General features: G+C 33.0%; 2 protein-coding genes across 3 annotated transcripts; both read right to left on the bottom strand.

The window, feature by feature from the left end:
• Nucleotides 1-35,789: 35,789 nt before the first annotated feature.
• Nucleotides 35,790-49,653, bottom strand: LOC146995572 (uncharacterized). Its single transcript, XM_085824421.1, has 2 exons — nt 49,349-49,653; nt 35,790-36,012 (listed from the first exon to the last, which is right to left on the bottom strand). The coding sequence occupies exon 1, from the start codon at nt 49,574-49,576 to the stop codon at nt 49,364-49,366; it is 213 nt and encodes a 70-aa protein (XP_085680547.1). The 5' UTR covers nt 49,577-49,653; the 3' UTR covers nt 35,790-36,012; nt 49,349-49,363.
• Nucleotides 49,654-59,357: 9,704 nt separating this feature from the next.
• On the bottom strand, nt 59,358-116,583 carry LOC118186064 (dual specificity protein phosphatase CDC14AB-like). Of its 2 annotated transcripts, XM_035356055.2 has the most exons (15): nt 116,266-116,583; nt 107,564-107,660; nt 97,116-97,191; nt 94,478-94,570; nt 92,912-92,991; nt 91,634-91,700; nt 89,502-89,564; nt 88,151-88,238; nt 86,890-87,120; nt 86,314-86,452; nt 83,371-83,584; nt 77,775-77,932; nt 74,406-74,630; nt 69,997-70,242; nt 59,358-66,183 (listed from the first exon to the last, which is right to left on the bottom strand). In XM_035356055.2, exons 1-15 carry the CDS (start codon nt 116,312-116,314, stop codon nt 66,138-66,140), a joined length of 1,872 nt encoding a protein of 623 aa, XP_035211946.1. In that variant the 5' UTR covers nt 116,315-116,583; the 3' UTR covers nt 59,358-66,137. The 2 variants fall into 2 exon arrangements, with proteins under 2 accessions (XP_035211946.1, XP_035211947.1); XM_035356056.2 differs by lacking the exon at nt 69,997-70,242 and having other exon boundaries at nt 116,266-116,582.
• Between the last annotated feature and the right edge of the window lie 13,835 nt (nt 116,584-130,418).

Genomic DNA, 130,418 nt, shown 5'->3' with positions numbered 1-130,418 from the left:
TATTTTTGTCTAATCTCTGCTGCATCTAGAATATTTTCTATGGGCAGTTGTGTTCATTATAACAAAAACAAAACAAAAAAAAATATGATGTGTACACCACATGACTTCCTTGTACGGAATATTAAATTATATGCATTTTTTCTTGCATTTTATTTAAACTTATTAGATTGAATTAAACCTACTTCGCCGACAGCGCATAAACCACAATAGAATAAATGTATTCCTTAAAATTCACTTTATTTGTTTACCAAAGCGACACTCTGGCGCTAGGTTCACTTAGCAGTATTATATTTCGTTCATATTATAACTCAGAATGCACAAAATTTATATCATTTAAAGAACTATCTAATCGTTGCCACATGTTCCATTCAAATACTATAATAAAGCTAGAACGACGTATAAAAGAAACAAAACAAAAAAGAAACAGTTTTTCACAGACGATTGAGTATTTCTCATTCAACTAATTCAGTTCTCACTTCGCGATAAGGCATAAATACATAAAAACTCAAAATATCTGTATTAAAAATTACGAAGTAAATCTTAAATACTCATTTCCTCGAAAAAATTCCAGAAAGGATTAAGCATGATTTAATTCGCAATAATAAATGAAGGCGTTATCTTTGTTGTTGCGAAGCTAAGTTTCTCTAGATTGGCAACAAATCCACTACTCTGCTGTTTCAAATGTAAACAAGCAATGGCCGCCATCAAAAAAATTATTAGGCTTAGCGGCACTTAAACAACTTTAAAATTGTTGATAATTCTAAAAATATTGCATACAGATTTACTAAAAGCATAAAAACCTTAACCGGAAGATAAGAACAACATAATTCAATCTTTTTTAAAGCAAAAAATGTACAATTTACAAACATATAAGAGTAAAGAAACTGAGATTACTGAGCCGTTTAATAGAGTGGATATATATATAAATATATTTATATACGTTTGGTGCGGCCGATTGCAACCAAAATACGAGGTTCACATCTACATGTTATAGCAGTCCTATGTACAAAATTTCAACGCTCTGAGGTTACTCGTTTTTGAGTTATGCGAGATACGTACGTACATACGTTTGTACAGACGCCACGAAAAATTCTCTTCAGAATTCATTTTAAAGCAGTGTTATAATTTTTTTGCAGAAAAAGAGTCTTTTATTCTGTCCTTACGTACAGATATCACTCAAATACATCGTTAAATTGCATTCGATAGCGATCAAAATGGATATTTTCGTTGAAATATGCTGCCTGAAACTTTTCGCGATTACAATACTTCCTTTTTACTTCGTAAAAGAAAGTAAAAAAGGGTTGGTATGAAAACGACGAAAAGAAATCGCAATGCTATGAGATTCATCGTAAAATTCAGTTATTGTAACTTAAATAAAATAAATTAAATTAATATGCATTAACTATGTATATGTAATAAACGCATGGAAAAGACAGAGCACTGTTGATGCGTAATACCCAGATAGGATAGATCGTCGATGCATATTGAAGAGGAAGATTTTTCGATTGCCTAGTATGTTGACTTTGTGGGGTTTCCCCGCACAGGTTCGAATCCTGTCGACTCATAAATACTTCAATATTTTGGCAGTCAAGCACCGGAATGTCAAAGTTTGACGACTCTAATATAATTGCATTAGAGTCCGGGCATTGTTGTGGCTGAGTGTAAGGCGGCATCCAATGACGACAAGAAGTTAGCTCTTTTGATTTTACATCTTTATTCAATTCTTACCGCAGATCATTTTTGCTTTAGATGAAATTCTCCAAAATTACATATTCAATAGTGATTTAAGATGAATAAAATTAAATTTAGATTTTCTGCGTCATAACTATTCGAACAAAGGAAAAATGGGAATGAACAGCAGCGAAGTGTTACAGTAGCAAGCGGAGAAAGCAAAAGCCAATGCCAATGATTAAAAGTGTGCCTATGGTTCAAAACCATGTACCTCCTCATTATAATTAAATAAAAGCGAGCAGAAATAGGAAAATTGCATATGTATTAAACTTGATGCTCACTAGAGGGAGCCACATGGCTCGAGAAAGGTTAGGGATAGCAAGATTTTATAAAATTTATAATTTTTGGGGGTATTTTATTTTTTTATAAACACAATTCAACACCAAAGCAAAAAGCAGAGAGGAAAGATTTTACCATTAATAGGCTCATTGGCGTGTGGCGTGAAATGGGAGTGTAAAAATTTAAGGTACCACGTCGCACGAACACTGGCGCGAATTCTGTATTTATACTAGCGGTTATATAACATTTCAGAATGTTCTCTAAAGTACTGGTCTAAGAGAAGATCCTAAAATTGCCAAAAGTTAATTATAGGTTGTTACCTGATCGCGCAAAGCAAAACCATCGTATTTTTTATATTTTACATATATATGTAATAAGTTGACTTGGAGTAAACTGAGGGCCCACCAGCGGCCGAGCGGTAAAGTCGCTGAACACTGGTAGTTCGGTCCGAGGTTCGAATCCCGCGAACGGGCTGGCTGCGTGGGTGTTTTCGTGGTTTTCCCCATGTGTAACGTGTATACGAGCCAGTTTCCCTTAGAAAGTCCTCCACGAAGGCATCCCTCCCCTTAGGCAGATAGCCCTCGTAAACTGCAAAAGATTGACAATGGTTCTCTGCGTTATATCCTGGCGAGACTTTAATGCGTAGCTAGAAAGATGGTGTATTTGGTGTATTTAATTATGGCAAAGCACACTAGGGCTATCTGCCTAAGGGGAGGGATGCCTTCGTGGAGGACTTTCTAAGGCTAGAAAGATGGTACTCCAAAGAAAGACTTGTAGACAGACGTGGCCGAATTGAATGTAACTTTTATTGGTAGATACGAACTAATTATCAAAAATATATCTTTCATCACACATGATCATGAGCACCATACGCACCTCACAGTCTTATATAGAGTATCGCATTTTAGAATAATGACATAATTTATTGCACGAGCAGACTGGCATCTCGACTGCAAAAGATCTGAAACTAAAAGTGCGTTTGCGCAAATATGGTGGCTCACCAAGATAAGGTTTTGCTGACCGTTATTCTAGATATTATAAATTGATTATAAACAGATGATTGCTAATGCAAACAAATGTTCACATTCCCCCTGACACGCTCAGTTTGCGTTCAGCTGAAAATTCAGTTTCAAATACAATGTCGGAATAAAATCGGGCAAAATTTTAAACTCTTTACGCGAAAGGAGTTTGGGTAAACCTACCTGATGAGATGTACTACGCACAACTCGTTAGTTGGTTTCGTCTCCTTTAATTTTTCAACGTTTGCAAGTTTCTAGGTAATTCATATGTAAATACAGTTAAATACATAATAAGCAACAATTGTATGAATTAAAAATATTTAAATGTTCTTAAATACTATGATAATTTAATTAAAACAATGATAACTGCATGTATGGTATCGTGTATATGGACTGTTTGAATGCCGTGACAACTTCACCCCATTGGCTAGTACAGTTACGCAAGCAACCAATAAACTATCGGCAACAAAAGACACTTAAGCCGCATATAATAAAGATGTATGTATATATGCTTAGACTTGTTAACTTACAATGACTCAAACGTCGAAGGAAATCTGAAGCATAACAAGCTTTCAGACATTTTTTTTTTTTTTCGAAAGAATAAATACATACTTAATTTTAAACAAAGTACTTTTATTATATGCTATATCTTAGACTTGAACGAAATTGAAATTTTTTTTAATTAATCAAAGATAAAATAAACATTAAACTTTACACTTTTCGTTTACAAACCAAAAAGTGATAGTCAAAAAAGAATTGGAGCACACAAACATATTAAAAGAATATAAAATTTGCTTTAGTAACGTATGGGGCCACCTTTCCTTTTCATAAATTCACTGAGTCTTCCAAGCATATGTTTCATAAGATTCTGATTGAGAATTTTTTCCATTCTTGCCCCGATCCTGTTGTGAGATTTCCTCTAAATGCATTTCTCTTGGAAATTCTGTTTTATTAACTTTCTCATACCAGTAACTCCAAATGTGCTCAGTAGAATTGAAGTTTGGGGGAAACACAAGAGTTTTAATTACAGGGGAAATTGTTTGCAAAAATGAGCATTAGTTGCTAAACACAAGAGTAAGCTTATTATTTGCTTCTTCTATAATGCTACAATATCCCCATTTTTGCGCTGTATTTCAAATTTATTTTTAAGTATTCAAATACACAAGATTATCAATTTTGCCATCAATAAAATGTAGAATTTAAACGCAGCACACTGTTATATAGCCCGAGACCATATAATGTCTAACTCCACTATATTTTATCGAAAGATTTAGATTTTTCATTTAAAATTCAATATCGCATTTGTGCTATATCATTATTTTAATCACTGCCAAAATATCAAATTTACTTTCTTCTGCAAATATAGCCAAATTTCAAAAGTTCTGAAACTTTTTAATACAGGTCTTAATGAATTTTAATCATGCCCTTCAATTCGCTTTACTGAGAAAGGGATTTTTGTAGATATTCACCCTAAAAGTTATATTTTCTCAAGATATTTCTGACAGTTTCTCCATTACTTAATTTTCTAAATAGTTGCTGAGAATTTAAATTCAGTCTTGTTTTAGAATTATAAATCACATTCTAATGATCCAATTTTCTTTACATTCAGTGAATTTCCTTGGATGCTTTGGATGTTCATGGTTTGTTTTCCATCAAATTTGCTTATTAATTTATTTCAAAACTAAATTGGACAGTAAATTTTATTCTGAATTCCATATTTCAGCTACTTCCTTCTCAGATTTTTCCCGACTCCAATGAAAAAATGTAAGTTTTCTTGAGTCAAAAGAAATCTCAATTTATTCGACTCGTATTAACGAAATAGCTCCTAAACTTTAAACTGTATATTAACCTTAAACTTAAATTGTTTTCAGGTTTCAAACGCTTCTTCCAGTAATTTTATAAGAACCGCCTGCTAGAATTTGCTCTTTATAAACCGCAATGCCCAAATTCTTCCCCCCCCCCATAATTTCATTTTTAAAGGAGTTGTAAAAAATATCGTATTTATTCCTTAGTATTATTCCTCGTAATAGATTTAGCATGGTATTTAGACACAGAAAACAATGATAAATATTTAATTTTGGAATAATGACTAAATTCTTATCACTAAATGTTTGAAAGTTTCTTATGCCTCAATACCTTTTTGAGTCAGTGTAGGTACAAAACCTTTAAGCAAGAAGTTCTAAATTTCGTCAACAGATGGCAGCACGATTGTAAACTCTGTCACTTGAAAGGAATTCAACATTCCATGCTCAAACTCGTTTTCTGCAGATATTGAGATAATCGTAAATAGTGACATTTACATTCATGAAGCGTCAGAGTGTCACATGATTATAATGAAAACAAACTTCATACTGTTTTCAACAATGCTGGTTGACTGGGCTTTAACAGGTGGAAAGTCCGAATGACCTAGAAACAATGAGACGTGAAATTGCACAAACGAATGGTGTCTACAAACGATAATTGTGAGACAAAGGAAAATCATCAGGAGTGAAATCTTTTATGACACTTTACATCCCAAATCCGAGAATATGTAACTTTTTTCTCATTTAAGCTATGATTTCGTTTTTTACCTTTACTTTTTATGCAAAGGCATGTCATGAACATAAATAACTACAATATAAATAATAATTTAATATTTATTAAGCAACAGCAAATCTCTGCATGACAGCCATTGCTCAATCTCAGACACATTGTACTTTTTCGATACTAAAATGCATTTAATTCCAATGCTGCCTCTGAAGGGGTAGGAGGGTTAGGAATTGAAATTAAACACTAAAATATATTAAGCAATTTTTTTTAGTAATAAACACTGATTTTTAACAACAATATTTAAATTAGCAATTTGAAAAAATGAATTATCTCAGAATAATTGCTGATATGGAAAAACTATGATTTCAAGACTTCATTAATTATAAAATGTATACCATTTCAAGCGACGGAATAGTGGAATTGCCATGGGAAAAGTCGAAAAATCACGGTATTAACTAACAACTATGTTGTGGCTTGAACTTGTACAGAAACTTTAAATACTGATTAATATCGTTTTATTTGTTTTTTGTTGTTTTCAGAATGGCAACAAAAAGATTCCTAATGATATTGTTCTAAAGAGTTGTTTACATTTGCTGAAAACGAAATAAAGATTAATTTTGATTTAAAACGTGGATTGACGTTATTTGATGAAACGGAGTTGTAAAAATAAAGATTAATTTGGAGTCAGAGCCAATAACTATGCTTCCAATAATAAGCTCCAAAACTTCATTTAAAAAGCATTCGAACTCAATTTCCTACAATAAAAAACAATATACTTTAGAATTCCATTTATCTCGTGTGACAGCCCCACCATATAATTGATAATAATCACAACCCTACCATATAATCGGAAAACCCGAGTAATTTGTATTACTGTGTTTATTATAATGAAGATGAGTCAATTTTATGTCATCAAAGACAATAACGACAAAAAATTAATGACATATAAATAAAAATAAAATTTAAAAAGTAACTAAACGATTCTCTACCAGGTACCTGACACATAGCATAAGAAATATCATCAAAAATGCTGTGAAATATTCATAAAAATTATAAGATTGGATAGAATATAAATCAAACATAGTTTTAATCTATATCAGTTAGTTATCTTATTAAAAATAAATTTTAATTTAAATTATTATGAACTTATTTGATAATCTTTTATTGAATAAATTAATTATTTATTATTGAATTAATTTATTGCTCACTCTGTTAATGAATGTCATATAGTGTAATCACACGTGACAATTGGAGATGACGTCGCCGCTACATGTTGTATCACATAGTATATTTCTTAAGTTTTACTTTTCTTATGTCAGCGATGAGTCCAATATGGCGGCAATAACGTCATACATCAGTGTCATGTGATTTTCAACGTTATCTTTGGTAGTATCACATGACCCTTGACATCACATCCACTTACTGACAGGCGGGGATACTACTTATATCTTGGCAGTATAACGTGATCTGCACGCACAAGATTTTAGGAAGGCTCGTTAAGAAGCGTTTCTTACGTCCATAACGATCTTCTTCCGTTATTGTAGCAATACGAGTAAATTTTGTGTTCTGTTCTTTATGCCTTTACAATTATTTTTTGAATGCATCAACAACATATACACAATGTACCATACTTACAATAAATTAACGCGTAACAAAATTCGAATTGATGCATACTTTTACTTGAGTAGTTTCGAACTGTACATGTTTCTGCATGGATGAATCAGGTTAACGGTTGATTTCGGTTACGAAACTTGCGACTCAATCCATTGCACCTGCCCAAGTTTAAGCAGAACAGTCGTTACATGTACGTTGCACATACGCAGTTTACATTCCACATGAACTGAGTCATTCGATAAAGAATAAACACCTGGTTTTCATGAATACGAGTGCACTTTCAACAACGCACTGAAATAATGCGCTTTCGGATAAGAAACTGTCTTTAACGAAAGCTGTTTTCTATGCACATAATTTTAAACATGAAGTTCTTTTAACATGAAGTGCAATGGACTTCGATAAGCTTCAGTTACAAGTAGGGGGAGATTGCAGTGTTAAAATCTTAGATTGCAGTACTTACTTTTAAAAATTACTTTTAAAACTTTTAAAGATGAAAAAAAAAATCATACAAATATTTCGCTTCTCTTCTTAAATAAAAATAATTATTATATTTGCCAAATCATAAAAGAGAATTTGTACTGTGGAATACAATTAAACTCGGCTCAAAAAGAATATTAATTTTAAAGGCTGTAGTGTTTTGTTTTAGTATTTCTGTTGAGAACACAAAATGATATATGTGAAGTGTAATACAAATGTAAATGACAGTTTGAAATCAAAAAGAGAAATACTGAGAGTTTTGCAATATATACATTACTGGAAAATTTCATCGCTGCAGTTTGATCTTACTTTAGATGCAGACGATAGTGGGCACAAAAGAAAGAACTAGGAATTTTGCAATGAGTCTACGTTTCATATCTTTTTGCACATAAACCTGATGGTTTAAAATGACAAATATATTCTACAGTATAAAGATAAATGAAAAATCTTATACATCATCGATTGGCAACAACGCATGTTTATAACGGTTAGGATTTTATAGCTCATAAACGATAACATCTTTAAAAGGGTGCTACTGTTTTCAAAGTAAGTATAAAAAATGTTAAAGTAATATTCTGTGTGTGCTGAATTTACAAGTTGATAACGTGAAAATGAAGCAGCAGTTATACATGTGTCACTGCGATGCCTCCATACATAGAGATACCGTGATTCCTCTAAAATAAGACCTAATCGGAAAATAAGCCCTAGTATGATTTTTAGGATGCTCGTAATGTAAACCCTATCCCAAAAAATAAGCCATAGGTAAGACAGTCAGACTTATTTCTGAATGATCAATGTAGATTCATGAGCACTTGACAACGAACAAACGTAGTTGTGACTATTTAAAATAATTCAGTACGTCTAAAAGTAATTCAGTACATCAGGTGTTGCAACGGAAGTACTTAATATACTCGAAATAAAGAAATATTTTGTTAATTTAGTGTTTACAACTTTTCGTTGCTTTTGTATGGTCCAGCATTTTCAACAGTTTTTAGAAAGCTATCGTAGATGTTCTGGGAACAAGAATCTTCACAGCTTTCTGCAAAGAGAAGTTAAATCTCCTAATAGCCTAAAACTGGCGATCTTAATGCAATCAAAACCTCAAGCAAGCACATAGACGAGGTCAATGATAACACAAATGGGAATCACGTTGGTAATCAGTATTTCCTGGATAGGAAGACATCATCTGTAGATGGATTGCTGACAAAAGAATAAAGCTCTTCGCTGGGCTTAGAATAGATAGGAGATAGGAAGACATCATCTGTAGATGGATTGCTGACAAAAGAATAAAGCTCTTCGCTTCTTAGCTGTTCGTTGGGCTAATATTCAAACATTTGAATATTCAAAAATAATAAGCAATCCTCAATAATAAGCTTACCAGCAGCCGAGCGGTAAAATAGCTGAACACTGGTAGCTCTGACCTGGGTTCGATCCTAGGCGAACGGGTTGGCTGCATGGGCGTTTTCGTGGTTCCTCCCTTGTGTAACATGTATATGAGCCAGTTTCACTTAGAAAGTCTTCCACGAAGGCATCCCTTTCCTTAGATAGCCCTAATAGGCTTTGCCCTGATCAATTAAACCAAACTAAAAGCCCTTAACAACAGCACAGCAGTTAGATATACCCAGTGCTTAAATTGCGCCGGAGCCCGGCTCCGGTGCTTCTCAAATTTTAAGATAAATTACAATTTTAGTCGGAGCGCACCGGAGCCCGAAATAAGATGAGCTCCGGTACTTCTTTTTATAAAACTGAACCATAATTTAAAGGGAAACAAAATTAGAATTCCTAACGTTTTAGTTTAACAATAAGCAGACCTTGCAATACTCTATTTCCCTAGAAATACGAACTCGTGAGAACATGAGACGTTCAAGTAAAGTCCCCTCACTCACATGCGGGAAAACTTTCCCTTTAAGAAAAGCAATAAATTTGGGGGAGTTTGTTTAGGAACGCCTAAATTTCGCGCCATGCCATTTTATCTAATGTATTGCTTATCGATGCTTACAGTTAGTTATACTCGCAGGACGCAAAATTTGTGTTCTTAAATGTAGCGTTAAGTGACAGCGAGTACAATAAGAGTGAAATACTGAAATAATCTGCTCAAGCACGTCCTATACATCGTCTTCCCACAGTATCCACTAATGGAGAGGGGAAGCGTAACCAGCAACTTTACATTTAGGAGTCCGATTCGGGACTCATTTACCCACGACACCCATCTGCTTGATGGCTATAATTATATCAACAGAGAGCCGCGGTCAAAGAGAGCGTTCTCTCTCACCGATTCCCCTCATTTTTTATTTCCACCCACTCATACCCTCATTCTGTTTCGCCCTGGAATTTTCATCAGCTACACTTTAAGTATATTTAATTTTTGTGATGATAAAAGAACTTCCCCCCCCCCGTACGATCAGAAGTTAAATTGGGCCGGAACCCACCGGATGTCGGCTCCGGTGCTTCTTAGTTTTTGTAATAAATCATAATTCTTGCCGGAACGCATCGGAGCCCTGAATAAAAAGGCTGCGGCACTTCTTTTATGTAGCTGAATAACAATTTCAGTAGAAATTTTATCTCGAAAATTTTATTTTAACAATAAAATTATATTAAATCGCGTATTAAATTTCAATTTATATCTTTACATTTTTTAAATTTTTATTAGTTAGTTACTTCAATATTTAATTATTTCAATAAAGAATAATTAATTATCTAATAATTATGAATTAAATTATAATTGATTAACTATATAATAATTATCCATTAAATAAGAATTTATAAACATTAATTAAATAGCTGTTAATTAATTTGATAATGACTAACTATTTAATTTTAAAATTATTAATGAGTTTAATAGTCGCTTTATTTATTTATTTACTCTTGTTTCTTTCTTCTGACGATCTTCCATAGGGCTCCGGCACTTCTAATCTTAGAAATTAAGCCCTGGATATACCTCCAGAAGAATTCAAACCATCACATTATTGGCTGAATGGCTTCATTTAGCGGTAAAAATTGTCTCTAAAAAGATGTTCAAACAGGAATATGACCATTTGTGAAGCCTATCTTCCAAGAGCTCGTGACTTGGGATAAAATCAGCGACTACTGTGTTGCCAGTGCACTACCAGCTAACTACAGGAACAAGATGGGTTCATTTAAGGAGAGCTTGACATCAAAGACTGTAGACCAATAAATTCTGTAGACCAATAAATTCTACAGAAATGGAGTAGCCAGAAATTCGGGCCGGAATTAGCGTGAAAATGTTCCACAAGAAGATGGCCCAACTATACTTGAATAAATGTTAATTTTTGTTCATTAATGAATGAATAAATGCAGATTCTTTGTAGATGAATAAATGTCAATTGTTGGGCATAGAAAAATGTATGGTATCCTTTGAAAATATGTCCTAATGCATCTTTTGGAGCAAAAATTTATACAAAACCTGGGTTTATTTTCCGTAAACATGGTATTAAGGGTCGTCGAAGCTGACGGAACGCATTTTATTTCTTCAGAAACACTGAGCCACGCGAAGGGTCTGAAGGCTCATGTGCTGGGCACTTCAACAGGATCCTAGGCTGGGAAAACCACATCCTGTATGTAACACGTGTAAGATGGCATATCTTTTTCCTGGCATATCATGGCATAGTACTTAAAAGAGAAAAAAAAAAAATTCCTCGTGATAAGCAAGGGTCTGAAGTCTTATAGTCTGAGCCATGCGAAGGGTGAAATCTGCGCGTCGTTTTCGAGCCAATTTGTGCCTTTTTACATCATTACGGCGGCACAAATTGATGAAAGATAGGGAAGCACGACAAGGACAACAAGCAATACGATTAATAATACGATATCTAAGATTAAAATTTGGTGAAGTATGATTTAGATTAAATTTAGATTCATCCCCAATGCTAATAATCTCGTAAGTTTCTGGTTCGAAATTTGAAATCATTAGTAGCTGAAGCATTATATAAGCATCTACGTCATAAGCGTTGTAAAGCAAGACTCATATGACATAAATAAATTTTGAAATGACTCAGTCCTGAGCGATTTCTTATAAGATGTTACTGTTTTTAAGATGCAAAGTAACTAAACTAAAATAGACACTTGAGAGACTATTGCAAATTAAAGTTAGCATTTTAACTTGTATGTTTTTATCTTACACACACACATATACAGGGTGATTCTAAATTGTTTTTACAAATTAAGAGGGGTGTCAGTACTCATCGAGATGAGCAATAATTACCATAGAATATAGAGTCGATTTCCACTCTGAGAGACAGAAAAGAGAAATATTACATTTCCAACCAGGAACTTACAACAGTGTTGGGAGAGCGAATGGACGAGACAAAAAGTTCCGCAATCTATTTAGCGAACAAACTCACAGAGAGTGCACAAAACAGAAAAAACTAAAAACTTGGCATTCGAGTGTTAATTCCAGCTCAGACTTTGATGGCAAACTCTCAGATGCACGTCTTTCGTTCGTAAGATCTCAGCCTCGCAAACGATTGCAACAAGTTAATTGTGTAATCAAGGGCTGAATATTATCAACTAATTCCAACCTCAGCTAAGATTAGAACGAAAAGTTCATGCTGTGTTCCGGCTGTCAGAATTTCGTATCCAATAGAAGGGCGCTTCAAGTAGAATAAGCGCAGCACAGTAAGTCGAGGAGGACACGATAGAAGATGGCGAAGGGGAAAGTATCTGCTACCTTGGGGGGTGAAAAGTATCAAACTTACCATGAGTTAGTTGATAATATTCAGCCCTTGATTAGGTAATTAACTTTTGCAATCGTTTGCGAGGTTGAGACCTTGCGAACAAACGACGTGCATTTGAGTGTTTGCCATCAAAGTCTGAGCTCGAATTAACACTCGAACGCCAAGTTTTCGGTTTTATCTGTTTTGTCCACTCTCTGTGAGTTTTTCACTAAACTGATAGCGCAACTTTTGGTCTCGTTCATTCGCTCTCCCAACACTGTTGTAAGTTCAGGCTAAAATTCTAATATTCCTCTTTTCTGCCTATCAGAGTGGAATGCGACCTTATGTTCTATGGTAATTATTGCTCATCTGGATGAGTAATAACACCCCTCTTAATTTGTAAAAACAATTTAGAATCGCCTTGTATATATTCGTATATTTAGAAAACATATTCTACGGTCGAAACGAATTAATGACGAAAGTACGTGTTCTCTCTGGAAGCATCACGCTGATGTATATCCTTCTATAGAAAACTCTTTGGCTCGTGATGTTCTATAACGATAAAAGTCTGTACATTTTATAATTGAAAAAATACGGTGTATTCTTCGGGCATATTTACAAAACTGGAAGTTGAGGACAAAGAAATGTTTCGGAGGCTCATCACCTCTAGTTTTTTTTTTTTTTTTTTTTTTTTTCTCCCAACGTAGTAGATGTCATTGGTGGGAATTATATTTCACATTTTGTTTAAATGTCGTCAGTTTAATTTACTTTATACAAAATATAAACCTGGACATCTGAGCAAGTGTTATGTTTTTTCTGGGGGGTTAAAGACTGCAGAATTCTTATTGAGTAAATACACTGGTGTGCCAAAATTAAGGACGAGACGGTTTTTTCAATATAACTTTGTACAAAAGCTTTCCAAATCAACACATTTAATACCGTAAGATCCCCAATACGTAAGGACATGAGTAATGTAAGCAACACTTACTAAAAGAGAAATCAGAGGTATAAAAAGAAGCTTTATAGTAGCTTGGAGCTACTATAAAGCTTCTTTTTATACCTCTGAAGAAGCTTTATAGTAGCTTATATAAGTAGCATGGAGCGCAATGCGACTGAAGGCCGAAACATCCCTGTGATGGGTGTCCAGCAAGAAACATCCGGTCTTTAATAGGGGATATGATCTCCCCTGACTGCTAGGCAGGTTTCAAAGCGTCTGCCCATGCTGAGAATGAGGGTGTCAATGAGTTGTTGAGGCATTGCTGCCCATTCGTCTTGCAGCGCCAATCGAAGCTCCGGAATCGTTACTGGTGGTAAGGTACAAGCTGCCAAGCGTCTGCCTAGAAAATCCCATACATGCTCGATGGGATTGAGATCTGGAGATCGTGCCGGCCAATCCATACGTTCAATAAACTCACTCTCTAAGAGCTGTTCGGCAGCTACTGTGTGATGACGTGGTGCATTGTCGTCCATGAAAAGGAACTGCGGACCCATAGCGCCTCTAAAAAGACGCACATATGGAAGAAGAAACTCGTTACAATAACGGGTCCCGTTGACTGAACTTACGTAGAAGATGTGAAGGTCTGTACGACTACCAAGCATGATGCCTCCCCAAACGAGAACACCGCCAACCCCATACCTGTCCCTTTCAATGATGTTCGAGGGATGATTTCGGCTTCCCCGCTCTCTCCAGATGAGTATGCGATGAGAATCGCTACTCAGACTGAATCTGCTCTCATCTGTAAAGACTACTCGTCCCCATTCATTGTCTCTCCAATTCCGGTGTTCCCGGCACCACAGAGAACGCCTTCTCCGATGGGCAGGCGTTAGAGGTACACACCGTACAGGGTGTCGTGCAAACCACCACCGCGCAGTCTTCTGGCCACGGTAAAACGCGATATCGGTCGTCCAGTCGCCTGTGTCGTGTGTCTAGCGATTTCTCCCTCTGTCTGCCGCCTGTTTCTTCTGGCCTGTAAGGCAATATACCGGTCATCTGCGGGTGTGGTTCCTCGTGAACGACGACTACTAAACCCCCGGATAGTTCCTGTAGTTTGAAATTGTCTCCAAAGTCGTGAAACGATGCTGTGAGCAATTCCCAAACTCTGCAGCCACACTTGTCACACTGCGGCCTTCCTCCAACTTCCCAATGATTCGACCTCGGGTAAAAGCATCCAGATGTCGTCTAACAGATTTTTTATTCGCCATTTCTCGCTGAGGCAGCAACTCGGTGTGATTTTAACTGCTATACGGCGTGCAATCTCTTTGCCAGAAATACTGATCTTACACCGACAACATGCTTTATGCTACTCAGACACTCCATTACGTCTACCTGCATATCTGCGCATGTGCTACCGTACATCACCTTACTTAATCTCCTGATTGGTCTTTCTGTCCGCTCTGCCTCTTCGTTCAGCTGATATGCTAATTTTTCGACTTCGTCCTTAATTTTTGCACACCAGTGTATACAGATAGAAACCGGTTAATACACTGATTGTTGAACTGATGAATAATTTATAAATTATCCATCAATTCAACAATCAAGTACGTCAATGACATGTGAAACTAAAAATTCACTTTCTTTCAAACAAATGATAAATCATTTCTTTCTATGAGTCATTCCACAATATTTATGTCCTGACCACCTTAAAAATTCATTTTGGGAACTTTTTAAAAAGTTATGTAAACTCGCTCATTATAAATCGTGATTAAATAATCCACAATTTTAAATGACCAAAAAAAAAAAAAAAAGACTATACTCCTCTTGTTTTAAGAAAGGAATAAAAAATTAAAGCACGAAGTTTGTTCTTTCTTCCAATTTAATATATAGGCCTATCGAAGGCAGGCCTATATATTCAATATTACGATAAAATATGTTTTCAAATAATCACTAATAAACAATCAGCTTTGGGTTTAAAAATGCTTACAGATTGTTTGGAAACATTCGCAGACAAAAGACGTTGCATCAGAAAAAGAATTCCTGATCATGCGTGAGAGAATAAAACGATTAGAACAGCTGAGCGCGCGTCACGATAAAAGTCGTTTATCTGGTTGCGTTTCGCAACACCTGTTTTCCGACGCAATTTGAGTTGGACTAGATTTCGCCATAGATTTCTCGATGGACTAGATTTCGCCAGCTGTCTCCATGCGGCGAGTTATTTGAAGGCCATCTTTACGCAGAAAGATACGGTGAATTGAGAGAAAAAGCGTTTGCTTGCATACTTCGATAATGCAGGGTTTAGAATTTAAAACAATCCCAACTTGTTTCTCTAAGCAATCCAATCAGTATCTTAGGGGTTTAACCCTTTCCAGCACGCTACCTCTTAAAGTCGGAGTTAAAAAAAAAAAAAAAAAAAAAAAAAAGGTAGGCAGTCTAATTAAGTCTAGAGGAGTACACAAGTAAAATTTTGTGAAGATAGCACTTATCGTTTTAATTCTGTGGGTGTGCCCAAAGTGGCACACTGATTGAATAGAGCTTCGAAAAGAGTGCCGAAACGAGCATTGTTGTCAATGAACTGACCGATGAGATGCGGAGAAACAAAGAATACAGACTCTCAGTTGTCCTAGATGATCGGTGAGCCCGGTCTGGGCACACTTAGGGTTCGCCGTTTGATTTTAGGCAAGATTTCAAGGTAAAAATTTAAAACTAATATAGAATAAGGAGATTAGCATACAGCCAAAAAAATAACATAGAAATTTATTTTCAAACAATTCCTTTTATACCCTAAAAATACATCTGGAAGATTTCTTTGAAAAATGAGGGTCTTAAAAAACTAAACATGGCTAAAATATATGGACTGGTTTGTGTTGAGCTGCCATTTACTATAAATACTATAAATAAAGAAGGTTCAGAGTAACCTACAAATCCTTTTTCATTCAATTTTTCTGTGCTTACAGAAGGAAATTTTTAGGTCTGTCCAGACTGGACACATTGTGCCGCAAAGGGTTAAAAACTCTGCGACCAGAAATAAGATAAAATTGCAAGTAATTGTGACAAAATGTTAAATCTGAGGTTCAGGTTCATGTGATTACAGCAAAGCTTTGAGGGCTGTCTGCCTAAGGGGAGGGATGCCTAGTGCAGGACTCCTTAAAGGAAACCAGCGGCCGAGCGTTAAAGTCGCTGAACACTGGTAGTTCGATCCGAGGTTCGAATCCCGCAAACGGGCTGGCTGCATGGGTGTTTTCGTGGTTTTCCCCATGTGTAACGTGTATACGAGCCAGTTTCCCTTAGAAAGGCCTCCACGAAGGCATCCCTCCCCTTACGCAGATAGCCCTCGAGGCTTTACCGTAATTAAATAACCTAACTTAACCTAACCCTAAAGGAAACTGGCTCGTATACACGTTACATATGGGGAAAACGGAAAGCGCAGAAGTGAAAAAATTACTATTATAGACAATCAGAACAAAGCAAAATTTCTGCAAGAAATACAAAAAAAAAAAAAAAAAAAAAAAAAAAAAAAAAAAAAGAATATGCGAGGGGGATAACAGCAATAATAGCAGATGACGTCACAACAATTTAGGAATTGTTTTACGCACAAAAGTACGTATTTTAGTTACACATAATCTGTAATATATATATATATATACTTGTTAAATCAGACGCTAAATATTAATTATTAAACTGTAAAATTAAATTACGTGAACAATTATTAATTATCTGTTTCTCATAGACCTCCTATGGAAATACAAGAGCATATAAATAAAAATATTGTTCTTCCTGTTTTGAAGCCTGTTCCTCATGTTTTAAATATTGATTTAATTTACATAACAAACTGAAATTATTCTTCAAATTAAACCGCTTAATACAAGTTAATTCATGATAATATTTTTCTGTTCATTATGACATGGGTTATTCCTCTTTCTCACGTTTTTCCACTTGCTTTTAAATAGTACGTGATTTTGGGTTAACCATGAACTACTGTTATAGGTTCGTAGGCAAAGGAAAATTACATGTCATCTATATCTACCTAGGGTAAGGAATGCCTTCGTGGAGGACGAATTGAGAAAATGGTACTTATTAACATTACACACGAGGGACACAAAGCACGAAAACACATCCGACCAGCCAATTCGCTGGGACCGGACCCGGGTCGAACTATCAGTGTTCAGCGGACTTACTCACTGAGCCATTTGTAGACAATCACTCGGAGAATAAGCAAAATTTCTTAGAATAAAAAACAAAGAGAGATATTGTTCGGAAACACTTTTGAAGACACATTACCTTATTTACGAGTTAAAAATTGCTGCAATGTCATTGGAAAAGATGGCCCTTATTTTAAATTGCTCTATTAGGCAAAGGTATTTGAAACGCCTTGACAACTTATATTACACAGTAAACATAAGCGTTCAAACGTTTTTATCGTGGGATTAGTATATTTCAGTATGAGTGTCTCGTTGGTTGTTCAACAGATACCAAAGTGGCAAAGTGTTCCGACCAACGTTGTAGCAAAGACATGAAATGCTACATTTTGTCATAGGTCGTAGTGCTTCATAAGCTACATTTGTCAACCATATATTTGTTAATCGTACATTTTGTCATAGGGAGTAATGCCCCATAAGCTGCATTTGTCAACAATACATTTGTTTAATGTTACATTTTATCATGGGTAGTAATGTCCCATAAATTACGTTTGTCAACAGTACATTTGTTAATGGTACATTTTGTCATAGGTAGTAATGCCCCATAAGCTGCATTTGTCAACAATACATCTGTTAATAGTACATTTTGTCATAGGTAGTAATGCCCCATCAGCTGCATTTGTCAATAATACATTTGTTTTAATGGTACATTTTGTCATAGGTAATAATGCCCCAAAAGTTACATTTGTCAACAATACATTGGTTAACGGTATATTTTGTCATAGTAATGACCCATAAGTTGCATTTGTCAAGAATACATTTAATGGTTGTTTATTTAAGAATGTGCGCATTTAAATTATGAAACCTGCCTCAGTGATTTTTCGTTTCTTAGCCACACAAGTTAAGAAAGGTTTTTGGAAATACGTTATTCGAGAAAAGTATTCCAGTATCTCCAAATGTAGCGAAAATAAATGTACAAATATAGATCTGAAACAAGAGTGGATATATTTATTCTTGTTTCCTATCGGCACACTGTTTTATCGAATTTAAAGTTGAAATTTAAATGCGCACATTCTTAAATAAACAACCATTAAATGTATTCTTGACAAATGCAACTTATGGGACATTACTATGACAAAATATACCGTTAACAAATGTATTGTTGACAAATGTACCCTACTTAATGATTCCCGTACCTGAAGATTCATTATCAATATTTGTCTTTGGACACACATCAGATAATGTGCGCTTAGTTTGAGATATGCAGACGCAGACGTCCCGCTAATGATAAGATAACAAAATAAACTTTAATCTATAAATTTTCTGTGGCTACGTTTCAAATAATAAATGTTATTAATTGGTTTAATATCCCCTTCCCAATTCCTGTAATATAAAGAAATTGCCCATTCTGCAATAAATAATGAAGCTAACATATTTTATTAATAAAATTAAACTCATTTATTAATGATCAAGCACTTGCTAGTCAAATATTCGTCGTGCATGATCGAGTGCAATGATCATTTAGACGTCTAGGCACAGATGGCATTTCTTAGGGTGCGACCGATTTTAAATCCGCAAGAAAGAGGCATAGGCATATACTGTAATTTCTGAACACCCGTGATGGATGAAAGGAAAAAAGTAGCTGTCTTTTAAATATTTATTTAAGCTTAATAAGAATTTCTTGAATAATCCTAAGTAAATTAATCAAAACACTACAGCCATAATACAAAACAATGGTCGCTGGATGCGGCTTACGACTCCGGTTGCGTCTTCTCTTAAGTCTCTCACTGCATAAGATCTCACACAAAAGCCCCTTTCTTTCCCTTTGTTAAAGTCTTTAGGAAATGCTTTAGGAGGGGACCATTTACTACATTCTTTGTGTCCGAAAACCGCACCAGGGAATTTCCGTAACACCTTTCCTCAAAGTTCTAACTGCCAATTAGTCTCTGGAAACAGGAAGTTCTTCTAATTAAGCAAATGCTTACCAGAGGTGTACCAACCAAGTGGGTATTGTATTGTTACAATACCCACTTGGTTGGTAGACTGGTTAGCGATGCCGACAGCCGTATCGTTGGGCTTGGTTTCGAATCTCTGTGAAAACGTAAAGATACTAAAAATCCCGCCAAGACCAAAGTCGAGGGAAAACTGATATTTTGGATCCGTCTCTAGAGATATTCTCCATCGAATTCAAGACTAAACATCATTAGCAATGAAGAAACTTTGTTACATAATCGCAGTAAAAAACAATATTTTCTTGAGAACGCGAAAATGTTGTGATGGATCGCTTAAATGTCGGTTTGTTTTTGGCAGAGTTTATCTGAATGGCATCAGTTGCAGTCACTATTATTTATTCCAAGCAACTTTTTTTTTTTTTTTTCTTTTCGTCAAAGAGTTTTGTCTTACCCTGATGGTTTGTGATAATGATTTCCCACTATGCTGCTAACGTAAAAAACGATACGCGAAATATTTGCATGTGTACGTAACTAAAAACAAAATATCTTTTGGAAAAATGTTTCTGATGTTAAGAGATTAAGTGGCGAGCATTTCTATGACGATTATCTTGAAAAGTAAGAAATGCAATATATATATGTAATAATAAAATTCGATAGTCAAGAATACATTTAAAATTCTAACTGTATGTTCTTTTCATTTTTAATGGCGACGTTCTCTAATTTGGTAGTACGTGGAATTAAATCCACAGCCCCGTAGTCAAGTTGTTTTTCCTGCCTTTTGTACACGTACAGTTATAGAACGTTCTGGAAATATTTAAAGCGAACTGGATTGGCTGATGAGGCTGACGTCATTTCTTGGAAGCTCCGCCTTTCCAGAGGCTATAAAAGGACTCGCAAAAGAATATCGGGGCTTTTTTATTAAATGTCAGGATGCAGTAAACTTCATACAAAATGTTATTAGTAGTTCTTTTTTATTTACTCCGGATATCTGATTTTGTAACTGCTATTTCTCCTGACCAATAATAAATGGATCCTGTTTTTTAAACTTATCGTCTGATAATTTAAGCTACGACTACATCTATGATTCTTCAACAATCTATTTATTCTGGACAAAAGCTGGTACATCATATATATATATATATATTATTTATTTATTTATTTTCAAAATGGAGAATTCATTCTCAGAGTCATGTAGAATTTCTCTTCTAAAATATTGCCAGGCTTTAGTTCGTTCGTTCGCCGTCGACCAGGCTTCCATCCTAAGGTGAAACCAATCGGAATTAATACCTGATCAGCGGAGGTAAAATCTATTTATACAACCAGCAGCCACCATAACTAGGTGGACTGCCAGATCAGCGACGCTTATTTTGTATAAGCCAAAATAAATTGTTACGAAAATTAAAGAATATATATCAATGACATCTTTGCACTTTGTGCGACATATGTACAAATGATATATTACATAATCAAAATTTGCATACGAGAGCTAAGCAGTTACAACTGTTGTCTTCAACCATATTTATAAAAAAAAAGTACAAGTTTGAAAGTTATTAGAAACCTCTTAAAATCGTAAATTCTTAAATTAATATTTTGTTTCAAATCTTATTTAGTTCTTAGCTGGTTGGGAACAGAATCCAAGTCAAGGCAATTGAATCCAAGTCAAAGCAATTAGATCATAATTACATGAAAAATGTGGTCACTATTTAAATTCCTTTTCATAAATTCTCAAATCTAAAAACCAAAACAATAATAAACAATTAACAAATTATCAAATTTCGTTATTCATAGTTAATACGAAAAACAGAGCAGTAAAATTTAATTCAAAGAACATTATCTGTTTATAATGATTCTTATCTATCTAAATCAGTTCTTATCTAGGCAATAATTTATCTTAATTATATTAGAATAAATGGCCTCCTAAATAACATATTCCGGTTTGAAATAATTATTCTCAAAAATTAAGAAAAGAAAAACAAACAAATGATATAGCCATACGCAGCCAACTCGTAATATTATTTGCTTTCATTAAAAAGGAAAGACATTTCTTGTTTAATTAAATTTGTAAGCGGTGGCAAGGTTTTCCCTGGCTAATGTTACCATATCGTTTACGGACTGAAAGAAATTTAGGCGAAGATAAATCAAAAGATTTGAAAATTGTGAAGAAAATTATAGTGCAACTTACTTGCAATGTCATATCCATACCAGGAACCAGTTCTCGATATAGAAAAGTACTGCATAGTCTCAAGACTGTATCGAGTTACAGCCTAAATAAAACCCCTTCATACATACTGAAAGAAAACTTGGTGAGAAGGAAGAAGGTCCCTTGCTAGCTTTAGAACTGTCATGTGTCATAAGTAGTATAAATTTATTGGGTGAAAATTATCCAGGCAAGAAGAAAGAATGAAAGAAATTGCTTAATGAACAGGCAGTAGCAAAAGTATCAAAACCTTTTTAGTTCGATCCAGAATTAGATGTAAACAAACTTATACGCATAAAGCGAAGACAGTTTTCAAAATACGAAATGAAAGAAAAACATTCATGATTAATTCCTGGAGGAATGAAGCCTGCAGAACTCTACTTAGGATATGTATTAGATTTATATTATGGATGCGCACGAAAAGGTATACATTCAAAAATAGTGACACACTGGCTGAACTATGAAGCAAATTCTGGACTTCCAGATTCAAATGAGAGAAATGAGAGAAAAACATTCATGATTAATTCCTGGAGGAATCGAGTCTGCAGAACTGTTAATTATGGACGCGCACAAAAAGGTATTACATTCAAAAATAATGACACACTGGCTGAACTATGAAGCAAATTCTGAATTCCCAGATTCAAAATACGAAATGAGAGAAAAACATTCATGATTAATTCCTGGAGGAATCGAGTCTGCAGAACTGCTTATTATGAACGCGCACAAAAAGGTATTACAGTCAAAAATAGTGACACAGTGACTGAACTGGGAAGCAAATTTTGGATTCTCAGAGGAAGGAAGTTAAATCTGAGTTGAACAAATGTCTGTTATGCAGAAGTTATAAGAAGATTCGTTCTGCAGTGGAAGTTACAGCTCTGCACCCAGCAGTTCGTGTTCAAGAATCTCCTCTGTTCGTTGTGAATGGCATTGATTTCACAGGACCCTTGTTCAATAAGAGAGAATAAAGAAAAGCATTATATTTTACCATGTGTACCTGAGCAGCTACATGAGCCGTTCATTTAGAACTATTTCTAAAAGAGAAACGTTTTTACCTGCACTTCGAAGATACATTTCATGATCGGAACTATGTTCTACAATCTATTCAGACGAAGCAAAAACTTTCAAGAGAGCAAGTCTACAACTGAAAGAAATGTGGAAGAAAATTAACCATCATGAAATTAGTGAATTCTACGAAAAAGCTGGAATTCGGTGGACATTCATCATTGAAAGAGGAGCCTGGTGGAGTGTTTGCTATGAACGTGCAGTGAGAATACTGAAAATAAGCCTCAAGAAAATCATTAACGAGTCATTACTCTCAACCGAAGAACTGAGAACTGTCTCAATAGAGAGGCTGTGGTAAACTCAAGATCGATCACCTTATGTATACAGTAATCCAAAAGAATTACCTCCTTCCCCATATATACAGGACGCAACGGTAAGATACAACTATGCAGTGTAAGCTTAAATCTGGTACACTGAAGAGATCAATATAACTTTTGTATTCAATGGAATTTTCAGAATAGACTATATGCTACGATAATAGAACAATTTGAAAACTGAGCTTGAAATTTTTATTTAGAATTCTATACAGTATTCTTTTTATTATTATTATTAGTTACTATTATTTAATTGCCGTATATTCCGGCGTCTATAATGAGCGCCAATAATTCTGAACCACATTTAAAAAGAAAAATTAGCTATATTCACCGTACAATGCGCACCGTTTCGTTATGAAGATGTTTCGTTATGTGCGATTCTATTATTTTCTGAAGTCGTTAATTTGAAGAGTTTTCGCAGGCTTTCCAACAATAGTATACTGAATTGACAAGCGATAAGGGGAACAGTGTGATAATCTGTGTCGGAGAAATGCTTGAAGGAGTAAATAATTCTGCAATAAGGGTGGGGCGTATTCAGTGCAGGTATGCACAAGAATGTTATTCTATGGTTTTGAGAAAAGGAGAGAAATAATTTCGGACACGAATGTACTTCCGACCCGAATGAATTCGTGAAATTAGGAGTTAAATGTTTTCTCTTTCTTTAGTCATTTGAAACCGTGATTCTGAAGTGAATATCGAAGGCTTTAGTATATTACATTTGCTTTAACTGAAATATAATTGATCTTGTATTCCTTTGAGTATTAAATATGGCTCCTGCCAAGCGAAACAAACATGACGTTGCTTTCAAAAGCAAAGTCATTCAGTTTGCGAAAGAAAATGGGTATCATGCTGCAAGCCTGTTTCGTGTTGGTTAAAGTACTATACGTTAAGTGGAAGAAAAATGATATCACAAAAACGTAGTATATGCCAAAAGAATGAAATTGCTTTGCGGGAAAGAGTAACGAAATGGCTATCCTAGAAGTAGTGCGAACTAGGTCCTAAAAAATCGCCAGAATCGCCAACAACGGCATTTAGAAACACTGCGCACCAAAAATGAGACAGTTCTATATCTCCCGTTCTACTAGGGCGATTGACGAAATTCAACTTGAGTTTTTCATTTCTCAAAAGCGCTACTTTGGATATGTATTAGATTTATATACAGCATTGTTCTAATATGCTTATTTTGACACAAAATCGAACTTTTTCTGAAATGATATGCCAATTTTTTTCCCATATTTAGATTCTACGATTCAAATTATGCCAAACTGCCAAGTTTGGTAAAAATCGCAAGAGCAGTTTTTAAAAAATTAGCTCTCAAAACTTTAGCTCCTAAATGTTAATTGAATTTGATGTGTATTTATTAATATCTCTTTTATTATTATTATTATTATTAAACTTATTTAATTCCTTCTTCCAGAATTCGAAATTTAGGCTTAACCCAAGTATAATTCGCACATTTTTTATGATTTATTTTTAAAATTTGTATTTTTAAATATTTTTTATAAATTTATCGAAAAGTTTTTTATATTATAACCTATAAAATGTTTAATTGTCATCTTAAAGTAGACGGATGTATTTCTAAGCAAACCTGCAAAAAAAATTTAAGAGTTTTTATTCAAAATTTTCTAAGAGAAGATATAACGTATATGAATTTGCATATCGGCGCATTTTGAAATTGGGCATATTTTTTATAAGTGATAATAACGCCAACTATGGTTCACGCACTTTGTTAAAATTCTTTGAAAGTAGGAACGATAACCTTTTTTCTTCTCGTGTACAATTAAAAAAATCTGATGTGTACACCACATGACTTCCTTGTACGGAATATTAAATTATGCGCATTTTTTCTTGCATTTCATTTAAACTTATTGGATTGAATTAAATCTACTTCGTTGATAGCGCATTAACCACAATAAAATAAATGCATTCTTTAAAATTCACTTGCCATAGCGACACTCTGGTGCTAGGTTCACTTAACAGTATTATATGTCGTTCATATTATAACTCATAATGCACAAAATTTATATCATTTAAAGAATAGAATTATCTAATCGTTGCCACATGTTCTATTCAAATACTCTAATAAAGCTAGAACGATGTATAAAAGAAATTAAGCAAACAACAAAAAAGAAACAGTTTTTCACAGACGATTGAGTATTTCTCATTCAATTAATTCAGTTCTCACTTCGCGAGAAGGCAAAAATACATAAAAACTCAAAATATCTGTATTAAAAATTACGAACTAAATCTTAAACACTTATTTCCTCGAAAAAATTCCACAAAGGATTAAGCATCATTTAATTCGCAATAATAAACGAAGGCGTTATTTTTGTGTTGCGAAGCTAAGTTTCTCTAGATTGGCAACAAATCCACTAATCTGCTGTTTCAAATGTAAGCAATCAATTGCCGCCATAAAAAAAGGCTTAGCAGCACTTAAACAACTTTAAAATTGTTGATAATTCTAAAAATATTGCATACAGATTTACTAAAGGCATAAAAACCTTAATCGGAAGATAAAAACAACATAATTCAATCATTTTTAAAGCAAAATTGTACAATTTACAAACATGTAAGAGTAAAGAAACTGAGATTACTGAGCCGGGTAACAGAGTGGATATATATATCAATATATTTATATACGTTTGGTGCGGCCAATTGCAACCAAAATACGAGGTGCACATCTACATGTTAAGCAGTCCTATATACAAAATTTCAACGTTGTGAGGCTACTCGTTTTTGAGTTATGCGAGATACGTACGTACATACGTTCGTTCAGATGCCACAAAGAATTCTCTTCAGAACTAATTTTAAAGCAGTTTTATAATTTTTTTGAAGGAAAAGAGTATTTTATTTTATCCTTACCTACAGATATCACGCAAAAACATCGTTAAATTGCATTCGATAGCGGTCAAAATGGATATTTTTGTTGAAATATGCTGCCTGAAACTTTTCGCGATTACAATACTTCCTTTTTACTTCGTACAAGGAAGTAAAAAGGGAAAGAAAATATAGTTGCTATAAATTAAGTTTCCCAAGTGGGGCAATCGAATAATATGCGGCAAGATAAATTTTTGAATTTATTCGTAAATTTCGCACCAAATTTTACAAAATTTAATATTTAGGCTTAATTTGAGTCGTAGAATCGAAACATGGTAAAAAAATTCGCATGTCATTTCAGAAAATTCCGATTTTGTGTGGAAATACTTATATTAGAACAATGCTATAAATCTAGTATATCCTAAAATACAAGAAATGAAATCGAAATTTACGGGTACGCTTTATACGCCGGATATATAAAGAGAATATATTCAAAAATAAGGAAAAGATGAGCATACGATAATTGATTTCTACACGTACACTGCGAAAAAATAAGGGCGGGCTGTTCTATATCTTCCGTTCTACTGGGCCTTTTGACGCAATTCAACTTGCGTTTTTTCATATCTCAAAAGTGCAGCTTAAAATGCGCATTATACACCTGAATACAGTAATTATTATTATTTTTTAAATGGCCGGGCGCTTTATATTATACGGTGATTATTATTGTATTAATGCGGTATTTTCATTATGTATTAATGATATTAATTGCAATATTGATTATTAATCATTATTCTTACTGATAAGTAATACTGATAATTATTATATGCAACTTAAAATTAGGTTTAACTGATGAACTTACAGTTCACGGAAAGAGGATGTTGTGAACAGCGTTTCAGGCATCCTATCTCTGGAATACATACTACTTGACTTATGGAGTGCAATAACGAAGGCACTCACATTAAAAATACTGAAGGCATATGCTTAATAATTCTTGTAAAATATTGCATTATAATGAAAATAAATTATTTTTATATGTATTAATAACAGGTGCGATTATTACTTACCTCTGTACAGAAATTTATCGAACGGTAATAAAACCTCTTCGATAAACGAAAAGCAAGCTCACGAAAATAAATTCTTGGTGTGTATTAAGTATTTTTTAAAGATAATGTGATAGTAACAATTCACATTTTATTGCACTTCACAAAACCGCCCGAAAATGCTAAATTTTCGGGTTTACAAATATTCGAAAGGAATTCGTAAAGATAACGGAAGGTCAAATTAAACATGACTTAAAAATAAAGACGTTAATCTCTTACATTTTGATGCGGATGATGATAACTGCAAGAAGCCCTTCAAGGTCTTTTAAAAAGAACAGGTTTGCATATTTCGGTTTGCTTACATTTGAGCCGCCATTTATTCCAAGGTTCAGAGAAATTCTAGATTTAGCGTTTAGTCTTAGACAGTCGTTTGGGGTGAGTGAAACCCACTGCCTTTACGCTAATGTATGTTCCGCTTAATCAAAAGTTTCATGCAATCTTTCCAGGCAATCAAGGAGTCAAAAATCAAAATTAATCTTGAGTAATGTGTAGGCCATAAGCTAAGCATTTAAAATAAATCGCACCCAACAACAAAATGTTTAAAGATATTGGAAATTAGACCGTATACGTTTTGTAACTTTTCTGCTCAGACGATATTGTGGATGATTGGGATTGTGTTTCTTCCACTCTTGCATATTTTTCTTAGAAACTCTGTTAGATTATGTATGCTCATAAAATTATTGAATGAATATTTAGTATCACCTTTGAAGTTTAAATAGTAAAATACTGATAATAAATTTCTCTAATATCTGCCATTTAAAAATTAACCTTTGTCATATGATTTCTGCATAGCGTTTCCGCCAATGATAGTTTCAGAAACTTAACCAATCGAAATGATGCTAAATCGGAACCAAATCATTCAGAACAACGGTTTCATCTTCGACACTTTGATTCTTCAGTGAATATGCTGCCACTCAGCAGGGGAAAAGGTCCTGCTCTTTCCAGTTCACGACCGAATCCCGAAATGGGCCTGACTAGTGTTGAAATCTGCAGATAGATTTCTCCAGATGAGACAAATATCAGGGAAGAAAAATACAAATGCGCTTTGCAGTTGGGTTGAACACGTGGGTGGACCGGATTTAGATTTGATAAGAACCTAAGCTATTTTAGATATGGGGCCCTTTATGAGGGATATGAGTCAATTTTTTTTTATATGAGATATGCTGCAATTTTTCGGGGGGGGCTAAACTATAGCTTGTTCAGCTTATACATAAATCCGACACTGACTATGACCCCTTAAAATGTTCACAAAATTAAGGTCCATGTGCAGGTACTTAGGTAGAGTAACTCAGAATGAATAAAACAGTGATGAAAAGTTCCCTCCAAATCAAGCGTTAGCATTTGGTGTTCAGTGCACTGATTGGTTGGCTATGTTATAACGTTAGAGTAAAGGAAGTGGGCAGCAAATGTGCGCTAAGCTCTTGTCTTCATCAAGTATTTCGTATCTTAGGGTCTTCGCAAAGCTGGCTGGGCTGCAGTGAAGTGCTCTGTTAAAGAATTTCGTTGAGGCGGGTAATAAAGTGTTTAAATCTTGAACACATCACATTTTCTTCCCATTCATCTTCTAGTTAGATTGCTTTCCTTTTTACTGCAACACCACAATATAAAATTCATTCAAGTATCGCTGTGCTTAAAACTAGTTTATCAATGATGCATCAAATGTGTTTGTCAATGAGAATAAAGAACTATTAAATCGGTCACTACTTCTTTCTGCATCTATAAGTCAATAATTTCTAAATAATTACATACATAGTTTTACTGTATGTAAAATTTCCCCAAACTATGAGCTCTCCAAAACTGACATATCACTTTGCTTACCCAAATTCAGTTTCTTTAAAATAACAGTGATACCTTAGTGTATACATCATTAATCTGTTCCATATTCTTGACATATATCAAATGAACTTTTCAATAAAAAATAAAAGAGAAATAATTAATACCTTCCCATAATAAAAATCCTGTTATAAAACTATTTAATACTAAAATATAAATGTAGTGAGTGAAATACCGGGTGGCCATAATTAAACTGACAGTGCTCCCAGTGTTCTGTAGCGCGATCTATTTGCGAGAATGACGCCACATTTTGTAGGAAGATTAAACAAGACGGGGAACAAAGGATTCCGCGAAAAAAAAAAAAAAAATAGTTCCAAAAGTCACCGCTAGGGGAATATTTGGTGCTGTATAATAGAAAATAGTGTGTTAACAAATGCAAATTAATACGGAATAAAATTACATTTTTATTATGGATATGCCTTATGGAATATAGATATGCCTTACAGTACGGTATGGAAAATCTTACGAAAGATTATCAACTTCTATCCGTACAAGATCAGCCGTGTACAGGAGTTACTGTACCTCGACCATAATAAGCGACTGATTTTTGCTCTCACCTTTCTTGCCAGAATGGAGGTGGATGATGCTTAGCCATGGAAAATCTTATGGGGAGACGAGGCCCACTTTTACCTGAATGGAACTGTGAATACCCAGAACTGCCGAATTTGGGATGACAAATCACCACATGCAGTCACAGCAATTCCCTTACATTCACCAAAGGTAACTGTTTGGTGTGGATTCACAGAGGAATTTATCGTAGGTCCATTCTTCTATGAGAACATTACCCCGACAGAACCGGAAACCTGTTCTGTTACCGGAGAGAAATATCGCCACATGTTGAACAGCTTTGTCATTCCGGCACTTCAGCAAAGACAATGCCTGGGAAAAATCATTTTCATGCAAGATGGAGCCCCTCCACGCGTTGCTGTACGGGTGCAACAGATGCTACGACAGAAAGAGTCATTAGCTGCTACTTTCCAACTGCATGGCCACCTCGGTCGCCTGATCTTTGTGCATACTGTGCACAGAATGCAATATGTGGTCCACAACAACAGCAGCCACATTGAACCTCATTTGAATGCAAAATAAAAGGTAATTTCCGTATTGATTTGCATTTGTTAATACTCTATTTTCTATTACACAGCGCCAAATATTTCCCCTAGCGGTGACTTTTGGAACTATTTTTTTTTCGCGGAATCCTTCGTCCCCCGTCTTGTTTAATTTTCCTACAAAATGTGGCGTCATTCTCGCAAATAGATCGCGCTACAGAACACTGTGAGCACTGTCAATTTAATTATGGCCACCCGCCATATACTACACATAAATGAAACACTGCACATGATACTGCACTTAAATGTTTTTCTGCTATCCAAATCAAAAACAATTTTTTCAACATGCTTAACGTCTTTGGTAATAGATTTCATCCCCATCGCAGTATGTGCAATACTTAATACCAATATACATTGGTCTCGACTTTGTTTTTATAAATGACGATGCATAGCCACACAGGACTCCTTCACATTGTTATGAAGCTCCTAGAAAGTGATGGATTTGCAGCAAGCTCTCTTGCTTTAAGCCCCACTGAATGTATGTGGTATACTCCAGGGAGATGTCTGGTGACATGACCTTACCTTCTGAAGAACACCAGACAACTGAAGCAGATGCTCTTTAAAGAATGTGATTTCTTACCCCAAGAACTACAGTCAAAAGTCGTTAATTCGGACACCCATAATCCGGAATGATCTATAATCCGGACCTCAAAGCTACAAACTTTCTGCGCATGCGCGTAAGACCTTTACCGCTGCTAATTTGCGTGTGCGCAAAATACGTTTACGAATACGCGTTTAATGTATAACGGACGGGATAAACTAAGCTAAAATTATCTAATTATCTATTTCAGTTAATGTTGCAGATTGCGTTGTTCCTTAATCTTCGAATTGGATCCGGATTATTATATTTTGCAGACTGTTAGAGCAATTTTATAAAAGTAAGCTTGAACTTTCGATTATGTCAAATAGAATTTCCGATATATATTTACTAATATGTAAAGGATATACAAAGCGAAAGTATCTTTCGGAGTCCATTAAACAAAAAGTGGAATTGCTGCAAAAAATGGATGAAGTTTACCTAAACTTTAACGTTTGTTTATCTAAACTTTGTTTATCTTTAACGCGGCGGCGGCGTGTATTGAATTGGAAGTTGATCTGTCTATCCTTATCTTAAGAGCAGATGGTTTTATTTTATTTGGCTTATAATTGCTTACTCAATGTAGTATTTCATCTCGTCTTTGATATGATTTAAATCAAATGCCTCGTCATTATAATTCGCTTCCGATAGCGAAGAAAGTAACAGAGGTTATTGAAAACGAAAAAATTTCGATTGACAAATTAGTCGGTATTCTCGACATAGCAATTATAGGACTTGAACAGCGGAACTTTGTAACTGAACAAGAAATTATGTCTGTTTATAGAATTAAAGAGAATGTATTATAACATAAAAAACGAAGCAACTTAAACAACTTACATTGAAAGAAATGTTTAATAAAGTAAACAAATAAATATTAAGCTTTTTTTTTTTTTTTTTTTTTTTTTTGTAAATTTTGATACCCTTTAGATCATAATTGTTCTTTATTTCGTAAATTACGGTTTCATATTTTTAATTTTATAATTTCTGCATGCCATTTTACCAGATTTAAACTGATGATCTATAATCCGGAAAAATCGATAATCCGGAATCGCCGAAGTCCCGACGAGTCCGGATTAACGACTTTTGACTGTATTAATCTGGTGTTGAGTATTAACAAACAGTACAACACATCCACTGCAGTTATGAAGTCACATCCCTTGCTAAGGCTCTTTGGTTCATTGTTCTCCTTCTTTGATAAAATATTTTTTATTCATTTCGAACTGTATGTGTGCTCTATTTAATTTTTTTATTGCTACTATTCCCTCATTCTTTAAATAATGCAATGTGCCTCTGTAGTATGTCTCCTACTTGAAATTTTCCAGAATTACAGCAAAAATCCCAAAAGTCGCATACAATGTATGTAGAACATATACTAAAGTATAAAGAACATATACTAAAGTCCGGACTCGTTGGGACTTCGGCGATTCCGAATTAGGGGTTTTTCCGGATAATAGATCATCAATTTAAATCTGGTAAGATGGCATGCAGAAATTATAAAATTAAAAATATGAAACCGTAATTTATGAAATAAAGAGCAATTATGATCTAAAAGGTATCAAAATTTACAAAAAAAAGCTTAATATGTATTTGTTTATTTTATTATTCTTTCAATGTAAGTTGTTTAAGTTGCTTTGTTTTATGTGCTAATACTTTTTCTTTAATTCTATAAACAGACATCATTTCTTGTTCAGTTACACAGTTTCGCTGTTCAAGTCCTGTAATTTCTGTGCCGAGAATACCGACTAACTTGTCAATCGAAATTTTTTTTGTTTTCACTAATCTCTCTGTCACTTTCTTCATGCCTTTATTTATTTTTTGCAGCAATTCCACTTTTTGTTTGATGGACATCAAAACATGCTTTGGCAGCTCCAGAATCGGAAACTCTTTTTGACATAATCAAAAGTTCAAGCTTACTTTTTATAAAATTGCTCTAACAGTCTGCAAAAAATAATAAGCCGGATCCAATTAGAAGATTAAGGAACAACGCAATCTGCAACATTAACTGAAACAGATAATTAGATAATTTTAGCCTACCTTATACCGTCCGTTATACATTAAACGCTCATGCGTAAACGTATTATGCGCATGCGCAGAAAGTTTGTAGCTTTGAGGCCCGGATTATAGATTATTCCAGATTATGGACGTCCAAGACTTTGTACTGTATATTGAAGTTCCAGGAAACAGCTACTCTTTGCAGGTAGTGAGAGACAGCTTAGTGCCTTCCTCCACTAATTCTCTTTTCCATTCCATCCGCTTTGCGAAAAGCATTTTACGATAAAGTGTTTAATTAAAATGGTTTAGACGAGATGACCCTTACTACTTTGACGTGACTTGGCTTCTGATTTCTAATATTTCTTGAAAATTTCCTTTAAAATAATGGATTTCAGGCATGTTCAAAAGGTATGTATCTGAATCTAATTATGTTCATGTTATTTAGTGTAAATTTAAAAAAAAAAAAATTTCACATACTTCTAAAGCAATAGAACTACGGTTCAACAGCTTTGAAAGATAATAAAAATGAAACATACATACAGTTCAGATTCAAGTGCATGTTTTATTAAAAATACAGTAAATGCTATTTAAATATGACCATCAGTGGTTTTAGAATCCTGTAGATGTGATGGTCATACAAAGGTAATGTTCACTGCGAGTGTTTGTTTATGTTGTCAAAAATACGGGTTTCTTTTTAGAAGAGATTTTTTATAATATTCTTAGAAAAGTCGAGAACAGAGGATTCACTGCAATTAGGGTCATACAACAAAGGTAATGTTCACTGCCAATGTTTGTTTATGTTGTCAGAAATACAGGTCTCTTTTTAGAACAGATCTTTTAGAAGATTCTTAAAAACGCCGAGAACAGAGGATTCACTGCAATTAGTTTCTAGGTTACTCATAATAGATTATGGAATTAATTTAATCTAACTTTAATTAAAAAATGGTTCTCTACAATAAGAGAGATTTAAAAGCAATATAACTGCAAGCAATATTATATAATATACATAAATAATTTTTCTTTCACAGTTTTTCTCCCAGTCACCCATTAGCAGTTAGACAAAAATATGCTAAAACTGGAATTTTGGATTTATTTAAAAAATTTCTTACTTTGACATATTCCCCCCCCCCATTTGCTTACAATGAAAATCTTAAAAACTGTATTTTTAATCTACCCCTACTCGCTCTGCCTGAATTGTAAACAAATCAATTACAATGAGACTTAAGGATGCATTTGAATTTTGAACTCAGGATCTAAAAATGAGAGAACAAATCAATTCTTTATACATATTTATAACTTCAAAATTAATTTAAAAGACTGCAGAATAAACACTAGAAAGCAGAGATTTATTAATATGCATCTTCATAATCCGATCCCTGCATAATAATAATGCTAAATAGTGCTCACACAAAAAAAGCTCACACAACTAAACAACTTCATTAATAAAATAAATTCACTTTTCCAACCCAAACATGTTATTAATATAGAGGACTTTTGTTATAAAATTCATTTGTATACATGTATAAAAAATTGCTGATAAATTAGCACTCTTCAACTACAATCCTGTCCAGAAGACTTACCCAAGCATTCATATACTTACAAAACCCTACAGCATACCAAGACAAGACAACTGGCAAAAAGCTTGCTATATATACAAGATAGGCTCGGTATATAGAGCAAATTGGAACTGGATAAATTTGCCACCACAATGAATTTTTGTTTGTTTACATCAAAGCATGAATTGCAAGTATTTGTGGATTATCTGGAATTCTATAAACTTTTTTAGGAACATAACACAATTTCATTTATCAGCTTATAGGTATAAAAGAACAATTTGTTGCACACTGTTACTAAAAGGTTTGGATGAAATTCCTTTTAAAATTATTCACTTTGGTACATAGATACACGATGAACCTTGGAAAATAACACAGACCTTAGGCCTTGTTGATTGGGAACAATGTAAGACCAAGATTTTCCAAATACAGGTCTGCTTATTCTGAGATTCTAATGCTCCAATGCAAATTATGTTTATAAAAAAATTGTTTCTTTGAAGTTGTTAGGCTAGGAAGTTTTGATATGGATACTCTACTTAATATATGGACATTAAAAATCCAGATATTTAACCTGTCACATTTCTGTTAATCAAATTTGCACTTACTGTTTTGCAGGTGAGAGAATTTGATTTCAAAACAGATTTCATAGTAATTAATTTATCTAACACGGTGGACTTATTCTCTAGATAAAATCACACAAAAGCTCAGAAAAATTCTACTACTGTTTTTCTGTTAATTATAATGAATTGATTTTTTCCTTTTTAGTTAACCGCAGTCTAGTCCCCACTAAATCAGGAGTTGACTACACAATTTAAAATTTAATGAGCAATTAGACTTGCCAATTTCGGCATCTAAATATTGTGATGGCTTTAACAAGTTCCAAAATTATTTCACTAACCCTTTATAAAGAGATTTTTAGATCCTAGTATATTAAAATATTTTTGAGATTGAGACTGATTTAAAAAAAGAAATCCATTTAGCTTATTAGATCAAATTAATTTGACTTTTAAGAGAGAAATTTATAAAATATATTTTGTAAATACTACAATCTGCAAAAGAAACTGTAAATTAAATTTTCCTGAATATTGTGATGTTAAAGCCATCACAATATTTAGGAAAAAGTTAAGGAAAGTTTGTTTCACTTTATATCTACATCTACCTATCTTGCTATATGAGCTACGGTTTCCTTTCCATAAAGTATTCCTAGTTTCCTGCTCATTTGGTGATGTTACCAAAGAGATCTGTAGGAACTAGCAGGATACAACAATATTAATTGTATGAATACTCAAACTAAATAACTTTATTCAGTTTAACTGCAAACAAATGCATTCAATGGAAAAATAAGCACAAACAAGAAAGAACTGACGACTGCTAAAATCTTCCTGCATAGAATCTTATGAATGATGTAGTTTTAACTCTGTTCCTGTCACAGGTGTGAAAAAATTTATTCTATGGCCATTTCTGTTCTTTCCACAAGTAGTCCAGCTTCTGCATGAAATATTACATCTTTTGTTACGTTCACTGTTAACAGATACACTTTGACAAAGCTGAACTGAAAGCCAACAAACTTGCAGTTGGTGATCATTCTTGCTTGCTTGTGCTAATGTTTACACAGAACTTCTTAACATAAAAAATATGCATCAATATTCAACTACATAAATATTCAATTTTTTCAACTTTATTTGTGTTTTAATCTATATTCCATATTATTTAGAATTGCTCATAAAATTGTTTATAAATAATAAAAACCACCATAAATATTTGAAATTCTTTTAGAGATTAATGGGAGGGGGAACCTTTTCTTTTCCTAATCAATACTTCTACACAATGTAACCCTTTGCAACCAACAATAATAATTTAAATATTCCAGACAAAAGTAAAAACCATGTGCTTTTTTACAAAGAATTATTTTATTATTCGAAACTTTTATATTAAAACATTGTTAGCAATGTTCAAATCACATTAACTTTAAAACAGTTTCGTGCTCAGAAAAAATGTAATGATAAAAAGTGATCCTTTCTTCATTTCTTTTCGAATCATATATTCCTTTTGTCCATCAGCCATTTTCTTTTATAACCCGAGATCATCATCAATTCATCGACAACAACTGGAATCTGAAAAATATATGATTAAAAGATTTGCTATTTTTTTCTTTTGAAACAGGTAAAAACTAAGAACGTTAATTATAAATTAAATTTGATAGCCTTTTAAATACTCCAGTTCATTGAAGAGTATGTTAATTTTGTATTTCCCTTTATAAATATATCTTTTTGGATAACATATATTTGTAAGCACAAGAAATATATTTTTAGCAGCCTGTTTAACTTCAATCGAAACGCCACTTTAAAAGATAATGATTTTTCCAAAAAATGTACTAGAACCTGAAGAACAAACTCTGGTGAATTTTTCAGACAATAGCACACTGAAATACTACCAAAAAACTTAAGTTTTAAGAATTGATTTACTTGATGATGTATATAACCCAAAATATGCATGCGACTCACGTGTAATCCTAGCTTAGTGGTAAAGCTGATGGTAACGATGTCCACTTTTTGGAGTCGTGAGTTCGAATCCCATACGCTTTTTGCACCATGTCTGCAACTTTCTTACCTTTTTATTCCAATTTGATCTATATTCGTGTTTTATAATTTATTTCTATTATTATATGCATTAAATATATTGTTTTATTTATGCTCTTATTTATTTAAATTTTTCCCGCAAAAAAGTTTGAAAATTATATAATACTAATTTAAAGCATATCCTGTACATATATATTTGAATTTAACAAACATTCTCTATTCGTAAAAAGCAAATTTAAAGTTAATTAAATTTAAATGAAATTTAATGCAAACAAAGAATTGATTAATTATTGCTGTGCAAGTATCAAAATCCATGAATAAATATATAATTCCAAAAATTTATTAATCCTTAAAAAATTTATAAAAATGCATAAGTGAATAATGGGATAGATTATTAATCCTAAAAAAATTATAAAAATGCATAAGTGAATAATAGGATAGATTATTAATCCTAAAAAAATTATAAAAATGCGTAAGTGAATAATAGGATAGCTTATTAATCCTAAAAAATTTATAAAAATGCATAAATGAATAATAGGATAGATTTAATCCTAAAAAACTTATAAAAATGCATAAGTGAATAATAGGATAAATAAGTTTTTGGAATTATATATTTATTCATGGATTTTGATACTTGCACTTGATTTACATATGCTCTCAGAATTTAAATGATATTGTATATTAGTTCGCAGCAATAATTAATCCTTTTTCATTTAAATTTAATTAACTTTTAATTTTTACGAATAGAAAATGTTTGTTAAATTCAAATTTCATTCCTTGCAGCAATGGCGCAAGAGAATTATTTAAATTTAATTTATTTTATTTTGAAACCCTGCAGATATATATATATATTTTCGTTTCACTTTTATGTGAATGTATATACATGTGCTCAGACTTTGGGATGTTTACGACTCTAAACTTTCATTCCAATTAACATGAGACAGTATTAATGCCCTAAACATTTTTTTAACAAAAAATTACTATAATAATTGCTTTTAAATTCAGTCCTCTCCTGCAGAAGCGCAGAAATTAATTAATTAAATATATTTCTTTACCTAATGTGTGTATATATAAAGAGAAAAATCTTATTTTTATAACTTGTATAAAAAGAGATATGAATTAAAAATGTTTAAATTAAAAATTATATTTTATGGATTATGTATAAAATATAACTGCCCATAGTGCATTTTAAAACAAACGAGATTTCTAATAAATTATCCAGCTATGACCCTGAAGTCAGCGGTATTACAAGCATAGCAAATTTTGCGTAAATATTGTGAACCTTTCCTTACAGTTGCTCTGTACTTTTAAAGTACCAACTATTTTTTAATCCCTTTAACTTTTTTATTTTATGTTATTTATTTGTTTACTTTTTCACTAACAGTACATTTTAGTTTTAATAATATATATATTATTTCATAATATTTAAGGCTTCTAGAAACACAAAATTTTTTTTAAAATTTATTTCAGCTTCTATGGAATTCGTGATGTTCATAATATGCATTATAACCTTACTTATCTAAAATTCCATATCAAATCCAAAATAAACAATACTCGCTTAAGCGGGAAAAATTCAGATGTTCAGCGTCGTAACTCGCGAACTGCCAAAATATTACAGTGACACCTAGCAGCGGAAAATGAAAATATTTTATGGATACGCAGCAGTGGAAACGCTTGTACGGATGCCGTAGGCGTGTCTTTAATTGACGCAACGCGTTCGTACGCAATAGTGGAAACGAGCCTTTATGATTGCCTGGGGCATTTAAAATGTTAGGGCTGCACCTATTTAACAAATAGCCAATACATTTTTTTAACAATTTCAGTCTCTGTCAGCACATAAATCATATTTAACAATAACAGCTTGCATCTGATAAACACACAAACATTGAAAATATTTTATAAACGAGGAAATATCATATTTCAAATATATTTCATACAGCATCTAAGATCTGAAAAAGAAATCTCATAATAATAATGATGTAGTATTAAATGATTTACCTTTTCCTCAAGTGAAATCTCAATTTTATTTAAACTAAAATATACAAATTCAGTTAATGTAACCCTAGTAAAAACGTTGAATAAAATTAATATACAAACTATTTATGAATACTGTGAAAGATTGAAATTCAGCAACCTACTAATTATAATAAAAACTTTTTCATGAAAATCCTGAATTTGTTAGTGCCATAATTAAAATGAAATGCAATCTAACAACTATTAACAAAATAAAAATAGCACACTGAAATTTCAAAACATGCAGGCAACTTTTTGGTGCTCTTAATCTATTCAAGAAGCATAACAATTTATTCGGCTCATCAATGAAACTGAAGCTCTTTCGTTAATATTATTTGTTGGTTACATTTATAACATCCTTTCTATATTTTTAATAACATTTAGTCCTCTGTTATTTATTTGAATTAGTAGTATCAGATTGATTTAATTTAGGGAACCAAATGAACTTCATATTTAGGTTAGTATTTTTCTGTCAATTATAACTAAGAGTTACTCTCTGTGCCCCCTTTTTTAAATGCCTTTATATTAATGTAATTTTCATAACTGCAAGCATTGTCAATAGTATTACTGCAGTAAATTGGGAGTTCACTTTACAGTCAATTGTACTTCAAATAATAACCCACGAGAATAATACTGATAAACATCAGCACGTTTGATGCTAAATTAAAAATTTGAAATAATCATTCTCAAAATTATATTATTCTATGATAATATTTTTAAAAGACAGAGTATATTTAATATGAAAAGAATTTGGCACTTTCTTAAGGTACAACCCCACCGAAAAACTGCGAATTCGTCGTTTTCAGAGCATTCACGAACTCGCAGACAACTCATTTTTTGCAAAGCTAATGCACCAAAGATGGAGCCATTTTCAAAATGACGGTGCATTAAAAATTCTGTAAAAGAAAGAACAATTAAGTAAATTTTAAAAGCAAGGTACGTCAGCAATAAAACACAAATCTTTTTCAAAAAATTCTTTCTCTCCCCCCCCCCAATTACATTTCCATCAAATTCACTACAGAAAAATAAATTATCATAAAATTCATTAAAATACAATTCTAGAATGTGAATTTTTGTATTCTCTATTTTTGGACAAGACGTCATGTTTCTGCAGCTACTCTAAGCTTTCTTCTTTATCAGCTGATAAACTTCACAGTCCCATTACAAATCATTACACGAAAAACAAATACACTCTATTACAAAAAGGAACTCTAATCAAAGAAATGAAATTGAATTTGAAAAGGTATTAATCTAAGTACATTTAAAAAGAGGTGAGCTAATCCACATACCAGGGATGCCCCATAAATACTTCCTGACACCATCACGGCTTGCCACATAGCTACTTTGACGACATACTGCCTTGCCTCAAAAATACTTTTTTCATGCCTTTTAGTCAGGACGTGGATAACCAGAAAGTAATGCTTTTTTATATTTCAAAGTTGCAGCTATGATCCTGCTATCTCATTTAAAATATATTAAAAAAAAAGGGGGGAAAGAGGCTACTGAAACATTAAAAAAATTAAAAGTATCAACTCAAATTTTGGAAATTAGAAAAAAATGTTTAATTATATACGGCTAAATGCATTGTTTTAATTATGCATCTCTGACTGCTCTATAAGTGGCATGAAATGATCAAGATTTCTTCTCAATTGTCTCAGTTTAAATCGGCATTTTCGAAGAAGTGATAGAACAAGAATAATACTGATGTAGAAATTTGTGGGAAAAGAAAGGATTCAGCGTCAAATCCTCTGAAATATACAGTAAAACATGACTATGGCCTAACAGCCACTGAAGTTTTTTGAAATTAAGCAAAGTTTATGTAAGGGTTGGCAAGGTTTTTTTCCCCTCAATAGTGTGGGTGGGTGGGGGGGAACATTAAAAAAAATCCAGCACAAGAAATAGATTTTTTCCAACATTGTAACAGAAATTCAAGAAACGAATTTTTGAGCGTATTTTATGTTTATATTATTTTATCTATATTCATATATTAACACTTATATTACTAATTAAATTATTTTCATTTTCTATATAACTTAAGATTGTATTGTATTATTCAGTTATGGCAAAGCACACGAGGGCTTGAAGCTGCAGTTGAAAGACAAATGTGTGTGTGATTATGGCAAAGCCACGAGGGCTATCTGCCTAAAGGGAGGGATGCCTTTCGTGGAGGACTTTCTAAGGGAAACTGGCTCGTATACACGTTACACATGGCGAAAACCACGAAAACGCCCATGCAGCCAGCCCGTTCGCGGGATTCAAACCTCGGACTGAACTACCAGTGTTCAGCGTCTTTACCGCTCGGCCGCTGGTGGGCCCTATATAACTTAAGAAGCCTTGTCAATATGTTTGCAAAACCTTTTTTTTTTTTTTTTTTTAATTGGTAATACGTGGGCCATCCAGGAAGTAGATTACGTTTCCGTCTGTGTCCGCTAGGGGCGGGGCTAGCGCGGCCATCTTGGGGTCAGAGCGTTGCGCAGCTCAGTCTGCATCTAGCCGTGCTAGTGAGAGGTTCGTGCTGTGCTCCGTTCAGATACTGTGACGGTTTGAAATGTCTGCGTTAATTGAAAATCCCGCGAGCTGCGAGGTGCGCTCAGTAATAAGGTTTCTGACTGCAAAAAACTGTAAACCGATAGAAATCTATCGGCAGCTTCGTGAAGTGTATGGGGACAACATTATCACTGAAGGTGGAGTGCGTCAGTGGGTCATAAGATTTCAAAATGGCCGAACCAACGTTCACGACGAAGATCGAAGTGGGAGACCCAGCATAGTGACCGCCGAACTTCTCGAAAAAGTCGATGCTAAAGTCCGTGAAAATCGAAATTTCACAATAACGGAACTTTCTTTGAGTTTTCCACAAATTTCGCAAAGTTTGTTGCACGAAATCATCAGCGAAAAGCTTGGTTACCACAAGTTTTGTGCAAGATGGAAGGCAAGAAGAGGTAACGAAGTGGTTGAAGGCGCAGGCGGCCGAATTTTTCGACGAAGGAATTTCCAAGCTCGTACATCGCTACGATAAATGCCTTAATTTGTATGGTGACTATGTAGAAAAGTAGTATTTGAGTGTGGCTTTCATCTGTATATAATAAAATTTGTTTCCTATACTTTGTTTATTTTTTTATTCCAAAACGTAATCTACTTTCTGGATAGCCCTCGTATATATTCATGAAAGAGATAAAAATATATAAAATTAATATCAGCTAAAATTGGTAAACTATTTACCAGGACGATAAAAATTAAAATACATACATACATATACTACATACTTATCACAGTTGCCATCTCTGAAAAGTCAAAAACTAGGAGTTTTTGTGCCGTGTGACAGCATGCCTTCAAAATAACTCCAAACTGACTTTAAAACAATAAGGCATGATTCAGATTACTCAACCATTTATACTATGATTTTGATGTAAAAATACATTAACATTTATTTAGGTTAATTAAATATGGCAGCCCACCAGCCAGCACTGGATCTTTGATTTTTCTGATGTGGGGCAAAAGCTGAAATTGCTGCCCTCACCCATCATCCTTTAAGTTTCTCTAAAAAGTTTTAATTTCTTTAATAAATACAGAAATAGGTAGGGTTTGAGGTAAAAACCTAAGCTCCCTTATAGACTAAATTCTTAATGTGCCCCCCAAGGCTATAAAAGAAAAAACGCAACGAAGTTACATAATTAGAAATTCATCCCCTCCCTGCTGAGGAGAATGCTCTTTCTGGTGAGATTACTTTCGGATTGAAGCCTAATCCTAACTCTAATCCTGAATGCTTCTAATCCTCCAGTCCTCGCCACCATTCGTTTTCCGTTCTAGGGACTACGGGCAACTCCTAAGCTTCTCACTATTCTGTATTATTGCATTACTGGTTAAATTATATGAATATGACAAAGACAGGAGGGCTACCTGCTTAGAGGAGAGGTGCTTCCGTGAAAGAACTTTTTAAAGGAAACTGGCTCGTATTCACATTACACATGAGGAAATCTAAGAAGAGAAACCATGCAACCAGCCCGTTCTTTTGGGTTTGAACGCAGGCAAGGTCAAACTACCAGTATTCAGCAATCTTAATCACTTGGCCACTGCTTAGGACATTTGTTTGATTATTTATTATGTGTTTCGCCATTACGCACTGCATAGAAAGGGAGGATTGCCTTGTGGAAAAAATTTTTAAGGAGACTGACTGGTATCTGTTTAGAGGAGAGGTGCTTTCATGGAGGAACTTTTAAAAGGAAACTGGTTCGTATTCACGTTACACATGAGGAAATCCACGAAAGCAAACCATGTAGCCAGCCTGTTCACCTGGGTTTGAATCCAGGCAAGGTCGAACTACCAGTATACAGCGATCTTAATCACTCGGTCACTGCTAAGGACGTTTGCCTGATTATTTACTATGTGTTTCGCCATTAGGCTCTGCATGGAAAAGGAAGAATATCCCGTGGAAAAAACTTTGTTAGAAAAACTGGCTTGTATCAATGTTACACACGGAGAAAATCACGGAAATACTCATATAGCCAGCCCATTCACCTATACTTGACCCTCGGACCAAACTACTAGTGATCAGCAGCTTTTATTGCTCAGCCACTAATGAAACCGTTGCATACAAAATAAGGGCTATTGCCAAAAGGAAGTAATCTGAAATGATTATACAGAATATGGGCTATTACTGAGAGTATTCGTACTTCCTGTCTTGTTTTTCATACTTCCTATTTCATAAGTAATTTTAAGTTCTTACCTGCCTTAACGCTATTAAAATATCATGGAATTAGTAACAAAAATTAAAATTTTACACTCTAAGACTTTTGTTCTGCAAACAAGTGCATGGAATCGTCATAATTTGACCTGCGGTTTGATTTTCGGTTGCCAGAATCGCAAGATTTGATAAACGCTCTTGCTCACCGATGATCGTAGATATTTTTTAATATGTTTTAATTTACTAAAACTTCGATCTGACCAGGTTGAAGTGTTCATGATTCATCCTCAAACAGTTCATCAGATTGCTTTTTGTGCTTTTGAATTCTTCATTTATCAGAATAGACTCAACTGCAATTTTTTCTGCTGCTGTTTTAGACTCTTGTATCCAATTTTCCATAGGATTTTTTCTCATTTTTTATAATTCCTCAGTTTTGGTCATTTCTTTCGTTAACTACACAAAACACGGAAGAGGAATTCCTTTTGAATTTCTATATTTACTCGATTGAATTCTGGAAAAATATTTGCTCAAATTTTCAGGCTGAGTAAATTCAAATTTTTCACAGTATGTAACAGATGTCCTACCTCATGCTTTGATTCCGCATCAAGAGAAATATCTTTTATTTCTTTTAAATATTTGAATATTTCCGGTCACAGCCACATATTTTTCCAACCATCGCATCTGGCTGCTTCTTTTTAAGTTGTATTTTGTACATTTTTTAATAATATACTGTCGAGTAGTGTATCCGACAGAAAAGCGAAGTATTTTCTGTGTAATTCCAAACAGATTAACTGCTTCTGGGCACGAAGAAGCAGAATGTATACTGACAAAATACAAGGAGTGAACCAAACATGGCACAAACTCATCCAGCATTTTCATTTCTGTAATTCTAGCTTATACTGTTTTAGAAATGCCAGTAATATTAGACCTGTTGTCGTAAGACTGATACCAACATTGTCCAATATCTAAACCATCAACTGTCAACTAAGACACTGATTTTCTACAATGCATTCAGAAATACATTTTCCTATCTTTCCACCAACTTCTATAAAATCAATTAAATTTTCCTTTATCTCACACAATCACCACAGGTTTTTACACATTGAGTCACCTGGTTCATTTTTTTCTGTATGAGACACATATGGGGTAAATATGATTCCTTTCCCTTTGTTAAGTGCTTGTACTTAAGAGTTGAATTATGTTTGGCAAGCGGAGAGATTAAATTCACATAATTTCCTTCGCTAGGTCGAGGACACTTTCTGAACAGGCTATTTGGAATTTCATCAGACCTAAGAAAAGAACAGATTGTTGAAAGATATAATACCACATCCACAACTATATAGAATTTTTCTCCATTTTTCTTTCTGTGTATGAATGAGTTGCTCAGTATCGTAATCGATGCCTTGGCACAATTTCATTTTTTGTACTCGAATTTTCCCCTTAATCATGCACCTCTGTGGATTCCAGACGCTTCGTGCTCAGTTAATCTTGCTAAAACTTTTTTCCAATTAAAACATGTCAAATGTCTGCCATGACGTACAATGGGATTGAGGTTTACGTTTTCCCGGATGTTTGCCGGCTAATAATACAGATTGACCGCAGAAGAAAGATTGTTGGTGACCGTTCATTTTTTTTTTTTTTTTTTTTTTTTTTTTTTTTTATGACCAGCCAATTCCATGCGTCCAACAAATTAGAAATTTTTAAATTTTTCGTCTTTCTGCTGCCCGCTCCCATCTAAATGAAGACATCTTTATATCATGGTTTCATGTCCTCCAGCTATTCGTTTGATGTCGATGCAGAAGTTTATTCTTTCCAAAAACAGATTCCTGCATTGCTATTTCACTACCGAGTTATGGCTAAAGCATAATTTCATCTCATTGGTTGTTCAATCATAATTTTCTATACTGAATGATGCCTTTTCTTTAAAAAAATTCTATTGCAGACTTTTCATCCTAAGTAATTCCCAAATTGTTAAGTCCATAGGATATCAAAAAAGGATTTAAAAGTTAAACTATTTCAATGGCATCTTAAGAAATATAGAACTATCTAAGGTGCTACTTCGGAAGACGGTTGCACGGATTTTGGCAAGTAACACGACTTATGGTAAACCTATTGCTGGATAAGTTATTTATGGTAACCGATACTTTGTTGTCATTTTATTTAAAAAATAATGTGTTTTATTATGCATAAATTCTGTGTTTTAAATATTATTTATGGCTTCTAAATATTAAAAATGAATTTAATTTTGCATTTTTATTTGAAATAAAAATTTTGGGTACTATTCGGTTTTGAGGGCTGCAAAAAAATTGCAGCGAAAATGTATGAGCAAAAGTGCCAAATCTAGCAAACGTGCCCATTTAACAGCGAGCCAAATCTAGCATACGCGTTGATTTCAGATTGCGTAAGTTTATATAGTTCTATATTTCTTAAGACACCATTGAAATAATAGTTTAATTTTTAATTCCTTTTTCGATTTTAAATCCTTTTTAAGATGATTGTAAAAATTTTATAGGTTATAATTAAATTTTTTTCCTGAAAAATTTATAATAATTATTTAAAAATACAAAATTTTTTAAATAAATCATAAAAAATTGGTGAATTTTATTTGGAATTAACCTAAATTTTGAAATGTGAAAGAAGGAATCAAATAAGTTTAATTAAAAAAAAAAAGAGATTAATACATACCAAATTAAATTAACACTGAGGAGCTAAAATTTTGAGAGCTAATTTTTTAAAAACTACTCATGTGATTATAAAAATTGGCATGCCATTTCAGAAAAAGTCCCATTTTGAGGGAAAATCCTTATGTTAGAACAATGCTATATATAAATCTAATATATATCCTAATTCGAATTTTTGAGACATGAAAAACACAATTTGGTAGCTCAGTAGAACAGGAAATATAGAAGTCTGTTTTTTTTTTTTTTTTTTTTTTTTGAGCAATGTACATATATACAAGGTCAGGACTGGCTCAGAAAAGATATTTATTTATAATTATACACTATTATGGTAAATTTATTATTTACCTCCATCAATGTTCACCCCACTAGCACTCATACATTTTTATTTTCTCACTGGTCAAATTCATATTGCAGTTCATTTCCTGATTTTGCTTTCTTCCTAATAACTTTATAATGACTCAAATTGGATTCCTTTTAGTGCAGATTTTTACGGAGTCTCCACAATTCTCTGATTTTTTTTTAAGTGAAAATAAATCACTCTGTATTTCAGAAGAAGAATAATGGAAAAAAAAAAAAAAAAAAAAAACAATTACAGAAAGATTCAAAGAAAAATGTAAATTTTTTAATGTATGACATAATCCTTATTTAACAATTTAAATTTGTATTTTAAATTGCTAAAATACATTTTCTTTTCTCATGTTGATATTGTTTATTAAATTTACAATAAATATCAATAGTTTGGGAATCTTTCTAAAAACGAAGGCACGAAAGCCACCAACTTGCACATGCTAAGTAACTTTTACATTTTCCATAAAAAAAATTAACTTAATATTCCATAATTTAACTTACCTTAAAAATTTTAACTTTTAATTATCTATAAAAAATCGTCAGATTGTGCAAAGATGGTTGTGATAGTATGTAAGTACCATATATTTATTCAGAAAGAAAAAAATAAAATTCAATTATTAAAAGAATTGAATCGATATCATTATTAACCCAGTATAATATAGGTTAATCTTCGGATTATGGTAACTTGGCGAAAATTTGGCGACCAACCCTGCTACAGCAATCTGCTAGTTTTTTTTTTTTTTTTCTCACGAAGTAAAGGCATTTTTTTTTTCCCCTCAACATTTTTTTCCAACAATCTGCTAGTCGAATTACGCTTATGCTAGAACTTTTATGGAACAAAAATGCTTAATCATGACGAAGATTAGGTGCGGAATTGGGAGAAAGTGCAGAATCGCCCAATGCTTGCCGCGTTTTTAAGAATTGCACATGCACGGTATCCATGAACACGTCAACCAAATTTCACTTATAAAACCAACCCAGAATTGCACAAAAATGGCACTGCACACACTCTTGACTTTATCCATGTAAACTGCTAAAGTCCTAGCTAGTAACCTTTATCGCCTTACCAAAATGTCATCAAACTTACCATATTCCAAAGATTAGCCATAATATGTTGCAAATGAATAAGAATTCTACCTGTTTTCACTAAATTCTTTAGGTAAAGTAATTTAATTGGGGTAAAAGTTTACAATTGGGTGCCCCTTGTTTTTTTGGCGATTCTTTTTTGACGCCAAGATCGGCGCCAGGAAGACATAATTTCAAAATGGCCCAACACAAAACCAAAATAAAAAGTCAAAGAATTGCATAAACTGTGTCCATGTACACATCGATCTGTTTTCACTTAAAAAAACATCCCAGAATTGCACAAACTAGGCATTGCGCACTGTTTAAATTTGTCCATGTACACATCAATCTATTTTTATTTTAAAAAATTCAGGAGGCTAAAAGCAAAGTTACACTATCATGGTAACCAGAAATAAGATTTCATCGCCAAAATTTTACAAAAAATTGTCGCTAATCGAAGGGGCACCCAATTCTACATTAGAGCCTTAATTTAATCAGTTTGCATTTTACTGATAAAATAATAAAACATTTATTTTTAAATAAGATAAACTGTTATTAATAAATTCATCTTTCTTAATAGCCTTATTCATGCATCATTGTTTATTTCTTCCATTTTCTACTACCATTCTAGAAGAAATCCAAACCTAGTATTTAGCAAATTTTTTCACTTCAGCAAAACACAGCACTTGCTTTTTTGCATTTTTAGCTTCTTTTTTATTATTATTAAAAGACTACATTAAAAATATTATTTAAAAAAATCAAAAATCATTCTAATTTACTCTTTATACATACAACATTTTAGCAAAGCTCAACATTTTTGCTACCCCTGCACCACAAAAACTAATTTTAAGGATAATTTATTAAAACAGCTAGTGAAAATGTCAATTCCAATACCTTAAAAAAATTACAACTCATCAATACCAATAACTTTATATTTGGCAGTAAACATACATTTTCAGATGACATTCATGGAGAGAAGAAGAAAGTAAAATTATGAACAAATTTTAGTACTTTTTTCCATCTGCAATCATTAACACAGTTTGTAACAAAAAAAAAAAAAAAAAAAACAGTTGAACTCCTCTATAATGAACTTGAACGGATGAAAAGTTTGATTTGTTATATATGGTGGTTCATTATACTCGATCTGCTAAGAAAAAAATGGATCATTTCACAAAATAGCACAAAAGTTTATTGACGAACCACTCAGAAAGAGTCTTTACGGCTGTTACATCTAAAAAAAATCTCCTAAATTTCTTTTCAATGTTTTTCAGTTTCACCATACGTTAATAATTTTGCACAAAAATATTACTCGGCATAAAGGTCCTGCTTTAGAAACATCCTTCCAATTGAATATTTAAATCTCAAACATGCATTTACAACGAAAAAAGCACTAAACTGAATGCTGTATGACAGCTCAGTGGAATCAAAGAAGCAATTCAGGCTTTCAGTCTCAATCCATGATACAATTGGATCTTCTAAGGTATATTTATTGTACGTTATAGTTTTCCAAGAATTGAGTGCTATACCTGAATCACACAGCCTTTTTCTAGAGTACAGATAAACGGAGGGTAATGAAAATAAAAGAAAGTTGTCTTTCGTTTTGGAACATTCTAAACAGGATGAATTTACGGGTTAGTAATAAGTCAAGTGAAAGTTACAGAAATTCTGATAAAAAATTTGAAAAATACAAACAAAACAAAACAAAAACAAACAAAAAAAAATCAGTTCAAGATATCTAGAAATTTTATCTGATTTTTATACATTTAGAAGTTTGCTATAGCCATATAAAATAATAATTAAGTTTACACGAAGTTGGATAGGGCCAAAAAATTCGTTTGCTATATCCAGAGGTTCGTTATAAATCGAGTTCGCTATGATTGTACACATAGGTATAAATGCCTTAAGTTAGAAATAATATATAAAAGGATTTTCATAAGCCTAATTTTTTAACGGAATTTTATCTCTAGCATTCTAAAAACACAAGTAACAAAGAATATTAAATAAATGATTAAAACAACAACAAAAAAAAAAAAAAAAAAAAAAAATTGCATACATTTTCCACTAATATAGAATAAAAATTTACCTTGGAAACAGAACCTTACGAAGGTTTCGGAGCATTTGATTCTTTACGATTGGCTTCTGTATTGTGCATTTTAGTAACTAATTTACGCACATGTCCACAAGGATCGTGCTTATTAGTATGCTCACTAACTTCTTTCTTAGATCGCTGTTTTCCACTATGACCAGCATTCATGTATTTATCCTGATCATAATTGAAATGTTCATACTCGTCGAAATGCTCTTCAGACATAACTGCTCTTTACTGAAAAAAATAACACAACGTTTGTTATCAAGCTTCCTTTCGGAATATTCACAACTGAATAATAAAAGTAGTAGAACAATTATTTCGCTTTCGCTTTTTACGATTCAAACAAATTTGGTTATCGATATCCTTGATAATTATGTATTTGGTATAATAACAGAAACTGACAGATAATAGAGTTTTAAAAATCAAGAATTAAAAAAACAGCTGAAAAGTAGACTTAATTTTAGAATAAAATGTTTTAATGTTATTCTTTTAACAGTCGCTTGATTAGCAAATAAAATTCCGAAATTTATTTGCCTACTTACTGATAGGACTGGCCTTTATATTGAATTTGTAAACAAATAAAAATAAGTTCTTTATGATGTCATCTTTATTTGATAAAGTGCAAATTTTCTTAACGATGACATTTTTTCTTTCTTTAAAAATATAGCACAACAATGATGTGGTACGGCGGGCTAAAAGATGTAGACACAACATATCAAATGAAGTGCTTAAATTAGCGAAAGTGAAACCAACTTGTGGAATTGCTCGTGTGTGTGATAAATTTTGAAATTAAATATTGGAATATATTTATGTACACGATTTGAGTATTCGACTGATAAGACATCAGTTTCTCTTGTTTTCTACTCATCGAACTCTTGTTTTCTACTCAAGAATAAAATAGAATCCGATGGGAAATGGGAAGCTTTCCCCCATTTTTTGTCTCTAAAAACTAATTAAATTAGATTGCTGAATTCTAATCGAACGATTCATCGAAAACAAAGCTTATCCGCAAATCTCTTTATAATGTTGGTAAAAAAATCTATAGTCCAAATTTATTAAATCTGGATATTCAATCTTTTTTTTTCCATAAAAAGGAAAGTCTTATTATAGTGATGGGATGTTTACGACTTCTGAAAATAACATCAGAAATTTTTAATTAATTAAAATAAAATTGGAATAAGCTTTTGCTTTGACTTCCGTTCAGAATTTATTATTATTATTATTATTATTTTGAGATAAAATATTCAGCTCAAAAATTAGCATTTTATTTTTAGATTGAGAAAATCATGGCACAAAAATTAATGGGACACGACAGCTAATGAAATCACCTCTTATAAATGCAATATATACATTTGAGACATTTTATTTTACATCAAAACCTAAATGGCAGTTTCTAAAACGGATTCTGTAATCAAGTTTGCTTATATACAGATGTTCCCTATGTTATGAATGAGTTACGTTCCGAAAGACCGATTGAATGTCTTCTTAAAATGTTAATAGTTTCGCTCTGCACGTCTCCTAACGATGTTCATTATATAAGAATTATAAATACTATCAAATAAGCATTTAAAAATACAGAAACGAATAAAGGATACATTTTAAATTTTAGGCAGAATATATTAGAAAGGAATAAAGAACTTATTAAACAGCGCTTAACTTGGTACCTTCCTTGAGAACCAATTTGCTCCTATCTGCGAAAGTTCGTAAAGTGGAGGAAGTCTGTAATTGCATTGTCTATTATTTTTCCTTTCGCAAGTTTTTCTCCCTTTTCTTTATAAAGAAAGAAGTGATTTTTTTTTTTTTTATTTTTTTTTTTTTTACTACTGTCTGTTGTTTGATGAATACTTCAAAAGCATTATAAATGAATACAGAACTTACTATACAGTACATTTGCAATTCCTTTGCAGATGTCCCGTTTTATCTTGTAGTGAAAAATTTCGAACTTTCACTTTATTTGCATAGTTTTTAATTTTTTCTATGTTTACTTTTATAGTTACACATTTTTATAATCATCAAATTTGTTCTGGGTAAGCGAAGATCACATTATTCAATACTTTCTTTAAATTTAAATATTTTATACACAGACGAGACACAAAATAATATAAACGAAGTGCAATTTAAAACAAACTCCACAAAACTTTCTTAGTAGAAAGTTAAACCAGCCTTTGAATGAAGCATACACTGTATGCTATGTGAGATGGATACGTAATAGGTCTTGCATAACATTTAAAGACATATGAAATCATTCCTTCTGTAGATAATTCTCTAATCCGGAAATGAGGTAGAATTCGAGAACGAAGTTTGACTTTAAATACTTCCACAATTCAGGGACTGAGGGAATCCAAACGAGATACCCTACTTCCACGTCATACACTTCAAGCCATGCCACATTACATCTAGCTGTGTCGGAAAACACAGCTGGCAGTACTTGAAAAAGTAGTCGCGCTTTAGGGAAATAAAGAATGTGGTCAAAAGGCTGGGAACGATCCAATAGTGACTGCGGTTTGACCTTATTCTGCAGAATAACAGAGCATCATAATTTTACCATTGCTCATACAGGTACAGTACATGGGGTCCTCACAATTCCATGACCATAGGAAAAGCCACAGGAGTCTCCAGGAAGCTCCGAAACTTTCTTGACGCCTCCTCACCATTAGGGGGCCCACCAGCGGCCGAGCGGTAAAATCGGTGAACACTGGTAGTTCGGTCCGAGGTTCGAATCCCGCAAACGGGCTGGCTGCATGAGCGTTTTCGTGGTTTTCACCATGTGTAACGTGTATACGAGCCAGTTTCCCTTAGAAAGTCCTCCACGAAAGCATCTCTCCCCTTAGGCAGATAGTCCTAGTGTGCTTTGCCGTATTCTCAATACACCACCACATCACCACTGGATCTTATTCGCAAGAAGCACATTTACATATCAATATTAAGACCCATCCTTACATATGCCTCCCTTGCATGGTGCTCTGTTTCCCCCTCTCTATTAAATAAATTGCAGGTTTTCCAAAACAACTAATTACGAAAAATCACAGGAGCCCCCTGGTTCATTAGCAATGAACAGTTACACAGAGACCTTAAACTCCAAAATCTGGCGTTATTCATCAATAAATGAAATAACAATTTTTTCAAGAAAGCCATCACCAACGCGGAGGTAAATTATTCTGACAATTTTAAGAATGAGCTCCTAGAAATTGACATCAATTTAAGGCCTTATGCAACCCACATTTATCGGAATCCCTTATAAATATTCCTAACTTCTGCCAGCCAATTTTGAAGTTTCAAAGTATGACTTTTTCAAAGTATGACTATGGCCTGGGCCACATCTACACAATCTTCCTGCAGTCCCTTATCAAGGTATTCCTGCGAAGCACTGTATGTTATGTCTTACCTAACCGGGGTTATTTGAGGTGCCTGTAATAGCGGAATATAATTCCTGCTGAAACAGGCATATCAAAAGTATCAAAGAACAGGTACAATCCAGCCGCACAAACTATGCAGTTCCGTCCTAATTTTGAAGAAGAACACCCCACTTCCCCAACCATCGAAGTTTAGAGAGTACTTTCGGCTCACCTCGTAATTTGAGTGCCCCCTTGCCGCACAGACACTACACACTTACAAACATCAATATCTTCTTTGGGATTCGAACCCGGGCCCATTGATATGGCAGTCAGCGTCACTAACCGCTACAGCGTCTGGGCGGTATACAGAATAACAAGTGGGCCAAGACCACGCTAATAGTACCACATATCATCAGGAATCCATCCCCATGTTTCACAGCTGGCAAGATGCAGGCAGGCGTAAATGCTTCTCTGATTTCTCCAGACACAAACGCGCCCAGTGATCTGATACAGAGTGAATGCTGTTTCATCAGACCAGGTAGTTTGTTGACAGCATTTAGGGGCCCAGCTTTAAGGGAGATCTACCAACATCTTAAACAATTAACTCCTCCTGTTTAAGAAGATGTTAGGTCTTCAGCACTGACGTCGCTTGAAAGTATTACATGATGTTACCAACGATTTATGGCAAAACCAGCGGCAGAGTAAGCGCTTGAAAGTATTACATGATGTTACCAACGATTTATGGCAAAACCAGCGGCAGAGCAGTCACTGAACACTGGTAGTTCGGTTCGAGGTTCGCATCCCACGAACGGGCTGGCTGCATGGGCGTTTTCCCATATGTAACGTGTATAGAGTCGGTTTCCCTTAGAAAGTCCTCCCTCCCCTTAGGCAGATTCCCGAGGCTTTACCGTAATCACATAAACCAAACCAGCCAGGGGTTTACGAATTGCAACTCCACAACAGTTACCATTTAAAAAAAAAAAAAAAAAAAAAAAAAAAATTGTTTTCCCCAATGCCGAGCACTAGCCATTATACGCATTGACCACTACTAAGGCCGGAAACTTTATTATGGAGACACTTAACAGACGGGCCATCGTTGCTTCCTATTAAGGGACAGACAATTTACATCCATTCCTCCTCCGGGATTCGAAACCGGGGCCTTCGGTATGGCAGTCAGAATAACTAACCACTTTCCTGTCTGGGCGGCTTTAAATCATAATTAAAATTAATTAAATTTAAAAAGCTTTAAAAATTTTCACTTTAAAAGGTATTTAATTTAACAATTTTTATTAAATTAATCATTATTTTACAATTTTTTAAAAAATATTTCGAGAAAATTCAGAAACGTGACTTCTTTGAAAATTCTTCGGCTGTTTCTTGGAAAAGCCCAAGGAATTTTCAACAATACTATTCTTGATATCAATTTTACTATGTGGTATTAATTACATTTTATTATGTTGCTTTTGTCTCAGTTTTGATACGTGTTATTCCGATTGGACGGTTGACTCGTCTTGATTTGCGATCTGATTATTACCTCTTGATTATTTAATTAAACTCGCAGCATACTGCGTAGCTTTAATAATTTTAAATTTTATTTGAAATTGCTTAACTTTTGTTTATATATATATAGAGAGAAAGAGAAATGAAAAATTATCTTCTCTGAAATGTGAACAGGAATTAGATGGTAAATGTGTACTATTGTGGAAACTACGAATTAAAATTTGTAAATAATTAAACTGGAATCTTCAATAAAATGAAAAAATAAAGACTAAAAACAACACAATTATTGCTCATTCCAAAAATAGAAAGATCCCGAGTTATTAAGGGAAATTGGAATCTCTCCATACAATCACCACCAATCCATGAGAAATGCGTTTCAGCATTTCTGAATAAAATCCCTTTCCAAATTTTAAATTTCTATTGAATTTTATAAAATTGAATACAAATTTCTATGAACCAGCAACAATTCTCTTGTTTTTGGATTTTATTTTTGCAATTTATTAACGACTCCAGTGTTATCATTTACAAATCCCGATTTTTAATTTCCACAATAGTACACATTTACTATCTGCTTTCATTTTTCATTTATAATTTTTCATTCACTTATTGTCTATTAAATTAAATTTTACCTTCGCAACAATAGCGCAGGATTTCACTATTCAAGTTCTTTTTAAATAAATTTTAAAATTCATTAATCGGAAGAACACACATTAAAAATGATTCCTTTCTTGATTTAGCTAAATTCGCAGTACACTGTGCGACTTAATTAATATTTTATTCATCTAATTTGAAGTTTCTAAGCTTTTGTTTATATATAAGGCTTTAATCTAACCTGTGCGCACCAAAGCAGCTCTGATTCTTCAATTTAGATCGAAATCCTAACTCTAATCGAAGCGTATTAATACAACATTTCTTACAGCAGGTAGTAAAGTTGATATTAATAATAATTAATGAATGCATGTATCACTTTTCAGCAGCCGCAAGAGGTAAATAAAAAAATTAAAAAAAAAAAAAAAAAAAAGTGATTCTATGCTAGATACAGAAAGAAAAGAAATGTTAATGAGCTGGAATCCAGTTTAGAAAAGCTTTTAAGTGGATTAGAAGCCAAACTTATGAAATAATTTTATCGATCGCGAAGGGCATTGTTCATTTTTTTTTTTTTTTTTTTACTTCGGTATCCCATGTTTTATTATCATATATTAACTTATCTTTATTTCATTTAGATTTTACGATACATTATTTTTCACTCTATTCTTTTTCTCTCTTCATACGTAGCTTTAACGACTCATTATTTATTTTTTTACATTCGCTCCTCATCCATAATGGCCTTCCATGGGGCGGCCTGGCACTTCTAATTTTAGAAGATAAGCTTTGAACATACACTGTCAAAACCAGATTTAACAATTACCAAATGCCAGTTATTAAATGGGAATCATCTGAATAAAATTTTTAAGTCCGCATTATAAAATACTCAGTAAAATTTTTTTGTACACTTTGGACAAAAAGGGGGTCGACAGTTTTATCTCTTCGTTCTACAGGGCTGTTTGAAGAAATTTAAATTGCGTTTTTCAGATCTCGAAAGCGCGACTTGGAATATATATTAGATTTTTATATAGCATTGTTCAAACATAGGTATTTTGATACAAAATCGGACTTTCTCTGATACGACGTATCGATTTTTTTCCATATTTCGATTCTATGACTCAAAATTATGCCAAAGTGCCAAGTTTTGTAAAAATCGAACTGGGTTTTTAAAAAATTAGCTTGTCAGTGTTAATTGAATTGATATATATTTATTAATACTTCTTTTTTTACTATACTTGCACGATTCCTTTTTTCACAATTCGAAATTTAGGTTCAATCCAAATAAAATTCGCAGCTATTTTCTGATTTTTTTCTAAAAATATGTAGTTAGAAAAAAATTTTGAATTATGACCTATAAAATTTTTGTTATCACCTTAAAGTAGATGTATTTGTAAGTAAACCTGCACAACAATTAGAGTTTTTTTATTCAAAATTTCCGAAAATATACATGAATTTATATTGGCGCGTTTTGAAATTTTGTATATTTGTTATAAGCGATAATACTGTCAAATGTGGTTTACTCACTTTGCTAAAAGTTATTTGAAAGAATGAACAATGCATCCTTTTTCCGCTCGGACACAGTGAAAAGGAAAGGATTTCGCAAAGTGAATTCTTTCTTGGCCCAAACCAAGATAAAAAAAATGCGCCAAGATAAATTTTTGAATTTCTCGGTAAGTTTCCCACCAAATTTTACAAAATTTAATTAGGCATAATTTGACTAGTAAAATCGAAATAGGAAAAAGTAGGTATTCATTTCAGAGAAGTCCGATTTTGAAGCGAAATACCTATGTTAGAACAGTGTTATACATAAATCTAATATATATCCTAAGTAATGTTTTTGAGACATGAAAAATGCAAGTTAAATAATTTTGTCAATTGGCCCAGTAGAACGGAAGCCGTAAAACTGTCCTTTTTTTTTTTTTTTTTTTTCCCCACAGAATGTGCCTAACAATCTATCGTCTTGCTTTTTCATGCCAGAGTAATAAAATCAAATATTAATTGATTAAATAGTATTTGAATCTCCATTAAATATTTTACAAATGTCTACAGTAAATTAAGACAGTTCAAATTGTATAAAATTTAACAAGAAAAATTAAGTTTTAAAAATCATCAGTGCTAGGAAAAGGAATTTGAACAACTTAAGTGCCATTAATTCAATAAATTTTATTTGTTGACAAGAAACATTTTCCTCAGTAAGGGCTAAATATTAAAAAACAACTGATCTGAGATGTGATGAAAAACAGGTAGTGCTGACAGGTAAGTTTATAATTTTAAATACAATAAACTCGACTATCCGGAGTAATAGGGATTGTAGTTTTAAATAATTAATAGCTCAACTAAATTACACAAATTTTTCTTTTGACAAAGATTTTTAAAATTGTTTATTTGAAATTGCAAAAATAAGTTTACGAGTACAATTCCTATTAACATTTCAACAAACACTTTTACTATAAATACTCTTGCCCTCAATAAAACAAATAATCTGTACGAAATTTCTGACAAAAATAGTTATGATTAAACTGGAATGAATAAACTGCATCAAAATTTACACAAAATGTAAAATTTTGTCAAGTTTCTAAATATAAAAATTTGTCAAATATGCAATTTTAGATAACAGACTTAAAAAAAAAATCTATTACCTTTTTCTAATCACAATCTTGTAAATCTGTTAGCCACCACACGATCGTGCCAATTTTTTTATCAACAAAAATCCACATAAGAAGAATCAGAACATTGATCTAAGTATTAAGAAATTCTGCTCAAGGCTTCAGTGTCCCAACAGTAAAATCTCTAAATAGTGGTAATTCAACATGAGAGACAGGCTGGTTCCAGGGTTTATTTTGAATATAGTATGGCCTATAAGAGCTATAATCAAAAAAAAAAAAAAAAAAAAAAAAAAAAAAAAAAAAAACAAAGCATGCTTCAGCATATTTTGAAAACAAAGAAAGAAAAGTTCACCATTTTCTGATTGTGACGCCCTGCCAATATAATTATAATTATCAAGCAGAATGTGGCAGGAGGAAAAAATATCCCCCCCCAAGTCCCAGAGAAGGCATGGAAATTTGTATAGTGTTGGCGCAGCACTCTAAATATGCGACGAGCCGAAAGTCCTCTCATGTGGTTCGGTGGGAGGAGAGTACCAACTCGCGAACCCTCGTACACGTCCCACCTGAGATCCTCTCCATCAAAATTGGGGGCGGAATTCAGCTAAATCTCAGCGTCACCTGTAAGGTGCTCATGCCTGTTGCCAACAACAGGTGTATCTTACACTTCTTACCATGGGGAATTTTGTGAGCTTGGGCTGATGTTACTGTCAGACAAGTGAGCGTCAGTAACAACAACAAGGCTCTGTACAAGTGACAGCTTTAGTCTCCTATACATGATTACATCATTTCAAAAACTCTGCAGTAGGAAATCGTGCTGGATGTGTTATGGACCAGGGTGATCACTTTTAGCCCTTTCTGGAATGAAAATTTACCCGTTTTCATTAAATTCATTACAATTCCCTGGGGAATAAGTCTTTAACATGGCAGTGGGGGCTTTTCTTTGCTTAAAAGTCTCAACATTCATCAAAAGTTTTGTTTTACTAGGAAAGACAGGCATGCATTCAGAAGTCAGAATAGATTTTTAAGACTTGTTTATTACTGAAATCAAATTTGCTCATTGGATTTGTGCATTAAGAAAATGCCGGAGCTCTTTTATTTAGGGCTCCAGATAGACCTACAGTTCATTTCAAACACTGAAAAAAGCCACAGCCAGACTACAGTGCAATTTAAGCTTTGACTATAGCCCCTAAATATAATACAAAATGCAAATCATGCTGTGCAAGGCAAATTTCCTGTATATGCAATTCTTGGACTGTTGGATAAAGATAGCATTATAAGGAATTATTGCCTTTCCCCACGTATGCTATTGTGGTGTAGCTGGTAGCACAGTTGGCCAGCATTGAAAGATCCATGGTTTAAATACTAGTGAGCACATAGCTGATTATTTTGTGTTTCCTACTTAACCTAATAGCTCTACAGTGCAAGATAGAATGGATAATATTAAAACAGATAGATTCCTTTCGTTTTGACCTGTCATCTTTTATTTCATGCATTTTAAATTATAAATGCTTCTAAATAATCAAAATAACACTAGACTTACCTTTGTAAAATCAGTTGATGGTAGTATCTTGAAATTATTTTCAGCTGCTAGAATAATTCAGTATTCTATTATTAAATTTTTAACTCTATGATACAGTGGACATTACTATGGGTACAAAAAAATTAAGTATAGGAGAGAACTGACCTTGACATGCCACTTTTAAAGTAATAAGCTAATTTAGAAATGCCATCCATATCGGAGATTCTCAAATTACGGAATGTCGCCACCAATAAGGCAGTATTAAAATTACCAGGAACACTTTAAAATTTTGCTTTCTGTGAATATTTAGATACATATTTTGTAAATCCTCACCAAACCTACTTACAGCAGCTTTACTACAAGCAAAAGATTTTGTTTCTTTCCTAAATTATTTTCACAAGGCATTTTATGAATGTAATTAAATGTAAAATTAATATTCATAAATAACAACAAAACTGTTCTTCGAGTGTCAGATATTTTATTAACAATTTGTGTTGCCACTGAGAAGTATGAAACATTTCTATAACATCAGATATAAATAATATAAGAAACTGTATTCCAGAGCTTGCAACTTAATATGCAGAAGGAAAAACTACACACCATGCAATATTGTATGTTATATATGTATATATATATTTTGAAAAATTAACAGTCTATTTCTGAATACAGAACACATGTACCATATAAGGTTTTAAAAAAAAAGGCTCAGAAAGATAGTTGATTTGAAATACTTGCAAAGAATATTTTGGAAAATACCACTCTGCTCACATTAAATGATTCATCATCTCTTCCTTTTTAAAAAGTAAATTGCATTTTTAATAAATAATAACTAAAGATGCAATTACATATATCTGAAATTAGGTTATAATAAATTGACAAGTTATAAATACAGGATTCCTATTAAAAATCAAGTTCTAGCTTCCCTGATTTTCCATGACCAAATGAAACAATTTCTTTGATAAATGCAATACACTAGTCATCAAATTAAGCATGAACTAACCACATAAGTGGCTAATTGCTTAAAATAGTATTTATTACAAAGAAAAAAAATATATAATGGTTTTAATAAGCAGTGTAATTTTATAAAATTATTTAATATTTCTTGATATCTTATGAGTTAAATGCATTTTTATTAAAAATCAATCAGATTAAAATGCAGAAAAATTATTCTTAAGAACTGCATTTATTGCTTTTGAATAACTTAGTTTATTAATAAATAACAGAATAAATTTAAAAGTTAAACATATTATCAGGGTTGCCACTCAAACAGGAGAATGAAATTCCCTGACTTTTCCAGGTATGTTTTGAGAGAATTCCAGTCTATCCATGTAATGTACGTTGGCTGTGCTTAAGAGGTAAATTAATTATGGTATTACTTGTACTGTGTAGCAAATTCACTTAATTATTCAATAAATCCCAGAGGACATTTATTCTTAATTATTCTTGGCACACTTTGTTTGATAATTTTGTTTACTTTTCCGCTTAAAAAACTTAATAAAATTTAAGATATATACATTGGATAACAACTGTACGTTTTATTTAATTATTACTCATGATCATCCCCAGTTCAACACGAGGCTAATCCGGTTCTTATAAATCACAACGCAATGCTAAAAGTTAGGTTAGATTTTAGGTAAATTTAATTTGTGTGAGGTGTATTCTTAAAAGGTACCTTAACACTTGAAAACACAAATATAATTATAATAGGAGTTGTTTTCTCCACTGAAGATTGAGATTAGAATCTGCCCAATCTGGAATAAAATAAGGCTTTTTTTGCAGACATTCTGCAGCTAAATGAAAGAAAGAAATCTATTTAATGATATTTTTTTTAATAAATTGAGGTATTTTATATTTACTTTGCAGCATACATAAGGAAAAAATATATGCATTAAATTTTGTGATATCATCATACTGCTAGAATTAATTTCAGGATTATGCCATAGAAAATTTCCTGAAATTTGGAAATATTACTTACTAATGATAAATAAATTTAGAGGGAAGAATCAACATTAAATGATATGAATAACATAAAAATAAAGATAATTACTTAAAAATTTAATTAGAATAATCAACGATATTTTAGCGAATATAGTTATACTACATGGTTATCCTAGATGATTGATTACTATTTTTTATTTTACTGCAAAATGAAAAGGTATTTATTAAAAAGAAAAGAAAAGAAAAGAAAAAAAAAAATTTGCAGTAAAATCCTAGCATACGATACGGCTTTCGCATGATTTTGAAAATTGTCGCCACGAACAAAATGACCTGTTTACCACTCATCATCATGTCGCCAAATCCCGCTGTACCATACATGGAGATTATTCTAACCAAAGAACGTCTTTGTAAAAAGCGGAGGGTAAATTTGCCAAGAGATTTGGCGACGGAACCTGGCGCCAGAATTTCCGTCTTCGCGATGTGTACAGAAAATTGAGAAACACGTGTTAAGAAGAAACGTTCTTTGACAAAAAAGAAAACTACGAAAATCCGTTTTTAAATTATTGCGAAAAATCCAAGAAAAAATGTTTTATCAAAGAACGATTTTTCTTGGATTTTTCGCAATAATTTAAAAAACGGATTTTCGCAGATTTCCCCCCCCCCCACCTCAAAATAACTAATTCATGAATTAATTTACTTGCGCCAAAAAATATTTTCTTTTTCTTTAGAGTTTAAAGAAATTTTAAACGATATTCATTTTATGAACTCTTGATAACGTGACATTCGAACTTTGACACCGGTTTCGAGCTTTGGTGACAGATATATCGCGCATGCACAGCTGTTTCCCGCTATGATGGAACGGAGCCACGTCTGTTGCAGAGAGGTTTTCCTTCTTTACAATATATATTTTTTAATTCTAACCATCATGGTATCGTATACTAGGATTAAACCCATTTTGTTTGATACGAGAACAGGTACTTTCTTTAGTTCATGCACTGCACATGCGATTCTCGAGGTTACTGGAAACCAAAAGTTGCGGGAAACTTGCTTTGCCTTTCTAAAAAGACAATCAAATTGGAGCTGCAAAAATTGGCTCTATGCCAGCTGCCTGAATGACACTCACGTGATACACAATTCCCCAAAAAAGTGATCTCTTCCGACGTCGGCGCAAAATTCGCCCTTTTTGGTGGGATTGTTGTATGAAATTCCCCGACTTTTCCAGATTTTGACTGAAACACTTAAATTCCCTGACTTTTCCCTCAATTTTTTGGTCAATTTCCGAATTCCCTGACTTTTTCCGGTTTTCCAGGTAGCGTGGCAACCCTGTCTTATGCTCCGAACAGTTACATGTTGATGCATAAAAGATAAAAAGTGCTTTATTTCAAGCAGAGGCAACAAACTGCTTTTAAACAGCTGAGTTCGTTGACTGAAATTGAAAAATAAATATTTTCTACTTTGACAAATAGCAAAATTCTGCATGCTAAAGATAAAAATGTTTTATTTTAAACAGTATTTCTACTGCTCATTTTTTATTTACTGAGTTTCTTCTGCAAAATTCATTAGTTCATATAAAATATAACATAAACAAAAAATAAATTCAAAATTTGGCTTTCCAAGTACACATGTTTGGGTGGAGGACTTATATGTACTCAAAATTGAATGGCTCTAGGTACAACCAGTTTTCTACCGTGCAAGGTAAACATATATATACACAGATTCTTCATTATTTAACAATAGAAAACTGAATGCATTATGCATTTACTACAGGATATAATGAAATAACAAAGGATCACAATAAAAATTTAATTAACTCATTATTGCAAAGCAAATGAAAGACATTCCATTATAAAATATGCATCTACACATTCAAGATACTAGATAAGTTTTTTTTTTTTTTTTTTTTTTTTTTTAAGAAATACCAATTTTTTGAAGAGGAATTCTAAAAAAAAAAGGGGGGGAGGGGAAGAGGGATTAATAAGAACATATTATTCATAATAAATATTACTCTTTTGGAGCTTTGAAATAAAAATGAGGAGGTAAGAATTACACTAAAATGAAAACTATGTTAGATTAATATACCATTTATTTCCATGTATAAGCCAAGAATTTTTAGAAAGTTTCTTGCTATGGAAATTTGGGAGTTGGATTCAAAATGATTCACAAGACATTGCCTCATCAGTGGCCGAGTAACTAAGATCACTGAATACTGGCACATCATCCTGCTTTGGTTTGAATCCAAGCAAGTGAGTTGGCTACGTGGTTGATTTTCACTGTTTTCTCCATGTGTAACATAAATATGAGCTAATTACTCTGAGAAAGTCCTTTATGAATGCATCCCTGTCCTCTGAGACAGGTAACCCTCATGGCTTTATCATATTTAAATACCCTAACTTACGATGAATAGCATCTTTAATCCATCATTAACGTCAATATCATCTGCATCATATACATCACCTTCTATTCTATCCATAACACTGCCAAGACCCACCCGTGGCTGAGTGGTAAAGTTACTGGACATTGGTAGTTCGGTCCAAAGTTTGAATCCCACAAATGGGCTCGCTGCATGGTGTTTTCAAGATTTTCCCCGTATGTAACATGTATTCGAGCCAGTTTCCCTTAGAATGTCTTCCATGAAGGCGTCCCTCCTCTTAGGCAGATATCCCTTGAGGCTTTGCCATAATTACATAAACCAAAACCAAAGCATAATACTGCCAACAAAATAAATTTTTTTGACAAATAAGACAAATGTCTCTGGCATGCTTTCCGAAAGGATGACAACTTGGCATTCACTTTCAGCCTATTTGATATGTCTAGGTTAGATGACTAATGTATAACTTCTGGAAGCATGTTGCTGGGTTTACAGAGCAATTTTAAATTTGGCTTATACATGGATTATCAATTTCGGCTGAATTTTGATGCAAAAATCACACAGCTTACATTTAGAAATACATAATAGTTCTTTATAATGATGCACAAAAGTACAGTGCAGTAATTTCTAAATTACAATTTTAAAGAAAGAAGTGATAGAATAGTTACATTTTTAAACAGAAGGAAGAATAACAGTTTACTGACAGGTGAGAAGAAAAGATATAGGGTGATAAAATTTTATCAGGTATGATCGAGTAAAGTTCTTTAAGGAAGAAAAACAAAATTTCAGTTTATTATTATTTTAAAGATGAAGTATTTACTAATTACTATCTAAAGCACAAACTCTATCATTTGAGAAGATTGATCTGCACACCTTTTTAAAACTTAACTCACATTTTGAAAAAATTCTGTTCTCTCCCCTCCCTAATATTTTTAAGAAATATTGATATTTTCACCAACTTCAAGATTTTCCAAGTAAATAGGAACCCTGTAATACCACATAACTAGTATGATTTAAAACTGAAAATTCTTTAAAGAAAACTTTAGATCAGGGGTCAGCAACATAGTGCTTGCGAAGTAATTTTAAACCACCATTCAAATATCTAAATTCTAAATTTTATATATTTAGACAATAAACACTCATAATTGCAATGAATAGTTTTAGTACAAATTCTTATTTTATCTTCACCACTTTAACAATTGTAAAAATTATAAATACAGTTAAACTTTTGACAAATATTGAATCTTAGCGACATCTAGAATGCACTACATGACTAGATGAATCAATTTTTGACTGCCTGAAACATCTGATTTCACATACAGTGAATTATTTTTTGTCCTATTATCTTCGTATACCATGGCACCATGATACCTAACCATAGCAGTCTAATAGATTCGTAACCTCTGTTCATACATAAACTTCTCGTTTAGACATGTAAGCAGAGTACCACCAAGTAAAAGAAAAAAAAAGAGAGAGAGAGAGAGGCACAAGCCAGATCATTTTAATGTCGAGAGGGAAGAGCAATTTTGTTTCCTTTATTAAAAAGAAAAATGTGTATACTTATTCTGCAATTCAACTGTAGAGACCGCTAAAAATGCAGCGCGGATACATATTTCATCACTATTACGGTACTAGTCAAGATTTCACCTTTTTTAACCAAGTCCTCCTAATAAATAATGATCTTGAAGCCTGTTGTAAAATGCTATAATTTAGCATTTTAAAGAAGAGTTTACCATTAAAAATTTTTAAAAGCCAATGACCTTATGAAATATCTTTTTGGTCAGTTGTACATAAATAATTGCACAGCCAACCAAAAAACTCTTTTCTTGGAGGGAATATGCAAGCCTGTAGGCTGTTGGCTCAGTTGAATCAAAAAGGAAGGATGGTATACAGAAAAACAATATACTTGCTCAACATTTACTTTTCTGTAAATAAACTGGAAAAATAAAAGTATGGATAATTTTTGAATTCCTCTCACATTTTAGAAGTGTACTTCCTTAACTTTTTATAAATCTTACTAATGCATTGTAATTTAAACACACATACTTTAGTCAGTGAAATCTTAAAAATAAAATTAAATGGTTTCAAAAACTACATTGGCTAAAAAGGATAGTAAATAATAACAGCAATAAAAAAAATAAAAACACCTATTTCCTTGAAAATAAATTTACAGCACAAAAACTATGTATCACGGAGCAATATATGGTTAACAAGTTAAAAATAATCAACAATTCATTCTCAGATTCAGAATATATGTACCATTTAAAACTTAACACATTCCACGCTAGCCTTAATTTACATTTCTAACAACCATTATATTCTGCTTTCTAACATTTACATATACTATTTAGGTATATCCTTGGATTAAAACACATGTGATAGACTAATAAAAGTGTCATTTTAGATTTATTCCTCTTCTGAACACAAACAGTACTACAGTGTAATTCTGATATGGTTTCATCAATATAATAAAATTGAATAAATTACAAGCAATTTTTGATGTAACAGATACATGTATATGAAGCAATATGGATCAGTCGTCAATTCTGAATAGTAGTACTAAGTGAATATATGGTACAGTTTCGACTAGTAAAATACAATATTTTGAAATTATACAACTTTATTGTGATATGCTTTCTCTCCATGATAATTCATAACAACACATATTCTCGTTTCCTCTCCGGCATCGGGAACGTGTGACCGGAACTGCAGACAAGTATTCAACCATGGGCGAAAGACGTTGTAACAACAGCTGCCTTCTGGTTTGTCGCATGGAGCGTATAGAGTTATAACTGGAATGTTTTACTGCTGTAGAAGGGGATACATATAAAAATTGCTGATTTTTTTTCAAAGAGACAGGAGTAGTATTGGCAGAAATTTTCAGTGACCTCAGGCCCCTTGCCTTTTGTTGTGGACAAGTGATGGCCTTCTGTCATCTCGATGCTGCTCCATTATTCAAATGAACATTTTTGGTGGGTCTAAATAAAAATATTCATAAAAATCAGATATTTAAAATGATTAACAAAAACAGTTAATATAAAAACTTAAGTACCTCATGCAATTTGAGAAACAAAACCAAGCAACTTTAAAATCTGGTAAAAAGAGAGACGCATGTCCCAAGATCTTGGGTTTTAATCAGCCTCTTCCGCCCAATCAATTCTTTGTCATTAATTTTTTCTTTTACACTAAGGGCTGCACCATATGCAATGACAGCTTTAATAGGAAAACATTCCCGTGTAATTTCTCAAATAAAGAAAGTCAGAATTGAAACTAGTTTACTCACTGTTCCATTCATCGTGAAACTTTAGTAGCTAAAACAATCCCCGAAAACCATTTTGAATCAAGCTGTGAAAGTTGTTAATTTTATTAAAAGCCAAGCTTTAAATTAAAATATACTTATGATTTTATGCCAAGGGATGGGCAGTGAACAAGAAACATTTTTGTTATATTCCGAAGTAAGATGGTTATCCAGAAGCTAAGTTTTAAATCGTCTTTCTGAACTTTGAACAGAAATTCAAATTTTCCTCTGTGTTTCTAAATCTGAATTGCAAAAATGTTTATTTAGTGAATTATGGTTGGCACATTTAGCTGATATTTTTGGAAAGTTAAATGAACTAAGGCCAAAGTGTTAATTTGTTTACCGTTAGAGGTAAAATAAATGCAATAAAAAAAATTTAATTTTTTTTTTAAATCGAGCTAATAATCAAACAATTGGATAATAATATTTTAAGCTTAGTTAGCACTTTTAGAAAGTTTTCCAATGGAAACAATTTGAAAATAAAAAATGAATTAGCATCTGACTTTCTCGAGGATTATGAAAATTGGATTAAAAATCTATTTTGTTCAAATGCACCTGAAATTTTATCTCGTGAAGAAAAATGATAATTTCCTGTGATAAAATTCTAACTGAAGATTTCAAAAATAACATAATTGTTAACTTTTGGTTGAACCGAAAAAATAAATTAAAGGCATTTAAAATAAAGCTATTAAATGCTGCCTTTTTGCACAACCTATTTGTGTCAGCATGGATTTTCTTCCATTTATATTTGAAAAATAAATACAGAAAAAATTTTTAAATGGATCCTAATTTATGGTTGTTTATGTGAGCATTGTGCAAATGCCATACATATAGAAGTTTTTTTTTTTTTATATATGCAGTTTAATTATTGCTATTTTTTATTGTTTATGGTAGAAATCATGATGTGCGATGAATAACTTTTGAAATTTAAAGTTGTTTACATTAATAAAAGGAAGTAATTTTGTCTCATTAAAAGCGAATTTTAAAAGGCATCCAATTTGAAGTACTAAGACCTAAAACATGTATGATTCTGAAGTCATTTTTTGTTATTTAGAGGTAAAAGATCAGTAATCAGTTGATTTTCACTCAAAAATTTTGGAAGGAAGAGGAGAAAAAAATTCGAAAATTGGTGGTTTCAGGGCGCAAACACCACGTGTCAAAGGGTTAAAGGGATCCAAATTTCACACTAAATTTTAGAATTAAAGTATTATAACTTCAATTTTGATAATTAAAATTGTAACCAATCTTTGATCTGATATTTTTTACGAGTGCATATTTAATACAAATAGCCAATAGGTTGTGCAAATGGAAAAATATTTTTTTAAATATTTATAATGACAAACTGAAAAATAATCATTGTAAAATGCAGTAGTGGTACTAAAGTTTTTCAGCTTTTGTTTAGATGGTATGTGCCAGTCAAAAGGTTGAGAACTGCTGCTCTAGAAAGATATATGAGCCAACTTAATATTTTCAATGAGATAGCATGCTTTCACCATCAGCTCATTTTGATTGTGGGAAAATTCTTCTAAAGATGACAAATATACCTCTTGGTTCGTTCAACAGCGGGGGGAAAAAAAAAAAAAAAAAAAAAAAAAAAAAAAAAGATAATACTTAGAGAACAAAAACATTGTTATAGGAAACTCGAACAATACAATTTGACAATGGCCAACACATAATGTTACCATGACAGAAAACTGTTTGGTGTGAATTGCCTCATATTGGAAAACAACTTACTTTTAGTCCAAAAAACAAAGGTATTACACACTTATTATTTTCAAAAGGGGGGGACACCCGAAATACAAAATTTTTGCATTTGACCTCCTTAGTTTCAAACAACAAGAAAAATTTTTTAAATGTGGACCAAGATGACATTCGCATACTTCAAACTTTGTTCTGCAAGTTTAATCCAGAATTTATGGCAAATTCGGAAGTTTTACGTAACTTGAACAATCTACAGAACCTGCAATACCATATTTGATATTTTCTGTCACCTCAAAATTTCTACCCCTTCGATGCACACATATGAGTGCAGTATTTTGTTTGCAAAATTATGTAAACAAGCTAACAGAATTTATTTAATCCAATTTTAGTAATATCGTATACCTAGCAATAAAAAAAAAGTAATGGGACATATTTATTCTTATGTCTCTGGACAGAAGGAAGATTGTCAGCATGAAAATGTACATATTATTAAAGGAGTACACTTGGAAGTGTACTTAACCCTCTCAGCATTATGGACGGAAAATCCCTTCTAGAAGGCTGGCTTTCGTATACATTACATGCTAGAAGTTAGAACTATCATTACTTTCTGTAAGTCTGCACTGCCTTTCATAGTGTAGAATTGGTCAAGAAAAATTAAACAGCTATTGCAAATTATTAGAAATTTAATCCACGGTGTTAAATTTTTACTCTGTTTCTATGATGTCTGTTTCTTCCACTACTGATCCGTCTTTGGCATTGAAAGAGGTACAGCGTTTTATTCTGAATCCTTTTATTTTTTTAACTGGTTTTACTGATGTGATTTGTAAGGATAATGTTCAATGTCTACTTATTTCCACTTTATTCCCGTTTCACAGAACGTAAAACAATAGAATTTAGGGAAACAAAAAAGCTTTTATAAATGCTCTCAAACTGGAGTCCAGGTATATATTAAACCTCAAAAATTATCAATACATCCCTCCTAAGAGGAAAACCCGCAACCAATGAAAATCAGCAAGGTATCGAAAGTGCATCAATATTTTTTAAATCAGTGTCCAAACATGACTTCATAGACCATGAAAACTGAATATTTAGAAGAAATTACATGAAGCAAACTTGCTTAAAATTCAGATCACATGCAGATAATTTTTTAAAGATTTAAATATTTAGAGTTCATTCAAACAGTTTGCCTCTCATTCATTCCAAGATCTTTTATATGCTTTTCATATATGCGGAGGAAGAATAAAATACTCCTCTAGTTTATCGCTGGTATGGCTTTTAATGAAACAATTATGCTCGGTTTAGGTGTGATTAATGTGGTCCCAATAATATATATTACAGCAATTTAGGGTGCCTAATGAAACTATGAACTACTTCTATTTTACTCAGGCCCACCAATGGCTGAGCGGTAAAGTCGCTGACCGCTGGTTCGGTCCGAGGTTTTCCGCAGCATGAGCATTTTCGTGAGCATTTAATGTATCTGATTTCAGGTTGATTATATATTGGAAAGAAAGGAATCAAGATAGGAAAAAGAGAATTGTGTTTTAATTATAATCAAGAAAATAAAATTTATTAATGACATTTTGAGGAACTTTTAAATTTCAGGGCTAAACCCGTAACGCTCAGAGGGTTACGGTTTTTGTTCAGAAACTTTGTAATATTTCCTTTCAGTTTAAACACTATGAATTCAAATGGCAAGAATATATTGAAACTAAGGAAGTCAATAATAGATAAACTAAACTAATTATTACATGACATATTATTTTCTCAGGAAAAGAATCACAGCAGTACTTACAAATGAGGGGCACTGCTATGACGCAAGTCATCACTTCCAGAAACCAAAGCTCGCGTGGGATGAGTAGAGAGGAGAGGTGGGGCACAGATGGTAACAGTGTTACCATTGTTGGATGTTAAGGAAGAATGAGTACAGAAATGACTAGAAGAGTTCGTGCTGAGGAAAGTATTCAGGTCCCATTTGGGAGGAGAGGGTCGGTGGGGTACCGCGTTGCCGGGCGAAGAAACAAGATGTTTCCACATTCGCCTAACGAATATGAACATGAAAATCATTAGAAACAAAGTACAGTTACAAAGTATGAAAGGAAAATTAATGCTTTGCATGCAAGTGGTTCTGAAGGAAATCCTTCACAAAAGCTAAAAAATTCATCATTAATTAGCTATACAATTACAAAGTTCATTCAATAAAAAATGCACTGAAAAACAGTAATAATAATATACCTCTAAAAACTATTAACAATTAATATCTAGATATTTCAGGGAGACACAAAGCAAATAATAATAACCCCGTAAATTCCTTAAGCTATTCACAGAACCATTTCTGTGTCCTTCCTATTATCGTCTGTCTAGAACAAATGTCCCGAAAAAGCTTTCGGTTGCATTACTTTCTCCCTCTAAGTAGGCACTGTGTTAACATCCCGGTTTCACCACAGAAAACGAAGGGAGGAGAATCACGACTTCCCTTTACAACAGTTTTATTCTTTTGCTAGTTATGTATCTTATATGGATTTTATTTAAAAACACTAGTTTCTATTTTATTGTGTGGCAAATTTTTTTTTTTTTTTTTTTTTTTTTTTTTTAAGAATTAAAATGGAAGACAAGAACTGTCATCTGAAAAAGATGGATTTAATATAGTTACTATCAATCACTGGAATAATATATATGTTATCTGGAATTTGTAATAAATGTGACCCCCCCTTTAGCTGGACTTAAATGCCTTCTTTTGGAATTCAAACTTCATATAGATATTAAACACATCGGGTAGATGTTACTTAGAACTTAATCAATTTCTAAGAACGTGTGAAATAGAAGTTTGCATGTAAATTTGGATTTCAACACTTTTTTTAACTCACTAAAATGTGAGAAATCAGAGGGTGAAAGATTCAGACTGAGTATTTCTCAGTTCAATTTTCTCATAATTTTTGTTGCATTTGCTGCAAGGTATCTAGCATAACCATGGAGAAGGAGATATCAACAGAAAGCTTCCGGCCTTTTCGATTTAATTAACCTTCCTGGAGAAGCCAGTGTCTCTCCATTATGTTGTGCATTCACTGCATGCTCTATGTTAAATTAACAAGGCTGGTCTTTACTGATCAAAGAAGAATGACAAATCATTTTCCCGACACTAGTAGAACTTGCCCAGGATATTTTGGGAAGAAAAAAAGTTGAATGTTTCCATTGGAGAGGCTGACAATAATACTCCAATTCAAAATGATGACACAATATCTCACTGTCAGTGACTATCAATGACAAGAAGTCATACTCTTCTGTGGCATACTTTTGCAAAAAATGCAATTTTATTTAAAAGCATACAATATGGCTTCTTAACATAAGCAAACATATTGGAGACTTAAGCAAAATAAGCATACAATATGGCTTCTTTAAAAGCATACAATATGGCTTCTTAGCATAAGCAAACATATTGGAGACACAAGCAAACAATATGGCTTCTTGGTTTTCAGCAAGTCGTGAAATACCCAATGGATGCACATTTTACAGAATTTCATTTGGTTCATAATTACATAAAACACTTCCACTCTCAAGCGACAATCTGTACTGTTACATATTTGTCTAGCTGAATCAGTTCATTCACTTTTATAATAATGGCATTTGTGAGGCCTTCTGATGCATTACATTGCCTGTGGTTTGCCAATGATGAGCATTCTTTTCTAAAGCACTTACAAAAAAAAAAAAAAAAAAAAAAGTAATTAATTTTACAAGTGTTTGTTCTCTGTATGTGAAGTGCTAATTTTTATTGCTATCACAGAAAGAAACTTATCATAGATAGTTAAAGTAGTTAAGGAATACAACATATAAATCTCAATTAAATGAACTTGCTTTAATATTTATTCATTAGGACATCCATGTAAAAGTTCTTTGTGGTGCACCAAGGAAAGGCAAGTTTATTTTAGAAATGAAAAAAATTTAATATATCAACCAGCTATTTAGCTACTAGCAAACATTCAAAGAATATTTTAATTTTAAAATACATAAATATATATTAAATACACGTTTACATGATTTTACTAATAATTTCATTTTATTAACCACAATGCTTGAATTTTCTCTTCCCTACAAATTCAGATTTTGATATGATGATGCAAAATCAGATACACCTGTTAATACATAAATCCTGTAGAGTCAGTTTTTTTTTTAAAGATGGATTCGTGTAAAATGAGCAATATCCTCTCTGAAACTTGCACAGTGTGCTACTGTTACACTACGAAGGCATGCACAAAGGAGGGAGAAAATACCTTATAACCCCTTCTGAAATTCTTCAACTTGGTGTAGATTTGGAAATATTTTTTTAATTAACATATGTTGAAGTAGTTGTGAAAAATTGGTACATATTTATATGCATTAACATGTGTATTCACATAGAAACATTCATATTTTGCTATATTGATCTAAAATATGCCACTTTTGATAAAATCAGGATTTACTACGCTGTGCTGGATAAAATAATTTATGTTCTGCTGGTTATACAGTACAAAGTCCAAAATCCAGACTCGTTGGGACTTCTGAGATTCCAAATTTTTTTCAGATATTAGATCATCAGTTTAAATCTAGTAAGATGACATGTAGAAATTATAAAATTAAAAATATGAAATTGTGATTTATGATATAGTGAAATATTTATGATCTAAAGGGTAGCAAAATTTACAAAAGAAAAAGCTTAATATTAATTTGTTTACCTTATTAAACATTTCTTTCAATGCAAATTGTTAAAGTTGCTTAATTTTTTGCTAATACTTTCTCTTTAATTCTCTAGACAGACATAATCTCTAGTTTAGTTACATTGTTGAAGTCCTGTAACTGCTGTTTCGAGAATTCTAACTAACTTATCAATCGAAATTTTCTCATTTTCAGTAACTTCTCAGTCACTTTCTTCACTAACGGTAGTGGTATTTTCTGGATCTAGAAACATACTACAGATTTTGCCATTCATTAATTGATTGATGTTTGAAAATCATTGTCATTACAATGAAAAACTTCTTTTATATCATCTTCATTTATTATTGTTTCTCCACATTTCTTTACAAAATACGTTAATTGGAAAATTTCACCTTTGTTTTGAGATATCGGAAAACCTTTAAAATTTGCGGCTATCGTCATCAAATTTAACTATCCTTCACTATCCTTGGCTATGCATCATAAGCTTGGCGTGTAATGAATGACAAGTTGTTTTGTTAAATTTTATCTTGCTTCTATCGCACATTGAGACAATTAAGCTTGAATTATATTACTTTATTTATTTATTATTCTTATGTCTATTTGTTGCACATAACATACTTAAGGCTTATCAGAGTTCTGAATAAATAAATTCCCACATATACTTAAGCCTTATTGAGGACTGGCACTAAATATCTTACCACCTAATGCAGACTCTGTCAGTCCTAAGTTCTGCCGCGCAGTGCGGCCATATGAGCCCTGGTGCTGGTTATGGGTTTATGTGAATAATAAATCAGTTATTCTTAATTCAAATAGCACTAAATGTAGTCTTTTGGCCTATGAGTATCATTAAAAAAAATCTTTTTTTAGCATATGAAAAAAAAAGTTAAAGTTTTCCTCATCAATGTTTTTAGTGCATTTAACTTAAATCCGTAATCATCGCCAAGCGTTATATCAACATAAAAGGTTACCATACTTCTTTATTATTAATATAAAAAAATTGTTTAGGCATCGCTACGCGAATGATTACTCAAGTTATCATGTTTTGATAAACATGCGGTGATGAAGAGAAAGTATAATAAATAATGATTCGCAAGGTTGGCATCAGATCAGCGATATATCTATGTGGAATGTTTAGGTTTGAGATGTGTGCCAAAGCAGATACGCAGCAACGGAGCCAAATTATTGACTGTACAAATTTATGCTAAAATGATTGTTTCTTTAATAACAAGGTATTTCATTTAGTGTTGAAGTGAAATTAAGAATCAGGACTCTACAGATGTTTTATTATGTGCGGAGGGGGGAATCAAATGCGCATTCGTAAAGCCTACGAGAAAAACGGTTTCGGTGGTTTTGAAGCCCGGATTTTAGAGCATTCCGGATTTCGGACTTTGTACTGTATTATAAAAATTATTTAAATTTTTAATAAGACCTTGACAATCCTAAAAATCATACCATAAATTGCTTAAGACAGCTAATAAAATTTTATCTTTTGTAAATATTTTTTAGTATAAATACCGTTTAGCAGGCGAGCTAGACTGAGCATTCTGCTTTGATGGCCGACGCGGTGTGGAAATGCTGCCAGAACTTTTGGGACTGACGACTGCTTCTGCTTGTGGAGCTCCCGATGCACGGAGAGGCTTTAGTGGTGATACATATGTGGAATGGTATGCAGCTGCACTGGAAGTGAGAGGTTTAAATGGCTGCGAAGAAGACCTGGGATGAGGTTTCAAATGCTCTAAACTAAAATAAATAAATAAATAAATAAAATGTATGTATTGAAATATACCTAATCATTATTACTCTGTCTTAGGCGAGTTACTTCAATAAACAGTAAACAAAATGGAATAACATACTTTTAAGGACTTTTTATTGACCACATTTATTCTGAAAATAAGAATATTGTTATCAAAGGCAGGGGGGGATTTAATGATGGCCAACAGGCAAAACTAATGTACACATTTTTCTGTGGAAGACTGTTTGGTATGTGTTGTCCTATAATAAAAAACATTCAATACTTTTCCCTACACAGAGTAATGCTGCAAAAATTCATAACTATGAACTGGATTTATAATAAACTGGCAGGCCAGGGCCAAAACAAAATTTATAGTTATGAATTTATAATTATGTACATCTGAAAAGAAAATGCATAAAAGCATTTCAATATGAATAAAATCAGTCTATTCTTTCAAAGCAACAACCAATTCATTCATAATTTTTTGTCAAACTAGAGAACAAAAACTTTTTATACTTCAGGTTAATACGTATAACGTATTAACAAGTGAAATTAATAAGTGATTAATAAGTGAAATTTAATGTAATACAAAAATTTTTTCTTGATATGAATAAAAGGATTAATGTGACAGTAAGTTATCCTAACCTGAAGCAAAAAAAGTTGCCAACAGCAGCTATTTATTTAAAATGCTCACATTAATGAAAACTTTTAGACACACAGTGATGTCACAGGCAATCACGTGCTTTCTTCAATGTCAGAATATGATCTTATATAATAAATAATATATTTAATGTTTAGCAATAACTTAATAATATATTTAATGTTTAGCAATAACTTAATAATATATTTAATGTTTAGCAATGCCATTTTTATTTCATATTTTGTAAAACCTACAAATTTTTTATTGACAAACTCTATGATTTGAAAGTGAGCAGTGGCAACACTTTTTGAAATAAAGCAGATTTTCATCTCCAGTGCACAAAATTGTGGCGAGTTAGGAAAAAAAAAAAGAGTGTGAAAATAAGTGTTTTTAAGAGTTTTTAATTAATATATCGGCTCATTAAAGTCACACAAAGATAAAAATGGTCAAAATGGCTTCCCATGAATTTTTGGAATCGGGAATAATATATTTAATGTTTGTCAATGCTATTTTTATTTCATATTTTTTATTAAGAATAATATTTAAAATCAAGCACTTTTCGAAATAAAGCAGATTTTTATCTTTAGCATGTATGACTGTTGCCACTCAGAAAAAATGAGTGCAAAAATTAGCATTTCTGGAGTTTTTAATTAATATCTCGGCTGATTAAAGTCAGATGAAGATGAGAATGGTCGAAATGGTTTCCAACAAATTTTTGCAATCCAGGGGGTTACCTCCCTCGAACGTCAACTCCGCACTATTCCGAAGGAGATAATACCACAAACAAACAAACAGATTCGAATAGTACAGATTGTATTAATTAGATATATTATATACATAATTTTTTACTAGTTTATTACATTAAGAAGTGTGCTGATGTTCTGTGCTTTCCATGTTCTTAGCGGAGGATTTTGCTCGTGGCAACATCTATGGGTCGAAACCGGAAGCATGGTGCAAGAGACCTAGGTCAGTATTTCCCCATGTGGACGTAAGTGATCCTATCATGTCAGGGTCATCACGGTGGCAGTCTGCAGAGAAAGGTTGAATTATTGCTCGCTTGAGTGGCTGTGCAAATGCTTTGTGGCAGATCACACATAGATCAGAAATTCACGTGGGTGGTCACCCACAAGTCGCAGTGTTCAAGCTGTTATGAGGTGTCAAACAACAGGCTTTGACATCGCAGAAGTATAATTTGTTCAATTACAGCTCCACTTGATATTTCAAAAATTATAACTTCATGGCGTAGCCAGTGTCAAAGTATTTTAATAATCTGCAATATGTCTGTCACCAAAGCCTCTCAATTTCAAGGAAGGTGATGAATCAACGATCCTGTTTCTTCTCTGATATTGTTTCAACTATAATGAATCTGAGGATGTAAAATACACCCAAAAAATTAAGAGGCATGAATGATTCATTCTGCAAGTTTCTTCAGAGAAGGCAAGAACTCATAATGCTCTTAAACTTTCATCTAGAGAGACTACTGCTGCTCACAAGATTCTCACATAATGAAGACAATGACATTCAATTCTTATTAGTCCAAAGAGGTGCTAGCCCCAAGGGCTATTAGTCTCAAAACAGCATTTTGCATTGTTTCACTTTTCAAACTGTTGCCACCAAATATTATTGCCACATATTGTATTTAAAGAAACTAAATAATGAAGAATTTGCATGAATGTTTCTCACCTCAGTACTTGGAGAAAGCTGCAACAGATTGGCAATGGTTCTCTACATCATAATTTAGTGAGACTTTATTGCATAGTTAGAAAGATGACATTTGAAGCCGAGACTTGTAGACAGACATGGCCAAATCGAAAATAATTTTCATTGCTGGACTGGAACTAATCGAAACATATTCTTCATCACATATGAGCACTCCACAATTTTATATAGAGCATCACATTTTAGAAAACGGATTAGTGAGCAGGTTTTAGTTTAGGTTAGAAAGGTTTCGGTTCTCAAAATTTTGAGTTCAAGTTCTGAATTAGCTACATCATCAGCATTATGTAAGTCATGTGACACAGATTAATCTAGAAATGGTGAGTCCAGAAAAGTTATTATGATTTTTAGAATACAGTGAGGAAATACCCAAATTAAAAACAAGGAATTAAGAGGCAGATTGTACACTAAATTATACAGATGATTTACATATTTTTTATTTTACATATTTATATTTTACATATCACTGAAGACAAATGATATACCCTTTATTGAAAAAAACTATCTTTTACAGTAGATGCAATTTTATCAGAATTGAAACAACATTTCGAATTTTTATTTTTTCTAACCCCCGCTCCTCCAAAAACTTTTTTTTCCAACAAAATATTGAACAAAACAATATTGATTTTTACAGGGGGGGGGAATCATCCTTTAATCTTTTTAATACTAATTTTTAGAAATACTTCTGAGCAATATATTAAACAGAAGAATTTTGATCATTATTGCAGAAAAAACAGCAATCTTAGGTTGAAAAGAAGAATTTTGATTCTTATTCAAGAAAATATTTAAACCATACCTTAGTCCACCAGTCGTATGAGATCGAGGTTGCCTTCTCATAGCTTTAATCCTTATTAATTTATCACCCTGTGTGACAGTATCATCTGCTTCATTACTGGCACTGTTGTTGTTGTTGTTATCATTGTTGTCAGCACATAAAATTCCATTTTGGGATGTCTAGGAAAAATAATTTGATTGTACCAAAAAAATATAGAAACCAAATCTATGTACATGCTGTACATTCCTGACATATTTCCCCCCTAGCCCAGGTTCTGAAAATTTAAAAAATATATATCTATTTGGGTTATTTTCTCTTTCTTCAGTGCATTCAGAGAAAGAGTTCCCCTAAATTTTAAAATGGATTCTTCCATGTAGAGATTACTATCTTCTTACTAACAAAGACAAATCCTTGCAAACTCTCCTTCTTTATTCATGAAAGCCCCACCAAACCTTTCCTTTTAACTGCTGAATTTCAAACCAGTCATACACAAACCAATTAATCATAATAAAGTAAACATGAACTGACATTCAATCTATGATTTCAGTGAGTCAGCTGCAAATTCACCTATTCTAATTGTTTATGGATAATTTGAGGTCAAACACAATGATAACAACGGGCATTCAAGTTAGAAGGAAGTAGAAATGACTATAACTTATTATATATTGTAATGTTAATACTACTATGTATCCTTATTGTAACAGGGTTGCCACTCAAACAGGAGAATAAAATTTCCTGACTTTTCCAGGTGTGTTTCAAGAAAATTCCAGTCTATCCGCGTAATGTACATGGGCTGTGCTAAGAGGTAAATTAATTATGGTATTACTTGTATAGTGTAGCAAATTCACTTAATTATTCAATAAATCCCAGAGGACATTTATTCTTAATTATTCTTGGTATACTTTGTTTGATAATTTTGTTTACTTTTCCACTTAAGAAACTTAATAAAATTTAAGATATATACATTGGATAACAAATGTATGTTTTATTTAATTATTACTCATGATCATCACCAGTTCAACATGAGGCTAATCCGGTCCTTATAAATCACAACGCAATGCTAAATAGTTAGGTTAGATTTTAGGTAAATTTAAAAGGCACTTTAACACTTGAAAACACAAATATAATTATAATAGTAGTTGTTTTCTTCACTGAAGATTGAGATTAGAATCTTCCCAATCTGGAATAAAATAAGGCTTTTTTTTTTTGCAGACATTCTGCAGCTAAACGAAAGAAAGAAATCTATTTTAATAAATTGAGGTATTTTATATTTATTTCGCAGCATACGTAAGGAAAAAATATGTGCATTAAATTTCGTGATTGTATGTCATCATACTGCTAGAATTAATTTCAGGATTATGCCAGAGAAAATTTCCTGAAATTTGAAAATATTATTTACTAATAATAAATAAATTTAGAGGGAAGAAGCAACATTAAATTATACGAATAACATAAAAATAAAGCTAATTACTTAAAATTGAATTAGAATAATCAACGATATTTTAGCGAATATAGTTAGTTATATTACATGGTTAGCCTAGATGACTGATTACTATTTTTTTATTTTACTGCAAAATGGCAAGGTATCTATTTAAAAAAAAAAGGTTTAAAAATATTTTGCGGTAAAATTCTAGTATACGGTAAGGTTTTGGCACGATTTTGAAAATTGTCGCCAAGACCAAAATGACCCGTTTACTGCGCATCATCGTGTCACCAAATCCCATTGTACCATACATGGAGATTATTCTAACCAAAGAACGTCTATGTAAAGAAGAAAAGGTTCCATACAAGTAAAATGCTATTACGCCGCTAGAATGCGGAGGGAAAATTTGCCAAGGGATTTGGCAACGGAACCTGGCGGCCAGAATTTCCTTCTCCGCGATGTGTACCGAAATTGAGAAACACGGTTTAAGAAGAAACGTTCTTTGACAAAAAGAAAGCTACGAAAATCAGTTTTTAAATTATTGCGAAAAATCCAAGAATTCGTTTTATCAAAGGACGTTTCTTCTTGGATTTTTCGCAATAATTATAAAAACGGATTTTCGTAGTTTTTTTTTTTTTTTTCCCCCTGAAAATAACTAATCCATGAATTAATTTACTTGCGCCAAAAAATATTTTCTTTTCCTTTAGAGTTTAACCACTTGCGCTAAGACTAAACTTCACGGTTGCGGTGCCGTGCGCTACAATATAACAAGCGGTAAAGTTTCTCATTTACGCCGCTCCGCATCTGCGAGTGCAATCCAGAGCTGTAACTCGAGAAATAAACAATCTCGTTGTTAGGCGACGTGTGCATCACGTTATTTTCATTTTTGCGATAAATGCTTATCGATGTCGCTCGCGGTTTGAAACAAAAGCATCTCGACGTGCGTGGCACGTCTTTTTAGCGCAAGTGGTTGAAGAAATTTTAAACGATATTCATTTTATGAACTCTTGATAACCTGACCTTCGAACTTCGACACCGGTTTCGAGCTTTGGCGACAGATATATCACCGCATGCACAGCTATTTCCCTCTATGATGGAACGGAGCCACGTAAGTTGCAGAGAGGTTTTCCTTCTTTACAATACATATTCTTTGATTCAAACGTCCATGGTACCGTATACTAGGATTAAACCCATTTTGTTTTATACGAGAACAGGTACTTTCTTTAGTTCATGCACTGCACATGCGATTCTCGAGAATACTGGAAACCAAAAGTTGCGGGAAACTTGCTTTGCCTTTCTAAAAGACAATCAAATTGGAGCTGCGAAAATTGGCTCTAAGCCAGCTGCCCGAATGACACTCACGTGATACACAATTCGCCAAAAAAGTTACCTCTTCCGACGTCGGCGCAAAAATCGCTTTTTTTGGCGGGATCGTTGTATGAACTTCCCTGACTTTTCCAGATTTTGACAAAAATACTTAAATTCCCTGACTTTTACCTGAATTTTTTGGTCAATTTTCGAATTCCCTGACTTTTCCCGGTTCTCCCGGTTTTCCAGGTAGCGTGGCAACCCTGTTGTAATGAAGGTTTCTTTTAACAAAATAATATTGTGATAGTTATCGTATTTGATGGCATATAAGACGCACCCTTATTTAGATAGCCACACACAAGGAAAAAAAGTTTCAATAATGTGGTTTCTTTTAGTTCTCATGTTTCGTAAAAGCCAAACAAACAATTATTGAATGCAATTACCTTCACGTATAAGACTGTGTCCTTCAAGTATAAGATGCAGGTAACTTTTTTGAGACCAAATTTAAGAAAAAAAGTGTGTCTTATATGCCGTCAAGTATGGTACTTATAGTTTATTCATGGCTACTTTTCAGTTGTTATGTTCTTACTGCAATCACATCCTCATAAATTAAATTATTCACATAATTTTCCCTTCTCAATTTTCAAATTATAAAATTAGCAGAAAAAAGGGGGGATATGAGAAGCCATACTGAATATATAACTTGCATTCTGTTTTTACCTCAAGAGAGGATGTCACCATCAAATACATAAAACTAATCTGAGTTAAAATAACATGCCAAATAACAATTATTGAAGGAGCTAAAGCAATAAGAATTAGTGTAATACTTATACATTTGCAAGACTTGTTTGAAAGTTTAAATAAAAGACTTTCTTCTCCTGCAGAAATGCAAATGACAAAGAAGAAAGCTTGTACTCAGGTGATAACAATGAAAGGAAAGAAGTAAAGCTACTGGCAATATCTACATATAAAAATGAAAACAACTATAAAATAATTTCCTTAAAAACTGAGGGTAAAGATGGATTGGAATTGTTAGTTTTTAAGATTATTTCTTAGTTATTTTCATTTTTATCAATAGAGAGAATTTATTTGGTATATTTGCATTTATTTCAACGATGTATCTATCCAATGCCACCTATTTTTTATTATTTTTTTCTCCACAGAATTATATACTTCCGATGCAAACAGCAATAAATTTTCACTTTTAAAGAAGGGATGAGAGAATTGCACAAACTCAGCATTACACACCATCTATAATCATAATCGCCCAAGATCAGCTGAAATTTCAACGTGTACTCCACAGAAACATTCCAGTATAACGAGAATAAAACAAAGCAAACTTCAGAGTTCCATCACGATTTATGACAACAAAAACAAATGCACTTAATGCAAAAGAAATCTAACCAGAAAAATGACTGTTGAATTTCAAAAAGACAAAATCCACATGTTGTCTAACACATGTATGCTAGGTCCCAGTATGGTATAGCGGTTAAAGGAGTCAACTGCGATACCGAAGGGTCAGAGTTCGAATCCTAGAGAAGGCATGGATGCAAATTGTCTGTTCCCTCATAGAAGGTAACAGTGGCCTCCAAAATAAAATTGGCTACCGCTTTCCAGCCTTAGGAGTGGCCAATGGTGAAAAAAGGCAAGTGCCCGCTATTTGATTAAAAAAAAGTATGCCAGGTGAATACTTGGTTTGACGTACACATACTTTTTGCCAATATCATGGGTTGCCATATAAATTACCTTCTCAATAATTTTTCGTAGCTTTTTGGTTAGAGTGCGGATAATTAGAAAGTACCAAAAATTAATGAACATTTGGGAAGTAGATTACCAGCATAATAAAACTACTAACTTTGGATTTTTTTTTAAGCTAGGATTTTACTTAATTAAAAATACAGAGTCTTCCAAAACTAGACATAGGAATACCATTTTACAAAATATACATATGAAAAAAAATTATTTGATACAACTGTGATTTCAAGGAATTCAAATTCATAAGGCCATATGCTATAATTTTGGGGGAAAACATAAAGATGACATTTTAAGTACAAAGATCTAGATCAGCGGTTCTCAACCTTTTGACTAATGTGTACCATCTAAACAAAATTTGAAAACCTTTAGTACCACCACTACAAAGTACTACTACTACGACCACTGTTGAACAAAGCTAAGATTACATAAATTTACGAATGTTAAAGAAAAAAATCAGGATGTTGGGGCTTTATTTTTTTTTTTTTTTTGAATTTAATGGTTAAACATACTTTGCTTTTTACGTACCACCAGTTGAGAACCCCTGATCTAGATACAAAGCATTTACACTGGCAACAGCAAGAATAACAAAGGGGATATTTTAATTGAAAAATGGTTATTTTAGCCTGGGCTGCATATTTTCCGTTCTTGCATATTCAGCAATTCTAAAATTTTACCATATAACCAAGATAAAATGACAAACCAGCTGGGATATAGTGATTACATCATCAAACCAAGACAGTCCCAGTCAAAGTGAAAATCTGGTAAGCCTAATTATACATAAAAAGCCACAGAACATCACATGACAAAATATTTATGTATCTTTTTAATCTGAGACTTTTTCCAGACATTTTAGCTTATTTATATTTATTTATTTCCCTTCAATATCTTTAATAAGTTCATTTGCTTATATAAAAAAATTAATATTCCTACTAGTTTATGGTTCATCTGCAAATTTGTTAATATTTTCAATAACATCCCTTTGAAAGACAATTTTCTTTCTCTTTATGCCAATTCTTCTTTCAATCTGAAAAATCTTAGAGTTTACAAGTACTTAAATAACAATAATAGGGAAAAACTTAATAACTTTCGAATCTTCTATGCAAAATATCAACATGCATGTAAGATACTCACTTTTTCCTTCCGACTTCTAGATAAACCCTCATTGGGATTTAGTCTGTCATCCAACTGAATTTTATCAACTTTAGACAGAATATGTGCCACACCATCATCTCTGCGCCGTAGCGATGACCTTGTGACAATTCTGGAGGGTGTATAATTGTTGTTCTTACTATTTGCTTTCTCGGCACGGAATATATTTCCTTGGTAACACAACAAACCTTGCTTCCTGTAAAAAAAAAAAAAAATATATATATATATATATATAGATATATAGATATTTTGATACAAAATCGGACTCTTTCTAAAATGGCATACCAATTGTTTTCCACATTTTCATCTTGTGCCTCAAATTATGCCAAAGTGCCAGGTTTTGTAAAAATCGCCCGAGTAGTTCTTAAAAAATTAGGTCTCAAAATTCAGCTTCTCAATGTTAATGAAATTTAGTTTACATTTATTAATATGTCTAATTCATGATTCCTTCTCTCAAAATTCAAATTCAATCCAAATAAAATTTGGACTTTTTAAAAATTTATTTTTAAAATCTGCATTTTTAAATAATTTTTATAATTTTTCATAACATATTTTTAATTTTAGTCTATAAAATTTTTACCATCATGTTAATATAGATGTATTTCTAGGCATACCAGTAAAAAGGGTTTTTTTATTCAAAATCTCCCAAGATATATGTGAATTTGTTTAATATACATTTTGAAATTTGGTATAATTGCTATAAGCGATAACACTGCCAAAATTTGACAGGAAATTCTTCTCAAACACTTTATTCCTGGCAAAGGAATATTAATATTATCTATAATAAGTTTAAAAAAAGATATATTGAGCATAAAATAGCAGACTAAAGTAGAAGGTGAGTCAAAAGTCTTAATATTTAAAAAATAAATTGTCAAAAATGCATGAACATGACTACATACTGCTGTGGTAATAATACAATTAACTCCCAATAAATTGGAGTAATACTGGAGAATTCATGATAAATATAAAAACACTTAAAAACAAATGTAGGCAATAGGAATAATCTATATTATAATTGACAACAAAATATAATCAATAACATAGCTATATTTTCAAGCTGTTTCATCTAAAGAATAAGTTGACTTAATTACAGAAATTAAATCAGCATTCAAAACAAAAATATTGTAAATAATAAAAGATATTGTAAACAGCATCCTTAAGTTTAATCTCATGTTAAAAATTCGGTTTTATTCTTTGCATTTTATTCTTTAGTAAAGTTCATCTGGCAGACATCACCAGCTATCACTAGACTTATCTCATAAACCTTTGTTTCTCCTTTTGTATACTATGTAGATAGTTTTGCCTTACATTTATGGTTTCTAATAGTAATTTTTCTACTGTCTAACAATTACTAAATTTTTTTTTAGGCAGGGCTTAGTTAACACGTCTCTAGTTAACTGAAGATTGATTATAATTTTTTGGTCTGTGGTTTACAGTGCTGTTTAATAATTAATGTGCCAATGGAATATTCTTTTTTTACCAAACTTATAAAAAATCAGGTGCTAGTATTGATATAGTTTGGCGCAAATACATTACACCGGAAATGCTGACAGGTGAAAACGTGTGGGTGCAACAACCATTAGATTTGAATCCAACCTGTTTACCAGTTTACCATTGGCTGAGATCGAACTAAATTGTGATCTTGGGCAAGTAATAACTAAGGCTGCCATTATTAGAAATGAACTCAACAAAGGAAGGTATTTATTAGGCAATCGAACTTTTGCACTGTTAAATAAACAAAGAAAGAAACCTGATAGTCATCCTCACCAGGTTAATGCCGTCTCTACTAGAGCTGAAAGGGAAAGAAAAATAGCTGAAGAGAAATCTTGGAACTAATGAAGGAAGAAAATAAAGCATCCAGAGATATCTTTGAAGAAGAGGTTAAATCACTGGAATTAAACATGTAAGATTTTCACGATGAGAATCATTTTGCAATGCAGCGTTATCATCTTTTGGCTTTTGATTTAATATCAAAGCCGCTACTAATAGACGAAGAAAACAATTGTCAAAAGCAAATGACAATTGAATATTATCCAAAAGGCACAAATGAACTGAGGAAAGGCTTTGCTGTGAATTATAGTCGAGGAACTTGTCCAACATGGAAGAGATCTAGGCACCGTCAAGAAAAAAAAAGGAAGACTAATTTGAACGTTCTCCATTTTTTTTTTTTTTTTTTCCTATTTAAATGTGGTGTAAAAATATTTGTTTAAAACTTAAAAAATTTTGGCCTGTTTGGAAACTTAAAAGAGAAGTTACCTTTTCTCTTTAAGCAAATGAGCAAGCCGAGCTTATTAAACTGTCGAATTTTACAGAACTTTTCCCTTCGGAAAAAGTCTCTCCGTTGGGGGAGAGGATGTAACAACTTTAAATAATATTAAAATCTTATAGTTTAAATAATTTAAATAGATGAACATTAAGGTATTTGTGAATGGCAATATTTGAAACCAGACTCGAGTGCCACGTGCGACTCTCGCACGAAGAATGTAATTTATTTTTAAATGTTAGAATTTTTTTTTTTTTCTGTTTTGTATGCCGCCATTTTGAGTGCTAAGTAAAGTTTTTTCTGTGTTCCATCAATGGAGTTGCTTCATATTGCCAAAGAAGTATCACACTATTTACCACCCTGACTCAGAGATGCATCACTAGGTGGCAGAGCAAGTGAGCTAATGCAATGTTCTTCACAAATTTACTACCTGCAGCTATAGACAACATTTAATAATTTAAAAAAATATATATATTCACCTTTTTTTTTGGTATATGTATGTGTATAATGTATCAATATCTGAAAATTTAAAAGCTACTTTTTATACATTTTAAATTTTTTATATAAGTTAGGAACTCATGGATCTACTTTTATGTTAAACAGTCCTTCACTGTTTTGCTACATTGCTTATAATTACTTGCTACTGCTATCGATTAACTTACTCTTCCAACCAGTGTTGCTGATGTCCGATTATAGATCCAGGACGACATATCCTAATCCATGCTATTGCTTCGGCAGCAGTGAAATGATGATGTTTCATGATATAGCAAGCAATCAGTGTCCCAGTTCTACCCAAGCCAGCTATAATGCAAAATTAATGTATGATATATACACACAAAACAAAATTTAGAGTTTTTTTTAATCAAACTTAAGTACGGATTCACCATAGAGGTATAGTATACAGAACAGTTTTTTATTTCTCCCTATAAATAATGCTTTTTATAATACATTAAATAATAAAATGGGCAAAAATTCTCTTAAACCAGCTAGAAGAATCATATAATGCACCATTTTAAAAAATGAAAACATTAAAAAAATTTTTTATCATTTTCTAAAATAATTTTATAATATTTGATAAAAAGAACATGTAATGTACAATTATACAAAAAAGTGGGGGAGAAAAGAAAAGTAAATTTTAAACATTTTCTAAAATTATTTTATAGTACTTTATAAAAAGAAGATGCAATGTACAATTATACAAAAAGTACAATAAAGATACAGCAAATAATTATTTTTACCTTTGCAATGTACTGCTATTGCCCCCTTAGCATTTTCAGCAATTTCTAGGAAATCTTCCATAATTTTATCACTGGGAGTACTACCATCCACAAAAAACAGATCTCTATGGTCAAATCCATGGTTGGAAAATCGATGAGCATCGTAGACTTTTTTGTTCAGTCTTATTATGGTTGTGACATTATGTTTACGGAAGTACGAAAAGTAAGATTCTGGTGAGTGAAGGGGATAACCTATGAAAAAGAATGTACTAATTAAACCCACCAATGGTAAATTTTCTCCTGGTTGCTGCCAATAAAAAGAAAAAAATCTTTGATATCACTGTAATTTAAAATTTTATAAAACAAGTAGCTGTTTGAATGTTTTATTATTAGGAATTTTATTTCAGAAAAAGTATTTAAAAAATGCAGAATTCTGAACAAATGGTTAAAAAAAGATTGAAAATACCTTCGATCTATAATAGTTAAAAAAAAAAAAACACAAATCCAGTCTACATTAAATTATTACATAAGTTATTTAAAACACTAAATGCGGATTTTAAAAAATGATGATACTGCTACTAACAGACCTACATTTAAAAAGCTTCAAACTCTTTAAAATGGGGGGAAAATGGTTAATTTAAATTTTCATGAAGTCTGAAAATTTTTTCATCATATTTTTTCAACATTACCAAACCCCTCAAAAGAAACTTATATTAGAATAAAGGAGCGAATAAAATTATTTGAAAACTTTTATTAATTTTTTTTCCTGAGATCTTAAAGTTCCACTTTATACCATCTGGGAAAATGTGTTACCAAATTATTCAAGTTATAGAAAGAATAAAACTGAATTATTTTTAACTTACATGTTAAAAATAACTTATATAACTTATATGTTAAAAATAACTTATATGTTAAAAATCTCCATTTTCAAATTTCTAAAATATTTGCAATAAAATAGAATAATATTTACTACTTTTATTGTTAAAGATCCAAATAAACATCTCACGGTAACTCTCATTTCTTTTATAGTAAAGATACAGAAACTTGAACGCCTCACAAATTGGGCTAAAACAACTACTGATGAATTAAAAGTGTTAAGGCATGCAAATTAAATCAGAATTAAGGTATTTACTTCTTAGAGAAAATTACAAAAGCTATAAAAAATATATTCAAAACTTTAACCCATTAATTTTAGTGAAACTAACATACCATTACTAAAAGAAAGAAGTGATGCTTATTTTTGAAAAATATCGTAAAAGAAAATATTTTAAGTAATAATTACCATTTTCACTTTTGCTCTTAGCATGAGGTCCACAAAAAGCTAAAAATTTGTTTGGAACGATCCAATTCAAATCTCCATTTTCAACTTTCTGAAATATCACAAAAATATTCATCTGCAGTACAGGTAAAAGTGCATACAAGTGAAATGAATATGTCAGTCTTATTTAACCAATATTTAACCTTATAATAACAGTTTCATTTAATTATTACACATGTGATTAATAATAAAATATGCCATATAGCAATTACTTCAATTTGAAAACTTATGTAAAAGCTTTAACTAGAAGGGGAAGGGAAAAAAAAAAAAAAAAAAAAAGAAACAATATGCAAGATAAACAAAATTTTGATGCATTTTGATTATATTTCATTATGCATGATCTGCAGCAATCACAATATGCATTATTAACCAAACAAGAAAAAAGAATAATGACAAGATAACTGTGAGAACACAGAATTCTCACAGTGAACACGGTGGCTGTATCGATTCTTAAATTGTTATCGCGCCCTGCCACGTGCATCGCAGTGGATAAAAACTGGAAGGACTGGTTTTGTCTTTCTCTTTCTGCCTGTCGTCGTGTTAACGAACGTGTGGGCCTTCGGGCCACACACACACACATACAGCTCTCGCCATCGTCCACGGTATTCGATCTAAAGTCCTTTTTCAAGGATTGAGGAGAAAATATGTTCTTGTACGAAGAATATAAGAAATCAGGTAAACTTTACTGATTAGGCTACGAGGTAAAAAATTGTTCCTGTGCTGTGACTCAATGTGTATAATCCTGACAGTTGGATGTTTCGAAGTGACGACCATGTGCGCCAATTTCAAGCCTATCTGCTAGAAATGTGATCTCTTCTATCACGAATAAGTGCACTGCATATTAATTAAGCTTCTTGCAAGATGCTGATAAGTAATGTGCATTTGATGCAGCAAGATTAGGAATTGCAATATACCGTAAAAATGAATGCTGTGACAGTCCCGTAGGACTAACGAGTAGCACGTGCCGCAGGGCATTCATGAATATGTTTTTTTTCTTTTAACATATCGAATATAGGCTAATCAAGAAAAGTGTATTTTGTGATTTATATAGGTTAATCAAGAAATGTGTGTTTTTGTGATTTAATAAATGTATATTTAAAAGAGAGATACTGATTCATGCATGCCTTATTGGGTAAGTCATTTGATTCTTATTATTAATAATCATGCAATGTACTAACCACTAAATTTTGAGATTAACGTTTTACGCGGAATTAATTCGCATTTGATACTCTTAGTATAATTACTTTTATACGATCACGGCCAGCAACACCACAATAACTAATCCTACAAACCAACTGCATAGAAATAATCATACCTCATAATGTTCATACTCCTCCACATCAAATTTCTCAAAATCTAGAAAACCATTTTCCAATGCCTGTGGTGAAATGAAAATTATACACTGAACTCAAAATATGTTCAATTTAAAAACAAGCTCTCATAAAATAAGAAGCTACAATGAGAACAGAAAATTTATGCACATTTTTACAAAATTAAAAAATGCGACAAGTCACCAAACTATGGTTTAATAACGAACTAAATTAATAAACAGCAATGTTTTAAAAAGGAAAATTCCAAAAGAAAATAAGAAATGTTATTAAATAAGGCATGCTTCCTTAAAGCTGAAATTGTATTCGTTTACTTCTTTTTAAGACATTTTAGGATATCACTGTCTTATTATCACAATTAACCTCAAAATAAAATTGTTTAACTAACACATGTCTGAAAAACATGAAAAAAAAGAAATGTTACAATTCACTACACAGTAGACATTTATGAAATTTACATGTTTAGTTAGACCATATATAGATATTTCTTTTTAATTAATATTATACCCTTATACTGAGGTTTTATAAGAAACTGGAAATGTTTACTGATTATTTTTAGCAGATATTGGTAAATTGATGGAAACAGTAAAACTTGTCATTGATTTTACTTTTCCTTTGTCAAAACAAAACACTCATCAAGAGAGTTTGTAGTTGATTTCTCATTTTATTCTCTTTGTTGTCACTATTAGAAATATTCTCTCAGTTGCAGCTGACAAATGAGGGAGACACATAACTAATATTTACTATTTTTTTTTTAACTACAAAACATTCTTATAAAACATTTTTATTTTAAAACTTTTTTTTTCTGAAATATATCATGAAATTCTGACTTTTTATTACAGCAGTTCAAGATACCCATAAAAAACCTACGATTATGGACTATTTCCCCCCCCCCGATGTTTTATAATTCTCATTAGATTCATTATCTACCAAGATTTCCATAGCTATTTCATAAGACATGTAAAATTCGAATTAAGTTACATGATTAACAAATTGGAAAATTCAACATTAACTTTTTAATATTTTGATCTCTGAAATTTATTCATTTGAAAACTCTGTTAAGAATTCAGCATTTACATGGACATATATTCCATCACTTTCTCTTTATGAACTTGCATCTTTTAGCAGCATCTTTTATTACTCTGAAAGTGAGGTATAAATTCTTTAATTCTTCACGTCATTTTATTGTTGAGCGTGCAATAACAATAGGAAAGTTTTAGATCTGATGGCAAACACAACTAGAACACTATAAAAAATATACTATTTCTTGTATGAAAGTACTGACGGTTGTCACCCTGGTGGTAACTTTTTTACCTCGCAAATATTATATAATGATATCATTACAATTAGGCAAGAAGAATGAACATATGAACATCAATTCAGTAATTCTAAAAAAAAGAAAAATCCAGAATGGATATACAATATGCAGTTTGGTAACTACCGAATGACAAAGAATCATGAATAAATTCTTTTAAGACAAAGGTATCATCAGACTAAAAACCTTTCTTTGGAAAACTGCAAAACGAAGTTGTATTTTATAAATGCCAAAGCACCAGAATGGCAGCACTATTACAATAAATCACAACAACAAATAAAAATTTATCAATAAGATATTAATTTAAAGGTACACGTATCCCCTTTTTTTACAGTACTAACTGTGTTTACATCTGATATTATTATGTGGGTAGAATTTTATTTAATGCAACTAGGAATGAATCACTGCATAATTGTTGAATGGGGAAAATTACTTATTTTTGTCTTCATCTTATTTGTGAATTTCTGTACTTGCTTTTGCATTTATTTTAGATTTAATAAAACAGCCTTTTCTTTCTATGAAGCTGTACATAACATTAGGTTGCCATTCCTATTTCGAGTAAGATTTCAAGCTAATATTTACATCTGAAGCCAAGTGCGGAATATTATGTTTTTCTTGCTAACTGAAAAATACAGCTATTTTTGCTATCAAATACGCAGTACTTCACTTACACAAATCACTACACTTTTAAGCTAAGGAAAATGTATTATATTAGAAAAAATTCTAACACAATCCTGAATACAGATTTACATAAAAGAAGCTTTCAAGAGCTTAAAAAAATCTTTATCAAAGAAAAATTCTTACCTTACTAACAGCATGCAAGCAGTCTGATAACGTCAAATTGTAAGTACACTGGCTGAATGATGCATCTCTATAAAGGGAAAAAAATAATAATAATAATCTGTAAACAGCACAAATTTCTCTGAAGTATATTTAATATCAGTTATGAGGCAATATGGATAATGTATATTTTGAGTTCATCAGATGGCAATGACAGCACAAAAACAAAATCTTTAAAATTCTTCCAAATAGAGAAGAAAAAAATCCTAAGGACTGAGGTCTAGCGAATTTTGAGGCACTTGAGAAATGCAGTATCGTTTGTACTATCAGAATACAAACTGAATGTATATCATGCATATTTTTGATGTCACTAGAAATATATAAATGATGATCAAAGTGCAATAACAATCATAATATGAAGCAAATGAGAAAACATGATAAAGTGAAAAAATCAGTAAAAAATAGACAGGGGGGAAAGAGTCTTTCATGCACATTCTTACTGGGAGGAGACAATGCATGACACGCAATGAATCATTATTACCATGTTTCTCTGAAAATAAAACTAGGATTTATATTAATTTTTGCTGCAAAAAACACACTACGGCTTATTTTTAGGGGATGTCTCATTTTTCATGCACAAGAATTAATATTTGTTCACATTCAAAAAATATATTTCTTCAGATTCAAGAAACATTCAAAAGTGAACAAGATCATTTATTCTAATACAGCCATCTCGTCTTCTGAAAAATCATCATAAAACTTCAAATCACAAAATTAATCCGGCCTGAATTTTTTGCGACTTCATCTTCTCGAAGACCATTGGCACTAGTCTCTTATATTGAGCAGTACAGGTTTCCTCAACTGAGTTCCTCTTGCCCATATAGCTTGCTCAAAGGGCATTGGCAACACAGCTGTCTGTTCCCACGCATTCTTCATCTAAGCAACACCTTCTTGTAAGTTAGGCTTCATAAGGTTTCCTCATTGATTTCTCTCCATTCTATTTTCAAGTGCAAATAAATGTTCTTTAAATAGCTTGTTTATAGCAATATGGAGAATTTGAAGATATGCCGTAATTCCTGCTGGAATCATTATTTTGATCAATTTTTCTTCCTGAAAGGAAGTTCATGGTTTTAACGTGGTGCACGCTGGCAGAATACCATAGTAGCATATCTCTTTGGCCACGTCACAAAACATTAAATCTGTTTTAATTAAAGCAACCACTTATTATAACATCTTTTCTCTGCAGGAAGTGCCAACTGCATTATCACATGTATTGGAGCAAATAGGAAATTTCATACTCACCTAAAAGGTATAAACAGTGGACTGTTGTTGCTCACGAGGGGTTGATAAGCTTCCACAGGAGACTTCTGAAGATAAATTATCTAAAAGAATAAAATTATTCTTAAAGGGATGATTAAAAAACTTCAAATTATTGAGATTTCAATAAATTAAACCTAAAAAATATTAGGATCTTATGGAGATAAGCATATAAATATACTTAGAAGTATGATAAAAATTACTCTATTTATCAATGATGAAAATTATATATATATACACAAACATTAAACAAAAATTAAAATCATAAAATTTATCACTGTACATTTTGAGTTAAATCCGTAGCACAAGGGACATAAGCAGGATCTTTGACATAACTGATAAAAATTTCATATGGAGTTATGTCAGGTGAAGGAATGTCAAGCCCACAGAGGGAAAATGGCCATTTTGAGCAAGCATGCCCAACTAAAAAGACTTTTAGTAAAAAGGCTGCTTTGGAAATGCATTTCATTCCAGCAGGCTGCAGTATGTGTGTGTATAGTACATATATATATATGTATGTAAGATAAAATTATATGAATCAGAATTATAATATAATTATAAACATTAATTCTTCCTCTCTATTCTAAAATCGTAATAACTTCTCTGCATTGCGTCATTTCTAGATCACTCTATGGCCAGCGCAGCTCTGATGACGTAATAATTGTAAACCAAAACTTTTCTCTTCGCGTGCTTCCACCTTTCATAACTACGCATTTCAGCTTTTGCTCTCTACTGTGCTAAGATGTAATTTCGCTGGCTTGCTTTTTATCTCAACAATAGCAAAAATGTAAATCTTCTGTGGAAAGGCACGACTAGAGTGCCAAGTGATTGTGGCCACAAATATCAGTTGCAAATAAAAATGGAATTAAAACTGCCTCGACTGCCAAGTTCTTTAGATATTACCAAGTTAGCATTACTAGCATACTACACAATCAAAATCTTCTTCAATATGGGTCTAATCACGCATCTACAGTGTTCCATTCTTTTCCTTGTGCTTTTAATATGACATATATATATATATATGTACTATATAAGTAATGAGTAAATTACATTTAAATAATTAAAACTAAAAAAATTAGTCAGCATTTTAATTAGACTTTTAAATTAGTATTTTCTAAACTTATTGATTTAAAAACATAAAAATCTGTAGAGAAAAATCCTTAATTGCAAAAATACCAGAATCAAAAGTAAAAATTTTTAAGTATTGAAAAAGTAGGCATTGTTATTGATCACAGATTAATCAACTTATCAAGGGGAATAAACCAATCTACTATCAATTAACAACTAAATATAGTGAGAGTGTTTCATCTTTCTTAAGTATTCTTAAGTACAAGCAGTATTTTTGTAACTCATAACAATGGGATACAACAATGACACTGCAATAAATGTACAGAATATATAATATTTTTATAATAAATTATTACTCTTAAGTATACATTTTTAAACTAAATTTTGAATATTTCTCAAAAGGAAAGAAAAAAATGAGAAATTAAAGAGAAATAAATGTGGCATGCATTCAACTTTACCTGTAAATACTGCATGTAAACTTACCGCATATGATCCTATTAAAAATGCAGCATTTACTCTTTTCTTAGCATCCTGAGTGGTATAATGAACAATCTTCTTTTTTGCCAAAGAATAGGACTACACAAGAGAGAGAGAGAGAGAAACACATTTATTTATTCAGTAATATCAAACAATTTTAAAATCATTTCCTTTCATAAATTACATAAATTATGGCATGGCAAAAAATTTAAGTACCACAGTAATGGCCCTGAATTTGCTGTAACACATTTCAAGATCTACAAATAATACTGAAGTTTACATTATGTCCACATGTAAACTATGTCAGATTTCTGTGCTATAAAAGTGTATAATCTGAAATAATTTTATGTGGCCATTATATCCGTGGCAAGACAATACAAGTACAAATACCACTGACAAATGTACTTACTACAGTAAATGCTTGAAATGATTTTCTTTTGCTTGTAAACATGCATCCATGCAATAGATTATGTTTGTAAAAATACAATGGCAATCAAAACATTTTAGAGTGACTTTCTCTTATGGCTGCAATTGGAATTTGTTCTTGTTCACAGAGATAATAATACAAAGGTATGAAATGGGAGTCAAATAGTAGACATAAGCCTTTTGAGACTATACTGTTTCTGGATGCATCAATCAACACCATCATGGAGACATGAGCTATGCTGAATGCAAAGGAATCCTACATACCGTAAGCAGACATTAGGAATTTCTTTAGATGATCAAATAAATAGGTACCAAACATTGCAATATTTATGAGCACTTTTAGGACTTTGTGAATCCTAATTATTCATCTCTGATACATCCTACAATATACCATTTTTGGTACTTGCATGTTATTCCGTCGACCGTTGGTTACCATTGCACTATGAAAATTGGCACAGATGCCATTCAAAATTGTACCAATCATTCATACAAAATCCTGAAGGAACTAATGCCTCTTTATTTAACAAAAAATTAATATTCTAAAGGCTTCCCCCCCCTTTGAAAAAAAGATTTTGTTGAATTCTACAATTTTTGTTAGGCCATCCGATTTTATTGGAAGCTCTGTTTAGAATTCCAAGAGTTTAAATTTCTCACAGGTAACTGCTTCAATTCATTAACTGTTTTGTGGGCCCAAATTTAGTTAACCATAACATTTTTTTATGGTATGATCCCATAACTTTGAAAATAATCCACACTTGCTTTTTTACAGAAGGCAGGAACCGAATTTTAATATTTTTTCAAAATGCAAGAAAAATACAGCAATAACAGTAAACAGGTCTGTGACTGGTAACCACTGTAAACTAGCTGTTTACATATTCTGATAAAAGGAACATTACTTTATTGGAAGGGAGGGAAATATAGTACATATTTCCAATTTTCATTAATAATTTCCTTGAACCATCTATAATACAGAACATGCTCAGCTTCATTTCATAGAGCAATTTCACATTTTCAAGGCTCTATGAATGCTATTGTATGCCACCTTTTACCTGATTACAGATACTAATTTTGAATAAGATATCTTTGTACTTTTAAGAAATGTCCTCTGCCATTTCTTGCATTAATATTAATAGTCTACTACTTTTTAGAGCAGTTCTCACCCATTCAGATTCAGTTTTTATGATAATGTTCAGTTAGCTGTCCCACAGGATTGCAATATATCATTTTAGCTATTTCAGATATGGCCCCTTCATAAGTCTGTTATAATATATTTTAATACTATTTATACTATATTTTAATTTTTTGAGGGGGGTCCCTAAGAAAGTGGGATCCCTAAGCCATAGCTTGTGTAGCTTATACGTAAATCCAGACCTGAAAATAGCCACAGCATAAGGCTTTGGTGACATTTGAGATTTACACATTACAGATTGAGCAATTTATTTCCTTCTTTTAATGACAAGAATAATGGCTACTTTAAACAAGGAAGTATATTCCACATTGAAACAATACACACATATAAAGTAATGCTACATTGGTACCTTGCTATGTGTATGCTTTAAAATACATCCAACTTGATTAGTAATAATTATTAATAATAGCAATTAAATACAATATTTCATTTAAATACAGTATATATTTCATACAAAGCATTTGCTCCCTAGTATTAAACACTGTTAGAACTATAACAATAGGATTTTTGTACAAAAATGGCTTAATTAGTTTCCCTTTATTTCTAATTGGAAAAGTTCATTTGATATACGTTTAGTTTGGAATAACTACAAGGATCTGGAACAGGTAAATGATGTATACTGAGGTACCACTGATTTGGTTTATGTAATTATGGCAAAGCTTCAATGGCTATTTGACTAATGAGAGGGATGCCTTCATGGAGGATTTTCTAAGGGAAACTGGCTCATACACATGTTACACATGGGGAAAACCACAAAAACGGCCATGCAACCAGCCCATTTACGGGATTTGAACCTCAGACCGAACAACCAGTGTTCAGTGACTTTACCATCAGGCTGCTGGTAGGCCAAGCTATTACTGGAAAAACAAAAGTTAAATAAACACAGCTTCATAACTTAAGTGATTTCTGTTCCAACAGAACTAAAGTTTCTAAATTTATTGGATAATTTGACACATTATAGTATTTAGTATTTCCATTCATAATTTTCTTGTAAATTACAAAATTTTAAATTCATAAAAGTAACCTTACCTTTAATTTCCTATTTAGTTTACAACAGTAACGATATAGTTTTGCAAGATTGAGTGGTCCAAAGTCAGAATAAAAACTGAAAACAAATAGATTTGTTAATAAAAAAGAAACAAAATACTTAATTAAATGTAAATGCATAATAATAAACAACATCATAACTATGAAAATTACAGGAAATAAGAAATAAAAAAAAAGAAAAGTTTGTTGCATTATATAACACTGAGTAATCAGAATACGAAATCTATTATTTTTAGCATCTGCAACTGCATCCGATAGGCATATAACATCCGACACTGTTGCTGAAGGAGCATGGTGAATGATCCTCACAGCAAACAACAGAACAGAGGTGATCCCACAGATCCTTGATTGGGTTTACGTGTGGGGAATTTGGGAACTAGGAAAGTACAGTAAAGTCCTTGTACTCTCTCAGACACTCACATACATCCTGAGCTCTTTGGCATGCTGCATTGCCAGTGGCGTAGCTAGGGTGGGGCAAGGGAGGACATCTGTCCCCGGGCGCAGCATCCAAGGGGCGCCAAATTGATGCTACGAAATTTTTTAATGAAATGTTTTCCATCCTCGGCACACAGAAAGGGGTGCAAATTCTTCAGTTATCCCCGGGCACTGAAAACTCTGGCTCCCTGTGCATTTGATGTGCTGGAAGAGGTCATTAAACAAAATCTGAATATATGAGTATATGTGGATGCAATCCATAGTAGCATCTATAATGATGAGTAATTGCACAGAATGCCACAAGAGCATTTTCCAGAATATAAAATTGCCTTTGCCAGCTTGAATTCACCTACAAAAGGTTGAGGGGTATTTGCTTTTTGAGTGTTTCTTGTGTACGTGCCAACAACCATTTGTTAGAAAAAATATAATTAATCAGAGAAAACCTTTTGTTCATTATTGAAGATCTGCTACCAATTAGAAAAAGGGTGCCTTCAGTAGAGATCAACCACAATATGGTCATGCCAATTTCAGCCTATTGCTGATTAACAGATGTTAGAATAAGTGTTGTGACCATTTGGTTGCTGGAATGGCCCATTCACATGAATTGCAATTTTGGGAACAACTATGGCAGGCAAGCCGGCAATTCATTTGGGAGTTAACTGCTGCAGCATGTCAACCGACCTTAATATACCTTCAAAGTTTACCTCTTTCCTCTGTGGCTGTTGACCCTATGCAGTTTCCAAGATTCTTATTTTTTGCAGTGAAATTTTGTCATTTATGATACACTTTTACCACCCTGTATATAGGAGGTTCTAGAACAGGATAGTCCAGGAAATGTTAAAAAAATTTTTTGCCAAGCTGATGTAATAACAGCAGGAACAATTTTCAAAATTGTGATTCACTAGCAATAATACAAAGCAATGACAGATCAATAAAATTTCAAACACAAAAAACAGCAATTATGAATGAAATAATATAAATTAAAATTTACATTTAATTTGTTTCCTAACCTGCACTCCATGGTTTACAAATAATCTTTATCTATATGAAACTACTGTAATATATGAATTTAATATATGAAACTACTGTAAGGATCTTAAGTTTTACTAAAGTTTATTTTATTTTAAATATTTACTATCACTTCTTATTTTCTACTTCCGGCCAGAATTAAAAGCGTTAACTTATTCATGCAAAATTTGTCTGGCGAATGCCAAGTACTTAAGTTGTGGCTTTTTGCCAAGCGAGAGAGAGGAAGGAGTTAGTCGAAGCAGGCCGCTTGTTTTACTCGGTTGCTGTTTGCCTTCCAGGCCAGAGGTTTAATCCTCGTGATAATTTTAAACATATTGTAGTGTTAACAGCTCTCTGTACTACATACGGCTTCCTGCTAATATCCGGCCAATCTTACACGTAGGCCCTTGTTGATTATTCCAAATTTAAGTTATAGTTATATTTTTATATTCTTATGTTCAGACCACAAGTAGTTGGTCTCTGTATTCCGAAGTACGGAAATTATTGTAAAGAGTGAAAAATAAAGGGTTTTGTATACCCTTCCTGTGTATCTTGTCTACTTCCCACAGTAATTGAACATAGCTTTAGTAAGCTCCCTGTTCCGAGTCAGGTCTGTGCATGTTCCCAAAGAAAGTAAGACGGAACATTGAACCTGATAGTGGCGCCCAACGAAGAAGAATAACCATGGCCGAGTTTCAAGAAGAACCTGTGCTGCCTGCAGAAACGGCTCAGAATTCAGAAATGCCAGCTGCCGCCCTGGAAGGATTTGGTTACATCGTCCAGACCATGCGCGCTTCGATGAAACCAGAAGCAACATTTAATGGAAACTCACCGGTAACCAGTTTTTTGGAAAAATTGGATGACCACTTCATGCTCTACCCCGTGCACGAGTTTCAAAAAGTTACCTTAGCTACCAGCGCTTTGAGGGGCCAAGCGCTTAACTGGTTCAAATGTATAGGCAGAAGTCTCTTGGGTCAAGCAGGAAGTCCCACCTATACTTACGAGAATTTCAAGACTGCCCTAGTAAAAGCCTTCCCTGTCGTAAGGGATCGTGCGAAATTAGAAACGGGACTTTTCAGCATATATCAGCAAAGAATCCAAAATCTCTCAAACTTTATTTTAAGAAAAATTCACGTCTTCAAACTCTTGTATGGAAACCATCTGGATCCTGAGATAATTCAAGTGATTTTGCCGAGGTTACTTCCCCAAGTGCAAGACTTTATTGAATTAAGGAATCCGACTACACTGGAAAAATTATTTGAGCTAGCAATCCAGTTTGAAAGTAGAAGAACGGCGGACATTGAAAGAAGACGCCAATATCAACAACGAAACCAATTTGGTGCGCCAAGACCACAGCAAACACACGGCTACGGAAGCAAAGCAAATCAGTGGGCAAGGAAACCCGAGCATTCAAAAACAGCCGGCGAACGTCGACAGTTCAATAGCAATCCAGGAAAAAAGTCTGAAGGCCAGTGGAAAAAGAAGGAAAGCATGGAAATGAAAAATGATTTAAACTAAAACGGATTTCTGCTGACGGGAGGGTGCGGAAATCCGAAGGCCAAGAAAACCCCTCTTCCTTCAAGTTAAATACAGTAATGGTGAAAAATTTGACTCTTCCGAAGATTGAAGTGTTGGTGAATAATATCCCAGCCACCGCACTCCTGGATACAGGCGCGCAGTGTTCCTGTGTGGCAGAAGATTTTTTTAGGAAGTATTTTCGTAAATATCGCATATATAATTCGGATAATACGACAGTGTTAGCTGCGCAAGGAGAGAGATGTAAGTGCATAGGTAAATTACCGCTATACATCCGTATTAAGGACGAACAAGTAAAGGTTATGTTTTTCATAGTAAAGAATCTGCAAGCACATATTATCTTAGGAATAGATTTTCTTTCAGAGGCACAAGCAACGCTGGATTTTAATGAAACGTCCCTTAAGCTGACGATGAAACCAGTTCCAGAAGAAAAGGCTGAACCGCCGATGTTAAACCTTGACCACCTGCCTAATGAAGAGCAACGAAGAATCCGACAAGTGGTAAGTGAATTTGCTTCGTTATTTAGTGATATTCCAGGATTTACTCAGGTTACTAACCATAGTATTGACACCGGAGATTCAATGCCAGTTCGCCACAAAGCATATCGGTATGATAAGAATAAGGAAAAAATTATACAATGGCATATCACCGATATGCTACGTAAAAAGATCATAACGCCCATCTCAAGTAGTTATGCTAGACGGTGGTTTTATGTAAGAAAAATAATGACTATCCATTGACACATCCAAAAAGGTGGCGATTCGCGATTGACTACCGTAAATTAAACTCCATAACTAAATATCCGGTATATCCGTTACCTATTATTGAAGAAATTCTAAGGAACATAACATCGACCAAATATATGACGACTTTAGACTTAACGACTGGTTATTTTCGAATAGGGGTTAGGCCTGAGGACGTGCCTAAGACTGCTTTTATAACCAAGTCTGGCACTTATGCATTCCTGCGTATGCCGTTTGGCCTTTCAGGGGCACCGGCAACATTTCAGCGATGTATGGACATTGTGTTAAGGCCTGTTCTTGGAAAGTCCACATTTATCTATTTAGACGATATCATTATTACTAGTGATAATCTCGACCAACATGTACAGGATTTAAGACAGGTGTTTTCTTTATTAAATGAGGCCGGTCTAAAAGTTAATGTCGAAAAGTGCAAATTTGCAGCCCCTGAATTAAAATATTTAGGTTACAAAATATCTCAGAAAGGAATCGAGACAGACGAATAAAAAATAATTGCTGTACAAAAGTATCTGACTCCAAACATGGCGAAGAAGCTCTCTTCTTTTCTAGGACTTTGTTCATATTATAAGTCCTTTATAAAAGATTTTGCAGCTATTGCTGAACCATTGTTAAAATTTAAAAGGAAAAAGGCAAGATTCTCGTGGACGGCCGAAGCCAATAGTGCGTTCGAAAAATTAAAGCAAGCATTAACGCAAGCCCCTGTGTTGAAATTTCCTGAAAAGGATGAGAATTTAGAAATTTCAGCGGATGCTTCGGATTATGCGGTAGGAGCGGTACTTTCACAAAATCAGCAGCCCGTGGCATTTTTTAGCCAAACTTTAAATCAAACACAAAGAAACTATTCCGCAACTGAGAGAGAGGCACTTGCAGTTCTGTTAGTAGTGCAAAAGTTCCGAGTCTATTTTGGAAAGGCGCCAATAACAGTGTACTCTGATCATGCGGCGGTAACTAGATTGTACTCAGGGAAAAACTTATCCCCAAGGTTAATAAGATGGGCACTCAAGCTAAAAGAATATAATCTGGTAATCAAGCATACCCCTGGAAAGGAAAATATCGTAGCAGATGCCCTATCCAGAATTAAAATAGATGAAGAAGGTAATACTGTAAAGGTGGCAATGCTCACAGCATATACAATAAATTCCCGAGAAACTGTAATAACCGAACTGGGTAAGGATCCTGAGTTTGGAAGCATTTATGAGTATTTAAAGGATCCTGAAAATTTTAGCCACCAAGATATTGTGGCGATAAGAAATAGGGCGGCCCATTACGAACTAATAGATGGTCTATTATTTTATACAAAAACTACGAATTCCAACAACGAATTTCGACCTGTTATCCCAGCTAGTCTTAGATTAAATATCCTGCAGGAGTTACACGACAGCCCATTAGCTTCTCATGCTGGTATTCGAAAAACTATCCAACGCGTACACTAGGCAGTCTATTTTCCTGAACTGCAAAAGTTAACAAGGGCGTATGTCCAGTCCTGCCCAACATGTCAAGCAGTTAACCCCTTAACTGCCGCGGGCGTATATATACGCCTTGCTCAGCCGATGTGTTAACTGTCCCAGATGCGCAGCCGATGCGTTAACTTTGCGAATAATTTTAGGTGTAGCAGCGCAAAGCAAATGATAGCAGTTTGGAAGGACGTATATATACGCCTGGGGCAGTTAACGCATCGGCTGAGCAAGGCGTATATATACGCCCGCGGCAGTTAAAGGGTTAATTATATTAATTTCCGCCCGGCCGGGTTTCTAAATAGTATTAAATCTGAATTTCCAAATGAAATAATTGGCATTGATTTATTGGGCCCTTTCCCAAAAAGTCAGTTAAATAAAAGTCGCTATCTCCTTGTTATGGTTGATCATTTTAGTAAGTGGACCAAAATTTTTCCCTTAAAACGAGCCTCCGCGAAATTAGTTACTGATTCTATTTTAAATAAATATATTTTAAAATACGGGGCGCCCCTAAAAGTTATATCGGATAATGGTCCTCAATTTGTAAGTAATGTATTTGAAGACATGTGCCAAAAACTGGGCATACGTCATTTAAAAATGGTCCCGTATCGGCCGCAATCAAATATAGCGGAACGGGTCAATAGAAATATAGTGAAAATTATCCGTAGTTATGTTAAAAATTTTCATAAAAGCTGGGATAACTATGTCAATGAATTTGCTTTCGCCCTTAGGACCGCAAAACATGATACAATGGGCAAAACTCCTGCTGAGTTATTTTTAGGCAGAAAGATTATAACGCCGTTAGATAAATTATTTTATGTGCAACAAAGAGCCCCAGAATTTAAAATGGGTGATATAGAAAAATTAATTAAAGAAGCAAAAAAGAATACTGAAGTAGCACAGAGAAAACAGAAGCTTTATTATGATATGAAACGACGGGGAGTAACTTATAAAGTAGGGGATGAAGTGTTAAAAATTAAGCATTCACTTTCTTCAGCACCAGAAGATAAAACTCCCAAATTTTTTCCACGATTTGAAGGACCATATGTCATAGAAAAAATAACTCACGCTGTAGTGGTGTTAAAAGCCAGAAATGGTGAAACATGCTCCGCAAACATTGATCAAATAAAACCCTACTATGATCGTAATAAAATGCAAATTTTCAAAGATCTTTTGCAGGAACCGGCACGGCAGACACGGCAGGCACAAGCTCCAGAGGTGGAACAACGTTAAGCACAAGGACAAGCCATTAGGAGGCAGGAGCAATTGAAAAGAAAGTTTCCCCGTGGGAAAATTGAAGGTAACAAGAAAAAGAAGCCGTTCCACCGTCCAGAAAAGAGAGCTCACGAACACCCCCAGAATGAAGAAGGGAGAAGTACGACGAATGCAAAGAAAGCCAGGAGAAATAACGGCAACTATAACCCGGCTCCCAAACGGAAGATCGACTCATTGGACAGGACTCTCTGTAGCAAATGTCGCCGAACTGCGGAAGGGCCACTAGCGGCCGAGGAAAAGATACAAGGAAAATTTGAACGGCCAGCAACAAGGTCCAAGCAGGAACGAGAAAGAAGTGTCCCGGTTCCGCCAAGACCAGCTGCCATCAAACGGCCAAGACCACAGGCAGAGGCGAAAAAGAAGGTATTCAAGGGTGACCGAACTGGAGGAAAAAGAAAGCTTCTAGAGGAAGAAACTGAGGGGCGAGCCCGCACAAGAAGGAGGATAAATCAAACAAGAATCTTCGCTACCTTCCAGGACTGGCCTCAGAAAAGAATGTCCGAATATCACAAAGATAAGTAAAATTTTATGTTACTTTGCAAACTTAAGTTAATCTTTCATTCTTACTGCAAGTGGCAAATTTCAAGAAGTTTTACCTCATGTGAGGTCTACCTTTATCGCCAAAAAGGCGAGAAATGAGTTGTTATCGATTTTGGTATTATGTTTTTCAATTACTCGCGCGTAAAACTAAAGTTGATGTATAATAGGAATGTGTAAATACTTAAATATTGTAAAAGTTATTGTATAAATTTTTATTTAAAACATTCTGGCAAGAAAGAAGTTTTAGTCTGAAAGACTTTTTGAAATGTAGTATTTCAATGTAGAAGAATTGGCACTTGCTGGGAAAAGAATAGAAATAACAATGTACTACTAATGTATGTTTTAAAATGCTTAAAATTAACGGCATGTTAATATGTTCTTATATACAATGTGAACTGTTATTTTAAATGTTAAGAAATACTGTGATATGGTAAAAGTGAAAGTAATGCCAAAAAATTTTTTTTATTCGTGTGACTGTAAAAAGACCAAATTATGGTGAATATGTGTTAAAGCTTGAATGAATGTAGTTAGGCTCTCTGACGCTACACTTCAGAGTTAGCCACTTCCAGAATAGTACCTCAGGGTTTAGAGTTGAAGATTGGGTGTGTTACGAGGTCTTGGCATGTTGAATTTTAACACGTTAGTGTTTTGATTGTAGGAGGCAGTGTTGAACACGTATACATAAACACATTCGTGTTTGGTGTTCTTTTACAACACATGTCAGAGAGCACGGGGAGAGATAATTAAAATAGTCATGAATGAAATAAGAATGTTAAAAGAAATATAAATATGCATGTTACTTGCCATTTCATTGTGTAACATTTCATTAAACTAGTTTTCCTTCCAGATCTCTGGAAGGAACCAGATTTGAATAAAAGCTCCTGTTTAGATGCAGTACAGATGAAAAATTGGGTTTCCATGGAGCTGCTATTGTAAAAACAATTTTTTTTTTTTTTTTAAATTTCTAGTTTCTAGTGAGAAATGTTTGTAAAAGATTGGCCTCGCGTTAGATTCTAGAGCTAAAAGTTTTCAACAAGGTCGTTTTAGACCTCAGTTTCAAACTAATTAACTCTGGCGGGAAGTATGTAAGGATCTTAAGTTTTACTAACGTTTATTTTATTTTAAATCTTTACTATCACTTCTTATTTTCTACTTCCGGCCAGAATTAAAAGCGTTAACTTATTTATGCAAAATTTGTCTGGCGAACGCCAAGTACTTAAGTTGTGGCTTTTTGCGAAGCGAGACAGAGGAAGGAGTTAGTCGAAGCAGGCCGCTTGCCTTAGAAGTTTTACTCGGTTGCTGTTTGCCTTCCATCCAAATTTAAGTTAGAGTTTAGTTATATTTTTATATTCTTACGTTCAGACCACAAGTAGTTGGTCTCTGTATTCCGAAGTACATAAATTATTGTAAAGAGTGAAAAATAAAGGGTTTTGTATACCCTTCCTGTGTATCTTGTCTACTTCCCACAGTTATTGAATATAGCTTTAGTAAGCTCCCTATTCTGAGTCAGGTCTGTGCATGTTCCCAAAGAAAGTAAGACGGAACATTGAACCTGATACTACTAAATACAAAAAAACACAGGATAGTTACTATGGTATTATTCCATATTGTTTCTATTCTTTCTTGACTGCATAAATTTCATAATTAGAGTTAATGAATTTGAAACCTGCCAATAATAATACCTTTGTGCTCAATAAAATTTCTTTTATACTTGCATATTCATATTGAATTCCAAATGCTAGTGCAACTGAATGTCTGAATGTTATGCTGCAACCTTCACTGAGATCTAAATTATGTTTATCAGTACATGTATTTCAGAATATCAATATATCATCACTTTCAAAGTTAAGCATTTAATTAACAATGATACACAAATATAATTCACAGAATTTGCCGAAGCTGACTTTCAAAATGTCCGTGAAAAAATGTTCTATCTTAAAAAAAAAAAAAAAAAAAAAAAAAAAAAAAAAAAAAAAAAAAATTTTGAGTTGAAATGAACAATAAATACCAACAATATTTCAGTTTCATTGGTTAAGATATATATATCAGATAACCATGACAGCAGTATCAAAGAAAATATAAATATAATTGTTACAATTCCGTTAGAGTGGCGTCAATTACAAATGCGCCAACAACCACGCCAAATATCTTGGTTTGAGAATTTAATGTTTGAAATATCAACGCTCGTTATTTTGAATTTTTTTTTTTATTTACATTTAAAATATTGTGACTCAAGATTTCTAGTTTTCATTTGAAATATCGTCACTGGTTATTTTTTTAACATATCTCACCATTTTTTTTTTTTTTAGTACGATGGATTATGCAATTTGGCAGTTACCTAATGATGAAGAGGCCATAAGATTCTTTCAGGATAAAGGAATAATTCATCGCAACAGACTTTGTTCTGAAAATCATCCAATGAAGTTAACTTTTGACTCAAACAAAGCTCCTATATGGTATTGTTACGTGCGTTCTTGCTGTGAAAAAAGGATTGAGAACCAAAACAGTTGATTTGAAGGCTCACATCTTACTTTTCTCAATGCCGTTCATTTCATCCATCTGTGGAGTTAAGAATTGATGTCGAGTGAATTTTACGAACTTCAATAAGAAATCAGCCTTAATATGACAGTACATTGGAATAACTGTTTGAGAGACGTACAAATAGTTTGATGTCCTGTAAAAGAATTTAAATCGGTGGAGCCAATAAAATCATAGAAACAGACAAAAGTCTTTTTACGAGAAGGAAAAACAACATTGGACACGATCTCCTGGAACAATGGGTATTCAGGGTTTTATGCTGAGAAAGTAAAGAACGTTTTCTGGTCGCCATTCCTGATCTTTGTGCTACAACACTGATGACTGCTATTCAAGAAAACATCGTGGATGGCAGCATTATATTTTCAGACTGCTGGAAAGGATATAAGCAAGAACTATGAAATGCTGAGAATGAACATTTCACTGTAAATCACAGTTATAATTTTGTAGACTCCGAAACTGGATGCCATACCCAAACTGTGGAACGATTGTGGTGCAGTGCTAAATGGAGAAATAAATGTCAGCTGGGCCCTCCTCGCCACCATTTAGAATCATATGGCATAAACTCAAAATTTTTCTCCAATATTGAATGATATTCATAATTTTATGCCACCTGTTTAGATTGTATTTTGTTTTGTTTTGATATTTTTTATTTATGTGTAGAATATTCTAAGTTACAAAATTAAAAAGAAAAATTTACTTTCTTTAATAATTAAGAAATAAAAAAAAAAATGCTCTCTACAGAATTATTATTATTATTTTTTATTTATTTGAACTCTATTATTATTTTATAATTTAATACCTGGCAAGAATTGACGGGAAAAAAAATGCGACTCATTTTTAACTGATGCCACTCTAACAGAATAGTACCATATAACCCATTTACCTTTCATATTGCAGTTCTGAATCGACGGAGAAAAAATGAATGCTTGATGAAGACTGTGGTTTAATTGGCATACGCAGTGTTACGAAATACAAACGATCTGCAAATAAATTAGAAGTTTTTGAAATGTACATATAACTGCATACAAGAAAGAATCAAACTTAATAAAGACCAGTGTGTAATTTAAATATGAAAATATATAAAATAAGAATCTTGAAATAATTTACATAAACTTGCCAAGAAACAAACTGAATTATAAGAAAAAATGGCAAAATAAAATATGTAACAAATACAATTTTAAAATTAGTATTCCATATCTTCAGACACAATATCTTGTACTATTACCCTGTGTTACATTGAATCAAAAATCAATTTTTACATTATGTGAACAAAATGTCAGATAGCATTAAAGGCTTTAAAAACATAAGTTTTCAATATGGAACATTAGTAGTTTTCTGTGCTACATATAATGGTGATCTGCATATGAAAAGGATTGACAAAAGATTTCTATACAGCACTGAAATTCAGCTGGCTAGACAGAACTGCATTTTAAAATATTTTTAGTTCAGCAAATTAGTAGCTAAAATTAAATTGTAATATTTAATCAGGCAATTTGTTACAGAAGTTTATGCCTGAGATATGCTGTCAGCTTTGAGCTTTGAGGATACACAGCTGTCAGCTTTGAGGATACACAACAAAAAGTAGCTTTTACGGAAGTCTAAAATTTAAGAAAATACGTACAGCTGAAGTTGGAAAAGAATACACATTTCTAATAGGCACAACAATTACTCTTATTCTTGTTACTATTGTTATTTTGTACATTTTTTAATGAACAAAGTGTGCATCTACGTAAAACTTTTTTTTTTTTATTCAGAATGGTAGATTGTAAACAGTTACAATAAAAAACAAGAACTAAGAACACAGAATACAGCAACACAATAATAATAATAATAATAAAAAGCGGCAACAAAGTCCATTAATCTAACATATCTCTTGCCACCCAGTAGCGCTTGGTGAGGTCTCGCACAGAGCAGGACAGTGGAAAAGATGTGCGATGTCCATCACCTCTCCAGAGCTGCACAGAGTGCATATCAGAGAAGGAACAATTTTGAATCTATGGAGATGATATCGTAGGCAGTCATGTCCATTGCCAAGGCAGAATTCAGCAACCACTTTACGTCTTAGGCCATTACAAAAATTCGGGATAGCATTCTTTCAAGACTTACGAGAAACATGATAATAGAGATCTTCTGAGCACATACTTTGAAAGATCTTTTAATAAGATCCTTAACAATATGGAAAGGCATACGATGAGAAATATTCTGCATGAGTAAAGTACCCTTTTTTGCCAGGAACTCGGCTTTCTCGTTACCAGGAATCCCACAGTGGGTAGGAACCCAATGGAGGACAATAACTTTCTCAAGTAATGCCAGGCTTTTTAGATAATATCGACAATCCAATATGTCCTGAGATATTGGATTTTTATCCGAAGCGATAGCCAACAGAGCAGCTCAGAAATCACTGAGGATCTTGTAAATTTTTCCAAGTGGCATGGCAGCTGGTACAGAGCTATGCGAATTGCCGCAATTTCACTGTCAAACGCAGTATCTTGGCCCACAGGGATGTAAAAAGAGAAAATTTCGAAGAAAACTCTGGCACCTGCATTAGGGCCATCAGACAAGAGGGATCCATCAGTAAAGATCTGAAGCCACTCTCGTTCACGGTAAAAAATGTTTAATACTTCAAGTGCGAAGGCTCTCAAAATAGAGGAATCTGTATTACTTTTGGTTACTTTTTGACCAAGGTCAAGATTAATTCAGAAAGATTTCAAATTTATTGGATTTTGTAGTGAATCAAGTAATTCTGGTTAATTTATTAAACCAAGTGAATTTTTTAACTGAAAAACTCCTTGCTGAGAGCCCATCTGGGTCTTTAGATTTCTAGTCAGATCTTGATTGACGTCATTCCAGAGTGAAAGACATCCAGGACTCTAATGATCTTCTCCTAGAGAATGAAGGTCTTCCCTTGAATTATGATTCTTAAGGGGGTACAACTCTGATAAACGCTCTAATTTCACCAAATGTGGCGATATGTTTTGCGCTGGTTTTTGGCACGATTGCGTGTTGTATGGCAACCATGTCGACGTTGAAAAATCTTTTGGTGGAGTAGTTTAATTGCTAGTTGGCAAGGTTGGTTCGTGTCGCATGTGAAATGGCCTATGTTGCGATGAAAGACGTGGTGGGAAGGTTTCAGCCGTGTATTTTAGATTGTGTGCAGAGTTATTTAGTATGAGAAGGTGAGATGTTGGAGTTGTTAACGAGTCTTTTGTTCACGGATGTATTTATGGGGATCGTAGCGTATTTTGGAATTTCTGTGGGAGTCGGGACTTTTAAAACGAAGTGTGACGTGTCCGAAATGCGGAGCTGATATGAGAACTCGGACAAAAAATGGTGTTTCTGATAGACTTGTGTGGATTTGCAGTAAAATTGTTGCTAATAAAGTATGTAGGTGTCAGCGGAGTTTAAGGTTTGGATCTTGGTTTTCGTGTAGCAAGTTAACGTTGGAGGAAGTTTTTATTGTTACTTTCAAAATTTTGAATCGTAGGAAGGGTGATATAGCAAAATTGTGGAAGTTTTCTTCACAGACGTTGTGTGACTGGCGAAATTTTATTAATTAATGTATTTTGGACTTTGTATGCTCTGTATCTGAGAAGATAGGGGGGAAGATATTTCTGCTTTTAAAAGAAGCTTTCATTATGGTAAGTGCATTTTATTTTATTGTTTTTATTTTGTAGAATGTTATATTCATTGTTTTTTCATGAATTTCCATTTTTATTGTTGTTTTGTGAATTGTCTGAAATTTATTTTAGTTTATTTTCTTGATTTGTTTTTAGAGTAGATTGTGCAATTCGTAGATGTATTTTAAAGTTGAAACAGAACGCTGTGTACATGGTATTCTTTGAAATTTATTGTTATGTTAATTTATTAAAGCGAGGTGTGCGTAGTTCGTAGATTTGTTCGTTACCTACAGTGTGCCATTCGTAGATGTTTTTTTTAAGTTAAAATATGTCGCTGTGTACATGGATTCTTGTCAAATATTTTTGGTTAGAAACTTTACGTTTTTGCTATCTAAATATTTTGTTTTTGTTTCGGATTTTTAGCTTAAATCATGTGTTCAAAACGTAGTTTTTGCATGTGCGAAAACCGCGTTTTTGGAGACATTTTAGGCTTAAAGTTCGAAATGTAGACAAAAAATTTAGATCGTAATATGGCCACATGAACTTTCTCGCCAAAAATGTTTGGCGAGAAATTTGGCGACTTGAGGGCGTATATCAGAGTAGTTCCCTTAAGGGTTTATCACTAGTTAACATAAGCACAGTGTGTCACTCGGGGTGGTCTTTACGGCTCCAGAAACAATAGGTAAGCACTGATTTTGGATTCTTTTTAGAGTACCTTTTCCCCGGCCACAACAAGTGGTTCACAGCAGTAAGTCAGATGGGGGGGGAGGATAAACAAATGATAAGTTTGGAGCAGGTTTGTCCAGTGCAACCCCACCTTGCACCAGCAGGGCATTTAAGGACACCAAGTCTCTTCGTAGCATGGTTGGACAAGTCCTCTACATGTAGCTTCCATGTTAGTTTGAAGTCAAACATCACACCCAAATAAATTTATCGCACAAGGGGATCTGGGTACCCTTATACATCAGCTGAAGATCCAAAGATTGGTGCATAAATGAGAAAGTCAGGCAGTATGATTTATTTAAATTCACCTCCATATTATCACATGAAATTATTAGAATTATAAAAAATATAAATTCAGAAATAAATATTCTTCCTTATTTAAGTTTGTCTATAAATTAGTGAAAGAAACCAATTGTTACAGTATATGAATTCCACCATCATCTCTAGACATACATTTGTTAAACATAGTGATTTATCCAGTAATAGTATGAAGGACTTATACTTAGTAGAATACATACATATCTTTTAACTAGACACAGATATTAACATGTTGACTGCCACGGCACTTTTCGGATTCCGGTCCGAGAAGCCAAACCTATTTAATCATATTATGTTATTAAAAATACTAATTATGATTCGTAACAATCATTAAAAAGTTTACAGGATTTTTTGGTGCTACTTTGGTAGATGGTTGCATGGATTTTGGCGATTTTTTTTGGCGAGCGATATGACTTATGGTAAACCCATTGCTAGACAAGTTATTTATGGTAACCGATATTTTGCTGTGTCATTTTATTTAAAAAATAACGCATTTTATTATGTATAAATTCCATGTTTTAAATATTATTTATGGCTTCTAAATATTAAAAATCAATTTAATTTTGCATTTTTATTTGAAATAAAAATTTTATTGTTTATGATATTTTATGTTGTGGATGATGTAATAAATGACGTCACTTTATTTTAAATCTAATTGGTTTTAATATCTATAAATTTAACCTACTGTTTTAAACATTACTTATGGCTGTTAAATATTCAAATACAATTTAATTTTGCATTTTTTAAAAAATGATTTTATTATGTATGATTATTTAAATAATTTTAATTCTATTCGTGATGTAATCAGCTCAGCTCCATGATTGGTTACAGAATATTTGTGCATTACCACGCCATTTTAAAATTTTATTATTCATCTCTTCAAATTCCTTAGATTACATTTTAAAAATTTTTTTCCTTAGATTACATTTTTAAAATTATATTACATTTTTCGAATTTTTTTTATTTATATCTAAATTATGATTCCGTTTTTTTTTTTGTGTGGTACTTATCAATATACGACAGGTTAAATACTCAAAAAATTGTAAGTATATATTTTTCTTTTACTTTATAATTGTATACTTCAATTTTTATTAAAAAATTAATACAGTCAAAAGTCGTTAATTCGGACACCCATAATCTGGAACGATCTATAATGCGGACCTCAAAGCTACAAACTTTCTGCACATGCGCATAATACGTTTACGCATGCGCGTTTAATGTATAACAGATGGTATAAGCTAAAATTATCTAATTATCTATTTCAGTTAATGTTGCAGATCGCGTTGTTCCTTAATCTTCGAATTGGATCCGGCTTATTATTTTTTGCAGACTGTTAGAGCAATTTTATAAAAGTAAGCTTGAACTTTCGATTATGTCAAATAGAATTTCCGATGCTGGTGCTCCCAAAGGATCTACAAGTATGTTTCGATGTCCATCAAACAAAAAGTAAAACTGCTGCAAAAAAATGGATAAAGGCATATTCTTTGTTTCTCTAATCATTCCGAAATATGTTTATCAATTTCACGCTGCTCTGCGGGGGGAGGAAAACGACGTAAAAATAACATTTTTCAAGATGGCTGACTATTGTAAAACCTGCGTCAACTTAAATCGCCAAAAATCTGTGCAACTGTCTATCAAAGAAGCAACGATTTTTTTTTTTTTTTTTATAGAAAAAAGGGTCCTACAATTATCTCATAGTCAGCTTTTGTTAGACAAAGCTCTTCGCAGAAGCCACCTACAAGTTGATTCGTACAGACATGCTTCAACTTGTCACCTCAGTACAGGTAAAACAAGCGATAAACGAGCAAGTAACTCATAACGGTGCAAAAGTGGGAAGTCAAGAAACTAAGATGTAACTCATATTGGGCGTCCTAAATAAAGGCACTAATACAAGTTATCTCCTGTTGGGCAGTGTTAAACACATTTTTGGTCTGCTCTCTAACAGAAAAACTCTGATTTTGTGTCAAAATACAAAGAATAGAACAAAGCTATATATAAATTAAGGTGACCAGACATCCCGATTTAGGTGGGACTGTGCGGATTTCAGACTTCATGTCCCGAGGTCCCTTGCCTGTCTCGGCGGGACGCCTGTTTGTCCCTCTTTTCTACAAAAGTCATTTATCTATGATGTCATCACTCAGAAACACGGGCGGTGACAGCGTTGGTGGCTAAGGCAAAGAAACAGCGTGCGCGAAATATCTGTTGCCAAAGCTCCAAGACGGCGTCGAAGTTCGAAGGTCACGTTTACAAAGAGTTCAGAAAACAAATATCGTTTTAAATTTTTTTAAACTTTAAAGGAAAAGAAAATGCTTTTTCATGCAAGTAAATTAATTAATAGATTAGTTATTTTGAGCAAAAAAAAAAAGTGCAAAAATCCGAGTTTAAATTATCACAAAAAGTCAAAAAAATCGTTTTGCAGAACATTTCTTCTTAACACCATGTTCCTCAATTTCCTGTACACATCATGGAGGGGGGAATTCTCGCCACCAGGTTCAAACGCCAAATCCCTTGGCGAATTTTCCCTCCGCTTTCCAGCGGCGTAATAGCAAACTGGTTTACATTATGTTCTATTGAACCTTTCCTTCTTATTACATAGATGTTCTTTGGCTAGGTGGTTTGTGCGCACGATTGTCATGTTTCGGTGGTTATTTATTTTTTCTTATGTGAGTGACATTCTCGGAAAGAAACTGCTAGGTATTGGTTGTGCTGCTCATATCGTCCACAACGCAATCCAAACAGCAGGAGATTGCTTACAAATTTATTTGGAAGTAGTTATTATGAAAACTTATTATTAGTTCTATATCTACACTGTTCGTGTTGAGTCATTCAAAGAATTTTGCAACTTTGCCTGTATAAAATACCAGCGCATTTTACGATATGAGAAAACTAGGTGGTTATCACTGATACCTGCAGTAGAGAGAGTTTTAAAATCGTTTCCTGCACTGAAATCCTATTTCTTGTCAGAAGGGAAGTGCCCTACCCTAATCCGCAACTTTTTGAGAATCCCTGTGCTGAATTGCGACTCTATTTCGTACATAATATCGTTGCGGTGTTTCAAGCGGAAATTCTGCACATAGAAGCACAGACTGTAACAGCATTGGAAGTAGCTTCTGGACTGGATTATTTAATACATTAGTGCACCGAGAGAAATGCAAAATTTTTTGCCAAATGAAGTATGTATGCTGATTACCCAATTAGAAGAGGAAGGATTGGCGAGAAAAAATGACATTATAAAGAACCATTGTAAATTTTTACGACAACTGAGCTGGATATCTGAAAGAGAGGGTTGAGCAATTCAAAGATCTGAATTCATTTAGTTGGGTTGCGTTAAAGGAACCACCGTCGTGGGGAAAAGTACACGAGAGCGTGCAACTTTCTGGGTGAAAGATTCCGAAGGTTGACATCGATAATAACGAGTTATTTCATGAAGTAAGCTACATTAGGCAATTTACTTCACCACAAAAGATTGCAGACTGGAATTGTCAGAAAACTAGTCTCGACTGTCGATGAGCTGAAATTTTTCGAAATTTCAAAGTTAGAAACGTGCCATGTGCACAAATATAGAAAACTGTAGCGTTTTTGTTGTGTCTTCTATGGACAAACCCTGCCAGTGAAACAGTTTTCTCATCTATGAATATCACATGGACAACTGAATAGGCACAGTTAAAACTGGAAACACTACAAGCAATGTTAATGGTGAAGTGCAATTTTGAGTTTGACAGTTCCTGTGATGAAGTCTATGAAAGCCAAAACTTCTTAAAAGCATTTATTCATCAATGAAATACGTCTAGGGAGCACCTACACAGGATGATCCTGTGTAGCGGCTGAACAGGAAGACCTAAAGTCCGCGTCGAATTAATACATTTGGGGCGTCATGTGCTGGATGGACACAGTTAAATAGTAATGTAGGTAGGAAGTACATTCATTAGTCATGCACTATAGAAAACTGAAAATAAACACTGAAATTAAAATTGCTGCAATCAGTGAGAACATGCTATGCAAATAACAGGAGGCTGACAGTCAAGATAGAAATAAAGAGCATCTTGAACACCTTGTACAATATACGCATATCGAGACTTTCATGCAACTTCAACACAGCTGTGTTTATGGGTGGTAATAATTTTATATTAAAAGGTAGGACATTTTTTCCATTACAAGGGAAGGAGTCAAAATGTGCATAAACATCATAATTTTTCTAAAGAACACAGCATTTATATATATTGTTATTTTAACGATCATTTTTAAAAAAAATTGGTTTTAAAATTATTAAGTTATTGATAAGTCGCACCATGTACAAAATAATAAATGGTAATAATGCTGTATTTCTTCTAATTAAACATCATTATATATCCTTTCACAAATATTACATAGTGAAAATTACAATTGATTTGCAAAATTATTTTAGTCAGGAATTCAAAACACACTTCTCGAATCACGAAAATAAAATCACAGATCATGTACTGAAATTATGATTCCAATATATGAACTGAAAACAAATATTACTTCACACAAATTAAAAATATTAAACTATAGCATATGAAATCTGCCCTATTATAAACTCTGCAATATGCAGTGCAATCTCATTTAAATCATCCATATTAATTAAAAAAGCATGTTCAAAAACAAAATCAAATAATTTGCAACTTTAGACGTAATTTTGATGCACAGAAAGTCTATGTCCGTGAATTTGTGACAAAATTAAAATTTTAATTTAAACATCATTATATACCCTTTCACAAATATTATACAATGAAAATTATAATTGATTTTCAAATTTATTTTAGTCAGGAATTCTAAACACACTTCTCGTATCACGAAAATAAAATCACAGATCATGTACTGAAATTATGATTCCAATGTATGAACTGAAAACAAATATTACTTCACACAAATTAAAAATATTAGACTATAGCATATGAAATCTGACCTTTTATAAACTCTGCAATATGGAGTGCAATCTCATTTAAGTCATCCATATTAATTAAAAAAGCATGTTCAAAAACATAATCAAGTAATTTGCAACTTTAGACATAATTTTGATGCACAGAAAGTCTATGTCCGTGAATTTGTGACAAAATTAAAATTTTGATTTAAAACTAATGAAAGGTTATAAACTGCTCACAGAGCCTTCATAGCCTTTACACTGTTTAGTAAACAATATTATACTCATTAAAAGTCTAGAATCAAAAACCTAGACAGATGTCATCTCAACGATTTCATTTTAAAATTTTGTTGGCTTTAGTTGTTTTCTTCTTCCTCTGTTATATTCCAGGTATTTGGCAAATACGTGCAAATGGAAAAATAGGGGTAGCACGGACTTGGGAAAATTCCAGTGTTTCTTATATAAATATAATTCTGTTTAGTGTAATTTTCATTATGGATACAATGACTTAAAATATTCATAACCATTAGCATAAAAATCAACACAACCGCAAATTGGTGCAAAAAGACTTAGCGAGTGCAAAACAGGACGTCTGTCTACTTTGTCTGTCTGACTCTTTTAATAAATGAAAATTAAATGAATGAAGGAAAATTATATAACTTACAATATGTGATAAATGCTGTAATGCTAGATACGTCTGCCAGTTATTAATTCAAAATATGGTACTCTACAGTTATAGGGACCATATTCAGAAATAAACTTTCCATATACCATCTCCAAGCAACACAAATGCAATCTAAATCCATGAATGAAATTTTTTTAAAATTTTTTGGTCAGGATTTAAATTAGTATTTTAAATAGTAAATTCAACTCCTTGTTTAAAAATCTGATAAGAAAAATCTTAAATCACAAAAATACCAAAACCAAAAGTAAATTCCAAATATTGAAAAAGTAGTTATTGTCATTGATCGTCATCATTTAGTGAAATCTTTAATATTTTATAATTTTAAAAGTACTTAATCTTCCGTGCAGTTAATTAAAAATGAATAAAAAGTTAAGTGAAAATTCACGTCAGCGATAGAAATGAAGAGCTATGAGGATACGAAAGCGAAATTTGTTTAATAATAGATGAGTGTTCAAGCTCTACTGGATATCCGTTAGATAGTCATTCACAAACGTAACATTATGTGTACACACACATATTTCTATGAAACACATATAGTAAAAATTAAATGCAGCATTTTATTTAAATAGAAAAACCCTGTTACCTAGCGATTAAATTTAAACTGAATATTAATATTATGAGTGTTTAATAGATATCTATTGGAAAGAAATTTAGAATAGTATTGTGGCGACTTGCCTACTACAACTCAACGCGGCCACTCTGGTAGCCCATAGCAACAAAAGAAAAAATAATGTTTATTCTATTCTAATGTTATGATTATTAACGATCTGTCTCAGTTATTGTACTACCATAATAAAAATTGTATTCCCACAATTGAAAAGCTTGTAGGAACTTTAATCTCGACTTTACTAGTATTGAATACGCGGTCGTTTTCTGAATTTCGTAATTTGCGATTGCATTGACCGGTAGATGGCTCTTCAATTCGTCTGGGACGTTAAATAGACCTCAATAGCGTAATGTTTATACTACGATAACTCCTGTATAGAGAGGAACTATACCATAAGACCGCAAATTTCACCAAACTGAGCAAATATTGTTTAAAATTTTACATCCTCATACTTCTTATATTTCATGTATTGATTTTTCAACGCAGATCTCTAATGTCAATTTCACCCAATAAAGCATTATTTAACAATATTAAAAACCTCTATGATATTTTTAATAATGCATGTTGTAAACCTGTATATTATTTTTATTTAGAATATGACGGTAATATTCAGTTAGCCTCGCAAAATGTTCTGAATGCTAAATCAACAAAATGCTCATGAGACGTTCTAAAAAATTAATTTTACATAAAATATGAAATCTAACTTTGACACTAGCCGTTAGCCACTACTAAGGCCAGAAGTGTTGGTCGCTTTATTATGGAAGCACCTAATGGGTGGGCCACCATTGTCTCCTATGAAGAGATCCTTACCTTCTCCGGGACTCGAGCCCCGGCCCATCGGTACGGCAGTCAGAGTCACTAACCACTTTCCCGTCTGAGCGGCATCCGTATAAATTTACAACTAAAAAATCGACAAAGATTTTGATAAAAAAAAAATTAAAAAAGAGAACCATATTCAAGGGCTGTATCAAATTGAAGACCGAAATGTTTGTATTTGCCCGCTACTAAAAATAAAATATTGTATAAAAAATGCTTTATGCAGATTGTGAAAAAAAATTAATCGATATAATTTTATTCAAAAAGGTGATGTCACAGAATCTTATGGAATTCGCGTTCTGAATAATTCAGGCAGATTTCAATATGCGCACTTAGCCAACTAGAAATATTATATGCATTAATTAAAATGAAAACTATTTGTACTTTAAAGGTTTTCTTTTTGGTACGATTACCAGATTATGATTCTAAAATAACAAAACTTCAGAAGAATATTAATTATACATTGTTAAACGTTGAAAACGAATACTGGTAGTTTGAGCTGGGATGGAATCCCGGCAAATGAGATGGGTGCATGGTTGGTTTTCGTGATTTTCCCCTTTTGTAAAGTGGATACGAGCCAGTTCTCTTAAAAAGTCCTTTTTGTTGTTTGACTTCTAAATTAATATCTAAATATTCATTAAAAATTTAATTTGTTGTTAAAAATTTAATTTGTAATTCATGTTGTGGGCTTGTACTGACCATTGTCAGACACGTGAGACTGGTAACAACATAACATGTTTACTAAAAAGCAAAATAGGAATAGGTACCCACGTGAAAGATTCTTATCTGCTCCTCTGCGTTTATGAAACTGTCCCTACTCAAATTCAATAATAAGACTAATGATAATAGCAATGATAATAAAACTGGATAAGAAAACCTCTAAGCCTTTACTATCGTTTAAGGAAGGTGCAAGTTCGCTACCTCTATGTGCTTAACTAGAGCAGTACATATTCGTATTAGCAACCCTCAGGCTTTTCGAGTGGTGCAAACAACGGAGTACCTGGTCCAGTGTTGCCAGACAGTGCCATTTTTTGCAAATATGCGACTTTTGACAAACTTGTGCTACTAAAATTTTAGTATTTGCGATTTTGCGAAATTTTTGGGACCTCCATCATTTCCTTATGCTACTTTTTGCGACTTCTTAAGATTTTTTTAATGCAGCGTAAAATGCTTACATGTTAAAATAATGTATCAATTAAAAATAATTTACATAAAAACAGTTTATTTAGATAAAAACGAGAAGGGTTAGGGGGAAGGGGGAAGTAGGGAAGAAAGAAAAAGTAACTGCTTCGCTACCTCTCACCTTCCCCCTCTCGTCCCCCGTGTGCTTTGTTTTTAAGTAGTGATGAGTCGGTACTACCGAACCGGGTATTTTGTAACGGGTACTTAGTTGTAACGGGTACTGAAAATCGGTACATCCAAGTACCCGTTACTTCAGTACCGAAATCGGTACTTTTCGGTATTCGTTACTTCTGTACCGAAACGGGTACTTTTCGGTATTCGTTACTTCTGTACCGAAACGGACACTTTTGGGTATTCGTTACTTCTGTACCGAAACGGGTGCTTTTCGGTATTCGTTACTTTGTAACGAAAATATGCGCCTCTTCTCGGTATTTCAGTATTCGTTACTGGAAGATCGATGAGGGTTCAGCTCACTTCGGTTTTGGTACGAGGACAGTAGTATCTGGTTGTATTTGCGAAATGGTGATATGCGCTCCTTGTGTCCATGAATGGTCTGCTCAGACACTTCCGTAGTTGACATGTTTTCTGATATTCAAAATCTTACTCTGTACAGATAAAATCAAACACGTGGTGACTTGGCAGAGTTCCTTCAGTGCGCAAAATCGATAGCTGCGTATTTCGGTACTCCAAATCGTTACTAGGGCACTTCGGTACTCCAAATCGTTACTAGGGTACTTTGGTACTCCAAATCGTTACTAGGGTACTTCGGTACTCCAAATCGTTACTAGGGTACTCCGGTACAGTAAACCGTTACTCCGGTATTTCGTCACTTCGGTACTCCAAATCGTTACTTGGGTACTCGGTACTTGAAATTGGTTTTCGGTACTTTTCAAAGTAACGGTTACTTGAGTAACGGTATTTTGTACTGGGTACTTTTCTGTACCCGTTACTCTCGTACCGAGTACAAGAATGTACCGAAGTTGCCCATCACTATTTTTAAGTCAGTTCTATGGTGAAAACGAATCGTACAAAAAAACTTGCAGCTTGAGTACGATTTTCTTTCAAGTGAAATATATTTTTCCAGTAAAATACGCTTTCGGATGCAAGTATAATGAATTCATATGTTGACTGCCAAAGGTGGGAAGGGAAGAGCTCTCATTTTCAGGTATTTATTTTGCTGTCAGTGACTGAGAAAGTTACTTTCTTATTATTGAAGTACTTTTGCTATTAGTGACTAAGAAAGATTTTTTTTTTTCAACTAAGGTACTTTATTTTTCTATTTGTGACTGAGACAGTTAGTTTCTTTCTATTGACAAACTTAAAATAAAAATAAAAAAAAAAAAAATAAAAAAAAAAAAAAAAAAAAAAAAAAACTTACTTTTTATTATTAGTGACTGAGAAACTTTTAATTTTTTTCAATTCAAGTATTATAATTTACTAACAGTGATAGAGAAAATTAATTTTTTCTTAAAATTAGTTAGTATCTGTTTTTTAACAATGGCGGCGGACATTTATACTCTTCTTTGATTTGAAAACAGTTTAAAATTTTATGAAGAATTTTATGAAGTGAGAAAGTTAATTTTTCCCGAGTAAGGTATTATATTTTACTAACAATGACTGATAAACTAATTTCTTTTTTAAATTGATTTTGATTTGTATACAGAAGTGGAATAATTACAGAATATACAGAAGAATAATATACAGAAGTGGAGATTTAAAATTTCATGAGGAATATTTCCAGTAACTGATAAAGTTAATTTTCTATTGAATAACTTATTTTACTCTTAATGATTGAGAAAGTAAATTTTTTACAATTGAGGTATTATATTTTACTAGCAATGACCAGAAAATTAATATGTTTTAATTCAAGTGAACTAATTTGTAATGTTTCATTTGTACATAGTCAAGGTTAAAAGTATTCATACACTTGTTTGATTTGGAATCAATATATACTTCTAAGAAGAATTCTTTTTATTTAAATATGCTGATTCATAATAAAATGAATAAAATTTTCCCTAAAATATATTTGAACGTGTATTTACTATAATAAACGTGGACATTTAATGAAATTAAAAATTAATGGCTTCGAATACAGATGATAAATATAATTGAGGAATTATGTTCGTGAGTGTTCGAATTGATGACGCGAACCAAGGGATTCACAAACGTCACGAAACAGGTCATTAGGAATATCGCGACATTGTCTTTCAATTTCCAATTTCAATGCACCAATTGTTCTTGATTTGTTGCGATAAACTTTGTCTTTGACATATCACAAAAAGAAGTCCAAGGGCGTGGGCTCTGGGGAACGCTCAGGATATTCAATGGTACCCCTTCGTTCAATCCATGTGTCTGGAAAAGCTGCATCCAGGTGAGGTCGTACATCGGGTTACTTAATGGCGAACCGCGCATTGAGTTGATCAGTGTTAACGAATTTCGCTTAGTGCGCATGCTCAATGGTGTGCCGTTGGTGTGGGAGGAAATACTGGCGACTAATAAGGGGAATAAACAACATTACACAAGTTAGTCATGCTGGTTTTACTATTTTTACAATGGCAATACTACGGAAATTTGTTGTTTGCTTATTTCATTTTGTTTTATTTTGTTCATAAACATTACATTTAATATCAGTTATTTGACTTTAATTCAGTAGTTTAAACTAGTAGATTTATTCCTTAATTTGTGAAAGTATATACGAATGGAAAGTATGGTTAATATTCAGTTGCTTTCCTGCCTCAGAAGTATAATCAATAAACATTCAGCTAATATATCTTCTAACATATCCTTTTTTGTAATCCTTCTTAAATGAAAATTTGGGTTGTTTACAATCGATATTTACACTCTAAGTAATGAAGCAACTTACAACCTAACAAATTTTAAAACCCTGAATTGTTTTCGCCCAGATAACACAATATCAACCATATACTGTATTTATCTTCTTTTAAAATTGCGCCAAATTCTACTCTGGGCATGCGCAGTAAGCGAAATTTGTTTAACATTGATCAACTCAATGTGCGGTTTGCCATTACGCCATTGGGATGGTAGCGATTAGATGCCCCATCTTGCTGAAAGTAAATTTCGTCGTCATCACCAAATATCTCCGAAATTCGTGGACCGACAAACTTCTGAAGCAAGCTGAGACAATTCTCACCAGTAACAGTTCCGTTAAAAAAAATAATCCTAGGAGAACAAGGCACTGTATCAAGAGCTTTCGCCGAGTGTCTTTTGCACTGAACGCACTTGGATATGACACCTTGTATTGTTTTTCTTCCTTTTATTATCCAAACCTTTCGATGAATACTGGTCAAAAGAATCAGAAGTTTTCATCGTCATGTCTTCTAAAAATCTTCGTTTATAATCTTACAATTCCTTCTTCATCACTGAAAATGAAATGCCCATTCAATTGTTCTACACTAGAAAATGCTTCATGTTGAACGATCTTCAATAATTTCTTCTCAGCAATGTCCAGTTCTTCAACACTCAGAGTTTTGTCAGAATTTCTTCCTCCATTTCTACAATTATTTATGAATCTCAGAATCTAAGAAATCATTATCACAATTTTAAAGTAACTTGAAAAGTATTTCAGATACTATTTTTCAGCGATGATATTAACCATAATCGAAATAATGTTCTTTCGCTTTCCTTTCATGACCAATACGGGTATCCCACACCACGCTGTTTTTGTGTACAGTGCAAAAAATCAATGCAAAAATTTATTCTTGAATATAATAATGTTAATATTAAAATAAACGAAAGCTTAGGACAATATAGATACTAAAGATATTTAACCACTGAGTTTATTAAATTCAAGCTTATATCTTTGTTAATTCGTTCCCCTTTCTGTCTGAAATGTTGCTTAATATCATGATTATTTGATACGGAGCACACTTGGTTCTATTGGATTAACATATAATGACTATGATGGAGCTTCCAGAATAGGATATGCAGTGTATAGCAACAGCTCCTTCACAGTTCGAGCTTCGTGTTTGAATCATTGTATATATCCAAAAATACCTACGTTAAATATCCAAAAATAAAATATACAAAAAAAAAAAAAAAAAAAAATATTCAAAAATAAAATTTTCGGATAAAAATATCCAAAAATATCTACGTTTTGTTTTAAATTGTTTTTTTTTTAATGTTAAAAAAATCATTACTGATTCAAAACACCATTAGTTTATATAAGTTTCCAAAAGTATCTACATTTCCAAAATTGTGTATTACCGTTGCTTCTGTATTTTCCTTCTTTATAATTTCTCCCGCACTAACTTGCGTGCATCTGACTGCGGAACATTAAAATTACTTTCACTCGACAAGTGCCAAAATTCGTCAGACATTTAAATGAATACTTTTGCTAATTATTAGTTCTTCTCTCTGTTTGCTTTGTAATCGATATTTTTTATAATTCCATCTTCAACAGCTGGAGGAAAAGCCTGTTATAATAGCAACTTTGAAATAATAGAGTTCTTTGTTAAAAGTATATTGGGAGGATCAAAACTTTTAAAGGTGTGTAATGGATGTTAAAGCAAAAACAAGCCTCCATCCTTTTTTTACTTCCTTGTACGAAGTAAAAAGGAAGTATTGTAATCGCGAAAAGTTTCAGGCAGCATATTTCAACGAAAATGTCCATTTTGACTGCTATCGAATGCAATTTAACGATATTTTTGCGTGATATCTGTACGTAAGGACAGAATAAAAGACTCGCTTCCTCCGAAAAAATTATAAAACTGCTTTAAAATTAATTTTGAAGAGAATTTTTCGTGGCGTCTGTACGAACGTATGTACGTACGTGCGTACGTACGTTCGTGAGTACGTACGTATCTCGCATAACTCAAAAACGTGTAGCCTCAGAACGTTGAAATTTTGTATATAGGACTGCTATAACATGTAGATGTGCACCTCGTATTTTGGTTGTAATCGGCCTCGCCAAACGTATATAAATATATTTATATATATATCCACTCTATTACCCGGGTCAGTGATCTCAGTTTCTTTACTCTTATATGTTTGTAAATTGTACATTTTTTGCTTTAAGAATGATTGAATTATGTTATTTTTATCTTCCGGTTAAGGATTTTATGCCTTTAGTAAATCTGTGTGCGATATTTTTAGAATTATCAGCAATTTTAAAGTTATTAATTGCTGCTAGGCCTGTTTTTAATGGCGGCCATTGATGTTTACATTTGAAACAGGAGACTAGTGGATTTGTTGCCAATCTAGAGAAACTTAGCTTCTCAACAACAAAGATAACGCATTCATTTATTATTGCCAATTAAATCATGCTTAATTCTTTCTGGAATTTTTTTCGAGGAAATAAGCGTTTGAGATTTACTTCGTAATTTTTAATATAGATATTTTGAGTTTTTATGTATTTTTGCCTTCTCGCGAAGTGAGAACTGAATGAATTAAATGAGAAATACTCAATCTTCTGTGAAAAACTGTTTCTGTTTTGTTTTGTTTGCTTAATTTCTCTTATACATAGTTCTAGCTTTATTATAGTATTTGAATAGAACATGTGGCAATGATTAGATAATTCTTTAAATGATATACATTTTGTGCATTCTGAGTTATAATATGAATGCAATATAACACTGTTAAGTAAACCTAGCGCCAGAGTATCGCTATGGTAAACAAAGTGAATTTTAAAGAATGCATTTATTCTATTGTGGTTTATGCGCTTTCGGCGAAGTAGGTTTAATTCAATAAGTTTAAATAAAATGCAAGAAAAAATGCGTATAATTTAATATTCCGTACAAGAATGTCATGTTGTGTACACATCAGATTTTTGTTTGTTTAGCATAGTGACAAGATTCGGCATAGTAGAAAAGAAATGAGCAAATTTATCAGATGGAATCATAATGAAAGATCTAGCTCAGTATGACTGAAACCTGAATATCTAAAAAGAGTGAATCCATATGTTGGAAGTTTAATTCCGAAAATTGTGTTTTAAAGTAACTTGAATGTAAATTGTTAAAAATGTTTTACGGGGACTTGAATAACAAATTTTAAACTTTGAAAAAGAAATTAAATTAAAAGCAAGTAATTATCGCTATTGATCGGAAATTAGTTGACTTTTCAAGGAAAACAAACCAACTCCCGTTCATCGAACAATAATTAATAAATACGAAGGTGTTTCGTCTTTTACTCAAATAATAATGGTTATGCCAAACTGGCAAATTAAGTTAGTCTAAATACTAGTTCGGATTTAGAACCAAAGTAGAGAACGAAAGATCTCATTCTGAATTAAGCATTTTCGCTAATACAAATTTTGAGTGAAAAGCAATTTATGTAGTAAAATTGATGAAATACTTGAGTAAATGTCCCCCGACACCTTCACTTTTATGCATGTTAATTCAAAACTATTTGTATAAAAATTAAACATTGGTAATCTTAATTGGAATTATGAAATAGAAGTAATTGAAATAAACATTAGAAAATTAAGCAACATAATACTATCTTTGCAAAAACAAATCAATTAATAAAAATTGGAAAATTAATATATATATATATAATAAGAAAAAAAAAAGAAATGTACATGAAAATATAAAAGGCCAGAAAATGCATTAATTAACTTACGTTCTTTCTAGTGGGGATGTAGGTAAAATGTTCTCTTCTGTGTTTTACTCAGAATGGTTGTGTGTGTGTCCGAAATTTCTTATCGGCAGCGAAGGCTTTGAATTATTTCAGACGGCGAAACTTGTGAGAAGTAATTTATGGGACATGGGAGGGACTAGGAATGCTTGAGGGACGTTTGTTGCGGAGTTCTTATGTGAGTGAAAACGTCTGTTAAAATTTGGACATGCTCGATTATGTTCCAGACATGCTCGATTGGTGAAAGGTGACCTTGCTGGCCAAGGAAGAGTATCAACCGCACGGAGACAGTCCAGAGATATGCGAGGGGTATGTGGCCTGGCATTATCTTGTTGGAAAATGGCCCCAAGATGACGTGCCATGAAGGGTTATGCAACCGGCCGCAGGATGGTATCAACATATCGTTGAGCTGTTAAAGATGTACGCAGGATGACTAAAGATGACCTGCTGTAATAAGGAATAGTGCACTACACCATCATACCAGAGGTTATTGGCTGTATGCCTTTGTAGAACAAAGATTGATTGGGACCGCTGGCCCCGTTCTCTCCAGACACGAACACTGTGGATTCATCGCTGAACACTATACGATGCCAGTCTGATGGCAGCCATGATGATCGGCTGCGACACCACTCCAGACGACTGTGGGGCTCAAAGGCCTGAGCGAGGGTAATCCCGCCTCAGACAAGCGCCGTGAGATGGTGGACGGCACCACGGGAGGTATAGACGTGGCTTTAGTGCGTTGAATAGTCGACAATGATACCGTTGGGGCGGTTCGGGCCTGGCTAACAATCATCCTATCTTGTCCCGCATTTGTGCTCCTTGCCTTCCAGAGCCTTCATTTCGTCGGCAATTTCCTTGTAGCAACCATTGCTGCCAACATCTTTGCACAGCAGTGTCTGTACGCTGCAGGTGGCGGCCTATTGCTTGGTATGACACCCAGCTTCATACAACCCTACAATGCGACCACGTTCGAAGTCGTTTAGTTATCTGTAAGGTCTTCGATATCATCGTAATGGCATTTTAGTTGCTTCTTTACGAAATTACAATGGCAGCAACAAAATAAAGATAAATCTTCCTCTGTTACTGAACCTCTACCACTCCTTGCCTTGACGAGTTCAAGCATGCATTGCCGTAAGGGGCTGTTCGACCAACTATTAATTTGAACACTCAATGGGTGATTGTGAGCCGTGAACAGATACTATGACCTTGATATTTTAATCATTTTATTATCTGTGTATGAGCTGTACACATATTCAGTTTCATCAAAAACAACCACTTCCTTCATGGTGCTTCGATTTTTTTGCAAAAGAGTGTATATATGTTATATATTTTTAGATGTGAAAAAAACTCTAAAAAATACACAAAAATAGGCATAAAATATATTGAATAAGTATTAAAAATTAAAGCATTTTTACATAAAAAAGTATATTTTTTATATATTTTTTAGCTATGAAAAAATTTAAAAATTTGAATCTGAAATTTTCTGGAATAAAATATAAGTATTAAAAATGAAAGAATTTACATAAAAATGTAATGAAACTAAAATCTTATGATTTTGAAATGAAAGATATTCTGAAGTTTTTTCAAATCATACTAATATTCTCCGTCTGTCATACCTTAATAGAATACGTATTTTCCTTTATAAATTTGCTTAAAGCATTATCAGAAAATTTTCCGTGACTTTTTTAAGAAAACGTTCTTTTTCTCAGTCATCTACTTCTATTTCCACTATACATAAATCTTCATATTGAGTTTGAAGTTTTCTCAATAAGATTAAATTATATTTATCAGGCTAAATCTTTCCATTTTAGAGCTTTAGGATAATATCTTGATGCCATACCGTTTGATTTATTAATAATCTGGGCATGCTTTTCGCCCAACAATAATGATAGTTTTATATATAAGTTTACATGGTTGTCTAATTTATTTTTACTCTATACTACGAGTAATATAAAGGATCTTTTTTCATATCCAAATAAATTAACACTTATATTATTCAATTTTTCAAATTTTTTAATTTTGTCTAAAGAAACAGGAAAATCAATCGAAATTTAATTCATTCTCATATTTTTTATAATTTGAAACTCTTTCACAATTATTTTTACTGAATGAATTGTAAATAAAATAGACCACATGAAACATTTATTATCATTATTTTTTGCATTTATAATAGATTTTTAATTTTTGATTCTTTAGATAATTCCATATAACTTGATATTTTTAAAAAGGTCATGTCTACTTACTGCCAATTCTAAAAATGTTATTACGTCTTATATCCATCCTGGTCCTTCTTGAAATTCAGTACCTTTTGCTAAAAATTTAGCAGCACGACTACTATAAATATTACACCCTTTGTCAGAAAAGTTCCAGGAAAAGTTCGTAAAAAATAGAAAATTGAATTTACCAAGTAATGATCCTTGCTGCTATCAAAGTAGTCCTCTTGGCTATCTATACACAACTGACAACTGGAGGTCTTGGAAGCAAGCGGGAAAATCTTCAACTGCGATGCTTGCAAGCTCATTTGGCACACCCCGTTGGATGTCTGCAATAATCTTGATGAAGCTTTCCTTTCAGTCACCTTTTTCTCTCACGCAAACAAACAAAAAATCACAGTAATCTTTGACTCGAATGTGGGATCCTGTTTGGTTCTATCCAATAGTTTAGCAGAAATTCTTAGTCTTTCCACTGTCTGTTCATATGTTAGTGAATGAGGGACGATTCTTGCATTAAGTTTCCGTTTCCTTAAATCTTCGCGTAAAATCTTATGACACATATCACGATTCAAATTCGGTTCAACTGATATTATACGCACAGCTACACGACGGTCTTTTTGCAATAATTGCCTTACACGCTTCACGTTTGCATCGATATGTGCTTATAGATGGGTGACTAGCTCATGGGATCCTCTTGCACTGAATCTCTGCCTTCACGAAAACTTTTATGCCACTCGAAAACACCACTTCTTGAAAATACCTCGCCTGCATATGCTTGCTTAATCATGTTCACCTTTCACTAGGGGTTGTTAACCCTTTCCGGCAAGCTACCTTTTAAAGTTAGAGTTTTGATTTAAAAAAAAAGGTAGGCAGTCTAATTAGGTCTAGAGGAGTATACAAGTAAAATTTTATCTTTTAACTCTGTGGGTGTGCCCACTCTGGGCACCCAAAGTGGGCACACTGATTGAATAGAGCTTCGAAAAGAGTGCTGAAACGAGCATTGGTGTCAATGAACTGACCGATGAGATGTGGAGAAACAAAGAATACAGACTCTTAATTGTCCTAGATTATCGGTGAGCCCGGTATGGGCACACCTAGGGTTCGCCGTTTGATTTTAGGCAAGATTTCAAGGTAAAAATTTAAAAATAATATAGAATAAGGAGATTAGCATACAGCCAAAAAAATAACATAGAAATTTCTTTTCAAGCAATTCCTTTTATACCTTAAAAAAAATCTGGAAGATTTCTTTGAAAAATGAGGGTCTTAAAAAACTAAACATGGCTAAAATATATGGACTGGTTTGTGTTGAGCTGCCATTTACTATAAATAAAGAAGGTTCAGAGTAACCTATAGTAACCTATAACTCCTTTTTCATTCAATTTTTTTTGTGCATACAGAAGGAAAATTTTAGGTGTGTCCAGACCGGACACACTGTGCCGCAAAGGGTTAATGTAAAACATATTGTTCCCTCTTTGCTCACAATCAGCATCCATTGTGTCACTTTAAAGAATTCGACAACAATCCGAAGAGTGCGATCCCTTGCTCCGAGCTTTAGTCGCAAGACTCTCTCCCCCCCCCAGCCCATCCCCAAGGCATTAGCAACTACTGCGGTTTTCCGTATTACCTAAAATACCTTTCCCAAGCCCTGGAAAATTATGTTTCCCGGCTGATTGTCTTCCAATCTTTCCGATTCCATTAATGCAACGCATTCAGGAATTCGCCTCTATTCATCACCTCTCTCTCTTTCAACCTAGTAAAACAGGTTGAAAGCAGAAAGAATTTATCGTCCATAGTGTGGACTCCTTATTCACTTCCTTCCCTGTAAACCCTTAATGGTCTCCTTCATTACCCTTCAGCCAGTGCTTTGTCTTAATCACCTCAGTTCTCCTTAACGAAGTTGTGGAGGTAATTGCATTAAGTTGCAAAGGTACTCCGGAAAATATCGCCTTGGGCCTTGGGCCGAAGAGTGCGTTGCTAAGCGCAGCCCTACCACCTAGCAAGTTTGCGTGGAAACATGGCCAAGGTCATATGAAGTAAGAATACATACCAGATAACATTAAAAACAACATTGTTCCTTTTTAGTACTGTAAACTCGGATATAAAG

The sequence above is a fragment of the Stegodyphus dumicola genome, chromosome 9, assembly GCF_044657685.1.
Source record: "Stegodyphus dumicola isolate Sdum_Otavi_A_Nest chromosome 9, ASM4465768v1".
NCBI classification, from domain to species: Eukaryota; Metazoa; Arthropoda; class Arachnida; order Araneae; family Eresidae; genus Stegodyphus; species Stegodyphus dumicola.
This window is presented reverse-complemented; position numbering and strand designations above follow the sequence as displayed.

Excerpts from the sequence above, each read along its gene's own strand:
- LOC146995572 (XM_085824421.1), bottom strand. The coding sequence starts at position 49,576 with ATGTCTGAAGAGCATTTCGACGAGTATGAACATTTCAATTATGATCAG.
- LOC118186064 (XM_035356055.2), bottom strand. The coding sequence starts at position 116,314 with ATGGATGACTTAAATGAGATTGCACTCCATATTGCAGAGTTTATAAAA. Across the intron at positions 91,701-92,911 it reads CCACTGTTTATACCTTTTAG|AGATGCATCATTCAGCCAGT; the intron begins GTGAGTATGAAA and ends TTCCCTTTATAG. Across the intron at positions 70,243-74,405 it reads TCTAGCTCGCCTGCTAAACG|GCGAATGTGGAAACATCTTG; the intron begins GTATTTATACTA and ends CATATTCGTTAG.